The 134,910-nt window shown below is 40.3% G+C and overlaps 1 long non-coding RNA gene across 1 annotated transcript; it reads right to left on the bottom strand.

The window, feature by feature from the left end:
- Positions 1 to 18,627: 18,627 nt before the first annotated feature.
- On the bottom strand, positions 18,628 to 119,233 carry LOC116229826 (uncharacterized). Its single transcript, XR_004167116.2, has 3 exons — positions 119,137 to 119,233; positions 19,475 to 19,598; positions 18,628 to 18,862 (listed from the first exon to the last, which is right to left on the bottom strand). It is a non-coding gene; the product is annotated as an uncharacterized LOC116229826 (long non-coding RNA).
- Positions 119,234 to 134,910: the final 15,677 nt, after the last annotated feature.

Genomic DNA, 134,910 nt, shown 5'->3' on the forward strand with positions numbered 1-134,910 from the left:
CAGTATGCTGTAATGTGTCCAATGTGTCCCGTGCCATGTTTCCCACGGGGTCTGTACTGAGCCTGATGCTCTTCAACATCCTCATCAATGACATCTACACTGGGATTGAGTGTGCCCTCAGAATATTTGTGGATGACGCCAAGCTGTGTGGTGCAGCTGACATGCTTAAGGGACATGAGGTAATCCAGAGAGACCTAGACAGGCTCAAGAAGTGGGCTCATGAGACTCAAGAAACTCAAATGTAAGGTCTTGCACCCAGGTCATGGCAACCTCCGCTGTCTGTACAAGGTGGGGGATTAAGGGTAGAGCACAGACTGCCAGAAAGGACTTAGGTACTGGTGGATGAGCCTGCCTCTTCCTCTCTGCTCTGTACCTTGCTGCCATGACAGTATTCCCTTGCTGCTCTCATGCTGTTGGTCTCATGTTGTTATTCTCATGTCCATGTATCTACAAACTTCCTTGGTGTGAGAATGAACCCCCTTCTTCCCCTACCCTTCTGCCTCATGTTTTTCTCCCCTTCTGCCTCTTGTGCTCCAGTCAACACCAGGAGCATCAGAAGTTGAATAAAACAATAGGGACTCCAATCAGGTAACAATGAAATACATATGGAACTAGGGGGGGAGTAAGAAAAAAAAAATCATCCTCACTGTCAAGATAATTTGCTGCACTGGAAAAAGAAATCTTGGGAAAATGTTTTTCTGGACACCCAGAGTGTGGGATGAGCTTTTCTCTTTCCCATTGCATTCTGTTGCAGAATAAAATCTCCTTTTTATTTCCTGAAAGGTATCTTTATACTCACTGTTTGCTACCAGCTATGGACCCCACAAAAAGACTAGAGAACATAGGCCTACCATAAGTCTGTTTGTGTTGTAATGTTTTGAATCACACAGCTGAAGTCAGAGCCCAGCAATGAGCATCCCAAATCCCTTGTCTGTTAAGGCTTTTTAGCCACACTAGGAAACACAATCTATTTTAAAACTTTTATTTCAGAAAAGTGCACTGAACTCGAGTCACAGGATGCACGCTTAGGTGATTTATCTGTGCGATAAGCAGTTTTAGACAGAACTATTTTCAGTCCAGTTTGAGACAAGATGTGATCTACAGGATGCATTCAGAAAGCTTAGAGAAAATATAATACATCAAAACACCAACCTGACTTGCTTATAGCTCTTTAATTAACCCCTCTGATCAGAAGAGACCTTTCTGAATCACGTGAGCTTGTACTTGTCTCTGGTCTAACTCTGCTGCTCACTGTTCTACCTTCGAAATCTGCAAATGCTTTCTCTTTTTTTTTTTTTTTTTTTTTTAAGTCTTTGTATAAATTGAAGTACATCTGGGCTCTGATTGTGTGCAGGTCAAGTCAAAAAGAGTTAAAAATTGATATAATCGTCAGCAAGATTCAGCCTTTCTTTAGGAAAATGAGACAGGAAGGGGATTGTCTTTACTAATTTAGTTAATTTGTTACAGAGAGACAGAACTTGCATTATGCCATTAACCTTGTAGTAATTCAGTTTACTTAACTGTAGCTGGCAATCATAATTTCTATGGCTGCCAAGAAATTCATTTGCCTCTGGAACCTGGTTTCAGCAGCTGAACTCAGACTGAGACCTACTGGTGTTAAATGAAACCCTGCCTTATTGGGTCTAGAGAAATGCAAACATTTCAGCAGATACTCTTTGTATACTCAAGAGAGTAATATTTCACTGTATTACCAGCATGTTTTGGATTTGTTTGCAACTCTAATCCTGAGTGAATCCCATGGGGACAAGTGGATGACTGTGGATTTCTTGCAGAATTCAGCATTCCTGTATTTGGCTTTGGCTGTGTTCAGCCACTAGAGGTGAAATTTCCTCAGATACTTCAATTTCCAAAGAACAAACTGTTGTAGGTTAAAAAGATTGCTTGAATTGTGAATGCTAAGAAGTAGCTGGTAATTGGTTGTAGATGTGCATGTTGAAGGGCTTGTCCAAAACTGTACTTTTGAACTCCCAAGCAGATGTCTGCCACTTGCTAGCTATGAGTGGTACAAGCTGGTTCTGAATTTTGATAGTACCTATACCAAAAAAATGTGGTATGTATTGAATCCTCCTTTAGTGCAGACAGGTAAGACAGAAACACCAGATATGATCACATTAGAGTCACATTGTTCTTCTGTACATAGACTATTTAGATTAGGAAAAGCAGAGACTTGGGGTTATGGGAAAAAGAGACAACCTAAAACATGGACTTCCCAGAAGAAAAATTTGCCTTGGAGGGAAGGGATCATAGGCTGAGGAAGCTGAAAAAGATCTCAGCTAGAAGAAAGATCTTTTAAGTGGGGAAGGGTCCTGGAGATGAGAGAAATGGATAGAGAGAAATGCGGTGGGATACTATGGGACCTTGGCCAGTGATGCTTGAGACCATTAACTTTACACAGCAGCATGATATGACTTAACAAGATTTTTGCCTGACTTTCCCACACCAGCAGTGACCTCCCTGCTGCAGGGTTGAGTTGAGACCTCACAAATACAGTTCAAGGGAATGTGACTGTGTGTGTGAAATAATTAGATAAGATAAAAACTTGGTGGTTCTTTAAGTAAACTCAAGGTTAAAATTCACTTGAGTGCAGTGAGCAGTACAAACCCTATCACTTCAGGAAAGTCATGGACCTGGACTACTTCTGGTCTTAGCTAGTATAGTGTCCTTGTATTGGTTTACTCTGTAGGGATGAATTTAATTCCCTTCCCACCCTGGAAGTCATTATCAGTAGCAGAAACTAAAGATTTCCTTACTCTCGTAGACCAAGTATACCATTGAAAGACACCAAACTGAATGGAACAGGTAAGTCAGCAGCCCTTGGCTTTAAATGTTTTTTTAAATATTGTCTCTTTCAATCTTCCTAGATTCCTTCTAGAATGGAAAGCTAAGAATGTCTTTTTCACATTTTTTTTCCTTGAAGATGACTGTCTTTTGCTATCAGTTCAAGACTTCTTTTTCCTTCAAGGTAATTCCAGGATATGAACACAATGCAGTGTATATAGAGAGATTTAATTAATTAAAAAAAAAAAAAAAAGGGATTTCAGATGGTTTTACATACATATAACTGTGATAACTGTGTCGTTAGCAATGGCATCTTCATATAGAAAAAAAAAAAGACAATTTTCCTTTCTTCTGTTTTCTTCTTGTCATTTGGCTAAATACTGAATTTCTGATTGGAAACTCAGCTGGGAAGCAGTCATGTTTCATCTTGTTCTGTCCAATTTGTTTGTCACAGTGTTCTCCTGGCCTCCATACCAATGCTTACTGAAAGAACAATGCTTAGATCTAACCAACAGGAGAGCTTCTAGCAGTCTCTTTGACCCTGTTAGAATTGTAGAATCATAGAATAGCTTGGTTGGAAAGGACCTTAAAGATCATCAAGTCCAACCATGACTTAACCATACTACCCTAACTCTAACACCCTCCGCTACATCATGTCCCTGAGCACCACATCCAAATGGTTTTTAAACACATCCAGGGATGGTGATTCAACCACCTCCCTGGGGAGCCTATTCCAGTGCTTAACCACCCTTTCTGTAAAGAAGTGTTTCCTGACATCCAACCTAAACTTACCCTGGTGTAGCTTATGGCCATTTCCCTTCGTTCTGTCACCAGTGAGGAGAGAGAAACCCCGCTCTCACTGCAATCACCTTCCAGGTATTTGAATAGAGCAATAATGTCTCCCCTCAGCCTCCTTTTCCCCAGGCTGAACAGCCACGGTTCCTGCAGTCTCTCCTCATAGGCCATATTCTCCAAGCCCTTCACAAGCCTTGTTGCCCTTCTTTGGACCTGCTCCAGCACCTCCATGTCCTTTCTGTACTGAGGTGCCCAAAACTGAACACAGTACTCGAGGTGAGGCCTCACCATTGCTGAGTACAGAGGCAGGATGACTTCCCTAGTCCTGCTCACCACACCAATCCTGATACAAGCCAGGATTCCATTGGCCTCCTTGGCCACCTGGGCACACTGCTGGCTCACATTCAGCCGACTGTCCATCAGTACTCTAAGGTGCCTTTCCATCAGGCAGCTTTCCAGCCACTCCCCCCCAAGCCTGTAGGGATGCCTGGAATTGTTGTGACCAAAATGCAGGATCTGACAATTGGCCCTATTGAAACTCATACAGTTTACATTGGCCCATTATCCAGTCTATCCAGGTATCTGTTGTTGCTAAGAGAGCTTTCCCAACATTGCTCTGAGATACCAGCTGCTATTCCAAATATGCTGCAATACCATCACTGTGGCAGAACAGGTAGAAAGACATCTTCTCTTAAGAAGGCTACCTTGAACGACTTTCAGGACAACCAGCTCCATTCTATGAAAAATAACATGCTGGATGTTGGTCTGTGTAGTCCTTCGCTTAAACTGTGACTTACCTCCTGGCCAATTCATCTGATGGTATGAAAAGACATCTCTGGCCCTATGAGGAGCTGGTATTTTTAAACATAGTGATTTCAGCTTTGAGTTAGGACAGAGAGAATAGTTTACTTATAATCTTGCCTACTACATAGTCTGAAGAAACATTTCTTCATCAGCTACTGGGCCTTCATCAACTTCAGTGCTAAGGGGCATCTAGAATGGTGCTATAATGCATGATGGGAACTTATAATGAAAAAGTATTAGTAATACAACATCTGCACGTATCTTGGCATCACTTAAGCTAATGGTTGCTGCTGACTTGTGCTAATGAAGATGATATTTCAACCCACTGCTTGTCTGGCTTCAGCACTGAAGAATTTGATATATTTTTAGACCAGGCTGAAGTGGCCTGCGCAACTACTTGTACTGAGATTGCCAGGACTGTGAGTATGAAAAAATGGAAACAGATGTAAAAAAAGAAATGTCAAGTCTTTGCAAAATCAGGAGATGCAGTGTCAGCGGATGTGTTCTAAGGTACGCCTCTAAAAGGAGTCACCATCAGATGATGCTTCACTCCACTGTCCTGAGCATCCAGAGAAAAAGCAGACAAAGAGCAGTTGCTTTCAGCCATTGTGCTGTTCAGCCAATGGCTTTGGGAATGACAGAGCTCACTCTGCAGATATTCAAGAACAAATTAAAATATTGTGAGGTTCGCATTTATCGATTCGACTTAAAGAATCATTCATATAGTAAAAGAGGATGTTTTAAGGTTTCCCTATAAATCTCTTGTTCATGGAACTCCAAAATTCCATGAAGAATATGTAGATCAGCTTTAAAGTTATTTTGGCTATTGAATGAATGACTGTAGCAAAAGAATGTTTAGCCTGCAGCACCTTGTATACTGCAACTAGTATATAATATTACCCTGTTAACACTAATAAACTCCAAATTGCAGAACATAAAACACTTGACAGCAGTTCTGGGATTATTTTGGCCTCAGTGAAGAAATACAACTATCATAGCTGTGAAGCTATGTAGAATTTATGACACGCTCATCTCCAACACTAATTATAAACAAAGAGATCTGTGAAGAGCCAGGTCATAGCACTGTAATGTAAGTTTAAAAGGATTTAATATATTTTTTTAAAGTTAGTGAAAAAAGGGAGATGTGAAGGAGAGAATGATGTAGAATAGTCTGTGCTTATATGGTGCTAAGGGAATCAGTTTATCCTGCATTCAGTAAAAGCAGCAGGTAAGGCAGACACACACAACTGATGATTTCTGCGCTGTTATACCCTACCCAGTAAGACCCTGGCACCTAACTGCGTGTCCTTTGGACAAAAAATAGTAGCAATAAGGAGCAAATTCTCACTTCTGTCTAGTAAAAGGAAAATAACAGCTGAGAGATTTGTAAATGTTTGCTGTAATTCTGCAACAGAATAAAATGTTAAATTCCACATACTGCTCTGGCACTCCCATTCTGATCATCATCAGTGGAAATATACCTTCAGTGCAGCAGCTGTAGCAGCTCTAATAAGATATCTACATAGAGAAAATAGGCAATCAAATTTCTGCAAAGTATGAAATTTTCCATTAAATTGTCTCTTCCTTTTATATAACACAGCTGCAACAGTTCTCACTAGCTTTTCCTATCCATGCCTCAGCAAACATAACTCTTTCTTGAAGGATATTTTCCAAATGACTCATTTGAGATTCAGAAGATTTCCTCTGACCATGACCCCAAAAAGTGTATCTTGTAAAAAGAAAAAAAAATTATCCTATAATATACAGCCATAAGTTAAGAAACTGAGCATGTTGCAAATGAGGAACATACTCTGATAAATTAAAAATGGCTGCAGAGGTAATGAATGTCTGTGTTGTTTGCTTCTAAATGAATCTCTGGTAATTTAGTCAATGTATTAATCTTCAAAGGCTTTTGATGTTGCGGTGTGTTTAGCTTTGTCTGCTGAACTTTATAGTTTTGCTTTTAATAAGGCAGTGGTTCTGTGGTTTCCATCTGAGTAACAAGTCATTATTGGTAGACTGAATTGCTTGGAATTACTGTAAATTGCAGTGTTTGCCTGCTAATTGTGTTGTTTCTGAAGTCTTGGATGAAAGGTGTTTTTCTTTTCTAGCACTAATCTGTTGAAACCTGTCTTAGCTATGGTGATACATACTATGCCTATGAAGGTTTGTCACTGTGTTTACAGAACGAGTCAGAATGATTTAAGTGGCAAACATATTTGTCTAGGGCAGTTGTTGAAGTAATCAAAATGCCAATGCATGCTTACGGGGGGAAATGACAATCATGGGAAAAGCTGCTGTGGAGCCTTTTTTTTTTTGCCTTCTCTTTGCTCTGCCATCTTGAAAAGGCAGTAAGCCTTAAGCTAATTGGGTCAAACCTGAATGGATCACTCGAGACATGTGAAGTCAGGTGTGAGGTTTCTCTTACATTTGACTTCTACCTACCTTCTGCCACAGTGACTTAAACAACACCGTGGCTCAGCAGAACAGTTTGGGGCAGGAATCTCTCAAAATAAATAAACCTTCTTCAACAGTTTGATGTGTTTGAAAGTTATTTCACATTGAAATGTCTTGAAATTTTTCACTGAACCTGAAACAAAATGTTTTGCTTCCTCTGGGTATGGCTAAGACCATACTTGGTCTCTACTTTAAGACAGGGAGAAAGTACCAAAAACCAACCATTTGAAAACCATTTGAAAAGGAAAAGGCAAAAACTTCTGATAATAGAATATTTTGCTGTTTCAGAAATATTTCCTCAGTGTCAACTCTTTTGGCTCCTGGTTAAACCTCATCCTCCCACTCGGGTCAAAGCTATCTGCCAAATTCAACAAATGTGGTTATACGTTCAACTCCTACCCAACTCAAACTTCTGTCAAAACCACCATTAAAAGAAACATCACAGAATATGCTGCAAAACGTTGACAATGGAAAATTTCACCGTCTGTCACTGTTTTTCTGTGAAGAGTTCGCAAGGTTGGCTATCGTTTCTGTGGGACAATCTCATAGGCAGAAACAACAGTGGTGCTTAAGAAACAGACAAGTAAGCAGAATGTCTTTGACCTAAGCTATCTGTGCCTCTCGGAGATAGGACTGAGCACTGAGAACTGAAAAGCTACATAGCTTTACCCAACGCAGACTTTGTGATATCCTTTCATGGAACATTTAGAAATACTCCATGGATCAAGAGGAGCCCAGAGAACACAGTCTGGAAAGCAGACTGACATACTGTAGGATGTAGTTGGTTAAATTTTAGCACATTTTGCCTGTGTAACAGATTGCTCCATTGTTATCTTGCAAAGGAAACATTTGTTTATGCGGTCTCATTTTTAATTGTCATATTACTGATACTGCCTTAGGAAAAACATACCAAGCTCATGTTTCATTTGCTGCTCTTCACGTCTTCATATTTAAGCACTGAAAAACAGAAACAAACAAAAACAAACCCACCAAAAAAACAAGAACAAAAACCACATATTTGACATCACTTTTCACATACAGAACAACAGTAACTCTTTTGCTGAATAATGCATACTGTAAATGGGAAGCAGTCTTGCCAGGAATGGTCTGTGATTTAAAAAGCTTGTGCTCTGGGTGACTTTGAGCAAATGACTTCACTGTTCTTTTTCTTGATTTTTCCTGCCATACAACAGCATGTATAATGCTACAGATTTGCTCATCAAAGCACTTGGATTTTGTGAATGAAATTGCTAAATGAGTGAAGTAATAACAATTCCCGTTTTCACTTTCCATTTGCAATGATAAATTATATGAGTATCTGTCATCAAATGCTCCTATTACATTAAATATGCGCTATTATCATCTATACATTAAGTACACAGAGCTGCACAGGACCATGAAAGGCCTATATAAATGACTATTAGGGGAGGCAGAAGGAGGTACTCATCCATAAGAAGGAGCATGGAACAACTCTATTTTCAGAGAAAACAGGAAGATTAAACTAGCTGGGCAAAACATGAGCACTCTGGGCAGGACCAGCAGTGAGACAACCCTGGGCTATCTCAGCAGTCCCACTTCCCTCCTTACTGCATTCTTACACCAACATGCACATCTTCCCATGCCTTCCTCTACCTGTCTGATAGCACGCAGATGTGCTTATCTCTGTATGGATTTTCCCAGAAGCAGCAGCAGCTGCTCTTGGCAGGTGTAAAACCCTTATAGCGCATCCTTTTCTTTCCTCCCCTCAAGCACGTCTGAATGCAAGCACAAACACAGAGTAATATTATTGCACATTAAATTGCTGTTATTGAAATCAGATTCTGTATTACACGGCGCTGACAATATCGCGTTTCAGTGCTAAATGCTACAAATAATTCCTGACACTCTCAATGATTTACTTGTAGCTCATCTATTTAGGGATTTCCTCCACCATGTAATATCACCAGGATTTTGCCTGAGGAACAACTGCCAGGGAGAACCTGCTATTATACCTTGTTTCTTTCTGGAATATATCAGCATAATATAAGTAAACGCCACAGAGCAGTTTGTCGTGTAGTGTAAATGCTGATTCCATGTTAAACAAACTGATAATAGATGCTCATGGAGATAAGGTAGATTTTCAGAACCTGTTTTTTTTTAAATACAAAAATGTAAAAGCAGCCGGTATGCCTGTATCTGACTTAATCCTAATATAATCCAGTGACATTTTTGTATCCTTGCCCTCTCATTTAACATACACTGAAATTCAGACTGCAGGAAACAAGTACTGTATTTGTACTGGTATACCACAAACATTTCACTACTGATACCTGACAATGATAGCATCGTGTTTTGCGTATAGTAGAACCATAGAATCATGAGTTGTAAGGGGGTCTTAAAGGCCATCTAGTCCAACTCCCCTGCCATGAACAGGGACAACTACAGCTACATTAGGCTGCTCCGAGCCCCATGAGCGCCTCAAGGACAGGCCATCCACCACCCTTCTGGGCAACCTGTGCCACAACACCCCTACTTCTTCTTTATATCCAGTGCAAATCTCCTCTTCTAGTTAGAAACCATTTCCCCTTGTCCTGTCACAACAGAGCCTGCTAAAGAATCTGTCCCCTTCTTTCTTACAGCACCTCTTTAGATTCTGGAAGGCTGCTCTCAGGTCTCCCTGGAACCACCTCTTCTCCAGGCTGAACAGCCCCAGCTCTCACAACCTGTCCTCACAGGGGAGGTGTTGCATCCCTAATATATAACGTCCAGCACGTGAGTAATCTCCTTTTCCAGTGCTTGGATTTCTCACAGAAAGCAGATTAGAAATGCCCCAGGAACAGTGTATGTGACCAGCTGCACCAAGGGTATATCCATTGCTGGAATAGGTTCCCTCTCTGGAACAGAAACTGTTCTCAAATCATTACAGTGAATGCACCAAGCACTTAGATGAAAAGACAAGTATATAACAAACAGTCTGATTCAGATCCAGTTTCCTGAACTATGCCACAGGTGATACATTGGGGAAATTTTTAATAAGTACAGACAGATCTTTGGCCATGCATGTCTTCCAGCAGTTGATGCCTCAGAGAACACCTGAGCTGAAGGTCATACAGAGACCAACTTGTTTAAATGAGTGCCAATGGACCTGTCCTAATTTAGCTAATCTCTTCCTAATTCTATTTGCATTTTTGCCTCCACGGCTTCTCTCAGCAATGAGAACTTTGTTAATTATGAGCTATGTGAAAAAGCACTTTCTTTGTTTTGCTTTAAAAACACTCCTTGATGTATTGGCACTGAAGTCCCATTAATTCTTGTGTAGCCAGAAATAGAGAATAGTTCCTCCTCATGCCCATTCTCTACCCCTATGAAGACTTTATTCAGTCATCCCTTTTTCCCAAACAGAAGGTGGTCTGTTCAGTCTGTCTTCCTATGAGGACTTTTCTGTGATCAAATTTTTTGGTCAAATTTTCAGCTCCTTGGCCTGTGTCCAGTTTTAACAATATGTTGGCATCAGGCATTAATACAGATGGTTAAAGCATTTTTGGTTTGGCTCTCAATTCTTCTTCCTAATAATTCCTAACACCTTGTTTGCCCTTTTGATCACTGTTGAACAATAAACTTACAGAAACCTGTCTAGTACAACTCTAAGATTTACTTCTCAACTAATAGCAACTAATTCAGAGCCAAGAGTGGTGTCTGAATGACTAGAAATATTTACTCCTAGATGCATTACATTGCACTTATCAGTGCTGAATTATGGTTAGTATAGCAAGATCTTCTGCAGTCATTCAAAGTCAGCTTTAGATTTGACCACAATAAATAATTCTATATGACCACAAAGTGTTGTTACTAGCCCTCTTTACAAGCTTGCTGCTGAGAATATGGTGAAGCCTCAGCATGGTTAACATTCCCCTGTGAAAATTTCATCATTTGTTCATTTCCAGTCTTTTAATCAGCTATTACTCCATGAGAGTCATTTCCAAATGACAACTTTGTTTCTTTAAGAGTCTTTGGGGACAGTCCCTATTGGAACCCTCAAACACTGCATCAACTGAATTGCCTGTATTCATGTATGTATTCATATACTCCTTCACAGAGTACTCATAGATTTCTGAGTCATGACTTCTCTCATGTTGAGTGTTCCTCAAGAAATCCTGCTTTCCTCCATGTCTACCAAATCAATTCTTTACATAAATTTCTGTAAGTTTGTGTGGTAGAACAGTCAGACAAAATGGTCTTTAGTTTTCCACATAACTCTTTTGCAATAATGGTTAAAATGAAACAAAAAAGAAAAAAAGAAAAAGAAAAAAGAAAAAAGAAAAAAAAAAAAAAACAAAGCAAAAACTTTTACATTTTGATACCTAGAATGTAAACTTTGCATATTGTGATAATAGTGCAAGACATTAACTCTTTTACAGGTTTTTTTTTACAACTATTTACTGTTATTCACTGATTTGTTTTCTATCCTAGTCCACTGTTTTTTTTAGCTAAGACAGATATTTCCTGGGTATGTACTCCCTAAAATAAAGCAGTGTCTTGGGTTTCTACTTCGCCTCTCTAAGGAGAACACAGAGACAAACAAATACTGCCTTCTCCAAGAGGAGCAAAGGATGTGCTTCTCACCGCTACCAGCGGCTGCTGCTGCTACATGCTTTCCTGTGCCAGAAGATATGGTACCAGATCTGTAGATACCTGTTTACATTGGGCTTTATCCCCCCTAGCACTCATTCAGCTCTCTTGCAATGACATTGCCTTCCCTGTGTGATGCTTTTATTTCTTATTCACTTCTAGATCTCAGTGAGCATGGTAGGTGTCCTACTTCTGATGCTTTTGAAGTTCTTGTTGTTATTAAGTTTCACGCCTTTAGCAATTTGCTCATCACAACCTCCTATTATTTTTTCTTAGACTGCCTTAACAGAGTTTTACATTTTGCTTGCTAAAGTTTTTGCTGCTGGTTCTGGGATTGTTATTGCTATCTCCGTGGCTCAGAACTTGCTTAGTTATTTCTTGCAATGACGCAAAACTTGGAGCGACTAGAGGAGCCTCATGTGAAGTGTCCTACAATCCTCTAAGAGATAAGGGGTCACACCTCCTTGAATGCTTGGAATGGGATTTGATCTTGGTTTTCTTCTCAATTCAGCCTGTGATTAAATGCTGGTACTGTTTTCACCCCTAATTCCCTGAGTGTTTGCATCTCACTTAGGGCAGTGAGGCGCTGGCACAGCTGCCCAGAGAAGCTGTGGTGCTCCATCCCTGGAAGCACTCAAGGCCAGGTTGGATGGGGTCCTGGGCAGCCTGAACTGGTAGGGGGCAGCCCTGCCCATAACATGAGCATGCTGGAGCTTGAAGATCTTTAAGGTCTCTTCTAACCTAAGCCATTCCATGATTCTATGATTCTACTTGGTATTCCTTGGGGGCACACAGGTGACTCTTTGCAGAGCATGTGTGCATCCCATGCCTCAGGGCCAGCTTCAGTGCCTTAATCCAGAAAGATTCAAGACGAATGGCTTTACTTTCTTCTCCTGGGAACCCATTACCTTGAAAGGCTTGAAGTTATAACTCCTTCCATGTTTTTATAGCTCCAGCCTTCTGGCTGTGTGCATACATTATCCTTCTCACCAAATGCTGATGGTTTAAAATTAAAAGACATCAGTACTAGTTAAGCCAAATATACAATCTTATAATTATGACAAAATAGTTTGGGTCAAGATTTATCTGGTAATCTTTGAAGTGGCTTGTAAGGAATAGCCCCTTTGGTGCTGACCCTAACAGTAACCTTTCAGAATGCATACAGGCACATTGGTTTGCTATTTTTTTTTTTTTTGTCCTCTGCTCTAGAACAGAATAGTTTCTAAAGAATACATTTATATTTATTGATTCATGAAAATCCCCTTCACTGCAAGCAGATATTGAAAGTGTACTGCTACCGTATTGCAATGATTTTTACTGTTTTGGAATGACATGATTTAATATGTGTTATGCAGAGGAAGTTGCTATGTCATGGTGTTTCAGTGTTTCTGAAACATGGCCTCACTGAAATTAAGCTAAGTGAGCTAACTTAATCAACTGAATGAGCCCCACTCTCCCACAGGACTTAACAGGAACCTATACTTTCCACTCATAATATATCTATCATGGTCCTAGGGGCTTTTTAACTAAAGATATGACTGAATTTAAAAAGAAGTATATAGTTATTTTAAACTTAACATCAAAGTTGCCTAAATATACTATTATTCCTGTCTTCTTGGAAGCAGCAGCCCAATATTTGTCTAAATATGCCAGTCTATGGTAATAACATAAGTAAATTTGAACTCCAATTGACTCAAGCTCAAAGCTGATTCCCATAATATCTGGCTTTATAAGGCATATTTAGATTATTTTGCCTTGAACTAAGCAGGTCAGTTTCTTCTAATGCAGTGCTGCTCTTACATCAAAGCCTGAGCACCTGGAGGACTGATAACAATAACCTGAGCTATAATCAATCTATCATCACTTGAATAATTTAGGATGCCCTCATACAGAAGGAAAGTTGGATTAAGTTCCACAAAAACAAACAAAATGAGGAAATGCTCAGCAAAGAGGTACTGCGATATTTTCAAGAATGCCAGTTTTCAGAGAAGTTAGCTGGCTGCTTCTCTCCTACAGTGCTTTAGATGGATAAAGCTATGCCATTTAGGCTCTACAGCTACCAACAAATGAAAACTCCTCCAAAACACAATTCAGATCTGCTCCCTGTTTTTTTCCTCCCCAGAGGAAGAAACTTCATGCAATCAGCACCCACAAGGATGTCCATCCTGCCGTCACTCTCTGGTGCTCAGGCTTTCTGAATGGACTAGGGAGAGGATGATTTGGCAAATCCTTTTCTGAGGTTGGGCTCCCAAGCAAGCAGGGAGTAGGTATTACTATTAAGAAAATTTGGTGGGCAAGATGTTTTTTTACCTTTGTGTGCAAATCTGACCTCTGTGGAAAGAGATGATTTCTATTTTCTCTACAGCTCTAGAAAATTTAGCGCTACCACTACCTCAGTAGAGTCTAAGCTGCAGAGCCACATCTCTTCACTCAGCCCAGGCTTTCCCCTGCCTGCCTCCTTGCAAGAGGTCACCACTATCAGAAACAAAGGATATTAGTTCCATGAAGGCAGTGATGGTGGCTATCCCTTACTAATCCCTTACTACCCCTCCTTGTAGGTACCAAGGCATAATGTTTCTGGTCACACTCATCCCCATGGAGCTAAAGAAACAACCCCTGTAATTACAGTTGTGCTGCACAGTAACCTGTGGATGACAGACTTCACGTTCTCTTGCTGAAGTTACAGCATGGTAAGGCAAGGACAAAATACTTACAGGGCCTTAAAGAGAGCAAGCAACTGAAAACCTAAGACTCTGACCTTGCTGTTATAACATGAGGCCACACAAGTGCGCTTTGGGTTTCAGTGCTAGGACTATTTCTAGAATCAATCTATGAGCTTTGTAAAGATAGCATTGGAAGCAGAGAGCAGCACATAATCTTATTCTCTACATTAACCACAAGTAACATCTGTCTGGAGGGAGCAAGAATGTATGTGTCAAGACCTCCCCCTGGGCTAGCGCTCTTGCGTTCTTGTAAAAAGGGCAGTTGTTTTTTGCCAGCAGGGAGAAGGAAACCTACCTCTAATAAATCGTTCAGTGTAAACACAAGCAAATTCATTATTCATAGTTGTTTAATGAAAGTTTTATGTTAACAACTCTTGGTTCAGTGAATGGCTCATGAACTATTTGCTGCCTTTTCCTGTCTTTTCATTTCTTTAACTCACTACGTAACATCCACTGCAGGTGAAGCTTTCAGAAAAAGAAAAAAATCCAGATCTGAAGTGAGTCAGTGTTCATTCATTACAAGATGCCTTTTGCTCCGTTTCAATGCCATTATTCATTGCTTCAATTTTTTAAGGAAACACATGTTCAAAATGTCACTTATAATATGAAAATTTGTTTTAATACAATTAGGTCTGAACATTTATGGTACTCCCAGTGTTCCCATCTGCTTATGAACCTCCTCTTTCTATAAATAGGCAAAGGAAACTGCATTTTGTTCAGCTCCTGCCTTCAGTCAGAGCCTCGCGACTTGCTCTCATTAAGTTCGTGTTTGCAGAGGTCATTATGAATAACATCTCGCTGAAGCTGCAGTCAGAGATAAGAGGTTTATATGTGGGATTTCTAAGTAAGGTATGGCTTTGGCGATTTTCACTAGTTTCAATATTTTCAGTATTTCCATACTTTCATGGGCCAGCTCTTTGTCAGAACTACTTCTCTGGGTTGACACATCCTATGTTTGGCCTTCCTCTGAGAGAAGAGCATGCACATCAACTACTTTCAACCAAGTGTACTTCAGTCAATTTGATCTGTGTCTGTCCTCACAGCATTATGAACAGCCACTAGATTCTGAAGTTTTTCTCCTTTCTAACTGCAAGGGTTCAGGAGAATTGGCTGAATTAAAATTGAGGAAGGGGCAGCAAGGTGGCAAAATGACAAAGGGGCACTGCTCTCTGGTGAAGCCCCCCTCCTCTGTTCAGTGCAGGACTAATCAGGTGTGGGCTGCTGTCCCTTTCCTGTATGTGCAACTATCTCTCTTTCTTCTTATCGAAACCAAAGTCTCCATCCACAGTGACCTGAAAGGAGATTATAGTGAGGTGGGGGTTGGCCTTTCTCCCAGGTAACAGTGATAGAATTAGAGGCAATGGCCTCAAGTTGTACCAAGGGAGGTTCAGATTGGTTATTAGGAAAGATTCTTCCCAGAAAGAGTGGTGAGGCAGTGGTACAGGCTGCCCAGGGAGGTGGTAGAGTCATCATCCCTGGAGATGTTCAAGATTATTGGAGATATGGCACTGAGAGACGTGGTTAGTGGGCATGGTGGGGGTGGTTGGACTAGACTGTCTCAGTGGTCTTTTCCATCCTTAATGATTTTATGATTCTATCTCTTGTTTCACTTCAGGATTCTGGGATAGGAGCCTTTAAGACAGCCCATCTGCAACTTAGGTCTGATCTACTGATCTTGCATACTATCAACCACTATTGCAACAAACAAGGCACTCATCACAGTCCAGAAAAACCTCACTTATGGCCAAGAAACGTGATGCTTATGGCCAAGCCCTTTGCATCCCTACCCTGCAGGCTGTTGTTTCAGGGAACCTACTTCTCTGCAGCATTTTCAAGCACCATTAGCTTTCCCAGATGATCTGAGTTATTCTAACTATTGTGATAGCTTTCACTCACGAAGTTGCCAATTTTTTATCGGTCCTCCTGCAGAACATCTGTGACACGAAGTGAGCCTGTCTAGGCCCACTCGCTGATGCCCTCACTCCCCTCCTTCCAGGAACACGGTCCCTAGAATTTGCAACATCCAACCCCGGTACTCCCAGCATGTTTGACTGTAATACTACAGAGACAAGAAGTTTGATGGATGCAGTCCTCTCCTCAAAGTTTAATCCAAATGAACACCATTATGGTCGTTATCCAATCTGAAAACTGCTTTAAAAGAGAAGAGAGAACTTTCCTGAATTAGAATTCCTGACATAGTTGTTTGCTGTTTTTGTTTTTTTTTTTTTTTAAGAAAACAAGCTAATGAGAAATAGAAGGACCCATCACAGACAGGCAGTAGGGCTACAATTAATTCCTTCCTAATTGAAATACATTTTGGGGTACTGAAGAAGAGATCATTCCCTTGAAATCACTTGTTTCACTGAGTGATGACTTCAACATGGATGCTGTGCCTTGGCCTCTGCAATTGTGCAAATGCTTGAAAAGGTCTCTGAGGTGCCTGTGTAAATTAGTTTTTCAGCATCTGCATGCATATATTTTTCTCACTCAGCTGATGAAAACTGCAATGCAACAGACACTGAAGCTGGGTGTTTAAGTTCAGTGAGTGAAGTAAAATGTTGATGTTATTCAGGAACTGATTGGTGTCTGCCAATATCTACCACCACTGGCTGAGGTTTGATGGAAGAGCCGAGAAAACATGTTGAAAATGTGACAGCTAGTGAAAGCGTTCTGCTTGATTGCTCCAAATTGGATAGTGTTTGCACAGATGGGGCACCTACCCTGACTGGCAGGAGTAGTGGTTGTATAGCTTTGCTAGAAAGGTTTTTGTATCAACAGTTATCTCAAATATCATTTTATTGTCATCAGGAGGCTCTTCGTGCTAAAGACTGGGATTTCTGAATAGTTCTAAACCCTATCATCTGTTTCATCAACATGGTACTCATGCATGCCCTAAATCAATGTTTTTTACAGATGTAAACAGGGCGGAATTAATGCTCCTCTACAGCATTAGTTAGCTGGCACAGGGAAAGGCCTTTCAGAATTTTTGTAAAGAAAAGAAACAAGTGACTTCTGGAAGGAAAGTGTGAATTTATGAGTGATTGTGAACTGCTTAAAGACCAGGATGGGATAACGAGCTGTTCACCTTCACAGGCTTTATATTTTGCATTAGTATGTTCTACAGGGGAAAGAATACCTTTGTGTTATGATATTTAACCATCTTTTTCATTATAAAACCAATCAAAACTCTTGTCCCATAATAATTTGGACCACTTTCTTTTAGATCAGTTAAGAGTTGATAACAAGACTATAAATGTGGAGAGCTATGCTGTGATGTCATCAATTCTGGGCTAATGCAAGTGAAGTTTCGGTAGAAGGCAGAAAAGATAGAAGAAGGTATCAAGGTAGAAAAGTCCACTGTAGCCCTTTGATAATCTTCTTGCTCAATTTAAAATGGAAAATGTTGAAATTCAATACTATGTCTGGGCTCAATAAGAAATGGTAATTTATCTCCACTGCACCCATACATATCCCCAATCTGGAAAGAAGTCTCTAAAGTTATTTCCCCCTAGTAGTTGTAACTTTGTTCTTTCTTATGGATAGAACTTTTTATCAGTTCCCACCCATGAGCAGTCATTTCTGGATAACAAATCTCTGCTTAGAATATTAGTTTCTGACATTCTAGATTTTCACATCAACTTAATTCTCTTGGTCCCCCAGAGCTGAATGTGTACACTGAAGATGTTATAGGCCAAATATCTGTTCAGAAATCCGCAGAGCCGCCACAGCAACTCATTCATGAAGGCCAGTGATGATTTGAGCAGAGGGAACTCTTGGGTAGACAAAGCCCTGATGTGATCAGAGAAGCAATACAGCTGTCTTCCCAGAGTCATGCAGTGCATCATGGGAGAAAGATCCCTGCCCTGACTTGGAATAAAAAAAGGAATATTTACCCTCCATCCCAATGAAGTCTCTGCTGATGAACGTACATAATTACCACTGAATTTTTTAACAGCTGTAACACATAATATTAATGCCCAAAGAGAATAGCAGAATGACATTTCCAAGGAAACGAACCACTGCATTTCCTTGTTTACTGCCACAATGGCCTGAAATAAAGCTAAACCTGTCTGAGAGCTAACAGGGTTTAGAAACCAGCCAAAACTGAGAAATACAACATTTGGAAAAGGAAAGGATCGTATGATGGAGTAAACATGCAGGTGGGAGCAAGAAGCTTCAGCCTCTGTTTCCCTTCTTATATTCCCAGCACAAATTGATCACTTCATCACTCTAAATCTGGCATGTAGGAGGAAAAAAAACAGAGACGAAAGAGGAAGATGTGCCAGAGGTAGGGTCAAAAAGGATGGGTGGCAGAAATGGTTCTGTAAGCAGTTTTGCATGCACACAACTGAGATGTTCAGGTTTAAAACCCTACCTATGTTGTGAGGTACTTCAGTGATGGTACCTCTACTTAAAGAAGTGATTAGGAAGAACAGGGGAACAGGAAGCAAGGGTAGGGCCATCCCTGCCTCAGAGCTTTATTTATGAACTTTAAGTTCCCATGCTGGACAGGTTCTTTCTTGATTTCTGTGGAGCAGGACAGGGTGTACTCCCTTGCAGATTGAGAGGAGGGAGAGCCTGCTGTGCTACACTTCTCTGCAGATCCCAGCGTGGTCAGGCAGTCTCCAGGTTGAACTTTCTACTAGAAAATGGCAGTTTTAAATCAGTCCATTGTGCTGAAAGAGAAACCAGAAAATCATTCTTTCCTTAGCTCAGTTCTGGCTCAGGATCAATAAAGATATCAACCCCTCAATCCCTCCCTCCCCACCAAAAAACAAAACAAAACAAAACAAAAACAACCCACAGTCAAACAGTTCAAGCGTAGTTCCACTTCAGTGTGGAGAGAGGGTCAGAGAGGAGGCATTTCATGCTGATTTTTGGTTCTAGGAAACTCTTTGAGCATTTTTCTTTGAAATTCATGTTATAATACCTCTGGTGAAAGGAAAAAAAAACTACAACCTGGAACCTGTATACTGCAACATGGCACACACACTGCAGCTAGATAGATCCTGATCCAGGTCTGTCTGATTATAACTGCAGTGGAGAACTCTGGCCACTGTAGCTTGATAAAACACACAATAGGACAGTGGAAAGCCGATGGAGCTGTTAGCAGTGAGAGACGATAAATCTTTTTCTGAAATGGGAACTGAGTGACAACTATCTCTATCTCCAGTGTATTATAGCTTATTTCATCTCTTTCTCCCTACAGACATGACTGCACAAAGGTCGAGTCAAATAAATGATTAAAAGTGAGATGCCACAAAGTGTAGATTTTCACTGCCTGAAACCTGAGGTTGAATCCAGGGCCATGGTACGTGTGCTCCCTGCAGCATGTTGAAAGGGTCACACAGGAACATCACTGCCTGGCATTGCAAAGGTTTCTGTAGCTCATCATTCCGTTTCCAGCTGCAGCTGCAAGGGGAAGGTGAAGGAAAAATACGCAATCAGGCCAGGCACACAGATAAAATTTCTCTAGCAGTCTTCCAGACTGTAAACAGCAATGTTCATTTTTCTGGGACTTGAAAACCACAGCCTTAGCATTGCTGGCTCTATGTTCTAGCCACCTGAGGCAGGGGCCTCAGGACTTGCAAATCAGTCCCTTGAAGGAAGGACACAATGCCTCAGGCTCATCTGCACATTAGTGTATTAGAACAGCATCACCCAGCAGTCAGTTGTATCAGCAGAGACATGTCCCTACATCTAAAATCACCATAGAATCACAGAATGGTTTGGGTTGGAAGGGAGCTCAAAGCCCACCCACCCCAACCCCTGCCATGGGCAGGGCTGCCCCCCACCAGCACAGGCTGCCCAGGGCCCCATCCAACCTGGCCTTGAGCACCTCCAGGGATGGGGCATCACAGCTTCTCTGGGCAGCTGTGCCAGCGCATCACTGCTCTCTGGGGAAAGGATTTCTACCCAACATCCAACATAAGTCCACCCTCTTTTAATGCCACCCCCCTTGACCTATCCCTATCAGACCATGTAAAAAGTCCATCTCCCTCCTATTTATAGCCCTTTCCAATCGCCAGAAGGCCACAATGAGCTCTCCCTGGAACCTTCTCTTCTCCAGGCTGAACAAGCCTAGTCCCTCAATCTTTCTTCATAGGAAAGGTGCTCTACCCTCCAGTCCTACATTTGGACTAAGGGTGTTTGCCTTTCAGTTCTAGCAGCTGTCTCATCTAGGACTTGTTCCAGGTGCCCTTTTGTTTTAAGAAAACTGCCCTGTACTTGAGATGGTGGTTTTATGAATCACGGCTCATGTATTAATGCCGTGTCCAGTCCACTCTTAAGAGTGAAAGCTTAAAGATGCAGGGAACCTGTATGTCTTTGTTAGCTCATGAGTTAGAGCCAGGAAGATTTATAAATGTCTTGGCCTATGATCTGAAGCTGCTTAAGCAGAAATTGCCTTTACAGACAGAGAAGAGGAGCCCTAGCTTTCTCAGGGAGGTGACACACTCTACAGACAGAGCTTTAATAAGGATTGAGTGAAAGAGGAGGAATTAATTTAGTTCACGTGGAACTCAAGTTATGCTGATGTCCAGACAGATTGTTTATGAAAGGGTTTCCTGGGATTTCCATGTAATTCAGATCACTCTAGGCTTAAGCTTCTTTAGGAACATTTAAAATCTTGGATTTTCAAGAAGCTGGAAAAGGGAGGTTTGCTTAAGTGGCATACAGAAGCTCTGAGGTTAACAATGGTGGCCTTCTGGGGAGGATGACATTTTAGAAAATGCTAAGAGTGACAGCCCTTTTTTGCCCTGCTATGCAAGAGCAGCCTGACACTGTTCTAAAGATCTGTGATAGCAAACTCCACGTTCCCTATAGACAGATTTACATATTACCGAAGAAGAAAAATTGCAGGCTTATTGTTACGGTTCAGAGGAGGAGGAAACACATGGAAAATTGTTCCTATACATTTGCAGTGCTGGAGACATTAGCAACTGAAACCTGGGAGATAAATGTGAGTAAAACTTAGCAAGTGGCATGTGGCGTAGAAAGCATTTACTATTATATTTAAGTGCTCGCAGAATGTCTCTTTGTTGTTATATTTACACAGAGCACTTTGCGTACAAAACATCGATCTCTTATGGAGCCAACACATTACTCGGTTAGAAATCATAAATTAGGAACAATATAGTTCAGGTAGGGGGGCCCTCAGAAAAGGGAATTTACCTTCCTCAGATAAAAGAAAGAGAAAAATCTACTTTACACCTTTATGTCCTTGTCAGCCTACACGACAAGGAGGCAGTTACCCCTGCTGCTAGATGCATTTGACAACATTATAAGAAAGCATGCATTACGGAACTATCTACCACAGGAATTAAATATTCAGAAGGCTTTATATGCAATGTTAGTCACATTCAGCTCCCTTTCCTGGCCTTTCTGCCCCCAAAACCTGAGCAAGTGAAAGGGCTGAGAAGGTCAAAATATTAATAATATTTTGGACTGAGGCAACAGCATCCCTTTAAAGACTTTTATGCAAAAGTAGACCACTGGGCTTCCTTTACCTTGCATGCTACTGCAGCTGATGTAACAGTAGCAGGTCAGAAATGAAGAGGGGGCATAGACAGACAAGTATGAAATCTTTTTGCATTTCAAGGAACAAAAATTACACCCTCTGGCTTCCACAAGAGAAGCATGAGAGGTGAGAATAACCCAGCTGAAGCTCAGGCTAGCAAAGATAGGGCACATCTACACTTGCCAGACAGTTCCTTCAGGACATACCCATGTCTGCACTTCCATGGAAGCTTGCCTCATATCCAGGCGGCACATGAATATTTAAGCTCCAGCTTTTTTTGAGCTCATAGGCTTCCAAACCTGACAGTGTTGTCTCAAGTGGGCTTAGGTGACATGAAACTTGCAGTGGTACCAGACGGGTGCTCAGTGCTCACTTTCAGCTGCACCATTGCCTACGAATGGCTAGTACCAATGGCTGACATGAACTCCACAAGTCTGCCAGTGTTCTTTCTTTGTAGAGCCAAAAACAATGCATAACACTGATTTGTTCAGTTTGTGACAGTAGATATCAATGGAGAAGCTGAAGACGACCCTGAAGAGAGAACCACTGCATACAGCTACCACTACCTTTCTCTTACAGATCTCCCAGTGCTCTATCTGCAGCAGCTAAAGACCGTGAAGCTGAAACTCAATCTATGTGCCAAAATAGCCTGATTGAAGATCCGAACCTGCAACTACTTCCTTGGGTAGGATCTAGAAAGAAGCATCTGATTTTTCTGTGATCTACCTCTATCCATTTTTTATGGGCTGAGTTCATTCCTCGTTCTTTCTAGTAAAAGCAGGAGTTTTACCATAAATGTTTTATTGAATATCTTGCTCTTATCTAGTCATTCTGAGAGAACAATAGAGGAAATACGAGTATGTCAGTTTTGTTTTATTTTGATATCACTTATGTTACATATTGCAGACTAAGACAAGAAGAATAAATTATGAGATCTAAATTAATCTAATATTTTGTATTTCTGAAATTGTCTCAGTGAGAAAATCTAGGCCCTTCCTGAAGTTTTCTTGTCTTTCTGATGCAACTTGCTTATTTCACACAGCACAGGGTTTTGTTGCTTAATTATGGCTCAGTGTATTTAACTGCTAGCTAAGATATGGGAGATCTACAGTTTCAATAAACTTCTGCAGGGAAGATACTGTTACATAATCCATTAAGCATTGTGGATTACTACAGTTAATAGAAGATTGCAGACACAACACTGTATTTGTTATCCAGATATTACTAAATTATCCATTTCCAAAGAGTTTCATGACTCCAGTTTTTACCATGGGCTTTACTGTTAAAATCTCATATATAGGACTTGAAATCTTGTAGCAATACAAGAAAAGAGCTAAATTTCTATTATTGTACCAAGATTGCAGTGCATGGGTCATAGAGGGTTGCTAAGGAAGCAGAGTTTGAGCTTTGTAAGACAAGAAGAGAATTTTCAGCTTTCATTCTTCTGTTTTCTTTCTTGTCTGAGAAGAATTTGAATTGCTATCGCTATTGTTATGAGCCTTAAAAAATAATTAACTGTGTTCTTTCTCAATTACTTGAATACAGAGGGAAAAAAAAGAAAAGTAAAAAAAGAGAAAGATGTGCCAATCTGGTCTCTGTGCTTAAGAAACAGGACTGCCATATATTTCATATATGGCCACAGCCAACTCTATTAAGGCTATACCTGTAGTACATTTTCATAGCTACGTAGCTGAGCAAAATAGCATCTAACCCCAAGGCAGACGGCCTGTCATCTGTCAGATGTTTTTCCCCTACCCTGGTTGGCTTTATGCTGCTAAAGCTCCACATGGAGCACCTGAGGATTGTGAAGTGTTTCAATAAGCAATTTCGGAAGTTTGTTAGCTGAGAATGTAAGAATATAAGTGGTTGGTCTCGAGAAAATTGCTGGCAGATGACAGGTAAAAGCATGCTGCTTTGAGTTCCCAAACCAGTTCATCTAAGGAGAGTGTCAACACTGCAGTAACCTAAAGCTGGACTAAAATAATCAGGTATAAGAAGTTTCATGGCATCACAGAATCACAAAATTGTTGGGATTGGAAGGACCTCTGAAGATTATTGAGATCAATCCCACACTAAAGCAGGTTATCTACAGTAGGTTACACAGGAAAATGTCCAGGAAGGATTTGAATATGTCCAGAGAAGGAGAATTCACCACCCCTCTGGGCAGCCTGTTCCAGTGCTTTGTAACCCTCAAAGTAAAGAAGTTTTTCCTCATATTTGTATATACAATTCAGGCTCTTCCTAATGCAGAGACACTACTTGGCCCACCAGTGGAAATAATCTCTGTGTCCTCATTCTGCTCACTTGGCTTTCATTTCTTGAGGATCTCACAGTTGTCCTGAGCAGGCACTGTTCTCCATCCCTCAGAATCTCTGTCTCACTAAGGAGTCTGATGGGTACGCAGTGGTACTTCACAGGACTCATCCATAAGGATGAGCTCAACTGGTTGTTTTGGTTTAAGCCGGTGGGTGGCTCAGTATCACAGAATTATTTGTTCACTCTCCCCTTCCCAGTGAGATTGGGCAGAGAACTGGGCGGGGGGGAGGGGGGGAGGGAAGGTGGGGAAGTAGAATTTATGGGTTGAGATAAAACTATTTACTAAGAAAAGGAAAAGGATAATAGATATGTCTATATGTATGTACATATGAATGTATACAACAAGTGTACAAGCAATTGCTCAACCACCTCTGACTGATACTCAGCTAGCCTCTGTGAGCAGCATGAGAGAGAGAGATGAACTGCCACCAGCTCCACAATTCCTTTCCCATGATGTCCTGTGCTATGGAATATCCCTTTCTCCAATTGAAGTCAGCTGTCTTGATTCTGCTCTCTCTCAGCTCCTTGGGCCCTTTACTGTGAATGGCCTTGGCTCTGTACAGCACTGCTTAGCAGTAGCTATAAATATTGGTGTATCAACAGTGTTCTTCTCCTAGAACTGAAACATAGCATTATACCAGGCACTCTAAAGAAAGAATCCATCCCAGCTGAAACTGACACACTGGTCAAATGGACAGTATCCACCACTTCTGGCTTTAGGGTTTCAGACAGCTCAAATGGCTGAAGTGGCTGAGATTGGAAGGGTCCTTAAAACTCACCCAGCTGCAAACCTCTGCCATGGGCAGGGCTGCCACCCACTAGATCAGGGTGCTCAGGCCATTGGGGGTTGGACTCGATGATCTCTGGAGGTCCCTTCCAACCCCTGCAATTCTGTGATTCTGTGATTCCACTTGGCCTCGAACTCTTCCAGGGATGGGATATATAAGGGCTCTGAGCAGCTCCTTAACTGAGGGATGACCTCAGTACTTAATATCAATGGCAAGTTCTGCCTGCTGATCCTATGATTCATGAGGCAGATATCTACTTGACCATTAAGCAACCCATGTATCTTAGATGTCATTAGCAGCATTTTACAGTGAGGAGTAAACAGATCCTTTTTCAATCAGGAACGTTAAATTGTGAAGCTAAGGACTCTCCAGTCACTTCTAATAGGAAGGAGACTGGAATGGAAAATGCAAACTTTTCAAACAGAAAACACATATTTTGACAGAATTTTGTTTTCCAAAACAACCAGAAGTCACCTCAACAAGAAATAAAAACAGACACTGAAACTTCAGTAACATCAGAAGTAACATCAGAATTTAGTATTTGTCCTTAGGATTTAGTTTTTTATATACCCCTTTTGCATACCTGTAAATACAAAAATTCTCATAAAAACTTAGATATGTATAAAAGGCATTGTTTTTCTATTTCTGTAATGGAACCTTTTATTTGGAAAACTTATATTCCCCATTAAAGTGACAGAAGAAAACACTATCAATGAGTATTAAGAAAGTTTTTCTATTCAACAGTAATAAAGATGTCAAGGTCTGCTGTCTCACAGCTCACTTGGGAAAGGTTTAATATGAAGACTTCTAATTCATTAACATGCAGATTATTGATATTATAGCCTTGCTCTAGCTCACTGCATGAGAGCATCTGCATCATGATTCCTCCCTTGACCACAGATTAAATTCTCTTCTGTTCTGACCAGGTTCTTCCTTCACATGAGTGCTCTCCAGTACCTCATTAACTGACATATCTAGTATCTGCAGACTTTATTCTCTGTCTTGTCCCAAGGAGGGCATATGGGTGTTCTGTTATGGCAGGATTTTACTGACATTTTCCAAATAAAGACCTATGGCCTCAGTTATAAAAAATTAAACCAAATTAAAATACACTAGATTGTGATCTACCAAAAAAAAAAAAAAAAAAAAAAAAAAAGACCAAGCTGAACCCCAACTTCTTTTAAATTATGTAGAAAAATTCCATAGTTATTAACCTTTCTTTCTTATCTTCTACTTGAAAGAAACAATTCCAAAGTTTTTCTCTTTTTTAAAGTGCAGCTTAACCCTTTTTGGTAAGAGATGCCAGGACCTCTAGTTTTCACTCTTATTTGTTCACAATGCTCAGAAGAAACTTTTGCAAGAAAAATAGGCTTGCTTCCTGTCCAGAGGAATATGAATCAATGTGAGTAATTGAGATAATTTTACATAACAGAAGAAATTTTATATAAAAAAGAGGGAAAGTCATGGGTCTCTTCCTTGGGATCGTGGTCTTTCCCTTGTCTGTAAAGCAAAGTGAAATAAAGGGAACAGCTAGCAAAGCGATTGTGGTCCTGCTCCATTCCCATCTTTCCAAGCTTGGGCCAGAAGGACCAACAGGTCTGGGGAGACAAATGAACTTTGAACCACGCAGCAAGCAGAGGAGCAGCCTATGAAGTCTGTGCAAGCTTCCAGCACATTGCTTTGTAGATTATTCTGATACTTTCTTAATTATCTTTTGTACAGGTTATTTTATCTCTATCATGAAGAAAAACTGTGCTATTATCTGTCCCAAAAATTTCTACTCAGAAGCTGACAAAATACACGGTGACATGTTTTCCTTCCATCTAGTGGAGACAGTATATTTTCAAGGATTTAGAAAGAATAAGTATTTGAAAAGGGCATGTTAGCTTTCTAGAGGGTCTGACATTCTTAAAGACAAGTGTCCCACTACTTAAATATACCATCCTCTCCTTAAATTGCATATGATTGGATGCCACTGAAACATTGTGTCATTAGCTCCCTGCAATTTCTGCTGTGAAGAGAAGAGGTTTGGTGTGGCTTGACTGGAAGAAGAAAGTGTTTGCATTTGAAAGTCCCATGAGGCTAAAATATTAAAGGAAAAAGATACACAGCCAGTCAAAGCAGAAAGAAAAGAGGAATGAAAGAGTATAAGCTGAGGGAGAAATAGACCTCAACCACATGGATTTACTTTAGTACTCAGCTCTTAAGAGAAATACCAAAATTTTTATGCAACTTAAAAGAAGTTGAAAAGAATTCATATAATCATTAAAGAATGAAAACAGATGACTTCCTTTGGCACTCTCAAGAAAACCTTTTTTTTCCATAGTCTCTGCAGCTACATTTCCCCCAGACAACACTGTATTTGAACAAGACCATTATTAACCATGACTGCTAAAAAAAACCAGCACTAAACAATACTCAAAGCCTTTCTCTGAAGTAAACTCCTTAAATTATTTTCAAAACAAAGGGTAATTCAACTCTGAAAAGGGTAGCTATATCGTTATAAAGACAAGCAGCCTCTGTAAGAAGAGTATTTCATCTTGTGCTGGGGTCTGTTTGACAATGACAGAGAAATGATCCAAACTGGCTCACAGATAGCCTCCATCAAAGATTAAGTAAGAGAAGTGCAGGATGGAACACATGATAGTGGAGTTTGTATTGAGTACATAAGGACTGGTGCACCAATCCCCTTGAGTGCTGATGCTGGGACATTGTTATAGGGATATCTTGCCCTCTCTGCTTGCCTCCTTCTGTTGTCTGATCAAATGAGGAATGCAAAACAACAAGGCAGCAGCTGTCCTTGAATGGGACTGTTTGTAGACCTCAGCAGTCTTGTGTCCTAGGTACACACATGCTACAGTAAAGAGCCTGGTACATTTTGTTTGTTTGTCGCATCAGGAATTCATCTGGCAATGTGGGAGTGCATCACTAATGTACATACTGTCATCAGATCTACTTTTTCTAGTCTTTTGCAGTGGCTTTAGTGGAGAGAAATGACAGCTTCTTACATGAAAATCTTCTCATCATAATGAAGATGCATAAATTGGTGAGAGGAACTGTTCCATAAAAAAGCCTGTTTCTCTTCTTGGTTTACCAAACCAGTTTAGAGTGCCTGCCTTCACCATAGCAACCTATACTGCAAAGGCCTAAACTTATCTGCACCACCATAAGTAATCAAACACACACACACACAAAAAGGGTACAAAAGATATTCAGAGTTTCAACAGAATACTTGAGAGCAGAATTATAATTTCAAATACACTTTAGAATTTGGCTAAGTGTTTAACACTCAGAGCTTCTGATTCTCCATATAAATTAGCAAAAAGACTACCAATACTCTCTATGGGAGCTGGGCCAACCTGTAATTAATTGCTCCCCATCTAAAAGATGGCAGTCCATCAGGCCATCAAAGGCAGTCTGGCTCAGCAAGAAATGATGGAGCACTTCTTCAAAGCATATTTTTTCTCCAATGAACAAATGTGATAGGATGATCTTTGTCCTTCCCCTCAAATCACCATGATAGATACCCACATTTGTGGGTACGATTAAAAATTGATTGAAAGTTCCTCATCACTTTTCTCATTTTTTTTATAATAAAGTAAAACTATGTACCCAGACAGGTGTTTTTCTGCTAGAGGTCAGATCTCCAATCACCAGCTCTTTATGGTATAAAAGTAATCAGCATTCATGTCATGGAAAGTCATTAGGGTCTCTGTCTTACAGATTACAAAGAAAAAACCAATACTTTACACCCCAATCCTCTTTGTCACTATAAGTTGTTCTCATGATGGGGGACTACTTTAGTCTTGGAAAGAAATAGGAATGCATGATATTGGTTATAAAATGTAATGAACACGTATTAATCTGTTCTTTCCCCTTTGTTTTGAAGGATCAATAAAAGGTTTGAAAATATTTTGCCAGAATTAAACTTGCCATAGAAGTGCAGAGTGAAATATTTGCATGAAGGTAATATGAAAACAAGGAAGTAGCTAGTTTGGGACTCTCTCTCATTTATTTGACTCAAACCCTAAATTTGAACTAATGGTTTAATAATTTCTGGATAATAAATTGTTTCATCTACTGAAATTTTAATTTCAGGATGCAGAACAAAATTACACCCATGAATAGATTGGTTTTTCCAGGAAGTTTGCAGTATACTGTTTTGGATGTATGTAAATGTGAGCATATATATAATTTGTGTAATTCACTGGGAATGTAAAATTAAAAATGGTTTATAATCTGATAAGGAATAGTTTCTCAAAAAATTCATGTCAAACCTCATATCTTAATTACATAGGTTGCATTAAACTTGGTCTTTCAAAGAGATCCCGAAGTATAAAGGAGTCACTAGAGAATTGCTGGGTATCATTACAGGTGGACTTTGGGTACTCAGCACTTCAAGCATCTCAACCTTGCAAGTATTGAGAAAACCCTTTCTTGCAGCAACTCTTTCTATGATCACCAAGCTAGAGTAAAATATTTCACTGTTGTGAAATTCACGCCTAGCTGCTCTTTCTGTACCTATTTCCTTCTACAAAGATATAGTTTTAGCTTCCCAAACAGGCCAGTCTTTCTCTGATGGTGAACAATAAATATGAAAGTCTCTTATTGTTCTTCTGTATTCATTAAACTGAATGACTATCTCGAGCTCCAAAGAAAAAGCTCCAGAGAACAAAGAAGTAGGCTGATAGATGATAGAAGAACCTCTCTTTTCCTGCTCTGTTTGCATATTTAAGGAGATTTGCATGAGTTCCAAATAAGAATAATCATTCTAGTTTGCAGCTCCCCCAGCCCTCCTGCCCCACTGCAGACTGCTCTCCACAGGCTCTGGCCTGGCCTGCTCCTGTGAGGTGTCCGCATGGGTTGTGCTTCCTTTGGGTCTCATCCACTGCTGCCCCATGGGCTCCTCCATGGTTGCACGTGGAGATTTACTCTGATGGTGCCCATGGGATGCAAGGGGATGGCCTGCTCTTCCATGGGCCTCTCCTGCAGGGAGCTGCTGCTGTGTTCCTGGAGCGTCTTTTGCCCTCCTTCTAGGATACAGAAAATCACCCAAAGGAGTGTTGAGTGTCTTTTTTTCCCCACTAATGCCAAAAGAGTCTGAGATGGTACCGCACCCAGATACAAGTTACAAGTTATTATAAACATAATTCACAATGCATGTTAACAGCTTACACTCTGAACACACAACTGGCATATCTGAGACGCATAATAAACCCACACTGAGAGAAAAAAAGCACCTTGGAGCCTGCTCTAGAGGAGACAAACCTCAAAGATATAGGGTGAGAGAAGTTCCCAAAACATAGCCCTCAGTGCCTGACAGCAACTCTTCCATTATGTCAATGAAAGCTCCTTTTATGCATCTTTCCTGCTCACAATTACTTCTGTATTATAGCAAGACAATCATTTCTTGTGTAAGTTGGCTGTAGGTCACATTGGGATTTCTGAATGTGCAAAAAATAGTTACGTGATACAGACGGAAAAATTAAAATTCAACTTTTCTCCCTCATAGAACATAACCTTCATTTGCTGTATGATGCAGCACGTTATGAAAATAAGGAAAATATGCATCTGCCCTGAATAAAGGAATATAGTATTTTTCACACCTAGAGTGAAAGAACACATTTTGCTTCTATTCCTTGTTGTATGAGCTGCGTATGCCTACTATACCTTTGGATGTAGAGTTTTTCTGACTCTCCACAGTTCATCACCATAACCCAGGATGCTCTATGAGCTCCCAGTTCTAGTGTCTCAACAAAAGCTTCTTTCCAAATGTCCTAGTGAGCAACATGAGGTATGAATGTTGACAGACACATTCATCCAGTCCACTTGTGGCAACAAGTCGCTGGAAAACCATCTCATAGGCCCCCTCCACAGATGGGGGTCTTGCTCAGTTGGATCTAAGCTAGAAAAGACTACTGGTTGAAATCCCATGATTTTGATAGTATACTAGGCATCCTAATATGATGGGCAACTATTTACTTTATGTAGAACAGATTTAAAGGCAATCATGAAGAACAACTGTTTATCCAGAAATTTAAGTCAATTTTAACCTTGGAAATTGAGCAGCTGAAATGGAACATGTTGATGCTGGTGATCTGAGATGCACTAGTGAACCCTTACTTATGTCATTGCAAGAGCCGTGGTAAAACTGGAAGCAGAAGGTAAGCCTTAAAGCTTTTTAAGAACTGACCTTGGTCCTGAGCTGAAGTTACCTTCCCTCTAATGTCAGCACTGTTGGGAGAGACAAAGCAAACAGGGAGGGAGGAGATGGAAGAGCACGGAAAAAGCAAATGTAGAAGGAATGCAAGTGGATAAAGCAGCAACAGAGGCCAGTTTCCCTCACCTTTACCTTCTTTTTCATATCAAAGTACATGCTGTTAAAAGAATGACTATGTGGACTGATGCGGGCAGGGAAAACCCAGGGGAGGTCATTGAAGCAGAGATCTTGTTTCACAGAATGAATACAGAGCAAAGGTGGAGCACTAGCTGTATGAATCGTGCTGAAACTTGCAAAGAGGTAAGGGGGTGGAGCAGGAAGTCCTACAGGACGCATTCAATTTCTCCTTTTCTTTCTGTTTAGGACTCTATCAGTGACAACTATATATTAAAAGTGCTGCAGTGCATCTCTCTCTTGAGCAAAATTTGTGTGGATTTTCACAAAAAAGACCTAATACTTTCTCTGAAAACCAGCTCCCGCAGTTCTTCCTTGCTCCATGTTGCAACACCCCATCAGTCTGAAACTGGAGGAGAATTGTGCTCGTTGTTGAATCCACATCACTACTTCCCACATATTCTGGATTTTCAAAAGAGGTTTCTGAGCCAAATATAAATGCGGTTCATTTCAGCTTACTTTCAAAAATCCGATGAGGTCACAGCTTGAGAAAGCATGACAGCTGGCTCCACTGTTAAACAGCACGTGCTGGTCTCGGGGCTGAATTAGTAAGCATCTGCTTTGGTGACACATCCATCAGTGTAATGCTCTCACCATTTTATGCAAGCTGCTGCACGGGGGCAGTGCTACATGCATGCTTGCCAGCCTCCTTCAAGTCTTGCTGATTGACTATTGTCTGCAAACCAGGCAGCAGGCGTCTGCTGATTAACCAGAAGACTTTTAATTGCCACTTCTGAAGATTTTAGCAGCAAGGATAGAGATGGAGGTCTCACAGTGACCCCTTCTCAGGCTTAATTGGAAGAGGTGATGGAGTGAAGCTGGATGAATGATTTGGATTGCTCCTAATCAGTGACTCAAGGGGCTCCATAATAAAGCACTGGCTCAAGTTCTTATTCTCTGCTTGGGATATAGGAACTGAAAAACAGGCCTGATGGCCAATCTCTTTGTGTTAAAGATAGCAGGCTGTAACTCTTAGAGAACTTTCCATACCTTTCAACTCAAATCTGAATTTTGTGATACTTTTGTCAGTGTATTCAAGGTGGAAAGAAAGGTTTCAGCTATTGCATTTCAAATTCAGATATGCATGTTCATGTAGCCTCAGGCCACAGGCTGCAAAGAATCTGCAAAGTGGTGAATAGTAGATGGAATCTGTGATTGATGGTAAAGCAGCTCTGTTTTTTTTTCTTTTGCTCTTTGTTTTTTATTTAACAAGGCATGAACATTGCCTCCTATTGCAACAGCACACTAGAGAGCAAGATGCAGGGCTTTGAAACATAAATGCCATTTCTTTCTTTGCTCCCTAGAGTTTCCTCATTTCTATTTATTTTCATTAGCAGAAATGAAAACAAATTAAGGCATGCAACACCCAGTAGAGTAGGACTGCAGTAAGCACAGCTGCTAGCACCTGGAGCATTTTATTACTCCAGTGGTATCCCTACCTCTGAATAAAGCCCAGCTGCCCAAGAGCTGTTGGTAGATGGGAATTCAGGTTGCTGTTTTTTCTTAATTTTGGATCATACATGTGTATGAGACTCTTGATCTCAAAGCTCTGTTCCTGCTTTACCCCAAAGCCAATTCACTTCCCAGCCCCACAGTGATCTGTTTGCTTGAATGCTCAGGGTCAGATGCTCAGCTGGTTCCGCTTGCTTGTTCCATTTGCTTTAAAGCCTTTATTTTTATTATGCTGGTCACTAAAACAATCAGTTATATTTTAGTAGTAATATTCTACTAAGAATATGGTAAGCACTGTTCTCCTCTTACATAACCTTCACACTCACTGTGTGCTTGCCCCTTAGTTCTGTTTTCACATCAAGATTAATTCCTTATCCTTAATATCTCCATTCCATTTTTCACTTATCCTATTAAAAAGCTTCTGAAAACACAAAACAATCTTTCTTTGGTTACAAAAAGGGTCCCAGTCTTTCTGCTGAGCAGTCTAACTTTTGCTGCCTTTCCTTACATTTTTGCTTAGATATGTTGCTAAATTTATGCAAGTTTTCCAAATTGCCTGGAGAAGAAACTTTAGGCACAATAATAACCAAACATTCTGACTCTTCACTGACAGTATGGCATGAGGGGAACTGTGCCTGAACAACACTGATCACATGAAAATGATACCCTGAGCTGGGGGAATGTTCCAAAAATGAACTCAAGCATTAAAGTATGGGTCTACAAAAATACTGAGATTATTTTTAAAGCATCTGTCTTATTGTTCTCATTGAGTAGGATAGCAAAACTTCTAGATAAATAACAGAAGAGAGAATAGAGTGTAGGAGGTAAGAAAGGATCAGTGTTCTTTCTTTCAAATTGTTTTCCCCAAGAAGGAACATATCCACTCAAAAATAAAAACCAAACAAACAGAAGTTGACAACTTCCAGCAGTTTAGAAAGAAAATTTGCTTTTCCCCTTGAAAATAGAAATATCAGTAATGTCATCATCTAACATTTTTAGTGCAAAAAAACACAGTTTTTGCAAAGCTTGCTTAAAATATTTTTCACTTTCAAAATTAAAAAAAAAAAAAAGAACAAAAGAAGTTCAATTTTAAATTAAAAGACTGATCAGTCTAGACATTCAGCTGTTTTAACCCACAAAGCATCCCACTTCATAGCTTTGCTTAAGTATATCTTCTTGCAGGGAACTGGTCCCACTGTGAAACATTCACTACAATAGTTTGCTTCCTGAGAGGTGAAACACCTCTGACATTTCTGTGGCTATCGTAAGTGTTGCAAAGCTATAGAAACAAGGTAGAGGTGCAATGGTATGCCCTTACAGCCCAGAGCTATCACTGCTGCATGTTTTGCTGCTTGGTAATGGGTTGCAGTCGCACAGTAACTTCCAGCTGCGACATGCTGCTAGATTGCTTAGGAAACTAATGGGGTTTGATTCCCTCTGCAGAGGGAAGCAAGCAGATAAAATGCCTACATTTGCCTGCCTGCTAACACAGGAACAAGCCTACAGCAGTACAGAGCAAACATTTTCCTAGATGCTTGCACTCACTACCACCTGCCAGTATTTACTAATGGACCGGCACTTGTGAGAATCTCCTCCCACATCATGCCAAGCTCAGGCACAGATGTTTTTTGGGAGAAGAGGGAATTTTAAGGCACTGGGGTGTAGTTCTGTATCTCCCCCTTGCCATGCTGCCAATTTTCAGCTTCGGTTTTGTTTTCTGCAGAGTTTCTTCCCAGTGCCTCTTCTTGTTAATTAGGGGGGCACCATGCCAAGTAAAAGGTTTTGGCTATTACTGGGAGATCCTGAGACAGCTTTCATGGAAAGCTGATACAATTTCATCCACCCTCTGAGAATGCACAGCCCTAAAATTGGATTGAATCTTAATACTCCCATATCAAGCAGGTCAGTATATTCCTTGAATCATTTTCCTGCTCCTAAAATACGCAGAAGACACCGAAAAGATTTACATCCAATGAGGGCATGATTCCAGGCTCATGTGGCTGCTTCTGCTTGTGGTCAGGAGGAGTTCTCTCTCCTTGACCTGTTTCTGCAAAGCAGAGCTTTTGGTGATCTAACAGTTCTTTCTTCATACTGATTTCATTTTCGTATAATCATAGGATCACAGAGAATCATAAAATGGCCTGGTTTGAAAAGGACCTCAAAGATCATCTAGTTTCAACCCCCCTGCTATGTGCAGGGTTGCCAATCAACAGACCGGGCTGCCCAGAGCCACATCCAGCCATTACTGTTAGTAATATTTTCTTTCCGGAATTAAAGATTACAGATCTAGCAGGACATTTTAGCTGACTCTGGATTAACAGTGGGTTACCTGGATAATAGAGTAGTGTTTAGACACCAAACTGTTTCTATTTCAGACTGGAACATTTACTACTAGAAAAAAAGAGCCCAGAATATTACCCGTCTGCTTATCCACATTTCTCCAGAGTCAATGAGCTGCTGAGTGGCAGAAATCAGTGTAGGTGAAAGAGTCATCTGCAAGCCTGTGACAAGCAAGTAATCTGGAGGAAAAGGAGAGAGAAAATCTGAGGGCTTTGATTTTTGTTGTTGTTTGCTTTTGTTTGTTCTTTGCTTTTCTTTGTTCTTTATTCCCAGGGAACTTTAAAATTGCCTTCACTCTGTACTAAAAAGACTTACAGAGGAAGACAAAAAAAAAAGGTAACCACTCAGCAAAAATCTTGAACATACCATTCGGAGATACTGTTGGTTGAAACATTTTCAATTTAATTCTACTGACTACAGAAAACAAAAATGAAACAAATGTAGTTTGAAACAGAAAATATAAATTTTTTTCATATGGAAGAAGTTGACTGGAATTGACTAATCTCATCAAAATTTTTTCTCATTCCCTTCAAAACAAATTTCTGAATTGACAAATCTTTGTGCAACACATTAAGTTTTGATAAAATAGCCAGTTCACTCAGAACCATTCAGTCAGGGCATTTATAGTCTTGTGTCCAATCTTGCTCTGAAAGGCTGTGTCTGATAGGACAAGCAAATACAAGCATGGACATCTACTGATCATCAGCAGGTTGACACTCAGATGGTGAATAACCAAACTTCCCATGTCCTTACAGTGCAGGGCTGCGTCGCATACTCAGTAGATTCCCTTACTGTAACTCAACCATGCTTATTTTTGTATGATTTTTTTTCTATCCAAGATACTTCTTCTTACCCTTCACACAATCCCTGGGCAATAGAAAATGGGTTGCAGTTGGTGGATGCATTCATCACACAGCTCCCACTTTATTCTCTTTAAGCTCATAGTTGGTGCACACAGAAACAGATTAACCAACTTCAGTTCTCATTTCTTGACCTCTCAACCTCCCAGAGATATTTTGGGGGTTTCTCAAATGCCACATTTAGTAAAATGCCAGCACTTTACCAACTCTTTCTAAAGCTGGTGGCCATCTCTGTGCTCTAAAGAGGACATAATTGCAACTAGGCATAATGCCATACCCATCCAGAGGTGCCCACATCACAAAGACCATTTACAGATGTATATTTTGCAGGTGTTAAAAATCTGCCTTCATTTTGTTTAGAAGTAGATAGGGAGAAAATCTGTTATATTAGTCACTTTCATGCTTTGTCTTAAAAGAAAATTCAATTCCTCAGCGGTTAGTTGAATCTACTAAGACTTTTCAGCAACAGTTTTATAACTATTATCCACAAGCACCTGGGGCAGATGTGTGATCCCATCAAGGAATACAAAAGAAAATCCTAAAGTGATGGCTACCACATTTTTTTTTTTTAAATCATGTCAGTGTTTTGCATCTTAACAATGAAGGCAGTAGGGAAGAATCTCCTTTCAAATTTTCTGAATAAATTGCTTTCTTGTTATAACTGGATTTTCCACTGACAGATGGCAGGTACAAGCTGTCAATCATTTTAAATTCAAAGGATAGATGAAGCGCAACAAATGCATTGTTATTGCCTGCTAGGCTGGAAATATGGCCAAGCTGGTGTACAGTTCCTTTGTGTTATGCCGGGATCATAGATTTCACAAGTGTAATACTTCTGCCAGACACCAACCAGGGAGGGAAAAAAAAAAAAAAAGATCACATGCAATTTCTTACAGGCTTCATTAAAAGCACAAAAATCATCAAAATTTGATTCTTCTCAAGGAAGAAAATAAGTCTGTGCATGAAAAAACAATATTCCTTCCCCTGCAAGCAGGTTTTTAGGCCAACAGACCTAAGCAAGCAAAACCTTTGCTGGATGGCACAAGAAGGAAAACAAAATTAAAATCATTCTTGCTTTGAAAACCTTGCATGATCCCAAGGACCACAGCTGATGCCTTGCAGAGCATGTGAGATATCAGCCTCCCTTCTCTTGAGCCCATGAGTGCCTGTGCTGCTTTCCTTGAGCTTGTTGAGCCCAGCAGGTTCAGAGAAGTCCAGCACCCATTACCCAATCTTTCTCATAGCTGAGGCTCACTGAAGCTTCCCATGTGGGGCTGGTGCTGTTTGCTCTGCCTGGTCCCACCTGTTACACACAGCTGCCCTTCTTACATAGTTGTCCTTCTTACACCCTGTACTACCAGTTGGCCTCATGGCCTTGTTGACTGATCTCTGAAAGGAGGTTCTTCCTACCCAAAATGACCAAGGAAAGAAAGAAAATAAACCAAAAGACCAAGAAGATAAAACAGAAAAACAAGAAATAATGTCCAGAAGCTTGCATAATCTTTGCTTGCTTAGCATTTCTACATACCAAGCCAGCTTTGAGTTCTTTTGGTGCATTTATGTGCCCCGTGATAGGCTTATAAATGTGTACTTTTTCTGAACTACATAACACATTGCCTGGCTTCAGCAGAAATGTCTCTATTTCAGAATGTAGATGCAAATAAGATCTATGTGGACCTAATTAGTTCTCAGTTTTAGTAAACTCTTGTACTTCTAAAACAGAATCCAAGTATTTTTGCCCTTTCCTGCTGAAAAAGGCTGCTTTTCCCCCTGAAGCATTAGGGAGCTTTTATTCTTGTAATCATGTCAAAAGATGGGAATAGCCAGGTTGAAACCAATATGTCTGTAAGAGTGAAACAAACACATTAGGAGCAGGGAGTGCAACTGTAATTTGGGCGAAACTGACTCCTAGCTGTCTTGGTCATGCATTGGTACAGGCTGCTCAGGGAGGTGGTAGAATCACTGTCCCTGGACATGCTCAAGAAATGTGAAGATGTAGCACTGAGGCATATGGTTTAGAGCAGTCACAGGCCTGGGTTAATGGTTAGACTGGATGATCTTAGTGGTCTTTCCAACCTTCATGATTCTATGATTCCATGTACGAAGAGTGGAGCTGTTCCTGATTTGCAAGCATACAGCAGTGGGACAAAACTGAAAAATGACAAATGTAATGGAAATCACATTGCATTTGGATCTATATGGAAATGCTGACTAGCCTCAGCCAGGGTAGCAGTCTTATTTTGTTAAGTTTATTGAACAGTGCATAAAGTATCTTTCTTGCTGTCACCTTTTTGGACCAAACTTGATCAACGTTAATGAAAAAATTGGGTTTGTCTTTCCAGTGAATGATGAAAGTACACAAAGCTGATTGAAAATCACAGTTTTATGGTCATTTTCCTGAAGAAAATATAAAATTAAACTAGAAGTGTGATATCTACACTACAGAGCACCCCATAATGGCAGAATGGGTAATGTAACAGCTACTGAAGAAGACCAGATAAGCAAGCTTGATAAAAATGGAAGAAACTGGTATAAGACTCCTCTGTAACCACATATCTTTCACAACACTGGCAATGTGACACAAAAAATTCTCTTTGTTGTGTATCATTTTAGAAAAGGTGAGCACTGTTCACTACAGCACCAGTGAATGGTGAAATTACTGAGCCATTCATAGCTGATAGCTTTGATGCAGTGCTTTGTGATAAAAATACTTGGTGCCAAGCAACGGGGGGGAAACCTTCCAGTTGGTGGCTTTCCTATGATTCTGTGGCATGGAGGAGACCTGGGCTGAATAGGAATCTTGTTCCTTTCCAAAAGCAGGAGCTCCATGTGGAGCTCAGTCTGGAGATGTTTCTTAGGTATGCAAAACTGGGCAGGGCAGGCTCAGTGGAGAACAGGAAGACAAGAAGTAGAACAGGTCAAATTTGGGAGATTAAGCTGAAACAGCTATGACTTTCTGATTTGCAGGAAACTACAAATAGAGATGATCTTCCAACTAATCTTACTCAGTGTCAGAAAGGCCATGCTACAAATGTGAGAAAATAATTTCGTGCGTTCCTCTGCTCAACAAATGAAGGCAGCTTATTTTATGGCCTGGTAACAGCTTGCAAGAATGTGCACTGGTGGTGCAGATCTAATTACGTAAAGTGTAAATGGTCTCAAAGGCAGAGCAGCAGAAGCCACATGGGCATACTTATTCCATGCCTCTAATCTTACACTCAAGGTCTTCTGACAGAGCCAAAATTAACATCAGCACACTTCATCCTTTAAGTGTTTCTGCTGCTGTAACAGGCTGGGAAGCAAATATATAATCTTTCTGTTGCAACAGTACTGACATTCAGTTGCTTTCAGAGGGCAAATTCTAGTACAAGTCTTCAAACTGCATCAAATGACACAACTACGCTGTCTTGTCTTCTTGGCTGGAGGTACACCTTCTGGCTTCACGTGGTACACTTTTTTTTTCCTGGAAGATCTCAACTTAGGAGTTTGAGGGTTACATGATAGTTTTCAATACACACAACATCTCTAAATCAGTGCTTAAACCCCAGAATCTTGAGCTAACAGCATGAAAATAAATGGGCCTGGATGCTCTGAACATCACAAAAGCTTCTTATAGCAAATGGTGTGTGGTTAGATAGGAGCATCAAAATGGAAACCCTGATTTACAGGAATCAAGTTAGGCACAAACTCTGAGAATATTTCCTATAAAACATTTATTTTTTTCTCTTTTCCTTAACTGCACTGTGGAATACTGTCAATAATCTGATGATGCATCCATAAAAACCTCTGTTAGATTTTGGATGCAAGCAATGGTGTGTCTGCAACCACTGGTTTCCCTCACCATTACTGAGATAATATAAAGGGTACATTTATCACAGTAAGGAATCAGGATTTCTTTTATCATCATTTTCACTAAACACCAATGAGAATTTAAGCCTAGTAATTACAGCAAACCAACAGATCACTGCTGGGGAAATTTTCAGCGCTAATGATGATACTTCAAAGATAATTCTGTTTCTGGCCAATCCAGTCCTCTACATAATCAAAGTGACCCCAAATGGTCACTTTTTAGGCTTCAAAAATAAAGGATTCATGCAGCTTTCACCATTAATAAGTACACTAATACAAGATGACTACAGTAAACGGACTCAAGTTCTAGCTCATTTATATCATTTAATTGTGGTTCATTATGGTTCTCAAAGATTCATCCTGCTTAACGCTTTTTGGAATTAAACAAACAGCTCATATAGAGGAGAAAACTCAGGTGTAGAAGCATAAAATGTGCCCTTTGCCCTGCTGGCTGGAAGCCTGGCTGCACAGAGACAAATATATATTAAAAAAAAAAACAACAAAAACACATTTGTTCCATCACAATGAAATTATTTTGGGGCCCCGCATTCTACACATATCACAGTTTATTACAATGCAGATAAGATAGAATCTCCCCTTCTTGTATTTGCTGCTTGTGTGGAAATGAAATTATTCTCTCTAGTATTAAAGATTTTTTTCAAGCTTTACTTGATTTTGGTAAATCAGATAAGATCTGAAAGCACCGAGCCAATCATGGACATTGTCCTAGATTTGATTATTATTACCCTATTACACAGAAAGCACTTCTAACATTTCCTTTTATTCTAATCTCTAAATTGGTGTTAATTTTTATTTTATTTATTTATTTTTTTTTTCAAATCACTGCTTCTAGGCACTTTCCTTGTCAGAATATTCTCCTGTATCGCAAGGACATCTGATATAATTTTGACCGCAGTGAAAAGGATGCAATCCAGGAATAAATCTAGTGAATCAATAAAGTCACACAAAAGATCTGCCTGGATGAGATCAGAAATAGACTCATAGTTGTTGCTAATTAAATTGGCTTCTATCTGCATTGTCTCTTCTTACAAGCAAGGTGCTAGGCAAAAAGCCCATTTGCGCCTTCGTATTTCAGAGCTGCCTTGAAGAATTTCCACTGGCTCCTGTGGAAAGTATCAGTTAACCACAATAATAAGTAAGGCAGAGGATGCAAACAAAGACAGACCGGGTTGACAAAATTTTGCCACTAGCATTTGACTCAAAAATTTCAGTCCCTGTAGTGATTCATGTTACAAAGCAATCTGGCAAACTATCAGGCTTTAAAATCAATTATACTAAATCAGAAGCCATGCTTACAGACAATGCACGAAGGGGCACTCTTACACAGAGCAACGACCTTTTAAGCTGCCACGAGCCAGTCTCCACTACTTGGCAAAGTGTCCTCCCACAATGTTAAGTAAATTATATTAAACCTACTTCAGTCTGCTATTGAGTATATAATGGGAGAGTACTGCTGAGGGCAAATCTGCCTATCCTCCTTTGGAAAGCAAAAATGCAAACCACCTGACAAAGCTTTTGTTTATCACGTCTGTACAACACAGACCCTCTTTGAGGAAGAGGTACAGTAAAGAATCAGGAAATTTTAATCAATTTTAGAAATCACTAAGCTTCCCTCACATCTTTAATGCCAATAAATTACAAACCCGCAATTAAAAACAGCGTCTACTGGATGATGATGAGTCCGTGGACAGGATGGACCATTAGAGAATGGTACTTAGCACAGCAAAAACTCAGAACTGATGAAAACTGTAATCTGCATGACCTCATGAAGGATCATTAGTTTTGTGAGAGATGATCTGATGATTCATTGTCATTTCTACAGCACAGAGCAATTTATAGCCCAGACAGAGACTGAACCCCACCCCTACAGAACCTGATATTTATGTTGGTAAATAGAAACATAGAATCATAGAATTGCTCAGGTTGGAAAAGACCTTAAAGATCATCAACTCCAACCATGACTTAACCATATTACCCTAACACTAACAACCCTCTGCTACATCATGTCCCTGAGCACCACATCCAAAAGGTTTTTAAACACATCCAAGGATGGTGACTCAACCACCTCCCTGGGGAGCCTATTCCAGTGCTTAACCACCCTTTCTGTAAAGAAGTGTTTCCTGATATCCAACCTAAACTTACCCTGGTGCAACTTAAGGCCATTTCCCCTCTTCCTGTCACCAGTGAGAAGAGACCAATCCTGCTCTTGCTGTAAACACCTTTCAGATATTGCAAGAGAGCAATAAGGTCTCCCCAGAGGCTAAGGGAAGCCAAGACAACCACAAATACAGCAGTAGGTTACACGGCCTACGCTCTACTATATGCAAAATTCTGCAGTTTTGTAGGGGAAGTTTTTGCTGTTCTAAATAATCAAGTAATCTGCACCAGAGATTTGCGTGTTCCCTGACATGAACATGGACGTGAAAGATGTGAAGTATGGGTCACGGGAACAGGTGCTGAAGTAACAGAAAGAGGGTTTTGGAAAGTGGGACCAATAGTGGGAAAGAGCAGTTACAGCTCATAGGTAGATCCCAAGAATAAATTGAACAAAAGACAGCAGTAATGCTAACTCATCAACAACAGCAGGGATAGGAACAGCACTTCTCATTAAAAAATATCGGCGTGCAAGCAGGTAGGAACTACAGGAGCAGTACAGTGGGACAGCTTCTGGCACCAGACACCAGAAGGTCTGATAACCTGGCAGAAAATGTCTAGGATGATCTTGATGACCATCCATCTTTTCTAGACCATTCAAGGCTCCTGGAAAACTCCCTGCACCAGGTTGCTGCCCAGGAAGTGGTGCAGGAAGGCACACATAACCAAGCATTGAGACAGGTCTGAAAACCCATCCCCACCTTTGGGGGAACAGCGGCTGTTGAAGGTTTGCATTTCACCACCTTGCCTGAGAGTAGAGTTGCCAACATTATCTCCAAGCACAGCAGGGGATACTGGATTAAGCCCTCGTGGAAAACATACCTCCATAAGATGCCACACCTATATTTTTCTTTCTTAGCCTGTTGCACCAAGAAAGACAAAGTGTCAATGCCAGAGGTGAAGCAGCAGGGCAACAGTAAGAAAAAAAATGGAGACAGCAAGACAGTCTTACTGAGCACAAATGATCATCAAGAATGGTAAGAGAAGAATCCAGACTTAGCAGTCTAGCCACTCAATCCTGCAGGTCCTCCTCTCAGCATTTTCAGTTTACTGTTCACCTTTCAGACAGAAAAATGTGTTTATCTCTGTGAGGCTGGGATACTGGTGAGCAAGAAATATACCTGTCTGGCTACAGAAAGGCAAATGTATTATGCACCCTGAAGAATAGCAGCCAGATCAATTGCACCACCTTTGTCTCAGGCCACACAATCAGAGCAACACGTTTGTGCAGGGGTAGAACTCAGGGAGTTTAAGAAACCCTTTTTTACTTGATACCAAACATCATTTTTATTTAAACTGCAGGATAAAATCTTCCCAGTGCTGTTAACTAGCCCTGTGTTTTGACAGACAGAATTCTGTTGCTTTGGGAGGCACTTTGAAAAGAGAAAAATGGAGATAGGAATCAATGAGTAGTGCTACATTTGTAACCCTCCATAAATACAGCTGTATCCAATGTTGCTAGCCGACTGCAGCAAATAAATCAAAGTTCAGCTCAGGTGCCTACAAGGCTGCCCTGATGGCTGTGCCAGTTCTCACACCCTTTTGGTCCTCCTGGGTGATAGGAGGCCTGCAAAGGTGAATTACTCATCACACAGCTCATTCATGAGCAAGCAGTAGTGAAACCAAAGCATGTCACCAGAGCTTTAAATCTATGCTGAATACAAAGCTCTCCTGGAAAGAGTGGGAGAAAAAAAAATAGTCAGGAAGGGGTGGTGGGGGAAAAAAAAAAGAAAAAAAAAAAAACCTGTCAACTTATTTTTATATAGGTGAGAAATAAGCAATAACTGCAAAAAGGCTTATGGGAAAACCTGGGAGCTGACAGAGAACAGCACTGCAAAAATTTTTTGAAGTGCAGCTCAGACAACCATTCTTCACAGAGCATAACCAGAGGCAAATGCAAGAGGTTTGAAGTTATATCCAACAACCATCATAATACAGAAGTTGTTGGTCCCATAAAAAAAAAAAAAAAAAAAAAAGAGGTAACCTTCATCTCCTCGCTGTAGTCAAGGCCTTTCAAGATTTAGGATAGATCTGGGTCATCTCAGTAAGGGAGCTGTTGTGTTTGTTCCATCATCCCAGGCTTCCTTTGCTTTGTAGGTTCCCAGAGCAGAGCTGAGACATCACTGCCATTCCCATACCTATCTGTCAGCTCTAAGGAGAAGAGACGTTGTCAGAGGAAAGCAGGCATGACAGGGCATCCCTAGGACCAATTAATTTGAGTTTCTGACAACACAAATTAGCACAGTTTAAGTGAGAATGTGACCAGCCTGGATTTGTAGAGTAGATCAAGCGGCAATTGTCCTATGCAGTCGAAGTCAATGGAAGTGACAGATTAATAATTATTGCTCTATTCCATGCTTCAGTCATAAAGCAACCCTCTAAAACCCCCTAAATAATCTGATTATAAAGAATATCATGTCACAGTTCACCATATTCTTTCATTTGTATTTTAATGGTAGCAGGTGTCATAACAATATTCCCACATCTACTGATTCTGCCCTTTCCTCTTACTGAAACCTCACTTTTCCTATCCAAATTACTTGATGCTTCCTTCCTTTTTTATTGTCTCAAGAAAAGTACTTAAGACTCATGACTGAATAGCCTACTGAACAGCCTCATTAAGGGGTAGAGCCTGACAGAATAACTGGATATTGCACATTGCTTCACATGGTGAAACTATTTGATTAAAACTTGAACATGTCAGAATGTTTCTGTAGGAAAAAGTCATTTAATCTAAATCTATAGCTTTGTAAACCATCAAACTATGACAAACATTTTGTATAAAGATAAACTGCCTTCAAGCTCCCATTTTTAACATTTTTAATGGACTTTTGAGCTTGGGATGAGAAGGTTGAAAAAGAAAACACATCAGAACAAAGTGTTCCTGATACAAGAGAAAATAAAAAGCTTTTTTTAATTTCTTTTATTGTCCCCAATAGTTAGTACTTGTCCATAATTAGTACTATTTTATCTTTTTTTTCAGAAAAGAAACAGATCACCTGCTCAGCTCTTCACAAAGTAGCATACTTATTATGCTGCTAGGGCATATGAAATGTGGTATGTTTTTTGGGACACTTTCTTATAGAAAACCTCTGTAGAAGATAGAGACATTCTTGTTTTTTTTTTTTTTTTTTTTTCTGTCTTCACATTAATCTAAGTGCAGAATCCTAGCTTTGCCATTTTAACATTTTCAGTATGCAGCTTATGTGGCACATCTTCACAGAGAAAAACAAGGATGATTAGCAAGTTTAAAACCAAAGAAAACACAGATGCATTCTTCAGGGTCAAATCACCCAGCATCCAATTCCAGGAGGATTCAGCAATACAAAGCTACATTTTTTACCCCTCCAACACAAAATCCCACCTATAGTTACTTAACACAGGGCTCACACACTCCAAAGCATTTTGCCACAGATTCCCATAGAGACCCTTGCTGAGTTGCATTAATCAGATCAAAGTAGTCGTTATGATGCTAAATGACTATGTGTTATCAGCAAGCAAGGCATGGGCAGTATGACTGTGCTCAGTGCTCCCAGCTGCTAACAAGACAGTGGAGCCGTCCCTGTGGGCCTCCTGTACGTGCAACCAATTTGCCAGCCTCCAGTTGACCTCGGTGGGTGATCACTGAGGTCACACGCAGCCTGCACGCTGTTGGCATGCACAGCCCCACTTGCACTCTGGCTTCCCAGGTAAGATTTCTCCACATACTATGAAAATACTTTAAACAACACTTTTAAGAGAAGGGAAAGTAGATGGTAGGTGAAGCTGACAGCTCACTCAGTGAAAGAATGAAGCTCTATCCCTCCTCTACAGGCTGTTTGCCATTACTCTGGCAAACCTGATATGAATGCTCTTTACACCTTGAATAAGTCAGCAGTTGAATTTACCACCAGAATCTCTGGCAGCAGATCGTTCTGGGATTACATCATCAGCAAAGAGAATTAAATGTGTCTTAATTTTCTGCAAGATAAAAACATCCATCTGTTTCTGTTCTTTATTAGTTTTTTGCCTGCAAGTAGAATACAGTGCTATACATTAATTAAATGCATACGACTGGATAATAAATTTATTACAAACTACTCTCATGATGCCTGTCTCTTCATTAAGCAGAGAATGAGAAGAAAGAAGGACATTTTACAATATATCACAGATGGATGAGAGCTAAGCCACCTAGAATTGTTTTTCAGCACTCCTAGAAAGGGCCATGGGCAAGAGGAATTCCAGCAATACTTCAGTTTTCTCTTATTTGCAACTGGGCTCTATGTGATCTCTCTGGAGGAGCGCTGTCTTCCCCTGCACTTTCTGCAAGCATGATCAGCAGTAATTTCTTCCCGCTTGTCTACAGGGGGGACACAGGGAAATAGTCAGGCTGTTTCAATCTTGTGAATTGGTGAGTGAAGGTGTGCTAAGAAAACAGGAGAGCCAACACACACTTCCCATGTCATGCTGCCCCTTGGGTCAGACTGCTTTGTCCATGGCCATGTGGCACTGAACTGGAACCTGAGAAGAAGATAAGAACCTGATGGAATCCAAGAGGGGCCCTCCCACGTCAGCTATGCTGGTATAACCCACCACTGCTCAACAAACTGAGGACTTCTTATATTACGTGAGAATGTGATATTAAACACAATCCAAATAAGGTCCGATGCTTGGTGGATTTTCTTAAGAACCCTTCTAAGCAGGTTTTGGGAAAAGTACTTTTTATGAGTGCTCCTTCAGGTCCTTATTATGTCAGCGTCTATTATTATAGATATTGGAAGACAAAGAGAAACTTCTACTGGTATTATAGATCTTAGTGATAGCTTCTTTTTACTGAAACACTTATTTCAATACAAAAAGTAATTAACTACCACAGACTCCTCATTGTGACAGCATCTAAGAACACATCATCTTATCAGAAGTAGGCAAAAGCTAAGGTTTAAGCAAAAGCGGGGGGAAATAAGTATATTCCACAGTATATCTGGAAATGGAAAAGAAAGGAACACATTGCAAGCGATAAAAATACATACATTTTTAGTAGAATTGCTTTAAACATTACAAATTATGTATCTGCCAGTGAAAATGTGAAGAACAAGAATGCTTCATTTCAAACTGATATGTCAACGTTGACTGCATCCTGCATAGAACATTCAACTCCCATTTGGGAAAAAAAAAATGCAGTAAGTCCTCAACCCCAAACATTTCTGAATCCCATAAGAAACAGAAGTTTTTGATATTTCAGCTTTTTATCATTTTTCAAAAATGCTAATGGATGTGTCCCCTGCAGTTTGTCAGCTGTCTCAGAGCTGAACCCACCTCCTTCATAGCTCTTAAGTTTTTAAGGTAGAAATACCAAGCGTTTTTGGAGCTGGTAGCATAGTAGCACAGGAGTTAAACAGATGAGTGAAAGTAATTAAGCAAATTACATTTTCTTGAGGAAAAATCATAGCCTAATGGGAGTGCTCATCAGAGAGCTAATATTTAGATAGCAGAAGTTACAACTACGCTGAAGAATAATGACTGAATGGTAAAGTAACAGCACAATAATTAGTTGTATTCTAGCAATTACTTAGGAAATCCCTGAGAGGTAGCATTGATTAAAGTATTTTTATAAGTGCATTACTTACTATTTGTAGTAAGTCTTGAATAAAATGTCTTGCAAGGTTTTTGTTGTTGATTCAAGGGAACCAGTCAACTAGGGAAATCAAGTTTCATTAAGAAATGAAATGAGAGGGAAAACATACAGAAGGGTAAGAAACAGGGGGGGGAGAGGGGAAAGGGAACACATTAAGGTAAATAAAATCCTATATTGTGTAGGCAATGCCAGAATATATTACATTATTTTTTCTCTCACAAAGAATGAATTATAGCATATGTGGGAAATGCCACTTCTAGTAGCCCTGAAGCCACTTATCTATCCATAGCAGAGGCAGCAGCACAGGTTTTAGTAGCTCATACTTCTATGCCCTGTCTCACCTGGGTATTCCAGTCATTGCTCAAAGGAAAAGAACAGCTCAGACTCTTTTCCTTATTACTAGCATTGCCCTCTATCTCTCCCCCACCAGCTACACAAACAACCAGACCTTGAACTCCCTTGAACACGTATATCTTCTCCAAGAGAATGAATGGATGGATGCCAATCGCAGATAGTATTTGAGCCCGCAGAAGCAGCAGAAACACATTATCCATTCCACAGCAGAAGCCTGCCTAATATTTCTCACCTGAAAACTTTTGACTCACTGCCTGCTATTGATTCCAGGCTAATTTTGCTGAAATCCATAAAATTACATCAGAGATCCATTTGTTTTTTTCGTATGTATTATTTCCATGGTGAATATGCTACTGCTTTCTCTGCTCTCTGAAGATAATTACTGCAGTTCTCTTCGACTGCAAATTTTTTTCTTCAGCAGTAAGTGACCATTCAGACTCTGAGTTGTACCTGGGCCTGCCCTACCCTCTTCGCTGTCACACAAGTGCCACAAAAGGCACAGGTCAGCACAAGGATTGTGCTCCTGGACCTCTGTGAGCAATGAGAAGCTGCTTTGATATTCACCCAGAAATCATAGAATCAGAATCATTTCACTTCAAGATTGTCAAATCCAGCCATCAGCCTGAGTCCCATTACTAAACCATGTCTCTTAGTCCTCCTCTGGGGACAGAAATTAGAGGCAACTGCTTCTGAAGTGCAGGGAGTGGCCATGGAAGAAAAAGAGAAAGCAGATCAGATATGGAGTATTGGGGATAGGCAAAGTGGCTGGTTCTTTTCACCCAGGCTACTCCTTCCTTATCATCACTGGGCAAAGATAAATTTGGCCTTATTCGTGCTCCTCCAACATAGGACTCATCTGTGGGAGAAGCAGACACCTTGCTCTTTGTCCAATACATGGCCACCCCTCCACATTACTAAGATTTTAAAGAGCTCTGCAGTGTCAATGGAGTGGTAATATCACCTGCTGGGCTGCAGCATGTTGTCAGGTGTGCATCTGTGATCTCACATAGCTATGGGTACAGTATGGTCTGCAAGGCCTGAGGGTCTCGCTGCTGCCCAGGCTCCCCCAACTCCCCACCCATCACTCCGATGCACTCTAAGGTGAGACAGAACAGACCACCATGGTGAGGCAGTGGCACAGGCTGCCCAAGGAAGTGGTGAGGTGTTCAAGAGCCATATGGATGCAGCACTGAGGGACATGGGCAGTGGGCATGGTGGGGTTGGACTGGTGGTTGGACTAGCTGATCTTAGTGGACTTTTCTAACCTTAATGATTCTATGTTCAGGGAACTTGGCAGAAAAAACACTGTCAGGAACTTAAGGTGACAAACCCTCCCTTTGCAGAGTCATCTCCTTTTTTCTCTTGAAATACCCACGCATGCTAACACTGAAATGGGAGGACAAGCACAGACTGAATGGCAAGACAAAAGGTTCTTCTAATTGCACAATCTCTCCCTGTCAGCTGCCACAGAATTCCTTAGTGGGAGAGGTCTGCAGTAAAATAATGTCAATATTCTTTGCTTCCTAGAGATTTAAGATCAGATTTTCCTCTGATTTACATACCAGTCTAAAACCATTAACCTCCAAAAAGCAATTCCTTCCTCTGCTGGTGCAAACAAGAGTAAAATTAGATCATACGGACACAGGTTTATTTATTTATTTTGATATCAACAAGGAATTGCAAGAATATTTTATCTAAAATTTAAGCAGCAGCTCTCTGTACCCCTACTGCTTTTATTTAATCAAGCACTCACATCAATGCCACAGAGCCCTGCAGTGTAACCTGCAGCAATATGTAAGCTTTTGTTTCTTTCATTTTCTGTCTAAATGTCCCTGCTAGCTGGAATGTTGTTTTCCCTCAAACCATGAGTGCTTATGGCTTTCAGAATCTGTTGCTGTTTTGTTGCTGGCTTTTACGTCCCCTCCTGCTCTTCTTTTTTTAAAAATGTGCTAGTGCCAGAACATTTGCTTGCAGCCATGAACTGGCCTCTGCCTCTCATTCTGTCACTGTTTACTGGTTATCTAGATTCAGTTCTTCAGATAGCAATTACATTTTTAATGCAGAAATACTGGCTGCCATAATGCATGCTTCTAGACAGTGATGGTGTTACAAGTCATACGTTCAATCCACTCCCCTCCCTTTTGCACTCATTTACCAGACCAGCCCCAGTAGCAATTATTTTGTCTTAATCTCCAGTCCTGTATATTTTTAAAAGGAAAACACATGCTTGCGTATTTTCCCTCACTCTACCTTAGAAGCCACTCCTCTTTCCTTTCTGTTGAAACTGACAAAGATCACAGTTTGCATGCTGCTCTTGCTTGACCTCCCTCTGCTATAGCACACAGAACTCTTGGTTTACAGAGCTCTGCTTTACAACAGTGCTTTGCTGTCACACCACTTGGTCTGTTAAGAAACAAACAAATGCAGCCAAAGTCTGAAACACCACAAGATGTGATGTTGTTCATTGAAGACTATGAATGAGATTCAAATTCCCAAACCTACCAAGCACTCAGCAGAGAAGTTCCCCTTATCTAGTCTGCTTCAGTTTCCCAATAGCAAGAAGAATAAAGTAGTATAGTAGATGCAGCAGATATATAGCAAAATTCCTTTCTCATACCACTCCTTACACAAGTAAAAATAAACTTGCTCTGGTATATAACTTTTGAAACTCCACTATTGACCATTCTGCTAGCTAGAACTTATCCAAGACAAACAAATTGTGGAACCATTAAGACTGGAAAAGACTACTAAAGGTCATCTGGTCTGAACACCAACCCATCCCCACGATGCCCACTAACCACATCCCTTAGTGTCACATTTCCATGTTTCCTGAATACCTTCAGGGATGGTGACTCCACCACCCCTCTGATTGTAGTAAAGTTAACTTCATCTTTGAGTAAGAAAACTATCAGGCTACTAAAGGTGTAGAACTCCAAGACCACTAGGGACTGCATACTCAGTTCAGCACACACACTATCCACACAGATCAGCTACAGGCATGTAGTAGACTTGCCTCATACAATTCTAGGACTACAAACATTGACTTGTATGGACACATGCTGAAAACAAAAAAGAAAGGCCTAAGAGACTCAAACTAGTTGGTAAGTTCAATTGAAAGGGTTCAATCCCATTTAACTCTCCATCATTTATTTATCTACCTCAATAGCCATGCTAAGAATGAGATTCCAGGACCCAGTAACACTACCAATACTTCCTCTAGCTTAAAGCAGCTGACAAAAGTACCACCATTTGTGGTTTTTGTTTTTTTGTTTTTTGTTTTTTGTTTTGTTTGTATGTGTGTGTGTGTGTGTGTGGAATGGGGTGGGTTTCCACCCTCCCGCAGATCCCCCATTTCATCTTACTTTATTACTGTTATTACTTTTTCACCCTTTAATGCTAAGTTTTTAATCCTGGCTGGTTGGAGCTAATGAGACCCACCTGATCTGGCGTCTTGTGTGAGTCAGCAAAATAACATTCCACCTCCTGACAAGGTTCAAGAGCTACAAATCCATTATAAGGACAGGAATACTTCCTCTCCCAGGTGCTCAGGGGATTAATTAGCATTTGGAAATCATGTTTTGAGATACTCATGTGCAAAGTGCAAGAGAATTGGCTGTTATTATTCTTGTGACCTGTAATCCTGGATTAGTCAAAGCAACTAGTCCAGCAATCAACAGAATTCGCCAGTGACGAGGTAGTGACTTACAGTCAGTGACATTTCTAGGACAGAAAGAATGAATTTTCTAAACAATCAGTATGTGCTGCATCCAGTGAATAATTTGTAATGAATAATGCATGCAGTTAATTTAGCCTCTTTGCTAGCTTGCAGAAAGTCCACAAACAGAATTTCCTGACCTTGTTTCAGGAATTTAAAAAAGAAATGGCTTACGCTATGGACTCATCCTGAGAACTTCTCCGTTTCTCCTTAAGATATACTGACACCATGGGGAAAAGAAGTAGCTAAATGGGAAGAAACCTTTCACCCATTTGGAATGGGCTGGGTATGGGGGGGGAATATGACCACAAAATCCTGCATCCCTACAGTACATTCAGTCTGTCACACAAAAAATTGCAAAATATCTACCTAGCTTATATGCTTTATACAAGCACGTGCCTAGATCATCATGGGATCTCTGTTACCAGTAGCAGAACTTCTACTTCCTAGATGAAGCCATGCATGCAAACAGACTTGCTTCCAATGAATACATATTTAAATCATTTCTCAGTCGGCCTTATACCTAGTTGGTCATTTCCTAGGCTCTGTCTTGGACTTCAGCTGGAACTGAAACAGTCATTTGTCATATCACATTCCTCTACCAGCAGTGGAGAGTATTTTGCAGAATAGGAGTAATGGTGACTTTTCTTTCTGCTAAAACTGAATGTCAAAGAGCTCACCAGTTGGTAATGATTTCATCAAATCTTGGTATTAAATCAAGTAGTTAAGAAAACTTTCCTCACTTACAAAAACAAAACAACAACAACAACAACAACAAAGCAGAAGGAGAGATGTGAGATCAGAGATTGCTGTATTTTTCTTGGTTGGCTGGTTGGTTTGTTGATACATTACAAACTCTGGCTCACCACTACTGAGCTGTGATGACCCTACACACAAGCTTGAGGAGGGTTTCCTGACTACTTGGTGGCTAACAAGGGGTTGAATCAGTGAAAATAAATCTTGCTTACTCATATCTAGATGGAACAGAATTGCTTTCCAACATTAAGATAGAATGCAAAGGATGTGAATGTTAAGCAATGAAGTTGCTATTGTGCTGGCTCTTACTGTCTGTATACGTCTATCCTGCATTTCCTGGTGTGCTTTGCTCTCAGTAAGCTGAGGACTCCTGATTTTCCTCTAATGCCCTTTAGTACTGTCATCTTTGGAGAATGTTTAAATAAACAAAAGAATGGTGCATATGCAAACACCGCAAGAAGAGATCCCTTAAATGCTTCCAAAGAAAATTGAAGTCATTTAAGAGGAGAACAAATCAGCACAGAATAGGGGAATAGAGGAGTATTAAAAGCTTAGACTGCAAAAGGTGGATTTTGGAGGTGACCAGGAAAAGGAGACCAGTGAAAAATGGAAGGTGTACATTTGTGAATCAAATTAATGTATGAATGTGTAGAGCATGTCAACCTGACACGGAGATGAATGTAAATCCTTCTCTAAAACTACAGCTAGCTCATCACTTCATCCTGAAAGGCTATGTATTGACTGCTGATTCACAAGGAGTCCACAATCTGTGTGGGCTCTCTCTGACAAGTACAAATTGTTGGCACATGAAAAAGAAACCATTTAAGCATAATTTTAAGCACTGACATCATTGCTCCTTCCATACACCTGGCACAATTACCCAAAAGGATCTCAGCCAGCTTGTCTGCACTTTAGATAGCACTGCAACAAAATTTGGGAACTCAAAATTAATACAGAACCAGAATGACACAGATTAAAGGAAAGCTGTGTTTTATGTGCAAGGGGAATACTTTTCAGGGCAGAGGGGGAAAATGATATTAACACCCACACCTGCTGCAATTTCCTTAGCGTGTTTTTATCACGTTGCCTTGTAAAACAAACATCTTTCTCCTTTTGATAAACTCAAGCTTTCTACCATTATACACTAGAGCCAAATAGAAGCCGGGGCTCCATGGAAATTTTTCATGAAGTCTGCAGGTGGGGGTTGGGTCATTCTTTAGAGTGATGTTAATAGGAATTTTCCTTCTTTTTTTTTTTTTTTTTTCTTTTTTCTTTTTCTCCTTCTTCTTTGTCTGGCACTCCAGTAATATCATTAGTTTCTCTGTTACTAAATGATCCCAGGTGGCAGCGTATCAGCCAAAAGGCAAAAATAGCTGTCATCCATAGCACCACAGGGTCAGACTTTTTCCCTTCGGAGTGGCTCTGCACTGTCATTTGTGCACAATTTTCCTGGTTTAGCATGTAGAAATGCATAATTTATTTGAGTTAATTGTGGAAATTGAGGACAGAGCTATAGGCTTGGGAGATGCAGGGAGCAGCTGCATTTTGAATCTTCACTCTGGAGGTCTCTACTTACTGGGACAGGAATCAAAGAGGAGAGGAAAAGTTAATTTTTAAGTTATACCCTTCATCAGCTTGCTAGGGAAAATTAGAAGAGTCTTAAGGTTATTAAACTCACAGTTCTGTAGAAAAGCCTATTGTTCACGAATGATGGCTCAAGAAAATGTCGTAATGGCTATTTTATATACTTAAAGCAGCAAATTATACCTGCAGCAGACAACATTTGTCAGCATTAAAAGAGCCACCAGTCTCTCTACATCCTTTTCTTGGAAACTGCAGTGGGGATGTGCAGGAAGAGCTATTCTGTCAGGAGGACAGAGAGGGAAAGCCAACCTTGATGGTCCACCTTCTGAAGGGCTGTAGTCCTTGACTGAGCCACCCACATTTTATGTTTTCCTAGAACACTTCACAAATGCCTTTCTGACTGATTGTAAAATCCCCATCATCCTCAAATGCCAATTCTTTTCTCTACTCAGGATAATAAAAGTGCCTTCATTGTCTTTACTCTTGTTCTATTTATTTATTTATTTTGCACTTTGATAATTAGGAAAGTGCTTTTCTTTCTTGTAAGCAGTCAGCTGCTCTTAAAACTTCTCTTTTATTTTCCTGCAAACTCAGAATGCTCTATGCTTGTATCCAGCTCTTGTTTTCTGCGTTCTTTTTTTGCAAGGTAAATACCTGCAGCCACAGGTTTTACTGAAGAATAAAAAACTCAGAACTACATGCTGTCCTGTTATACTGGCAGTAAATTGCTCATTACCATCAGCAATCAGTTACTCATTAAAATCACTGCATGTGGCACAGATGTGAGGAAGTTCAGTGTCCCAGATTGTCCCTGTTTCTGATAACCTTCTGATACCTTCTGAGAGTGGTGATCAGCTGAGGACCACAGTGCTGTTGAAATTCCAAGAATAAGCCGTAGAATCACAGAATGTCTTGGGTTGGAAAGGACCTCGAAGATCATGGAGTTCCAAACCCTCTGCCATGGACAGGGCTGCCACCCACCAGATCAGGTTGCCCAGACAACATAGAAGACATAATAGGCCACAGAAACACCATTACTGCTGTTTGCATCATTTTCTCTTCAGAGTTGATGGAAGTAGGGAAATCTGTTGATTTTGGATGGTCTTATGTGTCCTGAGAAATAAGGTGGTTGTTCTCACAACTGCTCAGGTAATAGTGAACTGAGTGGAGTAATGGTGAATGAGCTGGGACATAATATCTCAGATTATTCTAACATATGCTACATCTTCTTAATGTGCCAGCATACATCTCCATCCTCCCATCTTCCCCTGTGGTCCAGTAAGCCCTGCAGTAGTACTCAAGACCACAGACCATCTGGCTGGCACATTCGCTAGCTTTACACTGAACAAACACAATTTATCATGTGTTTTGACTCAGATGACCATCAGTGCAAGCCAACAGCAATACTAGTTTCATAGTAAAATATCTTACAATGTCCTATGTCACTCAGCAGCACCGTTTCTTTAGCTATGAGGTTACACTGGGAGAGGAAAGTGCCACAACTCCTTTGGCTCTGTAGTCAAGAGGCATTTTTTGTGTCCCCGGTAGACCTGAAGTCCTCCCAGGGTCTCTGACTTCTGCACTCCCCATCAAGAGATCTCTATTATAACTCAGACTTTCACAGCTACGTTGTTCCCAGTTCCGTATTACCTTGGGAAATGGCAGGAGAGCTCTTCTACTGTGCATGAATTAGTGGGGTGATAGTGCAGTTTTAATTAGCGGAGGGTACTTACATATACAGTCTCTATACTCTGGAGACATAGTCTGAATCACAAAGCAGTCCCTGTAACAGAGTTTACATTTTTCGACTGAACAGAAGTGAATCTTTTCCTCAGAAATAGGTTGTTTCTCAACAGAGCGCATATACGCAGAGACAAGTTACAAGCTATAACGAATTCAGAGAGAATACCTAGCCCCACATCGCAGTTTTTCTTCACAGAGCATTTTTAACTGCTTCTTTTCAATCAAAACTGTCAAAGTGATCTTGCAGAGCCCACAGTAAAAGCAAAGTGAACAAGTGGTGCTTCTTTACTACAATCTTATTCAACAGAAAGATCAATTTCTGTTTTGGCAGCCAGTTTAGCTCCCTGAAGCCAATGGAGAAATCTCATTGCTTTCAGCATGGAATTGGATCAGACCTATGGTGAACTCCTTGCATCTCATTATGCAGTTCATTTAAGCAGCAGACCTGGAGTAGCTGTTTATGGGTCTTTCACCAACCTTAAACCACCAACAGAGGTTAGGACACCAAAAATCTCCATTTTGACTTCTTGATAAGTTATCAGACTATTCCCAGAATACTGATCATAAAGAGAGGACAAAACATCTCTTCCAGAGCTTTACTTAAGAAATCATCTATTCTTCATTGTACTCCTTGACACTAAATTTTTTAGCTCACTTGGGACAGAACCATACTTTTCTTCTTAAATTTATTATTGAAAATGTTTGTGATTCTTCTCCCTGCATCACAATATTAGTTATGCTCTACTGGTACATTTCTTCATATCATTTAGCCCCCATCATTCTGCCCCTTTGCCCTCGTGAGACCCCACCTGGAGTACTGCGTCCAGTTCTAAAGCCCCCAACACAAGTACACTGAGCTGCTGGAACGAGTCTAGAAGGGGGCCACAAAGATGATCAGAGGGGCTGGAGGACACGCTGAGAGAGCTGAGGCTTTTCAGCCTGGATAAGAGAAGGCTCTGCAAGTATCTTACAGTGGCCTTCCAGTATGTGAAGGGGGCCCACAGGAAACCTGGGGAGGGACTTTTTATAAGGGCAAGTACTGAAAGGACAAGGAGAAATGGTTTTAAACTGGAAGAGGGTAGACTTAGACTAGATATTAGAAAGAAACTCTTTACTGAGAAGGTGGTGAGACACTGGAACAGGTTGCCCAGTGAGGTTGTGGATGCCCCCTCCCTGGAAGCACTCAAGGCCAGGCTGGATGGGGCTTTGAGCAGCCTGGTCTAGAGGGAGGTGTCCCTGCCTATAGCAGGGAGTTGGAACTAGATGATCATAAAGGTCCCTTCCAACTCAAACCATTCTGTGTTTCTATGATCTTGATCTGGAACAGCTACTAATTTACAGAATGGGATCATCCGCTTCTTAGGTTTGGATACTTCATCAATGCAGCCCAGATCATCAACATTTCTACCCAGAATCATGTAAATTGGAGATCTTGAGAAAGGCAAGGAAAGGGACAGACATGTGACAGCTTTCAATATGGTAGGATGCACGAGGACAGAGTGAGAAGGTCATAATTGTTTTCCTTTGAGTGGAAACAAGGAAGATAATCAAATAGATTATATAAAATCATACTGTGCAGTGAAGATCAAGAAAAAAGGTCCTGACTGGTAAAAAGGTACAAAAAGCCAGCAAATTATTCTTTTCAAAAAAGAATATTTTATGTAACATGTCATTAACTTGTAGAACTCATTTCCACAGATATATCAGACTTCTATGATTACTGTAGCAATATCCAGATACAGTAGGTCAACTTTAATTGCAAACAGGAGATGTGATGCATCTTCACCCCTTATTGGCTTGGCAGTGAAGGGAAGAAGGAGAGAAAGGGAAGAAGGAGATGAAGGAAAAGAGAAGATGAGAGGAAATGAAGGGAAGGGGCACAATGTCCCACTGCTTGGATGTTAGTGACAAGATGTTATATTCTGTCCGGGACTTAGAAAGGGGACCTGACTGCTTCCACTTCTACCTTGAAGCTAAGATATTTATCTTAAAATACAGAGATATAAACAATTCCAGGGAAGATTTCAAACCTCTATTTTCCAGTCTGAGGAGTCAGTTTTGACAGCGCTCATGGAGGGAAGCATAAAGAGAGGCTCAGAGTAGGACAGCCTGTCAGAGTGTAGGATGTTTTCACAAATACACAAACAACAAGACAAAATGCAACTGATAATAACTGCACATGGAGGAAAAGCTGCATCTCTGACTGTGCAAATGAAATGACTGGATGAGAGTTTAGAATCCTTGCACCAGCGCTCACAAGAAGCCTAATATAAATCCTAGGCTGGCAGTTGGCAGCAATGTGTTTATTTTTACAGGATACAGGCTTAATTTTAAGAGAAACTAAGATCTTGAGCTCCAAATGGATACGTCATTATTTCAGGACATTATCCACCGCAGCTTTTGGTTGGAAATGCTGGATTTTGCATTGAATCTGTATAATCAGTGATCAATGGGGACTCTGCTTCCTTTCTCAGCGTAGGTCCCTATTGACCATGAAAGACAGCATTAACATGTCCCTGTACCAAAATGATATTCATCCTTAATGCTTTCCAGAGAGTAGTTGTCGACTTCTATGGACTCACGAGTAGTTCAGTGGATTCACCCCTGGTAATTAATTCAAAAGGATCAAGAGTTGTTCAAGAGCCATTAGGACTATTAGCTTCAGTCCTGGTTTTTCACCAGGGAAAGGTCTCCAGAGAAAATTCAATGTCACTTCCTATATTTTGACAGTAATTGCAGTTCCCATATTTAAAAAATGAATCACTGCTGCTCTGAGTAGTCCAAGGATGGAAAACCACATGAAAGCAGGGAGATGCTTGGAATGCCATGGATGTTTCAGTCTGCAGGGTTTCTGAATGACTGTTTTCCAAGGGTAGAGTAGCGCCCAGATCTGTGGAGGGTTATTCCTCAGCAGCCAGCACAAATCCATAAACTTTGTTCAGATGTTGTGTGAGCACAGAGGGTAAAATCAGAACGACACCAGAGCTGGTGGACAACCCTGCTCTGACAATTATCCTTCTTCCTCCCTCACACACCTCTGTAAGCAGCACAAGCCCTTGGTAGGGGACTGTGTTCAATTAGGTGGCAACAGATCTGCACTCATATAATTTTCCTTAGCTCATACAACAGAGAAAGAAAGATACTGTGCCTCTGGCCAATAATTTTCATCATTTTGCTTCTCTTTCTTGTACAAAGAAAACAAACAAGCTATTGCAGAATTCTGCAGTGAAATATGATTAGTGCCTCTTTCAGAGGCTGTGGGCTAAAAAGAGAGCTGGACAAAAAGGGAAAGGCAGAATTGAGTCAGGGAGGCTTGCAGGTAGGTAATTGCAAATAAAAATTTAACCGTACCGTCTTCAAAATCACAGAGGTGAAAGAGGTTGAAGTTATATATACTCATAAACTGCCGTACACCAGTCCCACTCAAACAACTTCATGGAGAAACTTCACCAGCTTAAGTCTTCAACCATGTCACCATCTTTCTAATCTTGTCTTCTTTAAGAACAGCTTGGAGAAGATGCACCTCATTACAGGAAATGGAATCATCAGTCCTTTACCACAGGTGACTGTGAAGGCAGATCAGCTAAGCTTTCATTTGTGCATGCATTTATGAACTTTTTTGAGATGCCATAAGCCATAAATACACTTCTAATTTTTAAATATCATGCCCAGCCTCAGCTTTAGACTACTTTACAAGTTTCCTGATATAGAATAATGCAAGTTTGCATGCTTCTCATATTTTAAAGCAGTACACAGTATATATAAAAGCCTGGAAATTATCTGTAGAGCAAATTATTCTTCAGCATTTGAGAAGGAGAAATCAGTTTGATGATTAAAGAACAAGAGTTGTAAGAATTTATAGTAAGAATGGCCTTTCTGTCTTTTCATATTCAAAAACATCATTTTGGTTTTAGTCAAAGTTGGATATATAATGAATATATATTTTCAAATTAATCAATTACAAAAGTGTACTTTGTTATAAAATATCCATTAGTTACAGGAAAGCATGAGAACATCTGGAAAATTAAGCACTGAATCATCTGTAATGCCACTGGCCAGAGTTTTTCAGTGAAATATTTTTCTACATGAAATGCCACCAGATTAAATTACAAAACCTACTAAGGAAAAATATTGGTTAAAACTTTTTTTTTTTGCTTGAAAAAGAATTCCAGTTCAAATTGAATGTGCCTCAAAATGTAATTGTAGTAGACAAGAAATGAAAAAAAATCTAAATGGTAGAACAGAACAACTGTCTGTTGGCTTTAACTTCTTGCTTTTTCTTTTTAGATGGTATTACAGCTTTTACATTTCCATGTTTCCACTATGACTGAACATAAGAATTTCTTGTGGTTTCAAAGAATAAACTAAAATCTAGGTAACTAGGTAACTAGGCATCCCAAAAAGTTTTGTAACTACTGAACAAAATAGATTTTGAAGAAACGGATTCAAGAGACTGATGAAGGAGAGAAGGCATTGGCTTTAGGTTATTAAAGAAGAGATAATGAAATCCTGGTCCCGATAAAGTGATTTTTAATGGGAATTTAATGGGACCTGAGGGAGCACACCCAAATGCTAACTTTAGCCTGGGGAGATAGATTAGTCTTCCCATGTTTCCTCTCCAGTTGGTTGGGAACTAAAAGATCCTGCACTCAATCATTCCCTACAAGAGCATAACTGTAGCCTTTCTCCCTCCATTAACTCTAGCATGTTCAGGAAGGCTGACCTTTGTCAGCCAGTATTAGCCTCACTTTACTCCTCTCACACTGGGCCAGTTACAAGCAAGCAAGTACCTGCTGATTTGACCCGAGATGTTCTAGATACAGCTAAAAATAAAGATGCTCAGAGAATTAAAATGGAGATTCCTGCAGATTTCAGTTCTCTTAGCCTGTCCACATGTCCCCAACTTTTTGAACAGTGAAAGCTGACCCTGTCTTAGAAATCACGCTTTACTGTATATGTTGATCCCAAAAATGCCAGATGCAAGCGTAGCTGAACCTGATGCTAAGAGTGGAAAAGACCACTGTCTACATCTACCTTAGCAATTAACTCTTAGTGATAGGAGCAGATCACTAGTTTGAAGCAGCTCCTCATACGTCCCATACATTTGGTTCAGGGAAAGTTTTCCAGATTAGATATGATCTAGCTGTATGCTCTCTGTCTTACTAACCTAAAAGAGGAAAGATGTTGATGCTTGGGGGTAAATTCTGTCGTATTCCTTACAAGAAGATTTTGAAAGGACCTTGAGTCAGGGTATAATTTCTTTTAAGTGTACTCTTCCTCCTGAGAGGAGGATGTGAAGAGAAATTATGAAGATATGTCTGCACAACCCTTCTTAATTAAGGAGTAGACCAGCTGTAATGTATTGCCAAACAATTCTTGCACTGAAGAAGCTGTATGGTTGTTTGCATGACAATTCACACCTGCTTATAAAAATTAATAAATAACTAGTCTGCCAGGGAGTGCAGGCAGGAAGTAAAAGTTAAGTGCTTCTAAACCACATTACGTCAAACACAGACACTGTCACAATTTGGCTGCAAGAAAAAGCCTAAGTGCACTTGTTTCCTTTCCTGCCCTCACAGTTTTCAAGCCACTTTCAAGCTTTTTGGGAAAGCTCAGTCACTGTCACTTGCATAAACATGGAATGAATGCATGAACATAACCAAAATCGCATATACAGAAATCTTTTGGATCATGGCTTGGAAGCTTCAAACTTTAGTGATGGGGCTCACTAGGTGAGGGTGACAGCTGGACTTGATGATCTAGAAGGTGTTTTCTAACCTAAGAGATTCTACTCAATTTTATTAATTGAAGAAATAGCCTTTCATACAGTGGTGTCTTCATCTCAAGAGTAGAGTGACACGATCTCTCCTTCAGTAAATGTTCATCCTGAGGCAACAAAGCATAATTAAGAAAGCAGGATTGATTCTGTAAAGAGAAATTTCTCTGATAGTCTCAGCTAAGCAAAGAAACAACTCTGGGATTCCACACACCTGAAGAACCCCTACCTACACCCATACAAAAACTGAGACTCTATTGTAGCTTTTGGCTGTACTCCTTCCAGCTGTTTTAAGTTTTTAAAAATACATACTCAAGGCTTGTCTCCTGCTGTATCCAGGCTCCCCAGCATGGCTGGATAGAATGGGCAGGGATCTAAGGGGGATGTTAGCATCATTCTTACTAGGCAGGTGGCCAAGCCACCCCAAAAACCTTGCTTTTGCCCTTATTGGAAAACGTTTTAGGAACAAGCAAAAGAAATCACAGGACATTGCTTTCCATTGCTATATTTGAAAGATTATCCCTAATCTGTTCCTTGCATTTCAGATGCTAGTGTCTTAAAATGTGTGATTGATAGCTATCCTAAGTTTGGAGAGCCTTGTTACTAGACAAAAATTCTGCTCTTCTCCAATCCGACTGAGTGCCTGACCTCCCTGGCACATCACAGCAGAGAATTCCATGGTTTAATTATCTCCTGTCTGAAAACAATTTTATTTGATCAGTCTGGAAATCACTGGTTTTCAATATACTTGGGTAATTTAAGCCAGCAATGCCATGAAAGACAGGATTTAATATATCTTTATCATCATCACCTCCATTGGTTCCCTTTCTAAGGTGAACAGTTCTAGTACAACCTTTCTCACATGAAGACTTTTCCATGCACCCAATTATTTTCATTTCCCTTCTGTGAATCTTGTCTAGTTTTCATTAAAATAGAGTAGCTATTACTGTTCATATGTTTGAAGTAGGGCTGCATTATTTTTCTTATTATTCTCTTTCTACTCTTCATCCATCATGTAACATCTAGTTTCTTTTTTTCTGGGTTTCAGAGGCATAGTGGAAAGGTCTAAATAAGTAGTATACAGAGTAAAAGCTCCCATCTCTAACCTCCCATGGCTAATTTTAAACTCTGTATATTGTATGGACAGTCTTTTAAAAAGAGCTTCTAAGATATCACAGCATTATAAAGTTCCCATTTGATACCAAAATCACAGTATTATAGCTCCCATTTGATTCCAATGACTGGACCAAATCTCTTAGCAATTCTTAAGCACATTTTGCAATCTTGGGTGTATTTCTGCAGTCCATCACTGTTGAGATGTGTAAAACCTTTCCAGGTGTGGAATAGGCCAAATGGGAGATGTATGGAAAGAAATAAAGGCTAGCTAAGGCAAAGGATGCAGTATAAAGAAATGGTAGCTTCCCACTGACATAGTGGTGCTGTAGCCATGCACACCTGCATATGCTTGGCACAACAAGCAGAGTTGTTCCCACTGAACAAGCCACACTTCTGAAGAAAAAAAAAAAGTGTCAGAGAGTTCACTATGTGTATTGCCCTAGTTCTGTCTGTTGTTACCAAAGCACTAGTAATCACAGTACTGTGCTTACCACAGGCCCAGCTGTATCCCCTGGATTAAAAGCTGAGAGGTTAAAGAGGTAGGCTGCTCAGGAAAGCTGGTAGGTGACTGAATTTTGAATCCTGCTTGTGGCCACAGAAACTGAGCTTTGTATCCAGGATATTAATCCCTCTCAAGTGACACTGGCATATTTTATGTAAAGATGTGAATGAAACAAATGTGTTGCCAACACAGTCTAAGTGAGCTGGAGGAGTATGAGACAAAAATGTAAGTTGGATATTTTTATATAACTCCAGCTAATGTCCACCTGGGAGGAGTAGTGAGGGTTTTTCCCAGCAGCTCATCTCCTCCATAACTAGTTGGACTCAGCTAGCTGATAAATGAGAACATAGTATTTATAGTTCAGTCATAAATGAGGTTGAAATTCATATCTGCTACCAGTTTATAAGCCAAGTACTAACAGTGTCACAGCATTCCACAAGTGAAGCAATCTGTTTTTCTTTTAAATTACCTCTATTCCTAGGGTAACAACCAGATCATCAACGGGACATTAGGTAGCATTTTCCTTTCAGCCAAGAACAAATCTGCATGCAGAAATGAAGCGAAGCCTTAAGTAAATATCACCACTGTCAGTGCATTAGGGAAGGACCACAGCTTTACAGCTGCCAACAGGATGCCAGCTCTTTACAAATGACAATACCCGATGAAAACATAGAGGGATTGTTGAGTAGAAAGTGGAGAGGATTCAGGCATCTGCTTAAATTCTTTGCAGACTGGTCTTCCGCCCTTTCAGCTCAAGCTCTATAAGAAAGGAAGGGGACTGTCTGTCAGTGAAACATCTCTTTGTCCATTCTTTGGCTTGACTCCTTTCCTTTTTTGCCTTCATTTTTTGCCTTTTCGTCTTCATTCTCTTTTCTCAGACAGCTTTGAGGATTTCTATAATGACATAATAATCTCTTGGCTGTTGGTAATGAGCTGGGTTGGAAGCAGACAATGCCAACAAAATGAGTAGAAGAAAAATAGGAGGATCTATGCATCCCCAGTTATAATAAATGGTGCCTACACAGAGGAAGCTCATCAGCAGGGGAAGTTTGCTCTGCTGGGAAGAGAGGCAAAGGTCAGAAAATCACAGCGTTAATCACTTCAAAGCAAAAGTGGACTAAAAATGGCTCAGAGATGGGGAAGTCAATTGCATAATCTTTTTCATTCCCCTGTCAATACTGAAGGGCATCACTTTATTGCATTACCTGGTATCCCAGCAGAAGGGGATTCCACCACATTCTGCTTTGCACTCCCTTGTGAAGGAAATACAGAGGCCTAAACATCCTGCTGCTGGGTCACATGAAAGGGAAAGAGAGGCATAAAAAAACTTTGAAAAGGAGCCAGTCTAGGAATTCTGGTCTCTTGCCATCACTGATGCTGATGCTGGAATTAAGCCAGCAGACTGAAAAAAGAGGTGTAAGAGACTTTTGGAACTACTTTTGCTTCCTCACACTTCCATTCTTTACTCTTTCATTTTACTGTGTCTGGGTTGCCTTGCAAGGACAACAATGGAACCTGACTTTGCCACCAGCGTATGACAGTGTATGTACACTGTCCCTTAATGTTTGCCTTCAGGAGATGAGAGGCTGTGCCTACCTTTCCCTTACCCTTGCAGGCTCAGGTTGAGCTCAGAAACTACATATCCCACCAGCTCTTGCAGCAGGAGACACTGTGAGGATGAACAGATGTTCTAGGTTTTCTAGGCATCTCCAGGGTCTAAGTACCCTGTCTCTGCCTCACAAAGAAATTCTCTAATGCTATTTTGTCCCAGAGTTTAGAAACAGTGTTACAGAATGCATAATATCTGTTTGCATTGCTGTCTTCTCCACTCAAGCTACAGTCTCTTTAAGGAACCTGATATACAGAGGCAAGAGACTAGGAAGTAGCGGTCATGGACTTGAGATCTCAGTATTTATGTCAAGCAACCTGATGTGTGAAGAAGAAAGAAATAAGTTGTCACAGACTTACATGGGAACTGTGTATTCTGAGCTCCCTTTGTTGTTTTTTTTTCCCTCCCTTCATCATTCCCGATATTGTGGTCCTTTCAAGGACGCTAGGATGTTCAGGGATTGAGAATGTCTTATCTGCTCCAAAATAGGTCTACAATATTTCCACAAGAGCACTTGAAGAAAGCTGCAAGACATTATATCGCAAATTTTCCATGCTTGGTTTGAAGTTTAGGGCCTTCAATTGACAGAGGACTGCATCCTTCAGATCTCCAAAATGTGGCTCAAAATGGTAATCCACATTGTTCCATTGCTTCTCTACACACAGGTATGTAGGCTGGACCATCCCACAGCTAGCCCTGGGACTTCTCTTGCAGACAAACTGGGAGAGGCTCTAGTTCATCATGGAAGCTACTTCTGCAGGACACTGTAGAACTGCCAGTCTGGCCCTAAGAGTCTGGAAGACCTGAACTAATGTGACAGGGCCAGATAGATTTGCACTGAGGATTCCATTATCACATTCCAAAGAGCATAAACTGACAGCAAAAGCCAAAGTAAACTTTCAGAGCCCAGACCATACTTCAGTTTCCCAACAGTTTCCTGCCTTTTTCACAGTATGTGTTCATTTGTCAGCGCAAGAGCAAGGATTTTGTCAAAGCTGCATCCCTTTGGTTGCCAGATGCTCAGCTGCACAATGTTCAGTTTTAAATGGTTTCCTGCTCCTCACCAGTGGTTCTCCATTGTAATCCATGTCTGAAAGTCAGTGCACTAAGGAGGAGCCCTACTGCTATTTAGAGAGTCTGATGTGCTTTTTTTATTTTCTTCCAGCCCTCCATGGCCTTTGCCATTTACCTTACTTCACTCCTACACGTTATTATCCAAATTGAACTGCTTAAGGTTCAGTCATAAAGTACCATCTGTCTGACGGTTTTCAGTACAGGGTTGTCTCTGGGTACATGTTCTGTTGGCTTTTCATGTTGTAAAACAATCGTGTAGGATGGTATTAGGGCCCAAAGGACCATAATGGATAACTGGTTCTTAGTTCAAGCTTTCCCAGCTAATTTAGTTTCTCCAGCAACATGAAGAAAAATGCTTTGAAAGAATGTACTCCAAACAGCCAGTGTCCCCTCTTGGCTTTCTTCAGTGCTGCAGAGACATTTACTACCTTTTCCTAGAAGAAAATGTGTTGTTAAATATAAAAGCAACTGTTCAAATAGCCATGAAATATGTTGGGGTATCCTATGGATTCAGTTGATTTCAAAGCTTAGATTTAGGGAAAAATTATAGTCGGATACTTTTATTTTTCCAAAAGCCTGCCTTAGTTATTTAATATTGATCTTAAGATTATGATAAAATACATTTCTATTGATTTCTGTGAGGGAAAATTAATCACTGCAGAAATTTTGGGCTCTATGTATTGGGTGGGTGAAGATACACTCAATTCTTTCAGGACTTCACACACTGCAGCTATGAATTATCATGGGAGAGTGAGATATGGGAGGATGGAACAGAACCACCAACCTCACATGTTTCTGTGTCTCAAGACAAGGCAAAATGATCCAGGAAAAAAAACAGGAGAGACCACTTCAGAGTGGCATTTGTTCATAAAATGCAATTCACTTGTCTCCTTCAGAGCAGAATGGTGAATAATAGTCTTTTCATATCTTTACATCAATCAACTTACCAATCTATTTTTAGCAAATCCAAAATTCTACTTCAAAATATATTACTGTTTCAAGGTTAAAAATAGTCCTCTAAAAGAAGTGTTATTAATTAAATTTCTCTGAGCTAAGCTGTAACTCTCTGCATGTTCAGGTTTTTACTTAATATAAAATGTCAAGTTTCTGCATTTTCATTTTTATAATACTTTTCACAGATGCCAATTACATCTGGGTTCTTACTAGGTAACACTATAAAAAGCATTCTCGTTTCAACAATAGACTGGCAAATGCCACTCACCATGGCATTTTGATTTCCTCATTATTTTTCTTTCCAGACAAAAACAAGTGTCATGTAAGTTACACAAACAGTACAGTTCAGTAGTGTTAGGCTAAGCTTAGATAGGAAGATATTCTGACTTGGAAAGGCAAATATATAGATGGAGAGCTGAGTTTACTTTAAAAAGCTGAAGCATTCAAGGAGTGGAAATGCTTGTATTATGCATTCTATCAGCTTCATCCTTACTATGCAGTATATTAATGGAGATAGAAAGAGAAAGGAAGGCATATCAGGAATGGTAAGCTACCAAATCATGACATTTTTAAGCATATTGTAACTGTACATTGTGCTTTTTTTGTCCATTCATTTCTTAAGAAAAAGATTCAGCCAGTCCCCACATGTAAACTTAGCTAACTAGCTGATATTTTCTGAGTCTATAGCTGCTATATCAGAGAATGACAAAATCATTGAAGTGCACTAATGTTTCTACTCCTAGAACTCTTTACATAAAGAGGACTGAGTGGACACTGCTCACATTAAATTCACCTGTTGACTTCAAAAACTGCAGTTACAGCATTCTTTCCCACTGTAGTGTAGACTGCAAAATAAAATCAGGGTATCACCTTGTGACACATTGGCTTGGGTATATGTTTACCGTAGCACTTTCCTGCATGTAATGTATTTGTCATGCACGTGTATACTGTAAGCCCCCAATGCAAATAAGTTAATGAAACTGTTTCATTACCTTATGATGCACAGCTCGGAGTTTTTAGGTTTTTCTGCCTTACAGGCTATATGCTGCTATATGACAACTGGGGGCAAGTGTATGTGCAATACCAGAGCACCGATCGCTGGCACTGGCAAGTCCTCAAAAGGTTTTTGTTCAAAATTATGTGCTGCTCAGTGCTTTGAAGAAAATATTGCTATTACTTATATTGATTTCAGATGTCATAGAAATCTAGTCTATGACTCTTTAAGATCTGAAGGTTAAACTTTATGCCAATGCTTAGAAATTGTGATAGCAGGAGCACAGGCGTGAGCAGAATGAGTTAAGATCATCAGGGTCTCCTGGGCAAATCTGCAACGAAGGAAAGCTCCAAGGGCACTCAGCACATGGACACGAAAAGGCTTAGAGAAGCACTGTTCTCTCACAGATGTAATTCCCTTAAAAGGCTTATTGGTAATCAAAAAGCAAGATTACAAACAGAGCTGGGGAAATCTTAAAGCCCTACTAGTTTCTAGTAGAGCAGCCTGATCCAAAGCCTGTTGTAGCTGAGGAAGGAGTCCCACCAACCTCCTGAGCTCTGACTCATGCTGCAAATGACTTAAATGCTCCAAAACATTCACTGCTAGGTGAAAACATCAGCCTGTTAATAGTCTGTCCTCACAAATCCAGAAAATACCAACCAATACACAACTAGCTGATATCTCAGCATATCCCCTAAAATCCAATTAGGGGGCTGAAACCCTGAATTTTACCCTTGTCCAAAAATACATCTTGTTCCTTTTCACAGCGGGTTGCCACTCTTGTCACTTTCCAACACACATGCTTCAGTAGCTGACTTTTCCCATCCATGCCGAATTACAGACTCTTTCTGAGAAGCAATTTTGTCTGAATTGCCTGTGCGCCCACCCATCCCATCCCAATTTTAGTTGAAAGCATCTTGTTTTCAAATTAGTTGCTATCTTAAAAAGCTTACTGCCTTCAGTCTGTTTCTCTCAGGATTTCACTTACCTCTCCCACAGTTTCCCATTTTGCTTAATTTCTTCTGCAGCTGAAGGGGCCAGCACCAGCTAATCCCTCTTCATAACTCAAAGTCCAAACCTCTTGAGTACTTAAGATTTTCCTTCGTAACACCTTTTCAATTTCAAGCCTCTAAGCAATTTTAACGCTGCCCAGAATAGTATGTAATATTAATAATTCCCAAATTCCTGTACAGCAAAATAACCTTTACTTATTTATGGCATATAATACCATTCACATGGACACAGAACAAGTTTGGGGTTATTCAATCATATCTGCAGCTCTGTCGAAGTACACACAGATACCATTTTGCTGCCTGCATTTAACAATAGAGCTTCTTCTTGCCAATGCACTGCAAAAAATCAGTTCACAGAGCACTCCCTCCCCCATCTCTTCTTCCTTCTGCTTTTCACATTTTATCTACAAATGTCTGTAGCTCTTACCAAGATACCAAGACAACCCTGCTTTGTCCTTTACAAGCACCAGAGACAATAAGTGCTGATTGCAAGTGGGATGCCTAGTTGAAATGAATCATACTTCCTACTCATTTAGTCGTTTCCTTAGGTGAAAAATCAAAGTCCCCTCACATATAATTCACACTGGGTGAAATTCACTGCTGAGCAGAAGGCCAACCCAAAGTCTTTGCAGTGCTCAATTGCCTTCAAAACTGTTTTGAAGGTTTTTGAAAGCTTAGGGAAAGGAAATGTTTCTGTGCCAGCCCGTGCCTGGGGATGAAATTCACTCTTTGTGAACTAGAAGAATTTGATTTTTATTCATGTATGTATTGTTTGAAATTACTTAAAAAATGGTTAACAACTATTCATTTCATAAATGCACTGCTGCATCATGAGTAAAACCATGCAGAGATACCATTATGCACTGAGTTGTGGAAACAAAGGCTTCAGTTACTGAATTACTCAGAGATAACTATCAGGATAGCTATTTAAGATTTAAATGTTCCACTTTGCTGAGGGAGCAATAGGCATAGGTCAACTTCTTGTTTCTCTTTCCTGATGGGATGATTCCCAAATCTATTAAGAAAGTTTTAAACCTGAATCCTTCCAGAAAAACATGCAGTACAGAAATGTAGAGGTTCATAACTTTGTTTACATTCTTTAAGCAATTCACTTGAATAGTAACAAGCGGCATCCCCCAGGGGTCTGTCTTGGGACCGGTGCTCTTTAACATCTTTATCAATGACATCAATGATGGAATCGAGTGCATCCTCAGCAAGTTTGCTGACGACACCAAGCTGAGTGGTGCAATTGACACGGTTGAAGGAAGGGATGCCATTCAGAGGGACATCGAGAGGCTAGAAAGGTGGGCCTGGGTGAACCTAATGAGGTTTAACATGGCAAAATGCAGAGTTTTGCACTTGGGCCGGAGGAATCCCAGGCATCCATACGGACTGGAAGGAGTGGTCCTTGAGAGCAGCCCTGCAGAGAAGGGCCTGGGGGTCTTGGTAGATGAAAAACTTAATATGAGTCAGCAGTGTGCCCTTGCAGCTCGGAAGGCAAATGGTATCCTGGGCTCCATCAGAAGAGGGGTGGCCAGCAGGGACAGGGAGGTGATTGTTCCCCTCTACTCTGCTCTTGTGAAGCCCTATCTGGAGTACTGCGTCCAGGTCTGGAGCCCCCAGTACAAGAAAGATAGAGAGCTGTTGAAGAGGATCCAGAGGAGGACCACGAAGATGATCAGGGGACTGGAGCACCTCCCCTATGAAGACAGGCTGAGGGAGCTGGGCTTGTTCAGCCTGGAGAAAAGAAGGCTGCGGGGTGACCTCACTGCAGCCTTTCAGTACCTAAAGGAAACCTACAAACAGGAGGGGAATCAACTCTTTGAAAGGGTAGATAACTGCAGAACAAGGGGAAATGATTTTAAGTTGAGGGAGGGGAGATTTAGGTTGGACGTCAGGGGGAAGTTCTTTACAGAGAGGGTGGTGAGGTGCTGGCACAGCTGCCCAGAGAGGTTGTGGATGCCCCGTCCCTGGAGGTGTTCAAGGCCAGATTGGATGGGGCCCTGGGCAGCCTGGTCTAGTATTAAATGGGGAGGTTGGTGGCCCTGCATGTGGCAGGGGGGTTGGAGATTCGTGATCCTTGAGGTCCCTTCCAACCCTGGCCATTCTGTGATTCTGTGAAAAGGGCTTTAATTGAAACCCATAGCATCAATGTAAATGACTGTGTACGGATGGATTTTCACCAGCTCTTTGTTCAATCACATGTTACTTACAAGTAACACAACACTTAGAAGTAGAAGACACTCTGCATAGATGTGGTAGAGGAGATTATAATGACTGGCAAGTATTTCTCACTATCTAGTCCACAAATGTTTCATTTTTAAAATGATGACTGCATAAACTGTTAATGTCCTCAAGCTCATAGATTTCGCCTTCGTACAAAGAAAGGAGTTATTTAGGAACAGTACTGGAAGGAAAAGATCTCAATTGTGTAACCCAGAGCAGGGACTTTGCTACTGGGATAAGTACACAGTGGTGGGACAGTCCCAAAGCTGATGATCATAGCTGAATCCATGGCCTCACAGGCTGTATGGCTGTGCCCCCTCACAGATACTGTAAAGGCTGTTACCTACATCTTCCTTGTGCTCTGAACACTCAAATTTTTTGGGGTGGAACAGCTGCTGGAGGCTGTTACAGCCTTTCCTTTTATTGTCCCACACACCCCAGTCCTGACATCAGTGAACCATTCATACAGTGATTCTTTTAAATGGTTTCTGTTTGACTCTGTCATCTAAAAACACAAACATCTGTGGAATAAGACCCTTCCTTTGGCACCAATCCACACTGCTAAGCAAGTTGTCCTTACACATATCCCCATGACAGGCATCCTGCTAAATTCTCCACCCACTGCTCTGTCAGCCATGAAGATGCTCTTTACTGGAATGAGCACTCTCTTTGCTTTTTCACTTCACTGCCTTCTTCCTTTTGACTGCTGGCTGATTTCTTAAATCTTGCTGCAGCGTTACAGAGTACCAAGCACCATCTGAAATAGCTTATTTACGCTTTGTCCCTTCATAGTTAGTAACAAACCTATTGTTTTCTTCAGGAAAAAAACACAACATTCCCACAGTGCAAGAAGGGCCACAGGGAAGGAATTTGACATGAAGAGTGAAATTCAGCAAATCTGAATCTTACAACCTCATTGATTATTAATGCCTAGGAAGTTCAGTTTACAACCCTTTTTGCAATCAAAACCTGACAGGGTCACACCATTTTCATCACCATTTGTTCTGCCAGGTCACAGGTCTGTGGCACAGGGGAAACAAGGGCAAAGAATTTCAAGACAATGAATAGAGGACACCATAGCAAGAAACCAGCAAAGGAAAAGGCCCCTGCCTTCATTTCTCTTGAAACACATAGCAGAAACCCACATCCACATACAAAAATACTCACAATGCACCCTAATTTCAGACTGTCAAGACAAGTGCTCTTGTAAAACCAGCAGAGATTTTGACTTCAGTCAGTATTAGGTCAAGTTAGTGTTCCTCTTAGTGTTTGTTCTATAGTAACTATTACGTATTTAAAACTATCTGGAAAGCTGCTCCTGAGTTAAACATGTATTGCTTTTTGCAGCAAAAGCATTGCAACATTTCTTGAGGTTTTGAGACACACTGCTTTTAGACATTCATGGAGATAGCAGGAAGAATGCTGAAAGTATTTGTTTGTTGTATTGATTTCTACAATAAATGAGTCAATAAAAACAGATGAAAGAATACATATACGCTATGTATGAGTTATAGACATTTTCAACATTCTTCTTTATAATTCACACCTCAATAACATCACAGAAAATATATTGTGTCAGTTTCATTAGTCTTTGCATTCTCCTTCCAGAAATATGAAGCAGATATTGATTTTACCAAATTAAAATATAATCCAAATCTTTCACTATATGAAATTATCTAGATTTTTTTTAGAGTGCACTGATTCAAACCTTCATCATTTTTGACTCGACTTGTAATTCATATAAAAGTATATTAAAATGATTTCTTGGCTTCTTATGGATGTGGCTGTTCATAGGCATGTTATTGCCTCTAGACTCAGGAGTTTGGTTAACTTTCTCTGTAGGCTGATTGTGCCTCAGTTCTGTAAGTCTGATGTCTGCTGTTAAAAGGGGCTTGTTCATTTTCTGGCAGTAAATAATGAAACGAAACAAATACAATCTATAATAGAATCAAATGCAAGCACAATGAGTCCGCAATTCAATTTGGATTTAATATAGTTGTTTAATCCTGTTAAGGGGTGCCCTCAAGAGAAAGATGCTTTAGCAACCCCAAGCAGAGCTTGATATGTGAGAACAGGCAGATGAAACTGGCTTTGTGATGCAGTAGAGAATCAGAAGAGACAATGTGTTTTCACACCACGCCACAGAGGTAAAGTCTGATGGTGCCATTCTGGATGGACTGGAGAGAACTACTGGAGAGACAATTTTCTCAGCTCTTTGGATATTCTGAACAAGCAAAGGGGAGAGGGGAAGTATTGCATCTATCTGTTTGGTGATATTTAACCATCTTTTGTTTTACTGTGAAGGAAGTCTCTCAAAAAAAAGCCAGACTCATCATTATATGAAACAAAAGGTGCTTCATCTGTGGCAACGAGAAGGAAGTAACACTGAAAATTAGTTGTCACTGCATAGAAGTCAAAACACTCAGTGATTTTTGTGGAGTCATTGTTTCACCTATGAAAAACTAAGACATGCAAAAAAAGAAATCTATGAAGCTTTGTAATAAAATTCTATTTTGCAAAATACAGTCCTCAAAGATAAATCCCATTTTTTCCTGCAGTAACATTATACCAATAAAAGGTACTAGCAGAACTGTTCTTGCCCAGTTTGTTTCCACTTTGTTGCCACGTTTCCAATATTTATTTATTTTTATGTATTGAACTCTAAAATACCTCCCCTGAAGTGTCCAGGGTCTTCTATAGTGATCATAAATCCATTGACAATGTTCTGATTTTTACTTCTTTTCTGTGGACTACTTGAATGTTCACAATTCCAGATTCTATGGACTGAAAATTGCCATGGCAATTTATACTGATTTCTAATGTTGCATTTCTTGATGTTGCAGTGCTTAACTGTGGTGACTATAAGGTGAATCTCTAAAGCAAAAGTTCATACACTGTTCCTTAATAGCCAAAATAGGAAGAGTCACTTCCTCTCCAAATAAGTACTAATGAACAGAGCATTATTAAACAAGAAGGTATGATCCAGAAATAAACTGGGATTTCTTTTATCTGTGCACTCATCCTCCGAACCATCTCAATTATATTGTGGCTAATGTCCTAATTGTTCAGTGTGCAATTGGTGTAATTGCTGCATGTTGCATAGCAATTATCATGACAAAACCGATCCTTTTATTCAATGCTGCTTGGATATATATCCTGGCCATGAAGATGGGTGCCTTCCTTGAGTGCTGCTACTGGAGTCCTCTAAAGGTCCATGACTTCTATGTGAGACACTCAGATTCCTAACATTAGCCTGTGTGAACACCTCATCCACTTTCACTGCATCAGTTGAACAAATTCTTCATTTAAGGTCAGGTCTGCTTCTAAACTAGCCTTATTTTTCCCAGATATTTTATTTGATTTCTATTGGTGATGGTGCCATATAACTAGAGCAGAAGATGACAAAGCTTGTCTTCAGAATCAAAGGTAAACTACCAGGAAAGTTATACTGTTGCAACTATATTTTTCTTGTCTATGCACTGAGCAATCTGAAAGGATGTTCACTGAGGTAGAATTAACTTCAAACCCCAAGGAAACACTTCTGCAATGTCATTTTTCAGAGCAAAATCACTTGTCAATGCCATTTCATTTTAAACTATGTGTTGGTCAGAAGGTACAGATGAAAGAAACTGCATCCTTCAGCCTGGAGAGGTCATGGTAGAGCTGTGTTTTGGGACCTTGTTCACTCAGATGTCCTGTTCCTCAACCATGTTAAAGGTTCAATAAAAATACAACTTGACATTATCATTACACTGAGGTACTTAGATAGCACCATAAATATACATGCTTCTTTGAGAATACAGATAGATGTGTTTCCTGCCTTAAAGACCTTACAATCTGAATAACAAGATAAAATTGTAACTAGTACTTAATCTACAGACTATCTCCCATTGCATGGCAGACCCTCAACGTAGGGCTGTATCTTATTATCTCAGGTACTGAATATTTAGTGCTGAGTTAAACAATTTGTAGGCATTGGACTAGTTAATACCTTTTTGTGTGTTTCTTTGGTCTTTTGTGTTCTTCTTCAGTCTTTTTTACAGAGCTGCTGACAAGCCTTATTGAGCTTGTCAGATTATGGCCCAGGCTCTCAGCCAAGTGGAAATGAAACTTTAATCCATGCTGCTAATTGTCTGGGGGCTGGTGGCTGGAATTTTTCTAATTACCCTGGTCCCTCAGTTAGAACTGTTTTACTCCTATTAGACTCTGAAGAGAATGTATGAGCAAGCAGTCCTTTTACTTTCCTATATGTCATTCAAGTATCACCCTTAGAAGAGGGCTGAACAGAAGGAATTGGATTGTAGAAAGCCAGAGATTTCAACAGATGTGATCTGAGAGGAGCTACAAAACTATCACTTCCCATGAATTTTACATCATATAGGAGTATAACTGATATCATTCCAACATATCCTACCAGATCATGAAATATACCTAAATTAGTGCTTTAATGTAAGAAAGAAGTCTGTGGTTTTAAGATTGCCAGAAAACAGGGAACAGCTTCTTCCTGGCTCTTCTTTCCATCTGGGGAGCAAAATACAGTTCATCTGTTTGGAGCAGCAGGACAGAGATCCCGTCCTACTCTGGTATCAACTGTCCCACAGAGAACACCAAATTCCTCCAAAGAATCTCTCTGGGGTGAAAAAGCAAGCTCAGATGTTTCCTTTGGGAGAAAAAATAATGTTTCTGACTGAATCCAGTTTGCTGAAAGTATTAATTATACATCCATTGAAAATTCTATTAATTACATCTTTTAAGGATGAAATAAAGTGAGTTGAATTGACAGAGCTATATTTAGCCAACCTTAAAGGAAGAATCTTGGATTACTCAATTCCTTGTTATGATTTCCTTTAACATAACAATAGAGAAGAACTCTTGTCCCAGCCTGGACACGATTATCCTGCTAAGAATGTACTTTCTGGTGGACACACTCCACACATTTGAACAACCAAATTTCTTGATCTGAGTTGATGGATGGAAATACTGATCTCCAAAGAACTCCTGCTGGAAGAAGACTTTAGGTGATTTTGCTTTGCAGCCCCAGTTCTTGACAATGAGAAGTTTAAATCCTGAATCAATTGTATTACTTAATGTCATTTCTGCATTGCAATTGGATTATCAACATATACAAATGAGTTCTATAGGGGTTCTTGAGGTGTTGATTTTATTGTTGTAGCTTTTTTTGCATATTCTCTTCCCCACCCCCCTTTTTTAAATCAAGTAATTTAGACTGTCTCTGGAAAGGAAAAAATCTGAAGTGGATAGTTAATCATCATTATCTTCACTACTTGACAGCACATTTGTGGAGATGCAGTAGCTAGCCCTTATGTACTGATGGTGACATAAAAACATGGAAAAATTCTTCAAATAATATTAGATTTCACTCTCTCTCATCCGATTCCTCATCCTCCCAACAGAATAGATCTGTAGTACAGCAGCTTCCCTGGAAGAATTTTTAAAGGCCACATTGTTCTAACTCAATTATGCACTCTTCCTGAAGTATTCCTCACTTAGAATTTCCAAGAAAGTGTTGTTTTGTTTTGTTTTGTTTAATTTTCATTTCACACAATATGCCTATTGATGAATTTCTGTTTTGAGAGGACAATGAATCTTGGAACAGCCAAAAACTTGGTAAGATATTTCCCTAGAGTCATATAATACTACTCATCAGTTTTCATCAGAGTTTTATCTGTTGGGTGGAACATCTTCATGAAACAAAATTTTGAGCAATACCAGTTCTCTCACCAGTCTTTGACAGATTGTTGGAAAAATTCCCAGAAACACACCCTAAAGAACAGGTCCTTCAGACTTTTATCCAGAAACACCATTTCTTGGAAATATGCTAACTTGTGATTGTAGCATGTCACAAATTTGTCACTTTCCAGGGACCTAACAGCAGAAAAGATTAATGATAAAGCAAACAACATTTTATTCTAAACTTAATGTCAAGCTTTTAAACACTGGACTGGAAACAAGAGGTAAGAAAACAGATGAAAGACAAGAAATATGCTAACTCTATAGCTAAAATAGGGAAATCCTTTTTCTCTAGTTAGCATCTCTTGCTGAGGAATCCTGTTATCTTTAGATTTCAGGAATAAAGGACGGTTGAAGTTTTGCAGAAATGCACTCTCCCTTTTCTGTTTTTTTTTTTTTTCAGAGAGTTAGATTAGGATGCATTTGTATAGCATTTTCCAACTGTAATGTCACTAAGTAGTTATTTCTCCTTAGACAGCCAAGGGGAATATGAACTATGAAAACACTCTTTTAAAAGTAGGCCTTGTTCATTCTTACTCAGCCTATTAACCTTGCCCATAGCACATTCAAAAGTGTTTCTTATTAAATACACTTACATTGTAATATATAGTTCTTATCATATATCTTGTACAATATATTGATCATACCTACTTCCTATTGAGTTTGTGGCTACCAACGAGGTTTCTCTGGGGACCACCTGTGGCACAAAATTAACAAAGTGATTACCTATAGTTGCTCCTATTGATCCAAATCCCCACTGGGAGGTGGGAAATGGTAGGACACCAAGGTCTTCTGTTGCTGGAATGACTTTTCCAGTCACACTGGACTATTCTGCAATTGGCAGCCACTTGTCAACTTCTAACTAAAAAATGTCAGGAAATCTTATACCTGCTTTAGACATATATATATATATATATATATGTATACATAGATATATAGAACTATATCTACCTTTTTTTTGTTCATACACACCGTAAAAGTGACCTATATATATACATATATGTAGGTCAAGTATTCGTTTTATTTTCACAAAGAAGAATTATTTTTTGACCAGCCCTGTTTCTGCCTTGTACTTGAATTCACCTTACTTTAATATATTTCACTGAACTGGCAACCTACTAACTCATAGAGAGTATCTGGAAGCTAAATGAAGGCATCTCTTTAAGATACAAAGTTAAGAAGGAGAGGGGAATCCAAGCTCTGTATTCAGACCTGTTGAGAACATATCACTGTATCATGCAAATTCCAGCATAGCCAGAATCCAGCCTCTCGTGGTCTCTGTTGCAGAATACCATAGTGATGCCTTCATTCACCTTTGAGGTTTCTATTGTATGGTATGCCTGCACAAATTAATACAGAAATCTAAAAAAGGTCCTGATAACACAACAAACTTCCAACAGTTTTTGCTTCCATTCAAGTAGAAACACGGATGAAAGGAGGAGGAAAGTGAAACAAATGCTTACTTCAGTTATTAGGACACTGTGGGAGTGAGTAGGGAGTATCTGAAAGTAGTCTTACTAATCTGTGTCCCTCTATCCCACCTGAAAAGTGGGGGTTCAGTACACATCATAGCGCTGGCTAAATAGTTGTGATTTCACCCAAGGAAAGCATGATAGCAAAGCTTTTTGCCAATTTTGGAAGTTTGCCAACTTGTTTGGTATTTAAGCAGTCATGACTTTGTCTTCATCTGCACAGATTAAATATGGATGTGTACATTAATTATGTAAATGTGAATCTGCAGATCTCAATCAAGTAGAGCCAAGGATACACTATCCTTTGCAAGTGCTGATTGATGCCATACACGCAAGAGAAAGAGAGACCATTCAGCTCATTACTGTGTATACTGGAGAGGAGAGGGAAGGAAGAAGGAAAATTTGGAAGTAAATAGTGTTTTATAATTGGAGTGAAACTATAAATGCCATAGCTTTCTGTAATACCTTGTAGTCTCTAGTGAGCAAAACAGAATGCTTACTTAGCAAGAGACAGCTCCGGAAAATGGTGAAAACACATTTATAGAGAGATGAATGCTATAAACTGTAATCAAGACAGCTGTAATATTTTTAATCAAGGCCTGAAACTAGGCTTTGGTGTGACATGGTCGAAGTATCTGATTTTTCTCTAACTCCACACAAATCATGAAGAAGTACATGGAAAACAGTGGTATTATGTCAGTGCAAATTCTATGTCCTAGGGCAGGGGATGGGTAAAATGTCCAGGATTAACTTTCTAATTAGACAACTCTACAAAATTTTATCTATTTTTTGGATGTTTTGTTCCAAGTAAATGAATAGTATGTAGGCTTTCAAGGAAGACAAGCTTGATTGTGAATGGGAAATTTTCATATTGCTGTTGATGAACACACAGAAAATGGCATGTCAGAGATACCTCACCCTGAAGCCAGGGTCTTGCATCTATCTCCTTTCCTTATGCTCAGCTCAACAATGGAATATTCCAGTATTCGTACCTAATCTGTTGCCAGGATGCTGTTAAAATGCTAGAAATTCATTTATTTGTAAGTCTGACAAGATTCATAAAAAGAAATAAAGAACCCATTTTTTGGACAAAAAAGACCAAAAAAAAAAAAAAAAAAAAAAGAGGTGTCAGAAAGGGCACCTAACCAGCAGGGCATCTAACCAGCAGTAGGCCAGCAGAAGGGAAGGGCTGGATAAGAAGATAAGGCAAGCTGAAGAACTCAGCGATCATCCATATTCACTCACAAGGTAACTCTGAAGAGCCTGACTCCAGTACTTCCATGTGATCAGGACACCATTTTCTCATCTGTGCTACTGTCATCAGAAACAGGTGATGAGAGATGCTTCCTGCTCAGCACCACTCAACACAGGAGGTTGACTCAAAAGGATGACTTCTCCCACAGTCACAAGCAGCTTTGACTCCTGTTTATCTAGCACCACTTTTCACAGAGTGTGATTTAGCCCAGCAGGCAGCTCAGCACCACATCACTGTTTGCTCAATCTCCCTGCAGTGGGATGGGGGAGAGAAATGGGGAGGGGGAAAAAAGAAAAGTCATGAGTTGAAATGGCAGTTCACTATGAAAGAAAAGGAAAGGGAAAACAAAGAAGACATAAAAATGAGTGATGTATAACAAGTTACTCACCACCAGCTGATTGATGCCCAGCCCGCCCTTAACCAACAACAGCCTACCAGGTCAACTCCAACTCTCCCCCAGTTTCACTGCAGAGCATAGCATATGGTATGGGGCATCCTTTCGGGATCAGTTTGGGTCAGTTTATGTGCTCTGTCCCCTCTCAGCTCCTTGTGCACCCTAGCATACAAATGTAAGAGGCTGAGTAGTCTTTGACTGCGTGCAAGCACTGCTCAGCACATGGTGTATTATCAATATTATTCTCCTGCTAAATCCAAAATACAGCACTGTACCATCCTCTATGACAAAAATTAACCCTATCTCAGCCAAAATCAGGGCAATGGGGTATTGAATGGTTCCCTTTCAGTATGTGCTTATTATTCTCCAGCTCTTTCAAGCTGACTTTGAGTTTGATATACATATATTCTGACTGTTGTCATTAAGATCGCTGACATTTTTATTAGTGAGTTTTACTGGGGTTTTCTAAGTGATTTGTAGGTGAAATAAGTGTAACTAATAATCAGAATAGATCACTCAGGCATGGGATTGACTTACAGGTGGAGTTCATTTCATCAGCTAGAATCAGAATCCAGGTCTGTGATGTTCTTGTGCTGCTCCTGTTTGACCAGCAAACCTAAACCTGGAATATGAAGATGGAATGTGCCCTAGCTGGCCATGATGACCATAGGAGTTTGAATGAGTATGTTCTGGCATGCCACATGAGGTTATACAATTGTTCTGTGCATGATAATAGTTGTCAGAAAGCCCAGGAATATTTGAACAGGCTGATAGCATACACTGACATGTAAAAGTAAGGACAGATCTCGGCCAGCAGGTTGAGGCAGATGATCCTGCCCCTCTGCTTTATGCTGGTGAAATCTCACCAGGAGTACTGTGTCCAGATAGGGAGTCCTCAATACAGGAGAATGTGGACCTGTTGGAGCGCATCCAGGGGAGAGCCACAAAAATGATCCAAGCACCTCCCCTATGAGATCAGGCTGAAAGAATTGGGGCTGTTCAGCCTGTAGAAGAGAAGGCTCCAGGGAGACCTGAGAGCAGCCTTTCAACTTCTACCGGGGGGCTGTAAGACAGGAGACAGACTCTTCAGCAGGGTCTGTTGTGATTGGACATGGGAAAATACTTTCAAACTAAAATTTAGAGACATTTAGACTGGATAAAAGAAGTGTTTTACAATACGGGTGGTGAGGAACCAGCACAGGTTGCCCAGAGAGATGGTGGATGTCCCATCCCTGAAGAAATTCAGGACCAGGCTGGACGGGGCTCTGAGCAACCTGATCATGCTGTAGGTGTTCCTGTTCATTGCAGGGGAGTTGGACTAGATGGCCGTTAAGAAAGAGTTCCTTCCAACTCAAACAATACTACAATAAGATTGCCCTACTATACACATCCCTTTTTTCATGTCTGCCTTTGCTGGCTTTATATCAGAGAACTGTACTTCTACTATGAATGGATCCTGAATACCATTTCAGGAAATAGGTTTTTCTACTGAACAAGTGTGGGGACTGACAGCCAGCAGGCATCGTAACAGCACAAGTTTTCTGTCCTGAAAACATGTGAGCATTCTGTGTTTCAACTTTTATCACTTTTTCCAGGTCAGATGTCAGTGTGGAGCTGAAGAGATAGCTAAGCCCAAAAAAAGAGTGGGGACAGCAAGACTGTGCATCTGCTGATTCTGCTCTACACCACAATAGCCATGCATAGCAGCACGGAAAGTAGCCTGTCAGAGTAACTAAAGAAAAACTGAAATATATGCTAGTTAAACATATGACAAGTTAGTGTATGACACTGAACTAACTTTTCAGAAAGCAATTGCTAACCATGCTGAGCATATTTTGGAAGATTTCCAGAGATTAAAGAGTATGTCTGAGTAGTTAGTCTTCTCTCATTGCACTTTCTTAATTAACAAAAGAAGTGTTAGAAAATAGTAAGTGCTATCCTTCTATGCATACTAGATAGCCCATACCCTGCCATTAGATTGAGCAGCTCTTGAAGACCAATCTGCATGTGGTAGACTCTTTGCAAAAATTGCCCATAATTACTGGGCTACAAGTGGACTCCTATGGTAGACAGTGGTATTTGCACACTTTATACAGCTAAATTCCTCTTCTAATAAGCTTGACAGCCATATCCCCCTGCACTGCTGCCAGATACTCACTTGGCCCTGATAATTCTACTTGAACTCACACTCACAGCACCATCAGCGTCTGTGGCTTACAGGATTCAGACCATGCAGTGATTTACCTCACGCAAGTCCTCTCTATACCTGATTTCTTTAACAGATTACTAATGCGTGGCTTTGGCCATGTATCTGAAAAAGCCTATACTGTGATCTTTTGCCTCTCCATTCTTGGGGTGCATTTTCTATTGATTTCAATCTATCCCATATATTGCTGAGGTTTCTGTTTCAAATCCACAGCAAGTGGTCCTCCACACCAAGAATTCCAACCTTCTTTTGATTCTTTTTCACTATCATAGCCTGCACTGCTAGCTCCTACATACACTTGTGTCAAACAGTTGGCACTTGGGTACCCATGCCTTCAGCTGTGCACTTCAGGAACCCTGAATTAAATTTCAACTTTTATTGTGGCAGGTTGAATATATGCGCATTCACCCATTTATTCCCTTGCAATTCACCTATTCATTCTCATTGTTATAACAGAAACTTGGCTGGTTTTTCATTTGGCTAAAATAGAAATTAAATACTGACAAGCAGATAAAACAAAGTGGAACAGACAGATATGAATTACTACTGCAGATTTAAAACTTTAGTGTGGGTATTTTAAAGTATTTCTAAACCTGAATATATTCTTTTTAAAATAATCTATATCTAGCAATGATGTTCAGATTGTAGCAGAAGTAAGCCCTTCAAGAAAACAGAAAGCACATTACAGATATATTTGCATATAAATTCATATACATTTAAATGCATTTCTCATTTATTTGAAGCACAAGCTTCAGCTTAACTTTTACTCCTAGAGTGTGCAAAACATAATTCATGTCCTCTCTTCCGATCATGCAGTAACCTTGCAAGTATCTAAAGTGTGCATCACTCTGACCTCTCCCTGTGCTCCTTGCAAACTTCAAAACATCAAGACAGGATTGAGATGCAAATGTAAATTGAGTGAAGTGATAGTCAGCAGTGAAGAATCGTGTGACAGGCTTTCTTATCAGTGGACTGCATAACAGATGAAGGTTTTTAGTGATCTGGTGTCCTTAAGAAAAGACAAGCCTGTTTACTGTGTTAACACTGTGGGGTCTCGGCCCTTTTATAATGTGTCACAACCAATTCACCAATGATAAAGTAGAGCACTCTGGACTAAAGTGGACTGGTCATCTCTACTGTGTGTTTCACACTATCAAATTCTGTTTTCTCTCTTTCCTGATGTAGATGTGAAGTGCTGTATTTTGACTGGAAATTATAGGGATAGCACGAGAGCATTAATGATTAGATCTGGAATAACTTTCAGTTCTTCTCTGCTCTCAGATCTCACCCAAAAGTGTTTTGACTAACACAATTTTAATTTCATTTTCAATTACCAGCCTGAAGAATCTATGTTGTTTGAGTATCCAGCATTCCAGCTCCACAACTGGGCCATTTGCTCTCTGTTTTGGATGCATGGTCTATCCTTTTTGGGCAGTCCCTCACCAACAAAACACGACCAAAACAGAAAAACAAGAGACAGCAGCCTGTCAGGTTAGAGCACTGAGGCCCCTGTTCACAGTGCTGATAGAGAACACAAAACACAGATACAGATAGTTAAAGTCTTTCCTCTTCCATTTTTTTCCTCTCAGGTAAAACTATCTTAGGTGACAGATGCTGGGGATAAATTGAGTCTGCTGCTACCTTAGTCTTCCAAGGAAACATTTTCAACCTTGTGCTTTACAGAGCAGCTGAAAATCGTTTTACCGTGAAAATATTTGGGAAAATGAAGGCTAGTTAAGGTCTACTTTATATGTACTAACAAACATTACATGTTTGTATGTAATGTCTTTTGAAACAATACCATTAAGTATTATATACCAAGAAAGTCATAGATGTGTTAGGAAAACACACACACAGGCAACTCTGACTGAAACCCACATCACATGAAGAGTTAAAAACATTTACGTAGGAATCCTGGAGTGCAAATGAGACATATTGTTGGGCTTCTTCTTTTTCTTTTTAATTGCTATGGAAATGTAATTGTTTTTAAACATTTCTGCTTTCATTTAGCCATCTATATAATGAGCAGAGGACAGGTCAGAGAGGGAGAAAACGAAAAAGGAAAAAATGATGAGGAGTGCTAAATAATCTGGGAAAAAAGACAGACTATAGAAATTTTTCTACAATAAACATTTAAAAGTAGAAAATGGAGACTTCAAACACAGTAGTGCTCCCAAACATATCACACTATCATTGTTTTCATTTAGAGAATTTAGAAATTTAAAAGGCTTAATACAAGGTAACAAAAGAGAATAGTTAGAGGAAATATAAGATATAAAGAAATATATAATATTTAAAACAGATAAACGAATAGGTGAATAAATTATAGACATAAGCGGCAGATCTTGATGTGTTCTGGCAAAGGCACATGTGAAAGTGACTCGAAATCTTGCATATCAAGGTTGCCACTGCATTTATTACTCAGTTTGTAAAGTACATCTACAATTTCACACATTCAGTTGCCCGTGTATTTTATAAAAGCACACTGAGAAACTTGGAATTTCCCCTCCAGTGCATTCATGAAAATTTTTACAAGGAAAGAAATTAAATTGTGTAGGAAAAATCAAGTTAATCAAAGACAAAATCCAATTAAGATTTTGTGTGCTTGGAGGATGTCTCTAGATTTATTCACTTACAGTTGGGATACGCTTTTTATAATCAACAAATTATTCATTGCCAAGCACACTCTACAATACATGCAAACAAAAAATGTTCTTGAAAAATATGATATCACTTTTTCATGTATAATTACACAGAGTGAAAATAAATGTGAAATAGTAGGAAACCATTATTTGAAATGTAGGAACATCCCCTCCAAGTAATGAAGTGTCTTACTTCCGTCATGTTTAAGTTAAAAATCACATCTATTTAATTTGCTTAAAGTCATATATTGAACATGAAACTATGTCAGAAACTTTTGCAATTTGTAACTCAAACAGAAAATCCATTAAATGCAATTGCTGTTGTTTGTGTAAACTCTTTGACTCCACACATACAGTCCTTGATGTAGAGTTAACTTTTCAGAAACAATTTATAATAAAGCCTTGTACATCTGCCTGTTGCTATTTTCTGTGATTTTCACATAGCTGTTTCTTGTAGAAGAGGGCCAGAAGAACATTTTCATTGTGTATCACTTAATTGAGAAAAAAAAAAGAAAAAAAAAAAGTGGAGATACATCGTATTGTATTCCCATTTTATACGAACTGTTATCTCTTATCACCACAACCAAATAAATGACACATCTCTAAGTGCCACATCCACACATCTATTAAATACCTTCAGGGATGCGGACTTCACTGGACAGCACATTCCAATGCCTACCACCCCTTGGATGAAGAAATTCCTGTTGTCCAATCTAAACCTCCCTACGTGCAAATTGAGGCTACTTACATCCTATCACTTATCACCTGAGAAAGAGATCAACACCCACCTTGCTACAAGGCATTTAGCCTTGTTGAATGCCATGCAATTGGATGTGGTCCATCAATCCAGTGCAACCAGATCCCTCTGAAAAGTCTTCCTACCCTCAAGCAGATCAACACTTCTGCCCAACTTGGTATCGAGTGCAAAGTTACTGAGGGAGCAGTTGATTCCTTCATCAAAGTTATTAATAAAAATGTTAAATAAAATTAACTGCAGTACTGAGCCCTGAGGAACACCACTTGTGACTGGAAGCCAACTGGATTTAATTCCATTCACAATGGCCCTTTTGGCCCGGCCATCCATCCTGTTTTTCTACCCAGTGAACAGTACATCTGTCTAAGCCATGAGCAGCCAGTTTCTCCAGGAGAATGGTATGGTAAACAGCGTCAAATATTTTGCTAAAGTCCAAATAAACTATATCCAATGTTTGTTTTTTTTTTTGTCCACCAAGCAGGTCCTCTTCTTATAGAAAGAGAAAAGGTTATTCAAGCAGGATCTGTCTCTGATAAATCCACGCTGACGTGGTCTGACAGTCCTACTGTCATGCAGTTTGTGGTTTGTAAAATGAAGTTACTTCATCTCTGCCAGGTAAGTATTCCCAACCTGTGAAGTAAATAGCCTCAGTTCATGTTTTCTCATCCACATTAAAGCAGCAATGACTGCTGATTTTCAAGTTTTTAATCATATGCTCAGGATTTTACCATGGCAGAACTAGCTCCTTCTTGATGATTATTAGGCTTATTATTGAAGTTATTCTGAAAGACTGAAGCATTATTAGCATTCTTCAAACCATTTATTTGTGTTTCTCATAGCAACTGCAAGGTGAAGTGTGTTTGTAAATGGAGTTACGTGAAATTAAGGTGATTATTGCTTTAGAAAAAGTCTGTTGGGTGCTAGTGTGGAACATCACTTTTACCAAACTGATAGAACACAGGTACTTCATATCAGGGCTTTGTATTTTCTCCTCTAACACTAGCAGTTTTTTTATGAGACTGGATTTTCCTGTTCTACCATTCCCAACTCTGTGAAACTAGCTGTGTGCAATCTCCAATGTTTTGTACATATAGCTTAACTCAATGGGGCTAATAAATTCACATTTGTTTTCAGATACAAAACGCTTGAAGTTCAGGCATGCTATTAAATGCAAAGCGACTTCATACAAAATTTCACTTTGAAGGGTATTAAGACACAGCAGCTTCTTAGGATAGTTTCAATATACTGTTAGGTAACTAAAGTCTCCATCTGTGCCTGTTTGTATGCCGATGAGATTAATTTGTGCATTTGCAACTAGTTGTAAAAGCCAGAGGTTTTACCTCACTTCTATTTTATTTTGTTAATGTGGTCTGAAAGCACATTTATTGGTAAGCTCATCATAAACTGAGGTATGCAATGATTGTATCTCTGGACCTACTCTGGTACTACACTTAGGTTTTAAATTGTTATTCTTCAAAATGAGGCTTTCACACCTGATGTTAAGGTATGCTCTCTGCAAAAGTGACAAAACTTATCCTAGTGAATATATGGGGCATTTTATTTTCTAATGCCCTTAAGGCCCAGAGTCTTAGACTCACCCTTACTTAAAATTTCAGATCTTCTGAGCAGTAGATCTAGTGTTTTTTAGTAGAGGGGAACCTCAAAAGAAAATTTGCAATAGGCATGTGTCCAGGTTTATGCATGTGTTTTTCTGTACGAAGCAATGAAAGTTTAAGAGAAGAGTTTTGTACCTAGCAAAACAATAAAGGTAATTCATTTTGAAGTAAACACTAAAAGGGGACAATATTCAATTGTAATACTCTGGAAAATAATAATAATTTAAAAAGCTGCTGTACCCTTGTAAAACATCTTGTAATTTCTACCGCACGCCCCTTTTTGTGTCATGGTTTGCCACATGCCAGCTCTGGTTGGTGCTGCCAGAAGTCCTGATTCCGGACACCTCTGTAGTCCCAAGAATGCCTGAGTACTTGGTAATCTGTGTAGGGCCTAGTGAAAATGCATTGTAAGAGGCTGTTGCATGTTATAACAAGCCTGTATGACTCGCTGCTTTATGCTGCTGCTGTACATGATGAGTACGGCAGGATGACAAACAAATTTTAGAGACTTTTTACAAAGTTCTACCGGGGCTGAAGCCATCATTCCTTCCTTCTCTAGAGTCCCCTGTCTCTAGAAAATCTCTCCATTTTTTTTCTTTGTCTCATTCTACCTTGTGAATAAGCTCATTGTAGTATTTTCCGTGTAACTCACAGGTGCTACAATTCTGAAGGATTGCAAACTGAAACTTTTTCTGATTTCATCAGCATTTCTTTCATTAAATTTGTTATACGGAAGACATTATTTTAAAGGAACTACCTGAAGAAGGGCAGCATGGAAAAGAACTCCTGGATACACGTGCAGTTAATTAATCCATGCCAAAACTCTGTCATGCACTCAAAAATTCCAGATGTATACTGCTTCCATTCTGCAGTTTGAGATATGCCCAGAGAGAACTTTCATTTCTGGAGTTCCCTGTGCATATGTGGGTTTGTCCGAGAACATTCTGGTCAAAAGCTGGTATTTCCCAATTCTGCATCATTTTGAATTTATCGGTGATGTATACAGACAAAGAATTCAATCGCTTGAAGAATATCAAGTTACCCAAGATCTGAAATAAATTGCAAATCAATCCCTTTTCCTACTTCAGACAGACAATATATCCATAGAAAGAAAACCCTGACAGATGGTTCAATTTTAAGGGGAAATGATGTTAATGATGTTTGTATACTGCCAAGTATTGATATGGGAAAGGCTAACTAAGCATTTTACATGATCATCTCAGAATTATTCAAATAGCACTTCATGCTTGGTTGTCTAGGGGATCTTGTCTTGCTCTGGTCTGCTATGGAACACAAAGGTACGCTGAACTTGACAGCTAGTCAATTCATACCACTTCTTTCTACTACTTTTGCTGTACATAGAGTAGAACAATGCATGGCAAATGAAGCACCAAGTAGGAAATACTCTTTTCTGCATGCTGCACAGCTGGGGTCATTGCTCTGCCTTCATACTATAGCATGCAGAATCACTGTTGTAAAATTTTCAGGCATTGGTAACTTTAAGTCTTACATGCTAACTCTTTTTACATACACAATTGGTGAGGACTATGAGAGACAGATAAACAAAATATACAGAAACCCCCATGGTGCCAGGTTAGCAGCTGTCCTCTTTCCTGACACCCAGCTTGCAAGATGGTGAACAGATTAAGAGTCCCTGCCTCAGACACTGCTTAAAGTTTGTGCAGTGCGCATTAGGAGCACTGGACCCAGAATGCAGCCACACCTATAAAATGAGCAAAGCATGTCCATCCGGCTTTTAAACAGTCTCCCTATCTTCTGAATGATGATAAATTTTTGTGTATTTTTTCCTTAAACAATACAGAGAGAAAAGAGAAAGAAGGAAAGGTAAATAATATCCCCAAAGCCATACACACAGATAAGGAATGGTGCAAGCAAGTACTGATATTAATGAGAAAATTCACCATATTTACACCATCAAGCTGCTATTTCAATTTATGTTGGATACATTTCTGTGATGATTATTACTAAAGTTATTATTCTTTCTTGGGAATATGTTTCAGTTACTGATATTCCATGCTAGATGTGAATATGGTTTTCATTATTTCAGATTTGGGTATTTTGTAATTATGACATCTATATTCAGTGTTACTAACACTGTCTGGAATAGATTTCTCACTCTCTTGTACAGTCATACCTTTCTGCAATGTTTCTGTGCATAAGACCATCAGACCCTGTGCTTGATCTCTCCAGCTTAACTTCCTGTGTGGTGGAAATAGTGTGTGCTCTTACTTCTCCCTCATCACCTGTTAAGCTTTTGCTGACCAAATAGAACTCAGGGATGCTTTTTCTAAAAGTCAGCTTCCCATAGGCAGGAAGGTCTTAAATCTTTTTCTTCTTTTTTCCTTCCTCTCTCTCTCCCTCTCTTGGAAACATATGATAATTAGTTTTCTAACAGATAAATCTATCTTGTAAACAAAATAGAGGTTTCCATATACAAATAATAGAAAGCTTGATTTTGAGAAATATTTCAGTGTCAGCAAGAAATTATTTTTATCCAGGATGAAGTTAGTGGAGGGAAGAAAGGAAGGAAGAAATAAGGAAAAGCATGGAATGAAGGAAGGACTTTACACAACATGATTCAGTACCACGTGGAGATTTTCGAAAGCTCTTAGGATCTATCTCCTACTGCTGTATGGTGCAAAAGCTAGAACACGTCAGCAATCTGTGGGTTTTTTTGTCCTTGAGGAAGGTCATGACTACACTAAGAGTTATCCAAAGCTGCTTGCATGTTCACTCTCAGAACTACATCCTACTAATTTCTATGGAGTTCTGTTTTTGCATCATACATGTCCACTTTATGGGCCTCCTATTAGGAGGGATAAGAAACGTACTGCTATTTCCACTGCATAAGACACAAAAGAAAAGATTGTCATAATGGTGCCGTTGCAATTATATTAATATTCTAAAAATGGTTTTCATGGAAATTAATTCATTTTATTACACAGTGATTCCAAAGGCTTCATAGATCCTTCACAGAAATGCATGTTCGCGCCTGCTTGGCTCAGTCATTTTTCTCAAGTCACTCAATATCTAAGCCTAGGGGCCTTATTTATTATCAGTTTTTCTTAAAATCACTTGGTTTCTTATTCTCCTGTCCTCAAGATAGCCGAGTTCCTAGGAATGGCATAGCTGTGGCATATCAGTTAATTTTTCAGCTGTCAGCTTCCCTCAGCTGTCACTTCAATGCGAAAATTCCAGAAGATGTATTATATATACAAATATGTTACAAAGTATGCCATGACATAAGAAGAATAAGATCTGTCTGCTTGCCTGTGGTTCACTTAGCTAAAGTTTTCAGTTCCTTCCAGCTGTCTGCCTTTTGCAGTGAGTTAATTTTTAACCTACATCCAAAACATCCAGTAGTTCCAGACGTCCTCATTCCCTTAGTAAAGGTCTCTGCACCTCCTCTTCTCCCACTGGACAGCACAGTAAGGAAAAAGAAACTCAAGCTCTCTGAAGACTGTGGAATTAATCTGTATAAATTTATGAATATTGATGAGGCCAAGTAATAAAAAAATGTTTATTTAGACATATTGCACTTAGTTTAATAGCTGGTCTGTTAGAAAGCAACAATAGAATGACTTATGGATAAATAACTAGGAGATAATTGCAAGTCAACTCAAATGACTTGAAAAAAGGATGTAAGCTTCCAGAGAGCACTATCTCTGAAAGATACTATCTCAAAACCTGATGGCCTGAACATGATAGACTGAATCTGTAAAATGAATTGAATTAAAATGGCCAAATATTAGTTAATTGTAAACCTAAAAAATGACCGTTTGAATGTACCGGCCAACAGAATTTGTTTTTTCTACCTGAGAATGAATGTGTCAATTTAGCTTATCTTTCTGAAACCTGAAAAATATTATTTTCCAAGTTTAAACAACTTATTAACCAAAGCAAGAACGTATATTAAACATATATACGTTAGTGGTACTAAGAATCATTTATAAACAGTCCACTCAATACCCTGTCAAGAAGCCATCATATAGACACAAAAAAGGAATGGTTACAAGGAGACAAGAAAACAGGAAAAAACTATCTAATTAATACATGAGGAATAGAAGGGGAAATGTATTAATGACCACTTGCAAATTTAACAACATACGAGAATTATAAGGGAAGAGAAAATAACTAAGGATTAGTATTTATTTATTGAACAGTATATAATTAGACTCAAAAAAAATCAGAAACAAACAGCAAATTGGTTAAGAACCTAGGCTTAAATTAGACTATAACTTCATAAAGATGTGATGCAGAAGAGCACCAAATTATCACTGCCCATTTTTCTAAACCTTGCACATGTAGTAAGCGCATCACAGCCAGCACTGTTAAAAAGCCTAACAGTTGCAACAGAGGATGGGGAAGAGCATTCAGGCCTAGGTTCAGCATCTTAATGCAAACTGTAACTAGTAGGCTTTTCAGTGCAATTTAAAGGAATTCTCTGGGGAGTTGTATGATCTGTCAATGCTTACTAGAACTTGGCAAAATGAGGAAATTCTGAAGAACTGGAGGGCTGCCTGAGGCAGACTGGACTATAGTGACCAAACCCTGGATCAGTTAATGATCTCAAAGAACACGGTCTTGGCAAAGAGCAGAGTCAGGACTATGAACCAGACGAGTGAACTCCAAACTGTTTAAGGAATGACTGGATTGAATCCCCTAAGGATACAGGAACAGAACAGAACTGGCAGCTCTTTAAGGACACCCTTCTGAGAACACAAAGGCTCTCCATCACCCAGCATATGAAATAAAGCAGAAGAGGCAGGAAACAAGTATGGCTGAATCAAGGACCTGCTGGTCAAACTGAGAGAAAAGGAGATGTACAGGCAGTGAACAGGGGTGTGCAGCCTGGAAGGAATACAGGGATGCCATCCAGACATGCAGAGATAGGATCAGGAAAGCAAAGGTGCAGGTGGAACAGAGCTTGGAAAGGGAAGTGAAAATAAGAAAGGTTTCTATGGGTATGTTGATCAGAAGAGAAAGGCCAAGGAGAGTGTACCCTCTCTGATAATGAAGAGAGAGAACTAGCAGCAACTGACATGAAGAAAGCTGAGGTACTCAATGAGTTGTTTGCCTCAATCAAGTTTCCCATGTCTCTCATATCCCTTCACCTTTGGGTCAGTGGTTGGTGGAGAAGAGTCCTTCTGTAAGAAAAGAGCAAGGCTGGACTCATCAGGTGGATAAAGAATTGGTTGGATGGTCACAGCCAGAGGGTTGTGGTGAAGAGTTCTATGTCCATGTGGAAGCCAGTCATTAGTGGAGTCCCTTAGTCAGGTGTCAGTCTTGGGACCAGTGCTCTTCAAGATCTTTATCAGTGACTGAGACACCAGGCTGAATGGTGCAGTTGATACAGTAGATAGAAGGGATGCTATCCAAAGGGACCTGGACAGGTTTAAGAAAATGGGCCCATGGAAATCTAACAAGGTTCAATAAGGTCTCCACAGTTTACTAAAAAGACAGCATTACCAGGCCCCTCTCTGTCACAAGGAACTCCACCCCCCTCCCCCACTGAATCTTGTTTAAAGCTCTGGTAATCAACCCAGCCAACTTGCTCCTTAGAACACTTTTGCCCCATCTCCTCAGTTGCATTCCATCTGACACCTAAATACTTGATCTCTCAAAGGCATGCCCAAGATCATAGTACCCAAAACCTTGATCCTGAGACCATCCCCTTATCCAGTAATTAGCCCTATGTATTCTTCTTCTTTCCAGGACCCAGCCACCAGTCGGGAGGACAGAGGAGAGCACTATTTGCGCTCCCAATCCCTTCAGCATCTTTCCAAGGCATGAAAGTCCCTTTTAATGTTCTGTAATTTCCTCATTGCAGCCTCCTGTGACTCTAGTTGAATGACACCAAGCAGATAGTAGTCTTGTTTTATCAGATGCAGTAGTCTTCTTAACATCTCTGACACAGTTGTTAAGGCTGAGATATCAGCAAGCTTTACTGTTTTCTGTGGTGTCCCAGGAAATAATTTTTTGGTCTAACACTACTTTATATTGTCATTGGTGACTTAGCTAAAGCCTTTTTAAGATTATTTTTATACTGGGAAACATCCTCACCTCTTTTACCTGGAACTAAAGCTGGCTGACAGGACTGCTTTTCTCGTTTATCCTTTTTGGTCACTGGGAAGGAATACACAACTTTACAGTGTCCATGAACCACAACTTTAAGTCTTCCCACGGGGACAGCATTAAGTCTTTCATTGCAACATCTGTGAACAGCACCAGAATTAATGAAATATTTAATGATGGGAGCAAACCATTGGCACAATGTATCAATCAGGAACTTTCAAAGACCATTTAATGCTGTCAGATTCAAGGTACAGCTTCTGGGAACAAGAACACTAGTTAAATGAACAGATAGGAGACTGTCCTGGAAAGCAGATACCTAGGTCTGAATCTAGAGACTGTTAGCTCTAATTGCAATGCTATATTGAAAAAGCTGACCTCATACTTGACTTCATATAGGAATTTAAAGGGCAGCAAAAGGAGGAGATATTCTTGGTTGATACAGTTAAATGACATTCTGAATGGGAATTCAGAAAGTCCTACAGAATGCACTACAGAGTGCTGCAGAAAATAATGCAGACAGTATGGCTGGTTCATTTTGCTATTCTGCTCAGGATCATACTTAAAATTTAGAGCAGCAATTTTAAGTTAAACCTCTACTTTCTCATATTCTTTGTGGTTTCTATTGTTAAATCAGCTGACACCTCATTACTACGCTGGCATGCAGCCACATCCTTTCCAAGGATGATTTGCCAGTGGCAATCCAAATTGGTAGGCTGACTGCTTTACAGCAAGGCCTAGTGAAAGACTGAGAAAATGGCAAGCACCTCTACAGAGGGAAAGTTTAATACTGAATCTGTTTCCTGTCATGAAGAGTTCATAAAGGCCTAACTAGAGTCAAAAAGACATCAAGCCCTACACCAGGACTCAGGTTACAGCGGAATTATTCAATAGAAATCTTTAACCACTGTTTCTCCTACCAGTGCAGGCTGTTCTTGCAAGAGTTTACTGCGGTCTACAGGCTTTTTCCAGGTAACTCTGGATAGCATATAGCCACTCATGTGGCTTATCATTAGAGCTTTCTATAGTCTCTCTTTCCCTTTCAGGTGTCCTACTTCTGTTCTTGGTCACCTGCTACTCTTCTCTTCAATCTGTCAAATGAAGTGAAAAATGGCACCACACCATAAAGAGTAGTCTCCTTTTAAAAAATATACTAAATAAAAATCCAATGCTTGGCTCAGTGAAACGCAGACACCCAGCATCTACTTCCTACCGCGAGGAGCTCTTTCATTCATCTCAACCAAAGCGTGATAGCCAGCTTCCCTTTGAACTAACTACTTGTGATAAGTATTTTCATTGGTCTCTAAGAATCCTTCTCCACCTCTGCCTACCTAAGTAATTCCTTGGGAAATTTCTTCAGAAAATGGAAGCCAACGTTTTCTCATGTCATGTAAAAGACACAGATGCATTTGCCTAAGCTCTGTTTGGGAAACAGATCTAATGCACTGTAATTCTTTCAAGCTCTCTCTTTTAACAATGCTTTGTTTATTAATGAGGTTAATCTATCATTTACAAAGGGCTTGCTGTGAGTCAATAAAGTTTTGATTGGTAAAAAAATATCCAGCTGGTATATGATGAATAGGCACTTTTGGGAGGAGTATGGTGGTAACGCTATCTCTATTGTCACTGTTCTATGGGTGAGGCAAGAAGAAATGTTCCAGCACCTATAAATAGCTGTGTAGTCCTAAAAGTCTATTTGATTTTGACCTTACTCTTAGGCATTAAATGGGTTTTGAACCAGAATTTATTAGGAAAAGAAAAACATCATTTACTCTTATTGATAATTTTCTTTTTTTTTTTTTTTCTGGGGATTTTTCTGCAAAATAGGCTCATTTTAATTAGCAAGCCTCCAAAGATAGGATCACTCCAGTTTCACTCAGCACTGGTGTTGATTGAAAGGTATAATCTGTCAGAGGAGGGAGCATCACATGAGCATGCTGAAAATAGAAAAGGCATCTCCAAATACCTGATGCTATTGAAAAATTCCAAGCTCATCACATTTGGCTTTAATTTCCTAACTATCCTTTTCTCTCATGCTCTATTAAAAACTGCATTGGAATTATCTGACCACCTATTTTAAGTGGGTGTTAGAGACAAAAGATTGGTCTAGAGAAGATTGCTTGTCTTTTATTCTAGCTACAGAGACCTCCCGCAATTTTTTTAAAAAGACAGAAGAAGCAGACACACTTGGAGAAACAAGAAAAACAGTCCGGCCTATGTTAGTTCAACCAAATAGTCAGTGGTGTCACCCAAATTTGAAGCTACCCTTGAGAATTCAGCCAATGTAATTGAAACCATCTGTTCTCTTTAATAAGGATGTATTCAAGAACTCAGGAGCTTAAGTCAGAGAGAATTACATTGCATATTAAAAAGCAGTGTACTACTTGAATACTGCCAGTATTAAAAATAGCTTTACTCAAGAATATGTGCCAAACACACATGTAAATCCCTTGCATGGATCATTAATGTCCAGGTACTGATGCTGATTCGTATTTTGAAATCAGATTTTCTTTCATAAGCTGTAATTGAGGTTGAACCACATGGAAGCCTAAAAGTATACATAAACAACCAGGCACAAAGTAGCTTTTTGCCTGTACTCTGGCTGGCAGAGCAAAGTAAAATTCTAAAAGTAGGAACTGTCAGACTTCACGTTCCTTGTGAGGGCTTCATCTATACCTAGCAAGGTATGCATTAGGATAGTCTTTAATTGCAAGGTTATTTACTTTTTTTTTTTTTTTTCTCTAGGACTCCTGCCTTATTTGGTGTTGCTTATTTACCAAGTAGCTCTTCAAATTTAACTTTGCCTTTGCCTTTCAGTGTGTTCTACTAAGCTGTTATGACTACTTTTCCATACCTGCTTGGAAATTAAAATCCTTAATTTTTTCATGAGAATTTAAATTGCATTGTTCTACCATAGTGCTCCAAAACTACTTCACAATATCCTCTTTTCATAAACAATGAACTGAAACAAAAGGGATTGACTGTAAAAAACCTGCCTTTGGATCCCCAGTTGGTGTCTAGATGGTGGGGTGGACATATCCCTCATTGAACCCCATCTCAGGGCTTCTTCCAGACTAGACAGCCCCATGAAGATCACAGGAGATTCCTTCTTTCCCACCCATTCAAACTGGTTTCCAGGAAAGACCCCTTGCCTATGGAGATAAATCAAAGTCTTGCTCTGGCAGAGACCTAGAGCATGGAAGGGTGGTCAGCACCTGTACTACACTGATAACCATTAGGACACATTACTTTTGGAGAGATTGGATTTAGGCACAGCTCCAAACATCCCAGAATGTCGGTGCTGGCTTTTGTTGGAGCTGAGAGTCCGCACAGCTCTCCTACAAACCAGACATCAAACCCCCAGCCAGGCAGACGGCTGAGAAAACAGGGTCTCACAGAGAATGACAATGTATGCAAGAGAGAAAAAAGAAAAACTTCACAAAGTTATTTGAGCAACAACTAATGTGCATAAAAACTACCTGGCCAATATTTCAGGATCCTCTTGGCAATTGCTTCAGACAACCACCTCCACTATGGAGTACCTAAATACTCAGAAATCTGATCTGAAGTGGTTTGCTGGCATTATATATGAACTCTGAAGCAGAAAAGAAATTTTGTTCCTTAAGACAGTGTTGAGCTACTCCAAACATAACAGAATACATTTAAAAAAGTAGCTTTGGAAAGGTCTTTGATTCCTATCCAGTTCATTCTCTTCCCTCAAGCATCTCCACCAAGGGATCAACTATTTTTAAAAACACCTCTGATAGATGTTTTTCTGACCTGTTATTAACAAAGAAGGACTGTAAACCTCACCTATACAATCATTCTGAAGAACAATGAAGTCAAATAAGAGGTGTGAGAGCAGAAGCCAGTAAAACATTTCAGCTTTGGTCTTGTAGGCACCTTGCTCATGAAACATCTAATGTTTATAGCTGTAGTCTAATGAGGACATAAAGCAGTTGCACAGGCTGCCCAGGGGAGGTGGTGGGGTCACTGTCCCTGAAAATACTCAAGAAACATGGAGATGTGACACTTAAGGACATGGTTTAGTGGGTAGTATTGGTGGTAGGTAGACAGTTGGACTAGATGATCTTAGAGGTCTTTTCCAACCTTAACGATTCTGTGATTCTATCTATACAGTATTCTTTCCTATGAATATACCTCAGTAATCCATGCTGTTACACTGAGCTTTGAGTTTGATTCCCAGTGCCTTAAAATTATATAATACTTCATCCATATTAGCCCCTCTGTAGGTAAGACAGGGAGATTGCACAGATACGATGTTCAGAAATAACCCAGATCCTGTGACTGGAAATTACCATTGCTTGAAGCTGCTAGAGCATTAACTTTATTTAACAGGGACAGGAAACAAAGGGATGTAAAAGAAAAGCCACAATGGCTATGTGATGGGGTTTGATTTAGGCTGGGAGGAAAAGATCTTAGTTCCCTCTCTTAGCAGTGTTCAACATGGTGTGTGATCTGTGTCACGTTAATGGGAGATCAGACTGCTAAACAGCTTCCCTCCGCCATCCCATCCAAGACACCTGCGTCTAACTGTTCTGCAGCTAGATACAGTATAGATACAGTAAGGAAAGTCACATACATATCCATACATATGTATATATATATGCACACATACAGATATATATTGATTCTGTCTTACTGTCTGCAGCAGATAAATAGTGAACTGTATTTTTTCTTGCATTTTCATTCTACAAAGTGCCTTTTCAGTTTCTATAGCAACTTCTGTTGTTTGTAACTTGTGGTCCATACTAAAAATATCCTGGTTTAAAAGAGGGAAAATACTAAAAAGTTAGAATAATTGGAAAAGATGGCAATTTTAGAATGAAATAAAGTCCTAGACTATTGTTAATAAGTAGCCTGTTCATCAAAAGAAGCACTGAATGTGACATCCATTATGTGATTTGTAAAATAGAAATGAGGCATTTATTTGTATGTCTCAGGTTTTTTGTCACAACCTGAATTACTGCCATTTGAATGACTATCTCTTGTTCTCCATCAGAAATTCAGCCACTTGGTAATGCATAGAAAAGATCTCCACCTCTAAATACACACACCTGAATGAAAACTGAAATGATTTCAACAATAGGTGCACCAAACTACATGGAACCAGATTTTCACAGAATCACAGAATCATAGGGGTTGGAAGGGACCTCCAGAGATCATCGAGTCCAACCCCCCTGCCAAAGCAGGATCCCTACACCAGGTCACACAGGTAGGCGTCCAGGTGGGTCTTGAATATCTCCAGAGAAGGAGACTCCACAACCTCCCTGGGCAGCCTGTTCCAGTGCTCCGTCACCCTCACTGTAAAGAAGTTCTTGCGCACATTGGTGCAGAACTTCCTATGCTCCAGCTTCTGGCCATTTCCCCTTGTCCTGTCTCCGCACACTGCTGAAAAGAGTCTGGCCTCGCCACTTTGCCCCCCACACCTTAGATATTTATAGACCTGGATCAGGTCCCCTCTCAGTCTTCTCTTCTCAAGGCTAAACAGACCCAGATCACCCAGCCTTTCCTCATAGGGGAGATGCTCCAGGCCCTTCACCATCTTTGTGGCTCTCCGCTGGACTCTTTCCAAGAGATCCCTGTCTTTTTTGTACTGGGGAGCCCAGAACTGGACACAGTACTCCAGATGAGGCCTTACCAGGGCAGAGTAGAGGGGGAGGATCACCTCCCTCGACCTGCTGGCCACGCTCCTTTTAATGCACCCCAGAATGCCATTGGTCTTTTTGGCCACAAGGGCACATTTTGTGAGTAAGAGCTTTACCAACAGGCAACAAGACAAACTGATGCGTGCTATACTTTTATCCCTACCTTAAATGAAGAGAAAGTCTTTTATGGGTTATCTTTCAGCTCCCTCCAGGTGATACACATCTGAAACAATCCCTTCCATAGCCATTAAAATGTTATGAATACACATGATTTCTGAAAAGTGGTTAGTCTTCCCCTCCATGCTGTGTTGACATATTTTGGGTAACACAGAATGTTTTATAATATGCACAGAGCATACTTTCATTATGAAAACCATAGCTGCAGTCTTTTTGGCTGCAGCATTTTACTACAATGAGCAGGGTTACCCTTACAATATAAGATTGATGGGTTCATGCCTCTGTTAATTCCTGGCTCTCACTGCATGTCCCAACAGTGGTAGAAAGGGTCTTGTGTGCAACATGGGTAGAGATGGTCCTCCCCAGCCTCTGGTCTGTGTCTAGGGACTTTCCTCTGGGGAGGAAGGTGAGAAAACAACTGCATGAAAAATTAGCAAACAAAGAGGTCAAATTTGTGAATAAGCATTTTCCATCTTGTGTGCAATGGCTAATAAAACCAGTGAATGCAAGACAATGATTCTGCAACACCTCTGCATTAAAATACGCTGAGGGCAATCTGAAAGATCTTAATTAATCTTTTTTTCTACCTAAACTGAATACTTGTGGGGAGAGAGACTGCACTATATTTGTTCTGAATAGAACACACTGTCAGCGGCCAATAAATTAAACTGTAATAAATGGAGTCATCCTGCTGCCTCGCAGTTTTGCACAGGCATTCCTGTTGGGTCTTTTGCATACTTGTATGTGCTTCTCCTTGAGCTTATACTGCTATCTACATCTTTCTCCAGGCTGATGATTTTCAATTATTTCCTTGTTGATCTCTGAATTTTGCCAGGGGAGGTGCAGAGAACATATCTGCTTCCCTCCTTCCCTCATTACATTTGAAGATCACTTTGATTTACCCTCCTCTCTGCTGCTCCCAGACATCTTTGCCTTTTAAGAGTTTGTTGATTCTAAGTTATCCATTCCTCATTTCAGCATGATCATACTTGTCTTGCAAGGACACAAACTTACAATAACAGATGTGCAATCATCTGATTAGTTATCATGAAGGACACGAGGTTAAGACTTTTGGCACCCAGGAAACCAGCTTTCCCACTTTTTCACTGATTTTCGAAGTAAAATCATGCAAGTTAGCTACAACAAACTTCAAAATGGATGTCCCTCTTGTCTCTCTTTCCTGCTGCCACATTTTGAAGACTTCTCATTTGTCTCTTCATTGCTGTTCTTTATGCTACTAGTCTTAGAAGAGGCACTGGGAGATAAGTCACTGCCATGGTCTCATCAGCTCTGGAGAGGAGCAGAATAGGTATCTCATTGCAAATTTGCTTCTCTCCAAGTCACTCCAAGTCATTATGTTCTTCATCAGTTTTATTTTTCATTCTTCAGCACCAGAAGCAGCTGGTTCACGTTAGTTGGAAATATCCTGAGAACTACAATTCCAGAAGGTGCCCAAAGCATAAAGGTACAGTGTTTCTGTTCCACCATCCTTTGACCAATGACCTCTGTCAGATGTTCTGCCACTGATGCCAGCTTGTTTAGTCATTCATGTGAAATTCTTAACTGAGTCACAGAAGCTAGCACTGTTTCGTTTGCTCACAGTCAGGCATCCTCAGCTGATGTAAATGGATACATTTCCTAAGAAGGTGATGTACCTAATTAAGTGGGTAATGCTTTGCCCACAAAGCCCATCTGAATTTCCTTTGTATGCTGGAAGATTTTTGAAAAATTCCAAAGTTTATCTGAGATATGCAGGCTGATATTTTGGTAAAGCATGGAGAAGAAAGCCAATGTCTCTTAACGTCTATTTGCTCACAGTGTCATCAGATCTTTCATAGTGGCAACAAATAAATTTCTTAAAAAGCATTTACATTGAAAGCACCTCCTGTTTCAGGAAAATGCTTTACCACCATTAAAATAAGCCATCATTTTAATAAGAAAGTAAGAATTTCATTCAGAATATGGCCAGGATTAATAGTAACAGCCATTTTTCTGCTCACCAGCACTACCAGCATGCTGTTTTGAGCATGCTGAAGGCAGGGTACCTTCCAAGAGCTGACAGTAATTATTCAGAATGTTTCTTTTGCCATCCCAAAATTCAGTGCAGCTGCTGAGGACTGAGGCTTTGGTGGAAATGTGTGAGATTTCTTTTCTGCATTATCTGTAATGATTCCTGACCCACTTATATTCAAGCTCATCTTCAGAAAATGCCACTTGTTCAGCCACTGGTTCTGGTTCACTCCATTAAGTGTGGTGTCTGATTCCCCTCATCCTCTAGGCTAAGAAAAGCAGTGGTCCATAGAGCTGTAATATCCTTATTGACAGACAACTGTGGGACTCTGCAGTTATGGAAAGCTCTGAGGATGTCCTCTCTTGGTATCTAGCCCAGCCTCTGGAGTAACAGAGGAAGACTCTGCTCTCAGGAAAGTGATTCAAGCACAAGTTGGAGCAAATGTTTGGGATCTCAGGAAGCATGGGGAATCAGCCAGTCTTGAGATATAATCAGTATTGCTTAAACAGCATCAAAGAGTCAATATTTTAATTTTTGAGAATGCTCAATAATATAGGTCACAGTCACTTGCCCTGACAGTGAGACTTCTGACAGTCTCCTGGGGAAGTAACCCTCGCTGACTCCAGAAGGATTTGTCATGATAGGGGGCTTAGAGGATTTCCTATGGATGGGCAATTGTATTTTCTGGAATTCTTGCCTGGACTGCTGATGGCCAGTTCTGTGGCACCAGGACAAATGCAGCTTTTAAGGAAGCTGTTGGGGAGCTGTTCTTGCCTAGGGAGACATGCAGATTTCCACACAAGAAAGCTGCAGAGATTCAGATTATTTAGCCCTGATGGAAAACTTCGGGGTTTTATTAAGGCTCATCTGCTATATTCGCACAAGCCAGAGCTCTGTGAAAAACTGTGATTTATTTAGCCAGCTATAGGCTGTTTGGTAGGTATTTATTCCTCAGTGCCTCCAGGGTGCACTTGCTTGTAAACAGCAGTTGGCTCCATGTAGAAATAGGAGATTGTAATCTGCCACCTCCCGTATTACATCCTTCCTGAGAGAAGTTCTACAAACCTCAGTAAGAAAAAAAGAAACAAGCAATAATGGGAGCAGCCCCTCTTCTCCTGGTTGCCAGCAAAATACTCGTATACATTAGTCGAATGTTTGGCAGGAGGAGGTTCAGCTCCTTCCTTTCTCTCTGCTTCAGCAAATCTTCACTCTCTCAGTCTGTGGCAAAGAAAAGCTTTTTTAAGTGCAGGTTGTAACCCATCTAACTTTAGCCGTAATGAAATCCACATCTGGAAGATATTAGAACACATTGCAATTTCTAATGTATGGTTGTTAGGACTCGCTCTTTTACATTTCGTTTTTTAAGGTAATATGCATGCTGTGTTCCAGACCTCTCCTGGTGCTTTGTGCTTAAATTTGTATTTTAATTTGTGTTCCATTATGATGCCTTTTTCTTCTGGGGATGATTTTATGGTGGCCTCTGATCTGCTTCATAATTCAAGTGAGAAGCTTCTGAAAATAAAAAAGGCTTTAATGCAAGACAAAATTTATTTGTAAGTTTTAAAAAATATAAAGGAAAAATATCTTTCTCTGAAGTGCCTTGATTTATAAGCTTCTGAATGATGGGTGAGTTAGAAGGCGGGATGACTCTTAGAAACTGTCTTCTAATACCCTCATAAACACATATCTGGAAGATTTGAAGCTGAGACCTAGGTCATTATTTACTTACAGAGGAAAAACATCTGAGAGCAACTTCTGACAGACCATTACATCAAGGAAATGTGACTTCCACATACATTTGGCCACTGGATTACCCAGTCTGAGGATGAATATGCCATTGTTAAATAGTATGCCCAGAATGACAGAACTGTATATTTCACTGTTATAGGCTATGGTGGAGAGACCTGTGGACAGGGACAAATTATGCTGTTGCAGTAGTTTCCAGGAGGGATTCTACACTATGTGGGGTTTTCTGAATGCATCCCAATTCAGTAAAGTGAGACAGCTCTCATTCCTCTCCCAAGCCTCTATAATCTACAAAAAAAAAAACCAAGGAAATACACAGCCCAAAGAGAGCTACTGTCTACTGTGTGCAAATATCAAATATGTATAATTGAGAGACCAAGATTGGAGAATGCTACACAGCACCTCTACTGCACAGTCTATAGGTGGTCTTAAGCATTTTTAGCTCCAGTTAAATTTGAAGTATGAAGTAGTAACCTAAACAAACGTGGCTTCTAAAGGAAAGTAACACAGAGAAAGGGCCACAACTGAGTGTACAGAGGGTACCAGGGCAAGAAAATGGGGAAGGTAATTGTGAGTGCCTGGGGGAGTGTGTTTTTTTTGAGTATGGGCCAATCCACCACAACAGAATAGAAAAATAAAAGAAATATTCTTATATCTAGAAAATTGCTTGTCATCATTTCTAACCAGATCAGTTATTTTCACTGTCTTGGATGAGGACTGTGAGTTAGAATCCTTTCAAAGTCAGAAAACAACAGGGAAAAGAGCTTCAGAAATTACGTCCTCCCAAGATGAGTGAGAGTGCTGTGTTTTTAAATCGTTTAATACTGGGTGAACTTAAAAGGAGAGGCCATTTCCATTGTTCCTGAGGCAAGAATCACTGGTGGTTTCCTTTGAGCACAGTCCCTTTGCACAGAGCGTGCAAAGCAGCTGAAAGTGTTTCTGCATGACCTCAGTCAGCCTCTGAGCAGACTAAGCAGGATGCGTAAGAAGCCACCACTGGGTGTGTCTTGCCTGTAAGACATTCATAAGACTAAATATGTCTTGGAACTGCCTTTAAGCTCATTGTCAGAAGATACTGTATGTTGTTTGGCAGGCCCCTCATCAAGTGGTAATTACCTCCCTTTTAGGAGCATGGAGACAGAAAGCATAGTCCTACTCTTGTTAAAGCCAATGGCAAAACTCCTGTTGAATTCAGCAGCAGCTGCAGCAGTGGATGCTGGCATCCTCCAGGCTGCTTCAAGAAGGAAGAAGTAGTCTTCTCTAGCTGGAACTGAAGCCTGTTGGATCTGAAAGTGCAGGTTGGTGAGACGGTTCCCTTGTAAGAAACCAACTATTCCTTTTTTTTTTTTTTTTTTTCCTTTAAAGTTGAGTGATTTAAACAGCCTTTCTTTTCCTAAACTTCTCTCAGACAAATCCTTTGGTTATAGAATATGCATGCAAAGACATGGACAATCAGCTAAATCAGAAGCTCGTCTCTACTGTTGAAACACTGATGTTTCTAATTCTGTGAAATATACAATGTGTTGTGATTTCAGTTTCTTCTCTTTTAACTTTTACCTTTAATTAATATTTGTCTGAAGGGCATGTTCTTGTTACTCAGATGTATGCCTCAGTGGTGCTAACATTCAGCTGAGTGACCTCAAGTCGGTTAACAATTATCAACCTATATTTTTCCAGCCAATTATCTTCAGAGGTACTAGAAGGGATTATTTATTATCCCTGTCTCACTTGGTTTAAAGAAAAAAAAACGTATCACTGAAAATTAATTTAGTTTCCTTAGGGAAGATTATAAATCTACGATATAGCGTTATGAAAAGGCTGTGAATTTTAGACATGTTTTTAATCCATCTGGATATTCATACAGCCTCACTAGTGTAATAAACAGTGGTACAGTCACTAAGTCTTTTGGGTTGAGTTGGTTTCTTTGCTGTATGAAAGGTGTTGATAGTGGGTACTGAAAGTGCTTTGGATGAATGAATTTTATTTTAACTAGACATCATGGTGAACTATAGGGATAAGTAAATCGCAGCTTATTACACTGGTAAGTATTCTTCTTTGCATTGCTTCAGCACCTTCAAAGCCACCTAAAACTCACACTTTGTTGTGCGTGGTGCTGAACAAGGTCCAAAAACATAGTATCTGCCTGAGAAAACATGCACTTGAAATACGAAGCAAAAAGATAACGTGTAATGGCACAGGATGTCAATGAGAGATGTAGATCAGTAAGACAACTGCAGTAGGAGATAACATATATTTGTGCAAAATTCCTGGATATTAAAGGAAATCAGCGTATCACAAGGGTATTAAAGGAAAAAATACATTCTCCAATGCTTAATATAGAGAAATTGCAGTGAACATTTGCTCCACATGACTAAGAATTTTGACTACAGTTCTGTGAGGTAGCACAAATTGCTGTTACATCTGGAAAAAAAGTGGTTAAATAACACATCAATAGCCCCAGGCCTATGGGCCTGGAAAGTGTGGGTAGAAAAGCAACAGTCCAAAGGGGAACTGGCAAAGAGAAAGGAGGCAGCAGAAAAAAAAGGAGAGCTCTGTCAAGGTCCTCTGCTTCCCCTGCCTTGAAAGAGGAACAACTCTTAGGAGAACACCTGCTTCCCCTAAGGAGGGGACTTAGAGAATAACTGCACTTTCTGTAAGTAATGGAAAAGACCAACACAAGCTTTCACAGTAACTTTGCCCCAGAGTCCTAATAGCTGAAACATCTGCCATGACTGTTTGGCATTCAGCACTACTCAACAGTATAATCCTGTCTACAAACAGACCCATCTTCCCAATGCACTGTCGTATTTGGTCATTGTATCTCAAGGAACAAAATAGGCCTTCTTCTTGGCTCCGTGCAACCTGAGGATCAGCAGCAGGATTAGCATATTTTAATTTTCTTTTTTTTTTTTTTTTTTTTTTCATTCTTGCACTTCTCTGTTGGCCTGGGTTTTTCATCATTGGTGCAATCTAAACAGTTTTTGTCAAGTTGCACAGCCCTGTAACTAAGGGTTTAAAGCAGCTAAATGAATTCTCTATTCCTCTTTGTAGAGGGGGTGTCCTTAAGGAACTAAGGCATGGTGGATGCAGCAAATGAGGGAGCTAACTTTGCTGCATGTCAACACAGTCTTTTCAAACCAGCCAATTTTCCCTATTATTGTATGAGAATATAATGTTGTTCTGGAGTGTTGAAAAACCTTGCTTTCTGATATGGATGGTTTTAATGGATCATTTCTCTAGGAACAGTACACAGTACTGCAGGGCACTTGACATTTATATCAAGGATATAAGGCAAAATTCTATTGTACTTTATAAATAGCTGTGACTATGCTATTAGAAACCAAGGGCTAGATTACATCAACTGCCAGAGCATTTTGTCCCACAGTAGTTCACAAGATGTGACAACCAGGGGCAAAAGTGGCATCTGTAATGCCTGTAAAATCTATGAGATGTGTTTGATCTCCATGATAATGCTGTGGGTGCTTTGCTGGATTGTAAACAACAATCTATGAGTATCAACCGTGAAAGTATCTTCTCTTTAAAGTTTCAACAAGGAAGGGAAACCAATAGCTTTGGGGCCTAGGCCATTATTTTTCCTGAGAATTTTTCAGTCTACCCTTCATATATTTAACAGCTTATAAATCGGATTTGGGATGATTGTCCTGGAAAAAAGATTCTCTTATATTTATGTTCTTATCTCACTATCCTTGTCTGCTAGAAGAGCCTAAAGCAATACAATTAATAGTCTGTTCCTAAAATGTCTGCTCTACAAGTCCAATTATTTTAGAAAGACAACAATAGATATGCTTTTGAATTTGTAGTCCCATCCTTAAAAAAGCAGAAATGCAATACTAGTTACAGTAAAATACAGTTTTAAACAGATCTTGAATATTTCTGTGTTGTCTAAAATGCTTTCTCTTACCAAAAGTGGAAGAGTGGTATCTTTGATGTATGTGGAAGATGCACTATCTGATGTGAATCTTCACCTAACATGCTTATAAGCCTCACCACAGTAAAGGCTAATCACGGTTAAGCATGAGGAGTGTGGGAGAGACAAACTAAAAATAAACTGGCAGACAGTAAACTCCTCAAATTGCAGAACACTCTTGAAGAGCTGATGCAAACATCCCTAGACTCCTAATTTATCTGGCTTCTCCTATTTTATTCACTTTCATGCTTCTTATAAATATCTGCCACATATCTACTTAGCTGCATTAAGCCACTGTAGAAGGAAGAATTTGAAAGAGAGAATTTTAAATGTCGAACAGACCAGTGATCACAGGTCTATGTAATTAGCCAAAACAAGTAATTCTCTTCTAAGGCATTACATATTAAATATTTCACCAGTGGTGTTAAAAAAATATATTAGAATATCAGCAAATGAAAACAAGGCTGCAAGCCCTCCAAATTATATAGAAAAAAATACTACTTCCTATTCCAGAGAACCGTGTTCTATGGTTCAGACCAAGTATCATGAATAAAATCTTGTGAGAAAGGCATCATCTATAACCTTTGGACTGAGATGTGAAATGGAAGCTGATAGTGTGTCAGGCAGTGCCTTTTACCAAGGTCACACTCATATAAATTACTTTGCATTATTTCCACTTCTCATTAAGTTCAAGAAGAATGGGACTAAGTCACAGACTCGGTGCCGGCATCCTGTGGTGAATCTGATCATTGGTGTTGCACCAGACATTCACCATTACCCTTAACAACTCCTGTTGCTTTGAACCCTCTGCACTTTTTCATTGCCATAATTTTCCCACTTCCATTCTGCAGATGACCAGCTCTAACCACACAGCTACTGAGCCAGTAGTGTGCCCAGGTGGCCAAGAAGGCCAGTGGCATCCTGACTTGTATCAGTAATAGCACAGTCAGCAGGACTGGGGAGATGATCATCCCCCTGAACTTGGCACTGGGTCAGGCTGCACCATGGGTACTCTGTTCAGTTTTGAGCCCCTCTCTACAAGAGAGATATTGAGGCTCTGGAACATGTCCAGAGAAGGACAGCAAAGAGCTGTGAAGGGTGTAGAGTACAAGTCTTACGGATAGAAGCTGAGAGGACGAATTATTCAGACTGAATCAGAGGCTCAGAAAGGAGGTTGTGGTGAGGTGAGGATTGGCCTCTTCTCCTAGGTAACAGCAATAGGAAGAGATGTAATGACCTCAGGTTGGATATTAGGAAGATTTCTTCTCAGAAAGAGTGCTGAGGCAGTGGCACAGGCTGCCCAGGGAGGTGGTGCAGTCACCGTCCCTGGAGGTGTTCAAGAGCCGTGTGGATGCAGCACTGAGGGACGTGGGCAGTGGGCATGGGCTGACACCTGGACTTGGTGATCTTAGAGGTTTTTTTCAACCTTTATGACTCTATGGCTCTAAGGCAGTGACTATTAGGGAACCCAGGCAGAAAACTACAATTTTGCAAGGGGGTATTAATTTTAAGTTTTTGGATTTTTCTTCAGTTTCCTGAAAGGACATAGTAGGCTTGAGCCCAGTCATTAGCAGTCCTTTCCAGCCAGGCTTTAATACTCATCCCAGCTTCTATAAGAATGGACATGAGCAAAGCCACTGGATTTGTCATTTAACACATTTGTGACAGTCTCGTCCCTTTTTAACTCCTATTACATCTTTTCCTGATAATAAAAGCACTGAGAACTGGCTAAACAATTAGTGTGATTCGATGACTGAAAAATGTTGGTGAGAGACAGAATGACACACAGTGTCTATATTATCATCGCCATTATTTAGTGCTCAAGCGAACTAATTTCTGACACTGAGCCCAGGGACAACTGTCTGCTGGTATCAATAATATGAAATGTGGATAGTACCTGTGAAGATTTTATCTTCTTTCTGTCTGCAAACAGAGCTTTCTGAGACAACTGCACAGAGACAGGAGATGAGAGGTTGGTTTTTTTTAACTCCATGTACTGGGTCTCCCTACTCAAGGCAGAGAACAGAGTCCTGCCCAGCTTGATGGAGGAGGAAAGCAAGGGTCACTTGTATTTGATTTCCCGAAAGATTAATTTCTCACGTAGATAGACTCAATCAAGGGTCTGCAGCTGCAGATACAGTTTTTAGGTGAAAATGTACGCTTTGAGCCTTTCTTTTCTTTGAGAGAGGATAGTATTGTGCTTGCAAACTTTTCATAAGGATTTTTTTAAGGGTCTTTTTAATGGAAGATAGTGCTGTTTTAACCTTCCTCTTGTACTTTAGGATAGTGTCAGAAAAAAATGAAAAAAAATAAGAAAGAAATCCACTGACATTACATATCAAAGTGTAGCATATTCCACGATAGTATTGGATTCCAGATACACGCAGACTCAATGGAAAATGTTTGACAAAGGAGGTGACTGCTGCCACCTTTTATCTGCCTCACCAATCTCTCTAGCTAGCCAAACTGTAACTGCATAATGTTGGTCTGTTAATCAGTTGCATTGAGCTAGATGTCTTCTGGACTGAAGTTATTACTGAATTTATAGGGTGAGTCTGTTAAGAATGGGAAATCTTTCACCCTAGACAGATTTCGAAATGATCAGAGTAGAGGATTGGAGGCACATTAAAATGTCAAAATGATGTTTCCTAACTTTCCATTCTAAAATATTTTATGAATCCTTGGTAATGAACCCCAACAGCACGTAGTTTCATAAGGAATAGTAATTCTTCATTTTACATAAGGGAAAGGCATTCATCCTGGACATAGAAAGAGCCAGTGTCAGAATTAGAGCCTACAAGTAGCAGCGCTAGTTTCCAGCCCGAGAGCAGCCCATTAGGTTTTGCCTAATTGCCAGTCTAAATTAGCTGTTAATGACATCTCCAGCTCCCATTTGCTTTATCCTGCTTTGCAGCAGGATAAAAATTAGAATGTGAAAGTCAAGGAAATGCCTGTGCTGGGACTCACAACATCTGAAAAAAAAGTTATTTTCAAAAGCTGTTTTTCTTCTTAGATGTGATGGCAACAGCTTCCCTCAGAAAAATACAGACAGACAGATGGATAAGGAATACTTGTGTCATGAGCTTAATTCTTGTATCTGAACTGTATTTCGTCAGGTGGTAGTCTGCCATAGCAAAAGAAGCAAAACAAAACAGTAATGGTAATGAAAATGAATGGTAATGAAATGAATTACCATTAGATCTTCTTGAGGGGCAGGGAAGAATATGCTGCAAAGATGTCTGAATCTCTCTGCTCAGTTGCTCTTCAAGGAGACTTCTAGCCACAATAACATCCTCTAAACCATCCGTTTGAGTATCCAGAGGGCATGGAAAAATGGTGCCATGAGTCAGAGCCCGAGCACAATAACAGCTTTTCCTACCGTGCCACCAGCTGCAAGTCATGCTTGCCCCATGGTAAACAGGAGACTAGGAATGGGAGATCTACTTTCCCACAGAGAGAGGGGAATATCTTGCCACAGATCTCTTCATAACAGAGAAGGTATCGAGGTCTGCAGCTAGATTCACTTAAAGGCTAATTAGACTGGAAACTCTTGACAGATCTTTACAGGGATGGTGCTGCAGGGACTGTTCAGTCATTTCAGTGTTTCTAATAACGAAGCTTGGCATACAGTACCGGCAGAATGCTTTATGCCATTTCTCTGGATCCTTTTCCTCTCTGCTTGCATGGCAGTGTCACTATTGCATACGACATAAATTCTTTTCTTCAGACTTATGCTGCACTTTAGCACAGAGGAAGGCAGATCTGCCTTTGTACATTTGCTGTTTTGTGGCTGTGCTACTGGGAAGCTCAGAAGAGCGTGGCTTAATTCATATGTGCTTCCAGAGCAATCAAAAGGTGAGCTGAAACAAAATCTCTCAGCTCACTGTGCCAGGCACAAGATGTTACTGCAGCAGATTTTTAGGGTGACAGTATCCACGTGTGCTGGCTCCCAAAGCAATGCTGACTTGACAGCCTGGCTCTTCAAGAACTGCTACTACAGTGAGTAATAATACAACCATACAATGAAACTGCTGCCACTCTGAGCTACTCCACAGACATTTGATTTCTTGAGCTATCAGTGGAAGTGCTCCATCTGTGCCTTTCCATCTCTAGTACATGTTTTGGCAAGACAGCATGCCAAAATTTCTCCTTTTCTTTACTACCCTTTCCCCTACAGGCCCTTATCCCCCCTCCCACTCCAGCTCCTCTCTTTCTTCAGAAACACTGGGGGACAAAACAACATCTAATTATAGAGTAGAATCATAGAATCATTAAGGTTGGAAAAGACTGCTAAGACCATCTAGTCCAACCACCAGCCCACCCCCACTATGCCCACTGCCCATGTCCCTCAGTGCCACCTCCACATGGTTCTTGAATGCCTCCAGAGTTACCTGATCACTCCAGATGGAGAGGATAAACTTCCCACTCTGCCCTGCAAGGCCTATGGGTGCTACAAAATTCATAAGCTCTAGATCTGAGTGAAAACTGTGATGGAGAAAGGATGACTCCCAGAGAGAATTATTACATTGTCTTTAGGTTTCAGGATTCTACTGGGAAGAAAGCCAAAGTTACAGTAGGGTGCAACTCCCAAGGGAGAGGGAAAGCAGCATGAGGAATCTATGCAGGGTCTCTTGCTGCAGAGAGGAGGGATGTGGTCAGAAGCAGTGCTGCTGGCATCCCCAGGCACTCTGGCCCTAGCATTCTCACAGCAGCACTCACAGCAGCCTGGGCATGCATGGCTGTGCTGCAGGCAGAGACAAACTGCAGCTGGCCTGGCGCTCCTAAATTCTGCTGCTGCAGGCACTGCCTGCCCTGCCCGTGTGGCCAGCTGTCAGAACGAATTCCCTTGGTCTGCATACTTACAGAGTCGCTGTGGGCTGTGTTCTTGTGTAGTTTGCTCTTGCTTGCACACAGACAGGTATCTCTGCTAGCCATAGGGCCACCACTTCATTTATCACATTTGCCAGGATTCATTTGCCCTAGCAAGGGCAGAGGAGGTGGTAAGAGTGAGTCTTCTGAACATTTATAAATATTTGTTGTTTTTTTTTAAGTAGCAGAAATGTGAAGGGTTTCTATTTTTCATTTGTACACATCTCAGCCATGGGACCATGAAAAAAAGAAAAAGAAAAAAAAAAAAGAGACTTTCTTGACACAGACATCAAACAAATAATAAACAATCAAAGCAAAGCAATTACAAGCAACCCAGAGGCAGAAAACAATGCAGCAGAGCAGCTCAGATGAGCTGTCAGAAGCAAGGAGAGTTGTCACAGTCAAAGCACCAAACTGTTGGAAATGACCCAGCTGCACACAACAGGTAGTCCTGAAGGGAGTATGACCTGTAAGAGCTTTTAAAGCTCTATTTTGTACTAGATCCCAGCCCAATAAATCTTTCCAGAACATGTGCTGTGTGAGTAGCTGCAATGAAAACTCCCCTGTGTCTGCAGTGCTCACATACCTTTCCATACCAATGTGAACGTGATTTAGTATTTTACCGAAGGTAGCTGTAAGCAGGAAGATGGGCAAGAGGCACAGAACATTTTCCTTGGGATTTCTGGAGCACGCATGGTATTTAATTGATGGTTATATTTTCTCATTCCTACTTCTCCCTCCCTATTCCTCTACAAGCATGAAAAATTCTCTCTCTCTCGCACACAGACCATTTCACAGTGTCCTGATCTGACCCCACCACTAGAAACGACATGAGACAGCATTTAGCTATGAAAAAAGAAAACCAAACCCATTTGAAACCAACTTTAGTGGGCTTTTTATTGACAATGAGCATAGCTTCCACTCTGAAGAGCCAGCTAATTGTGTTAGCGCTGCCCTGGTGGCACACCTTGGCCTACCTGCATCCCTGCTCATGAATAAGAGCAGCATTCACATCCCAGTGGATATTACGCCTGTGAGAAGGTGCTCAGGTCCTCCCCCCAACAGCTGCCTGTCCCAGGGTTATTACTGAGCAGCAATCCGTGTAGCATAAGGTGTCGTTTTCATGCATGAGTAAGTAACAAGTCACTAGTCAGTCTTGTTACACCAGTGCTTAGCAGCCTGTGCTGCTATGAACAGGTTCCCCGCTCCCAGTTGCTCTCTGGTGTGTTCACACCCTAATCAAGATTCTAGCATCCAACAGTATCACTTAGCTCAGTTCAAGATCTCTGAACTTAGCAATTTTTGAGGCTGGCACAGCAGGCCATTTATCATCCTAAATCTGAAAGAAAGAAGAAATGATGGTGTTTTCTCAGGGCTAGGTCGTGCGTGTATTTAGTGCACTAAGTCTTTCGGACTTGATGCTCTGGTAGACATCTGGCACATGATCCAACCATGTTTCACAGCCAGCTTTTCACTCCAGTAACCCTCCCATTTGCATGAAGTGCTCACTGAGCTTTTAAGGCAGTGCCCTTTGCTTCTAACAGTTATTGATTCTCCAAATGCATGGGAATGTGGATTCAATTATCTGGTCACAGCATTGTAGTTCATGGCTTGTCAGCATTTCCAATCTATAAACTAATGTTTTCAAGGTTTATACAGCATAACCGTAGAAACTCAGCCTGCATTAAATTTGGCATTCAGGGTCCTTTTACAGATGATTACTTTATAACATGTTCTGATTAGTTTTATTATTTTATATTTGTACTTTCCTTATTTTAGAACCAACACTTACCGCATACATACAGTGAATTTCCAATCAAACTTTCTTAAAGATGGCACTTCTGCCGTCTCAGAGCACAGAACTTCCCCCTTCCACAGAATGGAAATAACCTAAGAGCCCCTGAAATCAATATCCCTTTAATGTAGGTCATGATTGGAGTCTGGAAAAGAGGAGCTCATGGGAGACCTCATTGCACTCTATAACTTCCTGAAGGGAGGTTGTGATGAGGAGGGGTTTGGCCTCTTCTCCCAGACAACAAACAGGACCCAAGGAAACGGCCACAAGTTGTGCCAGAAGAGATTGAGATTAGACATGAGGAACAACTTTTTCTCTCAGAGGTCAGGCACTGGAATGGCTGCCCAGGGAGGTGGTGCAGTCGCTGTCCCTGGCAGTGTTCAAGAGGCATCTGGATGAGGAGCTACAAGATATGTTTTAGTGGCTTGTGGTTGCAATGGTAATGGGAGGACAGTTGGACTAGATGATCTTGTAGGTCCTTCCCAACCTTGTGGTTCTATGATTCTATGACATATCCCAGTCTTTTTGGTCAAGATAATAACTACTGTGTCTTTTCTCAATGAACATTAAACTCTCTGATTTTCCTCTTTATTCTCCAACAGAAATTGGGCAGTTGTACTCCAGCACGATCTCTAGGCAGTGCTTATTTACATCCCTACTTTAAAATCTGGGATTTCTTCCCCCAAAAAAAGGGAAAGAGCTCCCAGTCATATACCTTCAGGCTGAAGCTGCACCTATGCTAGCTCACTGCTGGCTCTGTGGTGCCCCCACCTCTTTCTCCACAAGCTGTGTGTTCTGTCACCCTTTGTACCCTCTCCAGCATCACAGAATCACAGAATCGTAGTGGTGAAAGGGATCTCTGGAGATCATCAGGTCCAACTCCCTGCTAAAGCAGGTTCCCTACAGTCACATACACAGGAAAGAGTCCAGACAGGTTTTGAAAATCTCCAGAGAAGGAGACTCCACAACCTATCTGGGCAATGTGCTCCAGTGCCGTCACCCTCGTGGTAAAGAAATCAGACACTTCTCCCAGCTTCATATCATCAGCAAACTTGCTGAGGGTGCATTCTATCCCTTTATCCAGGTGATGAAGATGCTGAAAAAGACCAGACCCACTATGCAGTCCAGTCTGGAGAAGGGTCAGGCCTGTAGCTGCTGACAGCTACAGTGGCTAAGGTTGGTTCCCTCCATGGCAATAATACACCAGTCCAAAAAGCCAGCATTACTCAGCATACTCTAATTTGCAAGGCTGCCTGGATCTCAGCTGTACCTTGACAGATAAAGCAAGGACTTCCTGGGTGGAAGTTCCTAATGAATTTAGGACTCAGCAATAACAGGGAGATATTGGTACTCACAACAACATTTAGCCTGGAATTCACCAGTGGCTGTAGTTCAAAAGCCTTTGGCTCTCAGCAAGGGAAGACTCTGCCAACCAGCTGATTGGAGATATCTCAGTGCTAAGAGAGCCAGGCAGTTTGGTTTCTTTGCTCCAGAGTATTGAAAGCTCAGCAGAGCCACTGCTTCTTACTGTGGCAGGTCATGCTCTTATAGGAGACACAGTTGGCTTCTCCCTGCTGGTGTGGCATCAGAACAGAGCTGGCAGGATCCCCTCTGTCTCACTGTGGTGGGCACAGCTGCTCTTAGCTCCCAGCTCCTATGGAGCTCAGTGGAAGCCTGGTGAGTCTGAATCTATAGCCCCAGCCTTTTCTCTTCCTTCTCTTCAAGGTTTAAATGAGTCAAAATGTGAAAATGAGGAGTTGCTGCTATCTTCCAGAAATTACCCAGTCCTTTAACTGTAGCTTTTATGTCTTCCAGCTCTAAACCTTCCTCATCCTGTCCCCATTTGCCTTATGTCACCAGAGCAATACTTCCAACTGTTTTCACCCACTGTAAGGGCAGGCTGTGTTGCAGCTGGTCCTCTGAGCTGAACAGAGCAGGAAGAGGGTGGGAACTCCCTCAGTGCCCTTCAAGATACATGCAGCCTGGATATCTGTTTTAAGACGTTCCGTTTATTTGTTACATTTCTCTTTCTACAATCCAGTCTGGCTTTTCTAGCTGCAGTAGTTCTGCTATTGAGTATTGCTGAAACATAACAACTTCTAAAATGCCTAAAATAGCACGGATGTTTATCATATACTTGCTACAAGGCTGGCATATTAAAATGTATTTACATCTCCAAAATTTTAACCTGGAGCAGACTTGATATTATCTAAATAATTTGTTTAAGAGAATGTAAAATAATTTCCTCCTCTTCTAGGGGAGATATAATATTTACGAAATCTTATCTTCACAAACAGAATTTGTATTTTAAGCTTGCAAATTGGAATTTGCAATCTAAAGAGAGTCAGGCTAAAAAGGAATCAGGAATATGTGATCAGCAAAGGAAGAAAAAATTGCTGAAATGTATCACCATTACTGCATTAATATATGGCAATCTTATGACAGGTAAATGTATAAGGACTTATTTGCCAACTCAGAACACTCTCTATGGAACATTGATTTAAATATAGCTGTGCTTTCCTCTCTTCAGTAGGTCATAATATAATAGTAGCAGTACTTCTTCTGATGTCCTCTACTTTTATGGTTGACACAGGGACCCAGCTAGAAAGATTACAGAAAATTGGGGGAAGTATAGCAGCAGACTGCAGCCATTGCCGTGATATATTCAGTACCATGGGACCAGTGCATTTCTGGAAGTGGTAAGAATTGTTATTAACATAATGCTAGGAATATGCATCCCTGTAGTCACTCATGCTAAGAATTAAGGTGACTTGCATTTCTGCAGTACAAATTGTACTGGCACTGTTAGATTTGAGATGACATTTCTATGCCACAAATAGTAGCTTCTCTGTCCTTTTCTTGTAGGTGTATATGCACTGATAGTACCATAATGACAAGTATGTATTCAGATTGCCACAATATGAGCAAAATTAATGGCTGTAAAGGGGCTATAATGCTGTGTCAATTAAATAATATGCATTTTGGAAGTGCTTAAGTATGAGGCCACATAATAGCTTGTAGTCATTCAGAAGAGCTTCTAATGGCATATCACTTAAATCAATCTGTGTCAGCTGTCCTCAGCCCACTGTAGGGTGAAGGTCTTTTTTGCAGTTCTCCTGGCTGGATATGTACCCTAGTTAGTTACTTCAGGTTGGCAAGAGCGTGATGAATTTATCCTCCAGACCTTCCTCTGAATGCTCTATGCCAGTTGAAATGTGCACTAGTCTATGTCCCTTTGGAGGCATCCTATCCCTCAGGCATGTTGAGGACACCACACAGCTTGGCATCATCTGCAAACTTGCTGAGCATGCACTAGATCCTCCTGTCAATGTAATTGATATTGAAGAGCATCAGTCCCAGTACTGACCCCTGAAGACATCACTTGTCACTGATCTCCATCCAGACATTGATCTGTTGACCGCCAGTCTCTGTGTACAGTCTTGCAACCATTTTCTCATTCATTGAACCATCTACCTGTCAAATCCATATCTTTCCAGTTTGAAGAGAAGGATTTGTGGGGAACAGTGTGAAAGGCCTTACTGAAGTTCAGATAAATGACATCAGTGGCTCTTCCTTCATCCACTGATGCAGTTACACAGTCATAGGAGGCCACCTGGTTGGTCAGACAGGACCTGCCCTTGGTGAAGCCATGGTGGTTATGGCATATCACCTCCTTCACTTTGACATGACTTAGCATAGTTTTCAAGAGCATTTATTCCATGATCTTCCCCTGCACAGAGCTGAGACTAACAAGTCGATAGTTCCCTGGGTCATCCTCCCTACTCTTCTTAAAAAAGAATGTGACATTTCCTTTATTCTAGTCACCAGGGACTAGTCCTGACTGCCATGACTTCAGGTATCATTGAGAGTGGCTTGATGGATATGTCATTCAGTTTCCTGAGGATTCTGGGATGCATCTCATCAGGATCAATAAACTTATGAATGCTTCCTCAGGTGTTGCAAACCTGATCATCACTTTTAGTGGAAGGGGCAAGTCCCCACCTTCTGACCATCAGCTAGAGGGCTGTGTGAAGAGCAGCTGCCTGAGAAGAGTGAGGCAAAAATTTGTTGAGTTCTTCAGCCTTCCCCATATCCAGTGTTACCAGCCTAAATAGGACTGTAAACCCATCAGCACTTCTAGATAGTTATGGAAGGAAGCTACGCTGTATGATGGCTTTTCCCCTTCCCTTGATCACTTGCTTCCAAACCCTCTGAAGTGTGAGGGCATGGACCATGCAAAGAAGCAGCTTCTGCTATTCCATAAAGTAGCCATGAAGGCTGTGGGGTTTTATCTTTTTTTTCCCCCCCCCACTACATTTTGTTGAGATGATGATGGGGAGGTGTTAGACTTTTCTGAATGCTTGGGAAAAGCTCTTTTCTGGATCTTCTGGATCTTCTGCATAGATAGCTTGTCACTTTAAGGCTTTTTGTTACTGAAGAGGTGAGAAGAGACAGGAGCAGCTGTCATATGCAGTTGATAGCATTTCATGAGGTCACTGACTGTGAAAGCACCTAGAATGATTAAATTTGAGCTCTCCTACTGACATGCTGTCTTCAGGCACAGAGTCAGCAACAGCTCTGTCACAACTTCCGCTGCGCTTGGGTCACGGCTCTTCTCACCCTTCCTGGAGACTCTCTGAGAATAAATACTGACCAGCTCATAGCAGGAAAGGGATTTGGTAGCATCTTGGATAAGGAGCCAAGCCAAGCCTAATTTTCCTTTCTGTTGTGTTTTCTTTCTCCATGTATGGATTACACAGTTAACTTTGGAGAAATTCCAGAGAAGATTTGGCATTCACATGGCTCAGGATGAACCAAAGCTGACCCATGAAACATCAGAGAGGGGCTGATGATGAAGTGTTTCCAAGCACTGCTCGTGAAATCCATAAAAAAGCACCGCTGTCATTTTCAGTCAAGCTCTTGTGTTGCAATCTGCATTGCAGCCAGCCAGGCAGCTGCTCCCAAAACACTGAGAGATGAAGAGTATGTGGGCATCTGAAAGTGCAGCCCAAACTGTGAGTTGCTCAATATCCGCCGCGCTTTTTATAATTGCTTCAGTGTGAAGAGTAACCACTAGAGCCATAAAAAAAAATGAATATTTGGATGAGAAAGACTGTGATGAAACTGGTCTGATTCTGATTGTGCCAGGGGATAGGTCCCTGACCTTGCATTTCTGTAACACTGGGACTCAAACAATACTGTCCCTGCTATAGGAACTGCAAAGAATAAAGACCTTTTGCCAGATGAAGGGGAGTCTGTTGATGATTTCAATTCATAGAATTATAGAATGGCCTGGGTTGAAAAGGACCATACTGATCATCTAGATTCAACCCCCCTGCTGTGTTGTGTGCAGGATCACTAGACCAGGCTGCCCAGAGCCATTCTGTTCCTATAACTCAACAGGAACATTTTTTTAACCTTCATTCATGCTACCATTTATTTATTTTTATTTTCTACCTCTTTGAATTCTTTCCACAATGTATTTTTCTGCATTTTCAGCTGTTTACTGCCTCCCATCTTCCCTTTCAAATTATTTCCCAGCATTCTTTAAATTTGCTATTGTAAACCTTTATCTGGCAAATCCTGCTCTTCATTTTGTTACCCTGAAGGCACATTTATGCACTAAATGTATTCAATCCTTCTACAGAAAATGAGAGTTCATGCACAGAGGGATGTGAAAGACATCATCTAGCACATGGCTCAGTTCCACCCCCCGTCCCACAGAGCAAATGCAGAGGGTGAAGCAGTCATCACAGGAGTGTGCCATGGAGAGGTAGAGATACTTCTGTAAGGTGTGTCCTCAGCTTACACTGGTCCAAATAACAGCTGGAGAAAGAGAAATCTCTCACCTGACATATGCGAGTCTCCTGCTGGCATCCAAACAGAGCACTGGCATTGAGGGAACCAGGATTTTCCTTCACATGCACCAGTTAGATGCCACTTAGATACAGTAGCATGGCAACAGGCTGCTTGGTAGCTGTGTTAGAAATGAAGTACTAACCATTTCTCTGTGTTGTTGTCTCTAAGGAGAAGTTCAATATAAGTCAGTCCCTTAACATCAGTTTGACATCAGCCTGTATCTTTGCCACATTAATTCAATTTATTACCCATTTTGATCCACACTTTGCATCCTATTTAGAATGCCAGGGGACTTGTTTATCCCTAATGATTGAGGAAGCATTTGTGTTTTATAAGCTATTTGGGACACACCATAAGGAACTTAAAGTGTCTGGTTTATTTTCACTGTTAAATTTACCATGTGCCCAATTCTGATGCTGTTGAAATTGATAGCAAAGTTAGCAGGGACCACTGCAACTGGAACTCTTTCTGAAATTTAAGGAGCTCCATTAAAGATGCATCTAACTTATTCTTCCCAGTAAAACAGGCCTACTTGTCTCTTCATAAATAATGCACAGGAAGTGTTATCAGGGTGGGGAGAAAAGTACAAAACGTTAGTTTGTTGTTCTGTCTTTTATCTCTAGCTAAACTTTGATCTCTAGAAAGTGTTTCTACTGTCATCTGTAAGAGTTCCCTTCGACTTCACTCAGTAACATATTAAAATTCAGCTGACTAATTTCACTGTTTTTCTTTGATCTTTTTCCTTCAATGTGAATTACTCTAGCTGAAATGTTCATATTTGCTTGATCAAAATTCATCTTCCTTTCTCTACATATTCAGACATGTGGAAGTTTCCTTGTGCTGCATTTTTGCCTAATCGTCATTGCTAATTCAAGTGTAGTGTTCTTCCTTTTCTTCACTGGTGCTCTTCTTTCCAGGTGGTCTTTAGCTATCTGAAGACTTCAGATTGCTACAAGTGATGGATCTCCGGAGAATTCCCTGGCCCTGTCTGCCTGTACAACTTACTAAGACATAGAAGACTGTTTATCCTCTGAAGTAGCTATCAGTAGACCATCAGTGCTTTTTTAAAAAGAATTAATTCATTTGCGAGTGAAAGAGTCAGTGCTGTTGTGGATTTGGGTGTGTGAGGTAGGGGGGTCAGTAGTGTGTTAGAGTGCAATACTAAAAAACAGTTAGAAACAAATCAGGAGAAGTGTATCATGTCATCTTCCTTGCTTGCTTCTGCTTTTGAGCCCCTATCATTGCAGTGCTTGTGATTATGTAGGTGCCTAAAGCATGCATTTTGCACAGCCTCAACCTGGGAAAATGGAACAAGATGTGGCAGGATATGTGCTGAGGGTTCTTTGCCTTGCATGTGCAGCACAATGTATGGATGCTAGGCCATGGAAGCAGTAGCATCCCTCTCAACATACTCCCTCAGCCACCCAGAACATCAATGATTAGAGACAGATGCACTCCCTGCATCTCCCACCCACTCACTTCTCATTTGCTCCTGAAGGTACCAGTAGAAACATATTTTTCTTGTCCCCAAATAAATAGACCCATCGCTGTTAGCTCCCAAACCTATGAGCATCATGAGCATATGCTTGTGTATACACACTCAGGCTCCACCTGTTTCTTTCCACACAAGATCCCTGTTACAGAACAAAAAGCATTTTAAGAAATATCCAGAGATGAAACAAGGATTAAGTGTTACGCTGTTTACTTGTCATTCAGGATTTCAGGATTTCACAGTTGAGAAATTGAAATATGTATGGTCCATGCTGTTCTTCATGTTTGTTTTGTTGTTTTTTTTTTTTTTTTCAGGTGCCAGTGCGGAAATTGGGTAGATTTGGCATTGAGGGACATGATGAGTTGGCATGGTGGTGATGAGTTGGTGGCTGGATTAGAAGAGTTTAGGGGTCTTATCCAACCTAAACGATTCCATGATTCTATGGTGCTTTATCTATATATGTCCTCATACAATGTTGTTTCACCTGACGTCTTCCAGTTGATACTTGAAGCATATCTAGAATTGTCTGTTAAGAGTTGAAGACTATACTTTCTCAGAAAAGCAGTTAGTATTATATCCTAGTAAGGTGCTCCTTGTGATTTGTACAAATTAAAAGAGGAATGAACCTGCAGGGTTCTATGCTGGTAATATGATGCACTGGAGGGAAAATGTCTTGAGACAGAGTCACTAAATGGCACTGTACCACCCAAATTATTTTCATACAGCTCTAGTTTTTTGTCCAAAGCCCAAAAACTATTACCAAAAACTGTTGGTAACAGATGTAGCTTTATTTACAGAAGAGGGTTATCCCAACTGATTTTTTGAGACACACTTACCCACGGTATTTGTTAAGGTGGGAAGAGGGTTTTTCCCCTCACTGTGCCCCATTTGTCCATTACTTATTTAATTGCCAGCTCACCACTGCCCATGATACATACTTATTAGGGCTGCCTGTTGTTGATCTTAAAAGACACAGTTATAGAATCATAGAATCATTAAAGTTGGAAAAGACTGCTAAGATCATCTAGTGCAACCACCAACCCATCAACCATAATGCTGTGCTCTGCAACGCTTTGGATTAGCTTCATTACATAATGCAGCAGTTTCTGTGTGTTGATGGTTTAATTCTACAGATCATCATGTTATGATTTGCTCTGTTCCTCCTTTTCTCCTTTTCCAGCCCAGGACATCTCCATCCATACTGGATTCCAGCCTCAGTTAGAAGGATTTTCTCTCCCCAAGTGACACAGGGGACAAAAATGTCTCAGACAGATGCAGTGTATGAGAGCACAACAGCTCTCATCCACAGGCTTATTCTGAGCTCAGCAAATCAATGCTGACTGTCGAGAAGTAGGATGAAAAGTCTTCACCAGTAGAGGAGGGGTAAACCCTTCCTAACTTGTCAGATCACATTGTCTCATGAATGCATCATACAAGGCAGCCCCTCTGAAAAAGCAGTTTAGCTCTGCTTTGCTGATGAGATGGTAATCTAGCATTTCAGTACCTGCCTAGCTGTGGGTCCTTTGGACCAGATGTAGCTAACTGTCAGCTGGCATCATTTCATGATTTACCATGTACTTGACAGGCATTTAACTTTAGTTACCTTGTGCTGTGTCTTTCCTCTTGATGCATTTCAGAGTGAAAGTGCAGCTGTATTGGTTTTTCCATCACCAGGCAGACACAGCAATCCAGGACACAGACTGCTGTAGGACAAATGTGGGAAGAAATGATAATTCTTTTTGCTACGACTCCCAGCATGCATGCATGATGGGAACTGCAGCCAGAAGACATCAGCCCTCTCTGCCTCAAATATGCCTTCTCATTTCCATATATTTCCTCTTAGTTCTGACATACATCCCCATACTCCAACTTTGCTTCTGGAGACTATGAAAGCTCTAAGGATTAGCACTATTTCACATTTCTATAGGTATTGACAACTGCTTTCTCCCTTTGAATGCAAAGGATGTTTGCATCCAAAATCTTTTATTTACAAGAAAGCTTCTTACTCAGTAGCCAGGAAAACCCATTGAGGACAATCTGAAAAGTGGAATATTGCTCTCCTAAAGCTTCCTGATATGCTCTCAGGTCATGGAGAGTATACTCACAAGTATTTATAGAATGTTGTTAATATCCAAGAGTGAAATACAAAAATAGGGAAAGGAGATATAAGAGGGAAGAAAGCATTTTATGCAAATGCAGTAGGAAAGTCTTACGTGCTAATTGCTTGAGCTTGCTGGAAATGCTGATGGTCCAACTGCTGTTTAGGCTTCCTGCTTTCTTCTCAATGGAAAGCACTGATTCATCGGGCATAGTAAAGTCCCATGCCTGACAAGCAGGTAAAAAATTGTTGCTAGCCATAGAAATCACCTCTGCGTAGACTCTGAGTATGCAATAAACTACATGAAGTGGTGCAGTTTAACATACTTAAAATGAGCGTGGGCTCAACTGCTGTACAGTGTGTCATTCTCGACGTAACCATGACACATTATGAGAAGGATATAATTTAATATATTTTCCCACTGTCTGGTATTGCATATTTGGCTCTGTGATTCACATGCACCTGATTTAGAGGGAAACCATCCGCTGTAATCTACTGTGCTGCAGGAGGGGGGAAAAGAGAAGTATGCAATGGCATGAACTAGTGTATGTGGCATCAAATATTCCCAATGGAATGTGAGTGGTGGAAGGTCCATAGTAGGGACCTGGGGAGAAATCATTTAGCAGTGAGGCTGACTCCTCCAATCTTGGATTCACCTGCAGCTGTTGGAACTGAACTGAACTGGCTGTAAATCCTGCCCCATGGCAGCTGAGAGACTCCCTCCATCAGCAAGGCCATCTGGAATAATTCACTAACTGATGCTCCTTACATGTAGCTGTCAAAGGTGCTGTAAATCACGGGCAGGGAAACTGGTGATGCCTTCCTCCCACCTCCTCCCCCCGCAGACATTACCTGGCTGCTGCTTTGTTAGGAAGCTTGTAGCCTTTGCTTGTAATCTTTTGCTTTAATGTATCACAGGGGTCTGCCTGCAGGGAGGGCTGGGCTCCCTTGTTTTCAAACATCATCCTGTGAACCTGGCTGTGTCTGGCTAGACAGCACCCACTTGCTTTCCAACTCACAAAAATAGGAGAAGTCATATATGTAAATCAGTTTCCAGGGGAAAGCAGAAACTCCTCATCTGGAATGGCCATGTGCACATCTGCCTGTGCACCAAGGAGGTCTGTCTTTGCTGGAGGTCGGTGAGTTTCACAGCACCAGTAAAACAGTAGCCTTCTACCTCTGTCGGCACATCCTGCCTCATGAGAAATGCTGATACTGAGCCCAGAAACAAAGTGTGCTCACGGCCCCCTGCGTGCTTGCCCAGCCCTGAGGGCCAGTGTCAATCAACAGAAATCAAAGCAGCCTCCAGCTCTGCATGGAGCCAGGCCACTTCTGTGCCTGGGACTGGGAGAGGGAGAGAGTAAAAGCAGCAGGATGCTTGTTCATTACGTGTTTCATGCTCTGTGCCAAGCACTGTGCTGAAACCACAATTGGGGAGCTGTCTTGCTTCCCTCACTTTTGTCATGCTGCTACTTGATTCAGGACCGATGTTGCTCACCTCTGAGCAGAAAAAGAAAACACACAAAACAAAGTAATATGTTATTGCCATTGTTTGGGGCTTTCAAAAACCAGTGACCCAGGTTACAGACAACCCTTTCAAAGTACTTAAACTGTTATCAAAATAGCTACATACTGCTTTCAAGACAACATAAAAAAGTTGCAGTGAAGGACAGAAAAAAAAAAAAAAAAAAACACTGCACTGAGCTTCTGATATGTTAGGCTTAAAGCAGAAAGGTTCACTTTGACTTGTAAGTAGTATCATACATGAAGGGAAACTGCAGTTTTATTGCATCCATACTTTGTGAGTGTGAAGAGCGTACACCCATACAAGGGAACAATCACAAGATTTACATCATTCACATGAAGCATTTTAAGATGCTGCAGACCTTTACATGCCAGCATAGTTTATTTCCTTTTTAAGAGAAATGAGATCTCAAGGAAGAAACATAAATCAGCAGCTTCGCTCAGCCGACTGAACAGATGACAAGGATTAGGGAATTTTACCTCTGCTCCCTCTTCGAAGACAGATCCTTTCTGTAATGGTAGCCAAAGCAGACACCCTCCCTCTGCTGTTCCATCTGTGACCAAGGATATTACCTACCCCCTTAAGAGTACAACTGGAAAACTGTGTGAAACAACAAAGATAACAACACATAAAAACATCTCAGAAGCAGAAGCTGTGCCTCAAGCAGTACTCACTGTAATTTGCTTCTGCTGATGTAATATTTCCCCAAGAAAGTCATCCCTGCTACTTAGGCAAACCTTGTCATAGGGTGTGGTGAAATAAGCAGCACAGAGCACCCCTGTCTCACCAGCACCCACAGATAAAAGAGAGTTTTTGCTGTAGAATCTTGGAGGTGAATTTCTTGCTTCTTGTGGAAGTAAGGGTAGCATTTTATTTTATCATCAGCTATGAAAAGTAAGAAGATAGTGAATTTCCAGGAAGCAATCCTTCACTGGCCAGAGTGACTTTTGGGGCGTATTTTTTCTTTCCATTGGCTGTAAACAAATGTTAACACTTATGTATGTGCCTAAAGTTAGGTGGAGTAAATCCAGATTCTGGGTTCTGGTTAATAAGGAGCTCCACATAATAACATCTTTCAAACCAGTTCAGAACATGCCAAAACAAATACAGGTCCCTTCTTTATTGGTTTAGAGCCTCACTAGAGAAAACTCCCTCTTTAAATATACTTCCTCATCTCCTGTGAGAAGCAGAGTCAATTTTAGGCTTTTCTTCCCCTGCTTTAGTAGGAGCCAGCAGCTGTGGCATCACATGATGTGGTAAAACAGTAAGATGGGACTAATCAGGTGACTTCATTAAATGAGTGTTAAAATAACTCTGCTGAGACTTCTGCTATCTTCACCAATACCAGACAAGTCATATTTGGCTTTTAATTCTTAAAGTAGCATTTGTTTTATAAGGAAGCCCATATGGTATATAAAAGCCCACGATAAGGAAACCCTCTGGTGGGAGGAAAGACCCATATTTGTCGCTTTGATACTCCTGCTGATTTTTGCTGTGAAGCTACACTGACTATCCACAGGCCACATGGTTCCCACACTCTGCTTCAGAAAAGGGAAACAAACTCAAGTTCTGCCTCTCTCTTTCACACGATTGCCACAGCACACCATTAGAAAACATTCCACCAAATTATTTGCCTTCTTTAGGAGGAAAACCACTGGAGGTTGAACTCATAGAGTCATAGAATCATAGAATTGTTTGAGTTAGAAAGGACCCTTAAACGTCATCTGGTCCAATTCCCCTGTAATGAACAGGGACACCTACAGCCTGTAAGGCATGGGGAAGAGAAGACAACAGAAGAATCTTTGAGAATTCAGTGAAGCACAGATGCTCCTCCGCGAAGCACAGAATTACCCTCTGTAATTTTTTGTTCCTCAAACTTTATATGCAGATTATGAATGTGGAAGGTACAGTGCTTCTAAACTATTGCAAGCTTACAGATGTATAACCAAATTATAAGAAGGTTAAAGCAAAGTTTGATGTAGGAGACACAAGCAGGGACATCCACATGTAAAACAAAGGCAATATCTTCAGCATCACCTTCTTGTAAGAAAATCATTCTGTGACCAGCAAGTACAATCAAGCCTACTTGCAGGTATATGATCATAATACATAGATCTCAGTTCCATGGTAGCTTTTATGTTATTTCTTATTACAGTCCTCTCGCAGCAGACTGCATCACATTTCTGATATGAATTTGTCAGGACCAGAGGCAACCAGCCTTGGCAGGTGCAGCCATAAAGCTGGACCTATCAGCAAGTGCTGCCTGGTTGCTGGGCTGCCACTCTTACTGCTGGGTAGACCCCACTGCTAGGTAATCACTGAAGTCTCTTTCTCAGGAAGCATTTCTACAGGAGGTCAAAACCTGGTTTCAAACTGAGTATCTCAAAGCTAAGGATGGGTGACAGTAGGATTGCCCAGTTCTCTCAGTGTCTGTCCTTTTTCCTTCTGACCAAAAGGATGGATTCACTTTTTATGATTCCATTTTGCCTTTTTCCTCCTTTTCTGAGAAGCAGAAGACTCCTTCATGGAAGGTAGTACATACTCCACTGCTTTAGAAGAGCTTTTGTACTTCTGCTCTATTAAAAAAGAAAAAAAAAGAGAGAGAGAGAGAAAGAAAACACCACATTTACAAACTTTTTCCATGTACTTAATGCTGTATTATGAAGTTTAACAAGGTAGAAAAATATGTTGATTTGCAAAAACTCTGAAGTGCAAATAGAAGAACAATTCTGCAGCTGTTATAGACTGTGATCTATAAGAGGATGCAACACAAACTCAAACCTTTGGAGAGACTGACTCAAAAATCTGAATGCAAATCACCACAGTCACAAGTTGATACATACCTTATCAGCATTCTTTGGACAGAGACAGCCATGTGTTATACTGATGATATGATGTAGGCAGTCTAGAGTATAACTTTATTGTTTAACACATAAACAAAGCTTTAAATAACTCAATTCTTCTTCACTCTTTTATGATGTGTTGTAAAGAATTGCCTATAGCTAGACCAGTTTGATTGTGATTCCACCAGATCTGAGACACCAAGCAGCTGCATTGCAAGAGAAGCAGAAGGATGCAAGGAAGGAAGAGGCCCAGACACTGCAGAAAGGCTGTCGTCAGTTTAGCATGTCTTGACTCCTTTGAACTCGGTAATCTAACTCTTTTCTTAAGGAAAGGCTGTTTTGATGCAAAATCTAAAGCTTAAGGACAATCCTCAGTACCTGAAGATGCACAAACACTGTTTTTAAGAGAAATACAGCCATTGTTGTCAATGCTGGCTGTCATTTAAATATTTTAAATGTCATCATTTCAACATATCATCTGAGAAATCAAAATTCTGTGGTGGCTGTGTTGGGGTCTCTCCAAAGAATACCACTGGAGTGGCTGGAGGTGGGTTGCATCTGCCATCACGTGAACTAACTGTGTTGGAACATCATTCCCACGGAGTCCTTGGTGTAGCATGATTGTGGCCCTGAATGCCACCTCTGGTTGTGGAATCACTAACTTATGGTTCTTCAAGCATAAGAAGATCAAACACAGCAGTTATTCTGACTTCCACATAGAGAACAGTTGCAGTTCTGCTAAAGCCATACCACTTCTCAACACACCTGACCCCAGTCTTCCCTTGCTTCTTGGAGCAATATCTTACCCTTAAAGATTTAATAGTGTGGAAATTTCAGAACTGTGCAGAAAGCAAGGCTTTCCATCTCTGCTGTGCCATGATTCACGCCTTTCTAGAGAATGTGTGTCATTTCTTCCCACAAAGACATCTGCAAGCGATTTGCAAGCACTTGGCAGAATGGGACCCAAAAATGCAGTACAACACAAATAAAGGATAATAAATGACAGTCTTCCTAACTTGTCCTAAAGCATGCAGATACAGCCTAGTCATCTCAAACTTTAGACCACATTGTCAACTTGGACAAATCGATCTGCCTATACCCAGTCCTTTAAAAGCATGGCTGGGAAGGAAAGAAAGATAATCCTGTGATTAATCTCAATAAATGGGTTCAAGGGGAATCTCAGGCCAGTGATAGAGCTGGAGATTGGCTTACTCAGTAACTGTCAGTTAATATGGCTTAACCTGTCAGTGCTTCCATTCTCTGTCAATGAAGCACAAACAAGAATTCACATCTCTTTGGTCCTGTCTGTCTTAAAACTTTCACATTTTTTGAAGGACTTTAAGGCTGCTAGATGGAGACTCTAATAGCACAGTCTGTACAGCCCTTATTATTGTGGTTTACTTGAAGCTTAAATGGTCCCTTTGGAGATCACAGACTTTGGAGTGCCACTTTTTAGAGATACAGAAAAAACAGGCCGTTCCAGGGACATATGGAGGGAACATACAGCAAATATTCCTTAACTAAAATATTTGACCTATACAAAAATCAAAATAATCTTTTTCTGTGGATGGATTCTCAGTATTTCCATGATCATTTGAAAATGGAAAACTCTTGTTTTTACACTGGTATAGGTTACTTTCTTCCTTTATTCCTAGAGAAAGGCAATGAGGGCTGTTTTCCAAAGTCATCAAGGAAAATTGTTCTGGGAAACACCAAATCACGTCAAGGAGAATTGCAAAGCTAAGCCCCCAAACACTGCAAAGTTCTGAACACCTATTTTAGTTACATGCATTAAAAATAATAGCTTTAAAGGAAAACCTTGTTAAATGCAATAGCATGTACATACAACTAAATAATATGATATATATGGAAATTAAATAGAGAAAGTACCTGTCATTTTGTAGGCAGACTGTTTTCATAGCTAAACCTGCTTGTGCATGCTGCATTATAAATGCCTCATACTTTCAAGGAGGCCTTAAAAAAAAAGAGAGGATCTTTGAGAAATGCCTACCTATTCTGTTGCTATGGCAGCTGCAAGCATCAGGGATAACCCAGGGTTTCTAGGTTATGATGTGCTGGCAACCCTATTAGCAAGTCCTGCAAAGTGCTCCGCATTAGGGATAAATGAGTTGTCTGATGGCCAAAACTCAAAACTTGGAGCTCAATCAGAAGACTGAGATCCAAGCAAGGTCTGCTTCTGATGCATTATATTCCCACATCTTATTGATACTCAGCTCTTAAAGATGCATAATAATTTTCGGATAAAGTTATTACCTAAAGCTTGCAAGCTGTCTGTGCATTCAGCTGCTATACTTGCAAGTTAGGAAAGTTAAACACAGCGAAACCAAAAAGTCGGGCACAGATAACTTGAGATCACATGGCAGGAGTAAAGAATAAATACTGTTCTTTTATTGTCCCTTATCTGGGTAAATTTTGTTTTTCTTACTGAAGCGTCAGCTCTTCTAAAAAAATATCACTGACAAATTCTTCCCTTCACTTTAAATCTGGGGCATGCCCATCCTTTTTAAGGTCTGTCTGTAAGCAAACGAGACAAGGACAAAGCAAAGTTTCATTTTTTTTCCTACTGCTTAGCTTCATATTCACCACTGTGAGGGAATTTCATATTGGCCGTTGATGTCTGTTGCTGAAATAAAAGGTACATGTGTCTCTCTGCTTGCTACTGCTTATCTCCTGCTGAAACACTGCAGATCATCTGGCAGTATCTCCAGGAGCAATGGTGATCCTGGAGAAAAGGGACTACCATCCTGCCCCAAGACATTTCAGGCCCAAACACTCAAATTTCCTGTTATCTTGTCTCTGTATTACCCCTTCCTGTTCTGAAAAGAGAGATTATGCCTCCACTTCTCCCCTTTCTATATGTTTCCTGCCCATGGATTGCCATCTCCTTCAAGCAGGAGCTCTCTGCACTGATGTGTATGTATGTCATTGAGCACAATCAGTTGAGGCGTCTCCTTGCTGTGACTGTGATACAACACCAATAATAATTGCATGAAGCTAGTACCTCCCACTTCCATGAGATTTAGGCTTCCTTCCCCTCACAGACCTCAGTGAAGGAGAGAATTTTTGCCAGAGAGAAAATGAGTTCTTTTTTCTGACGAGGGTTATTAGTATACCATATGTGCAGCTTCTCTTTATGTCTAGGTGGCTTTGTTTTTCTGTTGTTCCCCAAGTCCATTAAATTTGTACGTATTTTCAGACCAAAGAAGTAATGTATTCTTCTGTCAGACTGTTTTGAAGTAAATGAAAGCATTAATATGCCACTATATATTACCTCTTCTTTTGTTTAAAGCACCTAGAGATAAATGCTCAGATTGTTTGAGGGAGGGAGAAGAGTTCCCACTCAAAGGAAACTCAAATATCTTGAAAAATTTACCATTGAAACTTTCAGTATCTATGAATACAATTTTCACCTTCTCATAGCACAGATTTCTGCGAACTGACTTGATCATCTTAACTACTAGCCTGGAGAGAGAAATGTTCATTTTACAGATTGCATTATTCCATCACTTTCATTTCAGAGCTTCATGTTGAAACGTGACGGAGAAATCTGTTAATATTACATGTGATGGAATCTAATTCATGATTTATCGAACTTAAACTAGTCAATTTTGCTTTTCCACAGTCTCTCTTGATGACTGAGCAGTTGTTCATCTTTATTCCAGAAGACTCTAATTACTGGTATGTCCTGTTATTGATATATTGCAACGATAATAAAGCAACACACTTTTTATTTTTTGAATCTATGGAGGTATAGTCCTACTATCATTACTACTGGATCTTTGCACTTCTGGATTTTCCAGAACTACAAATTGGATCTTAGTCAGGCTTGGGTATGCAACTAAGTCTCTGTCTCCTTAACCACAGTATGCAGATACATTTCTGCTATTTTTATGCAAGCTGTGACGCACAAATGATACCTGGTTTGTTATAAGACTTCCACTACAAAATTAACCCACAAAACTAACCTTTTGAGCAAATCTGAAGAAGGAGAGAGAGTTTTATCCAGACCAGTGCTTTATAAGATTGCATCTTTTTGATTTTATATTAGAAGCCCTAGAGCTGGACTTCCTGAATTATCCAATCTCAGCCCAAAAACTTTTAAGTTCATTCACAGTCTTAATAACATATATCTTACCATCGATGATCTTACTAATAGGAAACAAACCTATAATAAAAATGCATAATACATGCAGAGATGCGAAGGCATGCCAGCACTTCTCAGAAATGGAGACAAGATTCCATTTTGGTTAAGATGAGAGGCAGAAACTTCAGTTATTCAGCATTACCGTAAAGCAGAAGAAGCAGGGGGAAAAAAAAGGTGCTGTGTGATTGCAAAAATGCACGAGAGGCAATGACGATTTCAGTTCCTCAAATAGCTACATTATACAGGATAAAGATAGAGCACTCTGAGATCCCATAGTGAAAGGTATTATTGGTGGGCTGAGTATTCTAATTGCTTTTATATTGTTGATTTCAAGCCTGAAACTGCTGAAGCCGCATCATTCTCAACATGAGAGAAGTTTCCTGTAAAGGAGAGGGGAGCAGAAAGAATACTGTTCTTTCCAGTCATTTTCAATTCTTACTTCTTAACACCCTTCCGTCCTCATGCTATTCTTCCTGGCACTTTTTCCACAAAGTAAACTAAAAAAGAAAAAAAGAAAAGAAAAAGAAAAAATTACTTAAAACTTCGCAAATAACATGAGTGGAACAGGTTCAAGGCAAAATAAATACCCCAATGGGTCTTCTTTAATTTTTCCCTTATGATTTCTTTTGTGTTGAGTTCACTGAGGTGAAGAGCACAAGATTTCAATGAGCTCTAGTACTCTTCTGGAGAACAGACAGTGTGTTTTATGCAGGTAACAGACCTTAAGTACTCTTTTCAAGAAGACTGAATAGATGTTTCTGGAAGAGTTTATGCATGTTTTCATTCTTTCTCTTCTACAGATAGAAGTTGGAAATCTTGGTCCTGCAGAATCCAGGGCTCCAAACTGGAAAACTTCTCCTTTTCTGCTCCTTCCTCAGAATAGGTGAACTAAACACATCCAAATTCCATCCTCAAAAGTACACTGAACACTATTGTCCTCCAAATGCTGCTCACTAAAAATTACTTATAGTAGTAGGATTTGACTTTAAATACCTCCTTTACATGACTCCCAAACACCTCCCAAAAATCCTGATTTATCGTGTTCAGCTGTGTTTCTTTTTCTTCACTGCTCTATTTTATTATTTAACCTACATTTTCTTGGAGCAGCTTAAACCTATTATGTCGGGTCTTGCCTTTGATATCTAATGAGAATAATAGGTTTCCAATACACAAGAAAGACAAGCCTGGTGTTGAGCAAGGCCTCAGGGCTGCCCCTGAGAGTACAGACACAGCTATTATCTTCCTTGTGAAGACATTACTGCTCTATAGCTCCAGGAAACATGCAGTAAAATGTTCAATTAAAGTGGATTACATGTTCTTAGCTGGTCAGCTGTAATACCTAGGCTTGAAAATGTATTACGAGATCCAAAAAAGAATGCTGTTTCCTTATTAACCTCAAAGCTCTGCCCTCTATGCCTGTGGATGTATTTTGCTTTTATATTCCTTTGCAAACTTGCCTGGGAGTAATCCAGTTTTACAGAATGGCTGCTTTTACTAAAACACTATATTCTGCCCCAAATCTGGTCTCAATATGTTTACATTACCACAACTTAAGCTGAGTAGGGGCATTTATTTACTTCCAAATTCCTTTCTTACACTTCATTTTTATTAGCTGCATCTAGTTCTTTCATTGCTTGCCAGTACTGCTCCTGCAAATAATCCAAAAGCTTTTGAGAGTGAATTATCCAGGTAGCTCCATTTCCTTTGTTCTTATGCAAGATTGCTTCACGTCTGATACCACATAAGAAAGCCATAAGCTAACTAAATGCTACTGCAGCAGATGCCTTTGTTTCCTGCTGTGGCCATGTGACAGTGGTCAGGATTGCAAATGTCCCCTGTTTTATGGGGAGGGATTGCTCTCTATTGGCTCCAATAGCTATTATTACTGGAAGGGAAGACCATGGTGACTGTTAGAGAGGAAGAAATAAAGCTCTACTGGGGCAAGTCCCTGAGGCCTTTCTATTTACTCAAGTTCAGTGTCTTAGGAAGTCATTAGAATGAGCTATCCCAAAAAACAGCTCAGCAGAAAAAAATGTATTTAAATGAAAGCCATTGTATTCAGATCTCAGGGCAGGCAGTGTACATGGTGTTAATTCATGAATTGCAGCTATTTGTTTAATCCCCTTATTCCTTTCTTTCAGCCTGGTATCGTTCCTTCCTTTGCTCCGAGACACTCAGGACTGGGCAGGTCCATTATATTCACCACAAGGCCCAGCAGCAGCCTGCCAGCATATCTCAGCTTTACCCTTCCATTGCCCCAAGCCTTCTAAATGCAACGAGTATCTGCAGCTCTTGCCTCTAGAGTAAATGCTTAGAAAAACTGTTCCTCACTTTGCTTTATCACCACCCAGAAAGCCTTTTCTGATTCTGAAGCTGACATGAAATTTCAACTGAATTCTTACCCAGTCTCTCTTTTCATCATTTTTAGCAGCAGCAACAACAACAACAACAAAACCCTCAAGAGTAAGTATCTTCACACTGAAGTAAATCTATCAGCCAGCGTTGCTGTGTCTCTGCATGGAGTGATATACAGAGCTGGCTCCATTTCCTCCTCCTCCAGATTGGAGTCTCAGCTGGATACAGGAAGACTTGAGCTTCCTTAAAATCCCCTCAGCATCACCTTTATTACAAAGCTGGCAGCTGCTCCTCTGTGAGTACTCACACATTTTAAGGTATCTTTTAAATAGTACAGAAGATTGGAGGGGAAAAAAAAAAAACAAAACCACCTTATCTAATCCAGGGTCTCTCAAGACACTCATTACAACTTGTTTCAACCAGTGTCTTTTCAAATGGGTGCACCACCTTCCATGATAAACCTGCACTTCAAGGCTAGAGGACAAAGCTTGAAAGAGCAGCAACCACAATCGATTATGCTTAATGGAATGGTGACTACACATAGCTCAGTGCTGGAGATACAAGCTTACTGAATACTGTGTGTGTAGAAATGGAGGGGAATACTCTTATGAGAGGAAAATGATTGCAAGAATTTATTTTTAAATTTTGTTTCTATGGGTAAGAATTCTCGAGATGCTTAGAATTATTTTACCCAAGCCCAATGACATGTAAATTAAATATTTTCCTTCGTAAATATTTCTCATATCCAAGGATTTCACACAATCTTCCAGACTTTCTGTATATGTAAGAGTGGCAAGTAACTGAATTTAGTACTCTATAGTGATCAGTAGTTGACACAACCATTTTCTGTTGAGGGGGAATGTATGTTAACCCTCAGTGTTACTGATTAGCATCTTGAAAAGAGTGAATTGTGAAAATTAGTAGCACAATCCATAAAGTCAGAAAATGTTATCACACTTAGGAAAAGAATTGACAGCTGTTGAAGGGAATTTCTTCAGCAAAAGTGAGTTTGTCAGAGCTATAAATGTTTGCGCTGATGAAACCATGGTAATAGTATTACATAGCCAGCAAAACTCTCTGGTAATGATATGGCTGAGCACAATTTTCAGTGCTGTGACTTAGACTGAGTTTGTGGAGCTTTGGATGCCCTGGATTTGTGGAAGATGGAGGAAAAATTTATACTACATTCATAACATTGGTTCAAGCTAATAAAATATCTTTTATAGATCCTGCTACTTTCCAGGAAAATATATCGGCTCGTGATTCCCAAAGTTGCTATTTTGCTA

This window comes from Phasianus colchicus, chromosome 1 (genome assembly GCF_987193195.1).
Source record: "Phasianus colchicus chromosome 1, bPhaCol1.hap1.1, whole genome shotgun sequence".
NCBI classification, from domain to species: domain Eukaryota; kingdom Metazoa; phylum Chordata; class Aves; order Galliformes; family Phasianidae; genus Phasianus; species Phasianus colchicus.